This window comes from Candoia aspera, chromosome 14 (assembly GCF_035149785.1).
Source record: "Candoia aspera isolate rCanAsp1 chromosome 14, rCanAsp1.hap2, whole genome shotgun sequence".
Classification (NCBI taxonomy): domain Eukaryota; kingdom Metazoa; phylum Chordata; class Lepidosauria; order Squamata; family Boidae; genus Candoia; species Candoia aspera.
Window position 1 is genome coordinate 2,449,106 of NC_086166.1, and position 139,435 is coordinate 2,588,540.

General features: G+C 49.8%; 5 protein-coding genes across 8 annotated transcripts; 1 reads left to right on the plus strand and 4 right to left on the minus strand.

The window, feature by feature from the left end:
* Positions 1-4,955: 4,955 nt before the first annotated feature.
* On the minus strand, positions 4,956-41,170 carry INTS1 (integrator complex subunit 1). Its single transcript, XM_063315192.1, has 47 exons — positions 41,048-41,170; positions 40,059-40,352; positions 39,610-39,806; positions 39,201-39,338; positions 38,757-38,916; positions 37,845-37,950; positions 37,173-37,359; positions 36,019-36,164; positions 35,666-35,807; positions 35,110-35,286; positions 34,746-34,854; positions 34,459-34,579; positions 34,283-34,360; positions 33,873-34,030; positions 33,000-33,096; positions 32,765-32,856; positions 31,680-31,740; positions 30,250-30,447; positions 29,995-30,124; positions 29,194-29,373; positions 28,378-28,527; positions 26,981-27,160; positions 26,794-26,898; positions 26,229-26,396; positions 25,883-25,994; positions 24,086-24,247; positions 23,130-23,276; positions 21,604-21,702; positions 20,888-21,012; positions 19,991-20,248; positions 19,041-19,200; positions 18,189-18,329; positions 17,109-17,289; positions 16,895-17,003; positions 14,575-14,705; positions 13,729-13,816; positions 12,717-12,943; positions 11,538-11,661; positions 10,471-10,604; positions 9,913-10,105; positions 9,305-9,432; positions 9,087-9,199; positions 8,366-8,479; positions 7,627-7,697; positions 6,749-6,840; positions 6,460-6,569; positions 4,956-5,893 (listed from the first exon to the last, which is right to left on the minus strand). The coding sequence occupies exons 1-47, from the start codon at positions 41,103-41,105 to the stop codon at positions 5,778-5,780; spliced, it is 6,567 nt and encodes a 2,188-aa protein (XP_063171262.1). The 5' UTR covers positions 41,106-41,170; the 3' UTR covers positions 4,956-5,777.
* Positions 41,171-41,714: 544 nt separating this feature from the next.
* Positions 41,715-66,198, minus strand: LOC134505231 (lysosomal alpha-glucosidase-like). Its single transcript, XM_063314840.1, has 20 exons — positions 66,032-66,198; positions 59,024-59,556; positions 58,785-58,930; positions 57,482-57,647; positions 56,653-56,749; positions 55,121-55,240; positions 54,531-54,649; positions 54,038-54,169; positions 52,920-53,030; positions 51,802-51,915; positions 51,019-51,103; positions 49,580-49,697; positions 49,261-49,394; positions 48,727-48,878; positions 47,910-48,058; positions 47,262-47,403; positions 47,025-47,123; positions 46,278-46,442; positions 44,940-45,086; positions 41,715-43,686 (listed from the first exon to the last, which is right to left on the minus strand). The coding sequence occupies exons 2-20, from the start codon at positions 59,543-59,545 to the stop codon at positions 43,624-43,626; spliced, it is 2,781 nt and encodes a 926-aa protein (XP_063170910.1). The 5' UTR covers positions 59,546-59,556; positions 66,032-66,198; the 3' UTR covers positions 41,715-43,623.
* Positions 61,843-76,690, plus strand: MAFK (MAF bZIP transcription factor K). Of its 3 annotated transcripts, none has more exons than XM_063314845.1 (3): positions 61,843-62,037; positions 73,281-73,360; positions 74,832-76,690. In XM_063314845.1, exons 2-3 carry the CDS (start codon positions 73,325-73,327, stop codon positions 75,297-75,299), a joined length of 504 nt encoding a protein of 167 aa, XP_063170915.1. In that variant the 5' UTR covers positions 61,843-62,037; positions 73,281-73,324; the 3' UTR covers positions 75,300-76,690. The 3 variants fall into 3 exon arrangements, with proteins under 3 accessions (XP_063170915.1, XP_063170913.1, XP_063170914.1); XM_063314843.1 differs by lacking the exon at positions 61,843-62,037 and adding an exon at positions 69,434-69,775; XM_063314844.1 differs by lacking the exon at positions 61,843-62,037 and adding an exon at positions 71,088-71,376.
* A 4,951-nt stretch (positions 76,691-81,641) lies between these two features.
* On the minus strand, positions 81,642-102,584 carry TMEM184A (transmembrane protein 184A). Of its 2 annotated transcripts, XM_063314842.1 has the most exons (10): positions 102,569-102,584; positions 100,951-101,056; positions 88,261-88,521; positions 86,541-86,706; positions 86,158-86,248; positions 85,968-86,043; positions 85,419-85,510; positions 85,115-85,284; positions 83,801-83,998; positions 81,642-83,084 (listed from the first exon to the last, which is right to left on the minus strand). In XM_063314842.1, the coding sequence occupies exons 3-10, from the start codon at positions 88,510-88,512 to the stop codon at positions 82,831-82,833; spliced, it is 1,299 nt and encodes a 432-aa protein (XP_063170912.1). In that variant the 5' UTR covers positions 88,513-88,521; positions 100,951-101,056; positions 102,569-102,584; the 3' UTR covers positions 81,642-82,830. The 2 variants fall into 2 exon arrangements, with proteins under 2 accessions (XP_063170912.1, XP_063170911.1); XM_063314841.1 differs by lacking the exon at positions 102,569-102,584 and having other exon boundaries at positions 100,951-101,070.
* Positions 102,585-106,032: 3,448 nt separating this feature from the next.
* On the minus strand, positions 106,033-108,940 carry PSMG3 (proteasome assembly chaperone 3). Its single transcript, XM_063314849.1, has 3 exons — positions 108,900-108,940; positions 107,165-107,400; positions 106,033-106,974 (listed from the first exon to the last, which is right to left on the minus strand). The coding sequence occupies exons 2-3, from the start codon at positions 107,378-107,380 to the stop codon at positions 106,822-106,824; spliced, it is 369 nt and encodes a 122-aa protein (XP_063170919.1). The 5' UTR covers positions 107,381-107,400; positions 108,900-108,940; the 3' UTR covers positions 106,033-106,821.
* Between the last annotated feature and the right edge of the window lie 30,495 nt (positions 108,941-139,435).

Genomic DNA, 139,435 nt, shown 5'->3' on the forward strand with positions numbered 1-139,435 from the left:
ATTTCAGAGAAAAGGCAGAGTTTGCCAGGGCCTCTCATCTGGTAAGGTCAGCCCTAAATGGTGCTGCTTGGACAGGAGTGTGGGCGATGGGATGGGTGCGCTAGACGCAGGATTAGTTCCTCTTCGGGGATACGGAGAGGCATTTCCTTGCTGTGCAGGAGTGCAGAGATGGCCTTTAAAAGGAAGGTGGGAGTCGTTATGGGAACTGTGAAGGGAAAGTAAACCACAACTCAGTCCTGGGAAAGGAGAAACCATCAAAAAAACCCTCAAAATCGCTCCAACTTATGTCATAGAGAGTGGAGGGAAACTCCAACAGGTTTTCAAGATTTGGTTATTCCGCCCTATGGTGTCTGTTTCCTGGCCTGGCCTACTTCAAAGGCCGACACCTACGAAATTGTTCTCCTTCACCCATGGATGGCTGCAGCTCGGTAAAACCAGCCCTACTGAAATGGCCTTTTTCAAATTCCAAAACATCATGTAGGTATCTCCTCTTGATTTCTCCAAATTGGCACCTTACAGGTAGGATACATTCAGCAGAACTTTGCAGTGCTTAGTAGGTGAGGGTTCCAGCTAGCATACATTTTTTAAAAAAGAAAAAAAAAAGATACTCCATTCCAGTTTCTAATTTCTGGGTTTAACTCTTGCCACAAAGCCACGGAGAATGGCCAAGGCTTTTGGCTCCCTCAACTTTGGGGTTTTTCATAAGCATGGGGATTTTTTTCCCTGTACAGGTAGTCCTTGACTTACGACCATTTGTTTAGCAACCATTCAAAGTTATGACAGCACTGAAAAAAGTGATATATGACCGATCCTCGCACTTACAACTGTTGCAGTGTCCCTGTGGTCACGTGATCAAACTTCAGGCACTTGGCAACCGGTATGTATTTATGACGGCTGCAGCGTCCTGGGGTCGCATGATCACCATTTGCAACCTTTCCGGGGGGCTTCTGACAAGCAAAGTCAATGGGGGAAGCTGGACTCGCTTAATGACCATGTGATTCACTTAATGACTTAAAAGTTCAAAAAGGTTGCAAAATTGGGTGTGACTCACTTAACGACCACCTCGCTTAGCAATGGAAGTTCCAGTCCCAATTGTGGTCTTAAGTCGAGGACTACCTGTACTTTTCAATGTCCTCCTTTTGGCTACTGTCCTGTTGCACTGCTTTCACATCCTATGTGCATGTGTTAATTTTATTTAGCAGTGATTCCCGTGGAGCAAAAACTTTTCTTAAACATGCACGCATGCTCCCTGCCCCTTTAAACTAAATTTGCCAGCAAAAATCTCAATTCCCTCTTGCTTTAGGCCATTTTTTTTCTCCCTCTGCCCTTTCTTCTTTCTTTCTCTAGCTCCTCTCCAGGAACCAACGCCTGAAAGAAAAATGCCTAGCAACAATTAAGAATTTCATTATGATACAATAGGACAGTTATTGCACCAGCATAATTATTAAGCTATAATTGCTAATTGTCTTATTAGCATTTAACAATTATGCAAATAAGGGCAAACAGGCTGTAATAGCAATAAAATGACTCCTTTTATTTTTACACTAATAAAAGAGATTGCAGATTGCGGTGATGGCCGTTTTGCTCTTTGGAGTTTATTGGACATTACTCAGGAGCCCAAGGAAGCACCAGGCGATCTTGGGCGGGGTGGGGGGCTTTGGGGGGCAAGGGTAAAAGTGGCCATATTCAACCCCAAATAATGTGCTTATTTAATGTGCTGTGGGCAAATTATCTGGACCCATGCTTCCTGCTTCCAGTTCTGCCCAAATGAGTGCAGCGCAGTGACCGAAACGTGGCCAAATGCAGGGTCAAGACAGAGTCAAGACTACTTCACAGCTATCAGGCACTCCACTTCTGACCCAGCAAGGATCTCGTGCAAATTTCCAGTGTTATAGGGCTGCAACATTTCAGTGGGGAACATCAGCAGAAGCTCACGGGGGTTCAAGCATCCAAAAAGAACTGAGTCGCCAACTCCCATTTTAAAATCATTGACTTTTTTTGCATTGAACTGCCTCCATGGGCCTTCTGCTCAACCTTTCTGCATTTTTATGTTCCCTCTCTTGAGTTACCCCAGCAGGCTCAGCTTGGGGGCAGGGGGGTCTGCAAAGATGGTCAAAAAAGTCAAGATGGCAGCCCCAGGGACACGATCAAAGTTCTGCTCATTTCTTATGAGTGTCGCCGAGCCAACCTTTTGACTGGGTGGGGAGGAATAAATGAGCACCTCCCAATTCCCTGGGTGCCAGGCTTGACTTAAAGAAATAAATTTGTGGAATAAAGTTGCGAATAAAACACTGCAAAGAAGCCATCAAACTGCAGCAAGATGCCTTTTGTGCAGGGCTTCGCAGATGCAAATGTGCATGAAATGCGTCGGTCCAGAGTCCCTGAAAAAAGCATCATGGGTGTGGTTCAAATCCTGAACATGAATTTCTGCGATTGGAATAAATTAAGCCTTGGGAAGCCCTGAAGGGGTTTCCCTTATTGGGAGTCCTACACTTGGATTTTTCTAACTTGGGTGATATTCCCTAGAAATTCTGCAAGGGCGGGGGGATGAGGAAGGAACTGAGTTCCTGCCATTTCTTTTCACTTTTCCCTAAAAGCAAACCAAGCCGGGAGCAGAGGCTGCGCTCACAAATCTGGCCAGCCGCTGGCCGAGTCAGAGCTAAAAGCTACTCGGTGGCTGGTAAGCCAGATTCATCATCCTTAAGCTGCCCGGGGAAACTACTCTGTGATTAGCCTCGGATTTCATTTCAGGCCCGCTGTGGCCACTAAAGCCACATGCCGAAGTGAATGCGGTCGACTATAAACGGTTGGTTTTCCTCAAGAGGGCGAAGCGATTTCCATGATGGGAAGCTGGCTGGCTTTGCTCGGAATCCACAGCCCTGCCCGAAGTGGACATCGAGGGGCTGGCGTTTGGGGAGGGCCGAGCAGATCCCTCTGAGACCCCCACCCTGTCCTCCCTGGATGCTTCAAGTGCAGCCAGCCAGCCAGTATGCTTGTCCTGTGGCTTCCTGTTCCAAGATAGAGTGCCCCTAAGTACAGGTGCTCCATTTGCCATGGCGACAATTTGCTTTGGGCGGGCCTGTCACTTGCATGGCAGATTTCCTTCTGGCATGATGCCCTACAGAAAATCTCCAGGGAAGGATTGGTGGGGGGGGGACCCTTTCTTGAAATCCCATCGCAGCCAATCACAGTCAACGGTATTGAGTTGGGGGATTTCTAAATCATTCCAACGTCATTCGGGTCCATGAGGACTAGCATCCGGGACTATCTGTATTTGTGGAGGACTGCCAATTCGAGAGCAATTCCTGGCAGGGTCAGGAAACCGTAAGCCAGGAACCATGCCTGAATTTACAGTAATAAAACCTCACCAACCATCAAAACCTTAAAAAGTCAGAGTAAAAAATGAAGAGAAGAAAGGCAGGCACCATAGGAAGGCCTGGGTACAATTTCGGCATTTCCAAATATGTGTCATCAGCCATCCAGATTTCAAAGGGTCAAGCCCGATTCAGAGAAGGCATTGTCTGCGGAACCCCCTCCTCCTGATTTATGGCCCCTTATCAAATAAGAGGGTGTCATCTTCTCCAGACCTATCCCTAGGACCAAGCTTGTTTCCCTGCAAAACCAGCATTTTTCTGACGGGCTGCCTGAAATCCCCACCCTGGCAGAAGAGTGGCCACAAGCCAACATGGCATCTTCTTGTTTTGTGCAAGAGTCTTTGCACGACGCCCCAGGCTCTCTTGCCAAGGGGGCTGAGGACGCTGTGGGGCAAAGGGGTAATGCGGCCTGTCGGTTGGGGTTCCGTGGGTTACACAAACACAGCAGCCGAGTCTAGCTAACCCGGTTTAAGAAGCCATCCTTTGGGCCGTTTTGTCCCGGCACGAAAATGTCTCGTGATGAGAAGCCCAAATGCCCAACCTCAGCCTCTTTTTGGACAGTTGAGATCCCTACACTCCTTCAGCAGCCATTAAGGTCTGGAAACTTAATCATCTGGTATTAAAAACAAGAAAAGTTGTAATCTGAGTCTACGCCGGGTTGTCTCCTTTGCTGCCATGCTCACAGCTGTCCCTTTAAAATTATGATGGAACACGGTACGGCAACAAATCCAGGGTTTCAGTTCCATCACTTCTGAGGAACCCAAAACTCACCCAAAGGCATGCTGGGCTTTTCTCTTTAAGAGCCTGGATGCTGCACGGGACTGGTCTGCATTTGACGCATTAGGAGAAGGTTTTCCTATCTCTATTTCCAGTGCGGAGAGAGCAAATGCAGGGTTATTATATGTTGAGATGGCACTTCCTCCATCAAGTTGTACCGTACCTCCAGACATCACTCTCTGGACTCATTTTAAAGCTGTTTAGCAAAGGGGCTCTTTAAAAATGGATGCCGAGCAGATGAGCTCGGCATCCTGAGAATCCCTGGATCCTTGAGATGGCAGCAGAATGTCTCCATTTGCATCTGTTTTGCAAACAAACTGTCCAAAGGTCCCCAGTGTCCATTTCTGAAGTTGGGCAGAAGCAAGCCAACTTCAAATAAAGAGAACGGAAAGGTAGGCTCGGAGTCAACCTTTTGGAAACATTGGAAGACCAGCCTTGGAGACACCTAGCTTCTCATTTTCTCTATAAAACACTTTAGGGTTGCCTTGCAGGCTCAACTTGAGCTTCATCCCAAAATTAGCATTTGAGGACTTCCTGGAATCCATGCAGGTTGTCTTCTCCAGTTGCGTGGGATGCACCCTGATCTGCATTGGAACCATTTTCTATTTATATGCACGTTTAAAATTTCTGATGGCCAATCCTGATTGGGCTGCTTTTATTTGTATGGGACTTTAATTTCTGGGACAGCAGACTGGACTTTAAAAGGGAAAGGAACATAGGGAGAGAAAGGTCCTAAAAGGTGCAAATCAAAATCAATAGAAGGTGGAAGGACACCACGAGAGCTGATGGAGTAACAATGCAGGATTCTGAAAAGAACAAACTCTTTATGAGTGCTACTAACCATCCTTCCCAACTTATTGTTATAATTGTAATTAATGGAGTTGTTTTAAAAGAAGCTGGGACTTTAGGTGTTCTGTCTAATCTGCAATGGGCAATATTAAAGGCAATGGGGTTTAATCCAAGAACCAGAAGGTGGCACCAATCCTTTGTCAGCTACCAGTAGATACTTAGAATAACTTATAATACAGGTGCTTAGACTTTTAGGAGACAAGATAAATCAAAATGAAGAGCTATACATTCAGAAAGTACATAAAAAACAACACACTTTTAATTTTAAAAGAGTAAGAAATATTATTGGATCACTGCTCTGGAGATGGTTCTGATATTCTATGGCAGTTATTTCTCAACCTTGGCAGCTTTAAGATGGGTGGACTTCAACTCCCAGAATTCCCCAATTCTAGGAGTTGAAGTCCACCCATCTTAAAGCTGCCAAGGTTGAGAAACACTGTTCTACGGGGTAGAATTTGATCCCCAGGAAGTTTAGCAAAGCACCCTAAGTTTTTACCCCCCACCCCCAAGATGGGATTGGTCATCCTGGTCCACTTGCGACCATAGACGAAGGAAAATGAGGATGGTGAAACGTTTTACTCCTCACTAGAAGTGGCATCTAGAAGGGAAGAAATCCCAGTGCCCCTCAAGTCTCTTTTTCTATCAGAAATGTCCTGGCAGATAGATCTTGGTCTTTTCCACAAAAGCCCCAAGCTGCTTCTCCTAGAGTCCCTGGCTAGCGACCTCGGACAAGGCCCATCTTCCCCTTCAGATCTGCTGCCTCTTGCACACCGCCATTCACATCATAGCTTCCATGTGCAAAATCTTCAAGGCATCTGAGATCTGGGAGCTGGTATCCAACTGTCCATACATCCCCACCAGGAAGGCCCTTTGCAACAGCACCGCAGCGTGTTCTGTGAGGGGAGGGAGGAAGGAAAATTAGATCGATCACACGAGACAAAACATCTTAAAACTACTTTGGCAAACTAAAAGTGGAGCTGGAAATCCCTGGAGATCTACAGCAATTCACCCAGATTTACTTTCTGCCTGCTCCTGGATTAGACCGAGAGGTGGCCGTTCGATCAATACCCACCCAGGAGCGTCAAGGGCAAGTGAGACTGGGTCTAGCATCTAATTTAAGAATGGAGTAGCTCAACTCCCGTGTCACTTCTTCTTCCTCCCTAGCAAGATTTTACAGCCAACTCTGTCCATACGCGACGCCCCCTCCATTTACAACAGCTGTTGGTTGGCGTGTAGTTTATTCCAAGGCTGCATTTCAGCCTTTTCCCACCACCTGAAGCCTTCCAATGTTCTCCCATCACTGCTCCCCAGCCGCCCTGGTCCTGCTGGTGGGGGATTATGGGAAGCCGTGGCTCAGCTCGCTCTGGAAATTGCCTTTTGGGGGAAAAGCTGTCTTTACAATCAACTGATCAGCCGGCACAGCTGGGACTCAGCGGCAGGTCAGAGTCTCGGGCCTCACCTTGGCAGAGAAGGGTGTATTCGGGCAGATTCCTCAGGGCTGTCTGGACGACTTCAAAGTTGCAGCTGCCGAGGCAGTACATGAAGGTGGGCAGGAAATCAGCTGCAATGCTAAAGGTTTAAAACAAGGAAAGGAGGAGAGAAAATCAGACACAAAAAATGGAGCTGAGGGGGGTTAGGAATCAAAGGTCACCCTTGCCGGCCAGAAGGAGGGTTCTTCTCTGGCCCTTTCCCCCTCGCAGCTGGGCCCTGACCCCCCCCCCTTACCCCATCCCCCCGGGCCCTGGTACCTGGGATTATTCTGAATGGCGCGCAGAGCGAGGCTGAAAGCCAGGTTCCGGCAGATTTCCTCTGCAGAGTTCATCAGTTTTTGCAGGTGAGTCTGAGAAGGGGAGAAGGGGAGGGGAAGCGTCTGGTGAGAGTTGCTGAGCACTGTATGCGTATTTCAGGAACACGCAGGAAAAGGGGCAAAGCGGTGGCAGGCACAGCTCTCCGACACAAATGGCTCTGCGGATACAAATGGACAGGCAGGATGGGCACGCTCCGAATCCCAAGGAAAGTCAGCTGGCAGGGACCAGGAGGCGGGCCTTCTCTGCCATAGCGCCTGCCTTCTGGAGCATCCTCCCTCCCGAGATTAGGATGGCCCCGACTGCTGGCCTGGGGTCCCGAGCGGGTGAAGGTTGGCATCTATGGATTATAATTTTTCTCGGCTGCTGTATATATCGACTTTTCTTTTTTTATTGTGTTTGTAATTGGTTTTAATGGATTTTAGGACTGTTTGCTGCCCAAAGTCACGAGTTTGAGATGGGCTGCCATATAAATTGGATGGATGGGGGGTGCTGCAGCCCCTCTTGGAAGTTCCTTGCTTGGGAAGCACCGCCCTTGTGGAAGGAAAGAGACAGCAGCCTTTCCCACCTTTTTCAAAAGCTTCTGAGTGGCTTGGCTGGGTCCGGCAAAGCCCTAACACAGCCGTCTCAACCTGCCGCCTGCCGGTGATGGCAGGCTATGGCTCCCACCACCCTCAGCTGCAACCACCGGAAAGGAGCAGTTTAGAAGGCAGCAGCCCCCAGCGGTCGGGACCAAGAGCTCGGCTGCTGCTCGCAGCAAATAATGGGGGGAATGACCCACGGGGGAGACCCCAGCAGGAGGAGGGGTAGAGTTGACGTACAGAAAAGAAAGCAAGGATTTCCGGCCTCCGTCGGGACATCTCGTCGATGTCGGTCAGCACCTCCAGGATATCTGGGAAATGGAAGAGAGGGAAGAAGTGACCAATTTGAGACTGAGCAAAAATAAAGGAAATGGCAGGGAGGGGGGAGCGTTTGAAAAATCACCCCGTCAATCCACAGAGACCTCGATGGCTCTGCCCCATGAGTTGGTATCAGCTTTTACTGGCTATACAGGTAGTCCTCGCTTAATGACCATTCATTTAGTGATGGTTTGGACTTACTTACAACTGGTCCTCGCCCTTATGACAGTCGCAGTGGCTTGCAGTCCTGCGATTGCCATTTTTGACTTTCCCAGCCGGCTTCCAGCAAGCAAATTCAATGGGGAACCACATGATTCGCTCAGTGACCACATGGTTTGCTTAATGACTGCAGTGATTCACTTAACGGCACTGCAAAATCAGGTCAGATTCGCTTAATGACTGCTTCACTTAGCAACCAAAATTCTGGTCCCAATTGTGGTCATTAAGCGAGGACTACCTGTAAACAGCTTTCACCAGGGCAGTGATTTTCACCCTTGGCCACTTTCAACTCCCAGAATTCCCCAGCCAGCATGGTTGAAAAACATTGCACTAGGGGATCTGCACCAGTGTCTAGCGCAGGAAACCCCAAAGTTGAAGGCTCCCTGGGTGTAAGATTTCAAAGGCTCCGACAGAAAAGGCGGCGGGGCTCACTTTTACTTACCCTCTACGTTCTGGCCCCTGGAAAGACTCTTCATGTATGGGGCCATTTCAGCAGCAGTGAGAGGAGTGAAGAGGGAGACGCTGACCAGGGGCAGAGATCCTGCTGCAGCCTCATCTGAAAGCAGACCGCCAGTGAAGGTTCCCTTCCGGCACCAGAAGGGAGACCCGGCCTGTTCCCTCCCTGCACTGCGCTGATGCCAGTCTGCCCAAAGAGGGTGCCCTTTCCTGCTCTCTTCTGCAGAGCAAAGCCACCCCCAGAACCGGCCAGAGGAGATACTGCAATGGCCAATTCAGGCGTCCAATGCCACCTGTCAAGGGGTGGTGACTCAGGGTTGCTCCTTCAGGCCAGCCTTCCTCGCCACGGCAGCTTCCTGATGGCGGAGGGACGGCGACTCCCCCAATTCTCGCGCCCCAACACCTGGAGGGAGCCAAGCCTGGGGATCTAACGTAATCCAGGTCACCGGCACAAACAGTCCCGCATTGCCCAGAGCTGTCAGGGCGCTCCAGGCCGGCTGCCCCAAACTGGGCAATCGTAGGAGACTGGTGTTTTCCAGCGCAGCTGGCCTCCGTTCCATTGTTCAGTGGCAGAACTTAATTTGCAGACAAACAAAATGTTCTCCTGTCACTACAAAGCCCACTGGCAAGACCTGGGATTAGCTGCTTTGGAACAAAGGAGGCGATCGACCTCTGCAACCTCCGCAAAATGAGGGCCCGAAACTCACCGTTCTTCTCATCGTCCGGCCCCCTATCTGAAGCGCCGGCCTTGCTGGGCAGGCTGAGGCCAGCCAGGAGAGATTTCAGCATGGCCAGGTCGCTGTTGTCCGAAGACAGGTCACTGCGGAGAAGCAAGGCAAAAGCGCTGGGGGTGCAACGCTCCGGGCCGCCAAGCCCCTCCTGCTCAGTGACCGACGCCCAGCCGGCGCCCGGGCCGAAGACTTACTGGAGGGGGCCGGAGTGCTTCTGCAGGAACAAGACGGCGGCCGGAGCGTTGGAGGTGACGTACTTGTGGATGAGCTGCACGAATTTGGTGAGGAAGGCGGTGAGGTGGCGGGAAGATTTCCTGTAGCTCTGGAGCGAAGAAGGACCGAGGACCGGTCAGGCTTCTGAAGCAGCCTGGGGGAGACCCGCTTCGCAGCAACTTCTGGGACTGCACGGACAGCCGCCCGGGTCTGGCCTGGACTGCTCCTGACCCGCCCGCAGGACGCTCCAAGTCGAGCGCGAAACCCACCTCCGCCCAGAGAACCGCTCCCACCCTGCTCAGGAGTAGCCAGCATTCCCGGCTTCTGTGAACTTTGCGCAAGGAGAACTGTGGCAGGCCGGGCCAAACGTCGCTCTAGCGCAGGATGCTGTTCTCAGAACGGCAACCAGGCCTCTGGCCGGCAGGGCTGCAGGCTGGACCTGCCGTGAGCGGTCACCCAACCCTGCCGGATGCTAGCCTTCTGGGACAGGTGCTCACCTGAAGTGGGCCCCAGGGAACCAACGGGCCCCACACAACCCTGAGGGTGGTGTGTGTGCGTGTGCGTGTGTCTGCAGGGCCCCCTCCCCTACCAGAAGCAACTGAATGAAGGAGAGCAGACAGTCCCACAGCGCCCCCTGGTGCTCGCTCTGGAAGACTTGCGGCTGGAGGAGTTCCAGAATCCCCAGGACGTGCAGGAAGAAGGCGAGGTGTTTCTGCTGGCGGAACTCCTGGAAGTTGAGGTGGATCCGGCCGTGCAGCAGGGCCGCGATCATCGGCAGGTGCCTGGGAAGGGGCACGGGAGGGAGAGAACCCGCCTTAGGACGGGCGCCTGGCAGGGGGCTGCTGCGCGCCCAAGTACTCGAGAAGAAAGCTGCTCCGCCGGCCCTCACCGCTCTTTCACGCACATCCCACCGCTGTACCCCGAGAAGGGCGGGGGGTCTGTGCTCAGCGAACAGCTTGGCATTTGCACCCGGAGCAGAAAGGGCAAAGCCACCACCTGCAGCATCCAGATGCCCACACGGCTGCGCGCGGCTGAGACTCTGGGGTCAGACGTAACGCTTCCCAGTCCTCGTGCGTCCAAAAGCATTTGGGACACACGCACACGCACACACACACACACACCCCAAACGAGCCAAGGGACAACGAACCTGAGCAGGAGGATGGGGTGAGCCACAGCCAGCTTCCGACACGCCACGTTGGCATCCCAGAGCCGGCCCTCGTTCATCTTCAGATCGCTGGTGTCGGCAAGGAGGGTGATGAACCGGTGGATCAGGCTGTCCAGCTGCAGAGACGTGGGCTTATTTAACAGTCAGCAATTCCTCTCTTGCAACTCCCGTTGCCGTACGCGCTTTAAATGGGTACTCCAACTTTTCCCTGCTGGCTTGGTTTTTCTGACTTTCTTGGGTAAATCGAACACCTACCTGTAGTACATTCCCCTTCCCCTTTAAAATCGTTGTCGAATTGTGCCTACATCTGGTCATTGACTGTAATGAAGGATTTGGTTTGACTGGGATTGGATTGGATTTGGAGGAAGCGAGAGCAAGGCAAAGAGGGACTTTAAGCTGTCAGGAGCCCGGCGGTCTGTCTGCAGAGGCTCTCGGAGAAGTGGTTAAGAGAGAGAGGGGGGAACTGGGCCTGGAATTTGCTCCCCCTGGCTGCATTCATTCAGCTTCATCCAGCTCAGTTGGAGGCATAATAGCTCCCTCCATGCAGCAGACTAACCTTGGTTAGGTGGCCAAGGCAGGACTAGAACTCAGGTCTCCCTGCTCCTGGTCCTGGTCCTGCTCCAGCACCGTCCCCACTAGATCAGACTGACTCTCACCTTGTCTCTGAATCATATTTAATTCCTGATCACCTACATGGACCCTGCAGTTTTCTAGGCAGCGTTTTCTGAAGTGGTTTGCCATTGCCTCCTTCCTGCGGCTGAGAGGAAGTGACTGGCCCAAGGTCCCCCAGCTGGCTTCTAGTCCCCTAAGGCGGGACTAGAACTCACAGGCTCCTGGTTTCTAGCCTGGAGCCTTCACCACACCACCAAACTGGTTCTCTTGAATAAAATAAGCCAGTAATAAACAAAGGACCTGGTGAATGAACACACTTCCAGCAATGGAGGAGATGGTGACTCTCAAACTTGGGAGAGTCACACCGAAACCCCAAACACTTCTGCAGGAGGTAACGATCCTATTTGTTTATTCGGGCCAAACCAGAGCAAACTTACTCTGCAGGGACTGCTGTCGGTGGCCCCTTCGCTGGACAGCAGGATCTCGGGCACCGGCACCAAAAGCTCGGGCAGCTGAAGGTACATTTGCAGGAGGAGGTCTTGACAACGTTTTCCCATTGAGCTGAAAGAGCGCAAGAGGAAGAGGCAACTGAGCACTCCCGGCAAGTCAAAGTGGGCCTTGCAGATTTAGCAGTGCCGTCGTTCCCGTCCAGTGTCAAATTTTGCTGCTGTGATTTGCAAAGACGTGTCATTAGTTCTCCTGGAGGGCAGAGAAGTGCTTCCAAGCACATCTGGATGAGGGGCAAACAGGACCAAAAGCAGTTCTGGACCACTTTGACTGGGGGAATCCACTGCAGCCCAGAAGAGGCCACCTCTGAAAGGCATTTCACGGAGCCAAGAGATGTGCAGAGGGTCATGGAGATAGGCAGGATCTGTTACCTAGGCAAAAGGAGCTGAAGCATTTTTTACGCCCAGAAAGTCCAGACAACCTTCAAAAGTGGCTCAGACAGATGCCTCCCTAATTCACTGAACAATAAGGAGGAAGAGGAGGCCCAGCAGACCTGCAAAAGGTTCTGTTCTTACAGGCAGTCCTCGACTTACAACCATTCGTTTAGCAACCGTCTGAAGTTACAATGGCACTGGAAAAAGTGACTTGCAGCCGGTCCTCGCACTTAATGACCATTGCAGATCCCTGAGGTCCCGTGATCAAAATTCAGGCACTTGGCAACTGGCATGTATTTACGACGGTTGCAGCTTCCTGGGGTCACATGATCACCATTTGTGACCTTCCCAGCCAGCTTCCAATAAGCAAAATCAATGGGGAACCACATGATTCACTTAACGACTGCTGCAAAAAATGTCGTAAAATTGGGTGCGGCCACGATGCCTTACTTAATGACGAATTTTCGAGCCCCTATTGTGGCCGTAAGTTGAGGACTACCGGCACAGGCAATCTTTTAGTCTTCCTGCGGAGTTGATTTCCTGCTCTGGTCTACCTAGTGGGACCAACAACATGCTAGTCAAGCAGCAAAGACACTTCTCTAATTAACTCTGATACCGGTTTTACACTTGGCCTTTTTTTAAATTTCAAGCTAACCGCTTTTGGAGATCAGAGGAGGTATCTGGCTCCCCAGGGCATGGCGCGGCTTCTTCCTTTTTCAAGAAAGGTAGGCTCACCTTTTTCCCCACTTCTGGATGGAAGCGGTCAGGTACCCAGTGACTTTTTGGATCCTCTGGACATTTCCATGGCAGCAACTCAGGAGAAGCGGCAGCCGGGACTGGATGACCAGGCAGGTGGTCTCTTTGGGGTTCGGGGTCCTGCTTTCTGATTCTGCCAGGATGAGCTCCACCAAGCTCAGCAGTTCAGAGGCCTTGAGCCGCAGCACAAACTCTTCTCGCCGTTTCTGTGAGCGGCAAAAGCAGCAGCCGGAAGAAACGGATCAGGCGCGTGCAAACGGGATAGGATTTGAACGGCCGGATCAGTCCGGAAGATCAAGACTACCCAGTTCAGTCCCACACCTTCACCATTCCACCGCAGTGGAGCCACGGAAGCTCGCTGGATACGAATCTAACAAATTGGTCTGAGCCCAAGTCGCTGAACGTGGTCCAGATCTTTAAAGCGTAGGGCATGCAAAAAGCATCTGAATCGACTAGAACAGATCAACTGCACAGGCCCAGTCAGTTCAACCAGTCAAACGGAGGGGCTGATTCGATTGGCCGAATCAGTTCAGATGTTTGACTATTTGAGCACTGCTAAGAAAGACAGGAAGATTATAAAACAGCCAAGTTATTCTCCCAACCCAAGCAAGAGACAATCACCCGGCACCCATTTATTTTACGGAGCCTTCTGCGTCTGGTAGTGTCACGCCGGCCACAAAGCTCCCGCCAGCTATGATCTCTTTATTGGTCTTTAACTTGGTTAGATTCGTATCTAGCGAGCTTCCATGGCTCCACTGCGGTGGAATGGTGAAGGTGTGGGACTGACATTAGCTCTCCCAACCCAAGCAAGTCTGGAAAGAGACTTCACCTGGCATCCATTTATTCCAATTTGTGTCTTCTTCTTGACTAGTGCAGCCCAACACCTTCACCACTCCACCACAGTGGCCCTTGACAGGGAAGCCTCAAGTACCCGACTAGGGGGATGCTTTGATTAACACACCCCATGAGCTGGACCTTGACGGGCACCTACCTGCGGTACCCGTTGGTCCCTCCCTTGCCAGATCCGAGGCATATGAATGCAGGCCCACAAGAAGTCCAAGGAAGCTGTTGGGTCAAAACTGTTCAGAGAGATCAAAGTGAGGATGCGGCATCCGACGGGGTGTCTCTCTCTCCTCAAAGCCGAACGATCCAGTCTGCTGTCATTAGGTAACCATCCGTTCTGCCCAAGTCCCACCACCCAACCTCAACACTGCACTGCCTCTCACTCGGGGGAGCCTATCCTAAGAAAGGAAACACTGGAAGGGCAGCTGGGGGCGGGGGGGGGGGCTTCTGAAACCCCATCCCTCCCACTAAATCCACGCCCTCCTGCTCAGTTCTCTGTCGCCCTGTTGCTAGCCTGCCTTCCAGAGAAGCCGCAGCGGCCACGATTCTCTGTTGCAGCAACAGCCACCAAGGATCTTCGGGTATCTCAAACACCACAGCAATGATCGTGGCCTACAGGTATGCTTATCCCGGGCAGCTTCCTCTGGACTGCGACTCACCAAAGCTTAGGCGGCAGCGCACGCTGTTAGCCCTGAAGCTGCATCAAGGCTTTGGGCTGCTCAGAAATCAGAGGTCAAGTTGGAGAATGAAACTGTGCAACTGCAGGACAAGGACCGGCGTTCAGAAGGTGCCAGCTTTCAAACCAGCAACGAGGCCCTTCTTCACGGCAGCCCCGTCCGCCAGGGAGCGAAGGTCAGCTAGAACGGAGTCTCCTGAACCTTGCCTGTGTGAAGTGGGAATTTCTACCAGCTCAGTGGGCCGCAGCGCAGGCCCTTGGCCGGGTCTTCTACGAGGAGGTGATCCTGGCAGACTCTCTGTGCTCCGGGCAGCTTACCTGTGCTCTGGGTTTTTGCAGAGCAGGGTCCTGATGCAACAGTGCAGCGTGGTCCAGCTGGACTGGTGGGTAAGGAGGGCCAGAAGGTATGGACGGAAGGAGGGGGGCTCTGACTCAGAAGAGTCTTTATCCTGGAAAGGGAAGAAAGGAAGGTTGGAAAAGGAGCGAGAACGGGCTAACAAAAGTGTCCACGAGGCAAGGGCAAAGATTAAATCTCGAGCCGTGCTCAACTCTAGCTCAGGGCTCAACACCGTTCCCGCACCTTGGCTTGTGTCTGTGTGCAGGTTAAGCACTGACGTTTCTCGAAAGAACCTGCATCTGGCTCTCTGATCCCTCCTAAGCTTGTTTTAGATCCAGAATAGGATTTAAAGGAAGCCACACAGGATTACCTGTTTCTGAGCTCTATCACTTCTTTCGGCAGAACAGGGATGAACACACGTGCCCTTCCTTTTGGGTGGAACACTGGCCAAACAGGGATGGATGCCTGGCCAAGAATTTTCCCGCTAACGAATTCATTTAAGGCTGGGTAACTCTCAGCCCCTCACACCCCCACCCCAGCACAGCCCTCCCCAAGCACCACCTTTGATTTGCATCACATTACAAGTGCAAGCAAAGCTTTCCGGATAATGACAGGAGAGTTCCCAGCCAGGAGGAGTTCATGCTTGAACGTTTGATTCAGGGGAAACTAAAAAGGAAAGGGAAGCAGGAGATAGTTTCCACTGTTACTTTATTCAATACAATTACTTGTATGCTAGCTAGTCAGTCAACTCTAGGCAGTTTACAACCTGCATTTTTTTTTCTTTAATCAGTTCAATCGTATCCGATTCTCAGAGACTGCCTGGACGAGTCCCTGCAGTTTTCTCAGCAAGATTTTTGGAGGTGGCTTGCCACTGCCTCCTTCCCAGGGCTGAGAGGGAGGGACTGGCCCAAGGTCACCCGGCTGGCTTCGTGCCTCAGGTGGGAAAAGAACTCACGGCCTGCCGGTTTCTAGACCAATGCCTTAACCACCACACGAATCTTGCACTCACTACCTTCATACCTGCCCATAAAAAACAAACGTTAAACCCGCCGCCGTCTTCCGTAAAAAACTCACTCCCCAAATATTATGCTTCCTACAGAGTAAAAAGGGAAGGGGAAGGCCAGTTTGGCCTCCGAGGTTCCAAAATGAGGGACTGCCAAGGAGAAGATTATTGGTAACTGCTTTCAGATATTGTATTTTTATGTATTATAAATTTATTGCATATTTATTGTTTTACTGATTATTATTGTAAACCGCCCAGAGTCCCTCTGGTGGGAGATGGGTGGTGACAAATTTGATAAATTAAATAAATAAATAGTGTCATGAGCACTGATGGTGAGGAGGGGGCCCCTATCCAGGGGGGAAAACGCATGCGTAGTACTGAGGAGTTGAGCAGCCATTCAAAGAGACACAGGTCAGGCCCGCCTTGACTTTGGGGGTTTATCTGTCTGGGTTCTTCCCACGCTTCTTCAGTTTGTTAGGATTCTGTCTTATGTAGCAGTAATAAAACACTAGAGACCTATTCCTTGTCTCAGCGTGGTTCCTGACTGTTAGGACAATAGATTCTCTCTGGCTCTTCCCCCACTGATCTCTCTAAGGCAGTGTTTCTCAACCTTGGCCACTTGAAGATGTTTGGACTTCAACTCCCAGAATTCCCTAGCCAGCATAGCTGGCTAGGGAATTCTGGGAGTTGAAGTCCACATATCTTAACATTGAGAAACACTGCTGTAAGGACACCAGCAGCATCTGCTCCCAGAGGAGGCTGTACAGGGCAGGCAGATTCTACCTGCAGGCCCCAAAAGCTGCACGGGCCCAGGCCGTGTAGGGCTTTGTGGCTCTCGAGGAATGGAGATTTCTCAGCTTTGACTGATGTCCTGAATACAGGTAGTCCTCGCTTAACGACAATTGGGACCAGAATTTCAGTTGCTAAGCAAAGTGGTCATTAAGCGAATCTGACCCGATTTTACGACCTTTTTTGTGGCAGTCATTAAGCGAATCACCACAGGTGTTAGGCAAACCGCCTGTTCCTTAAGCGAATCACACGATTCCCCCATTGATTTTGCTTGCCAGAAGCCAGCTGGGAAGGTCGAAAATGGCGATTCCGTGACCACGGGACACTCCGACAGTCATAAATGCAAAACCGGTTGCCAAGTGCCCAAATTGTGATCACGTGACTGCGGGGACACTGCAGCGGCCATAAGCGTGAGAACCGGTCGTAAGTCCTTTTTCCCAATACTGTTGTTAAGTCTGAACTGCCACTAAACAAATGGTTGTTAAGTGAGGACTACCTGTAATCCTCACCTTATTCCAGGAAAACAGCAGTTTCTGCTGGAGATCAGGGCAGCTGCTGACGACTTCAGGATCCAGCAACTCCAACCAATCAATGAAGAGACCAGAGGCGGTTTCGACGCTGGAGGGGGGAAAACGGCAAGGGGTGGAACAACAGAACAAGGTCCCTGGAGGAGCCAGGAAGAGTCACACCTGCCCAGAAGCCAACAGGCAGAGTCAGCCCCACCTGCAGCTCTCTGCTTCTTTCTTCGTGAGAGTCTCCTGTTTGCACTGGAGCAGCAAGGAGCTCACCACCGAGATGGGCCCAGAGGCAGGAAAATGGGACGCCATTTCCGTCGCCACAGAGAAGAGGGTCACCAACAACTCCTCCAGATACGGCGAGCGCGTCTTGGTCAGGCCTTCGAGGACTGGACAGGAGCGACAAAGGCACTCTAAGAGACTCAGAGGAGGAGGACAGGCAGAGCAAAAGAAATTCTCGGGGCCAGGACGAAGCTTCGGGAGGCTTAAGCAAACCTTCTCCCCCTTTCAGGGTCTCCACAGCTGGGGTTCATCTCCGTCCCCTTGATCAGATGCAAACGGGGTGCTCCGGCCACAGAAGGTTACCCTAAGCTGAGGACTTTTCACAGCTGAGAACGCGAGGTCCTTCCTTCCATAAACTGGGGGAGCACCTCTGAACCATCTCAGCCAGCTCCTTGGGAGTGTAAAGCTTGACGTGCATTTAGGGGAATATGAGCTGAAGCCCGTTTCAGACCTCCCTGCTTGAGGGTGCTACGAGGAGGAGGGTGGGGCTGGCAGCCTGCCCAGGCAGACCAGACAGGAAACATGACCAGGTGAGCTAATTCTACTTTACTGTAAAGCTACATTAACAGACTCTTGCAAGTCTGGAAGGACAATTCTGCTGCTGACTCCTTTATAGCCCAAGGAACACAGGAGGGTCCCTTCTGAACCTCCTTCTCCATCCATTATGCAGCTGTGGGCTAAGCTCTCTCTTATCTGACCATTCCCTGGGCAGCATCTCTTCCCCCTGACTCCCAAGGCGTTCCCACATGCCATTACAGGGGCTGAGTGTGGGGCCACACCCAGAGTCCCTACCTCTGAGCTGCTCCAGGACCCAGACTCTCACCATCAGCTGAGGGAGAGCCAGTTATCTTCTTATGCATCTCAATACACCCTTGTCAGCCTATGGGCTCCCAGCTGCGCCTTCCCCAGCTGGGTGCTCAGTTAACAGGAGAGGCAGCAAGGACGCTCCTGCCTCTTGTTCTGCCCAACCCCCACAAAATGCTCTGGCAGGGAGGGGCCATCCTACCTCTGCTGACAAGCTCCGGCTCCACGTTCCACTTTTTGCTGGACTTCAAGGTGGCCACGATGGCACGGACGGTGGAGCCAATCACTTCAGAGTTGTGGCAGAAGGCCAGAGCATCCGCCAGATGCAAGAGCCCAGCTTGGGCTGCAGGTATGGAAAGGAAGGGGCCGTGAGGCAGCAGGGATTGAAGACAGGTTCTGCCAGGGGAGGTCCCCGGTTCCATGCCTGCTGAACAGGTCAGAGATGAATACCCTACAGCAGCGTTTCTCAACCTTGGGCACTTTAAGATGTGTGGACTTCAACTCCCAGAATGCCAGAAGGCTGGCTGGGGAATTCTGGGAGTTGAAGTCCACGCATCTTAAAGTGCCCAAGGTTGAGAAACACTGTTCTAGGGGCCACAAATGAAATGCACAGAGTCTGAACCGCTGTGAGCCCTGCCAACCAACAGCCCGACTCAAGGCTTGCACCCTCCTGCGGACATGCCTCAAAGGGGTCCCTCCCACAGGGATGCTTGATCCCTTCGGCCAGCTGGATGCTTTTCAGGCTCCGGACTTCCACCTTACGCCCATTCTGGGATGGCACATGAACCGCACCCCTGAAGGAGCCATATACAATGGCTGCATTCACAAAACACCCAAAGCTTCGTTTGGATTTTGGTGGGTTCCCTTTTGTGCGAAGCCAGCCTATTGGGTTAGGTCGATGCACTGTCCGAGCCCGGAAAAGCAGTTAATTCAGTCCCCGGGCTGGCACGTAGAGTGAACGTGGTGAAGGCACAAGAGCTGCCACCAAAGGCTTACAGATGCTCTCCCGCCCCTCCTCCTGCTGCCACCCCCCAGCTGCCCAAATTCTCCCTACCATCGCTGATCCTGTGTTGGGACGAATACTGGACAGCAAAGGACTTGAGCTGGGTCCGCAGGAGCCCTTCTTCCACCGCCGAGTTCTCCAGCCACTGCAAAATCTGCATGAGGACTTTGAAGAACATTGAGGAGAAGGCGTCGTCATGGGGAGCCTGGCGCTGAGAGGAGGAGGAGGAGGAGTTGGGGTTACAGGCAGAACCACAGAGCCCCAAAACAGGCACAGAAATAAAGTTCTATTCCTTGCCAAGCCTCCCCAGAGTGGAGATCCCAACCCCTGAGGTCCTACACTACCAGGAGGATGTGAACACTATGGCCCAAGGGGCCCTGAAACAGAACATTTTGTCACAGGACCTGCATTAATTGACCCTTGAGCCTCTCCCCACGGTGAGCATTTACTCATTCCTGCAATGAGGACTGTTCCTGTCCCTTTAGCCCAGGGTTTTTGGTGCCTCTGAATCACTCTAGACCAGGGTTCCTCCACCAGGGTTCTGCAAGAGGTCCCCAGGGGTTCCCTGGGAGATCACAATTTATTTTAAAAAGTTATTTCAAAATTGGGCAACTTCACATTAAAGACGTAAGGTTCATTCTTGATTTTCAGTTTAAGAACACTGTGAATGCATAAACACAGGCCTACCCATGAAACGAATATGATAATTTGGTAACTTCGGCCTGTATTTGAGCCTGAATGGGCAGGGGGTCCCCCAGGCCTGAAAAATACTTCAAGTTTCCTCCAGGGTCAAAAGGTTGAGAAAGGCTGCTTTAGCCTCAATAGTCTGGACTGGATAGGCATCACACCAGTTGGACTGAAAGCTACCAAGCCCTGCTCCCCTCCAAAATAGCAGGCAAGGCTGCTGGGTCCTAGAAGCACGACAGGCCGGAAAACTGTATCTCTGCGTCTCCCGCCGCGACCTGAGTTTGCCCCCGGCGAGAGGCAGCTCACAGCCTCACCTGGCGCTGCCACAGCAAGCGCATGAGCGGGCAAGCCATGACGTGGTTCCGGTGCATGGCCATGGCCAGGGCTCCCCCGTGGGGAGAGCTGAAGAGGGCCGCCAGAGCCTTTAAAAGTCGCGCTGCAGCCTCAGGTGATGGCAGGCTGCCTCCTTGGCGCAGCTGGGCGAGCTCCTGGCTCAGCGTCTGCTGCAAAGCCAGGGCAAGGGGCCGCGGGTTCGAGTTCTGCCAGCGGGGATCCGGAGTCAGTGGAAACAACTGGGCGGGCCAAGAGAGAGAAAGCGTCAGAAAGGGAGACCTCGTTCTGTTCCCCACTAAACGAGGGGTGCTTGTTCCTAAAGATCCATCCACATTTCTACGTTTCGGGCGTGACACGGAGCACTCCGGAGGATGTTCACGCAATTCATTTACTCCCAACTGGAAAATCTGGGGTTCTGCAAGATCTAGACGTGGTGACAAGGGCGGGCGCAGGACTGACTAAGAAATAGCCTTGCTGGCAGAGAGGAAGCCCGCTGGGATGGCTGGAGACGGGAGGGAAACCGGAGGAGCTTAAACGTTTGGCCCCGTGAGAATTATGGGATGCATGTGCACGTGAAAGCTTATCCAACAAACTGGAAAGAAGACAGCAAGTTCTTTCCAGCTTCGTTTCCAATGAAAAACAGTCCCATCTGGAGCAACAGCCATTCCTTCTCCACCCCTCAATTTCCAGAATGTCCATTTCCCAAAATCACAGAGCGAGTCAGCTCAGCCTCCCAAGGTTTGTCTCTGGTCTCCTCAGAAGTAGGAGCCACTTCTCCAGCAGAGGGGATCCCAGAAGCTGGACCTGCCTGCATGAAGGTCAGGGGGAAACCGGGGAGGCCCATCATCCCCGAGAGAAGGAAAGGGGGAGCACATTACCTGGAGGAGGATACCTGCCAAGTCGTCCTCGGGATCGACGACACGGATCTGGGCTAAAGCTCGGCTCCTCCCTTGTCCCTGGGGAACCTCAAGGCTGGATTTGATCCGTGGGGCATCATCGCTGTCTGAACAGAGAGGCAGGCAAAATCTTGTCGGGGGGACTGTTTCAAACCACCGGGGGCCCAAATCCCCCACCCTTTTCTTACAAACACAGAGTGCTCCACAGAGCCATCTTCCCCAACGCCACACTTGCAGAAGTACTACAACTCCCATCACCCCAACGCAAAGCAATCAACTGGTCTTGAAGGATGGGAAGGAGGAGAACTGCAGCGTAACCCAGCTGGAAAGTGCCAGCTCAGGGAAGGATGCTGGGTAGCAGCGATGGGTGTTGCGGCCCACCATATATGGAGGCTGTCAAACTGGGGGAATGGGGACAGGCAGTTTGGTCTTATACGAGATACACTTAGCTTGTAAGTCCAGCCTCCCCAAAGGAGGAGGATGGTGGGAGCGAAATGCTAAAATAAATGGATCAAAAAGTAGAACTCCCTGCCCTTGAAGAGCGAGGGTGTCATGGGAAGAACTTCTCCCTCGACTAGTTGTTTTTACAAGCAGGCTTTTTGTTTGCTGGATGGGACAGCAAAGGCTAGCAAACCCAATCAATCAAAGGCGGGATAAATTTGTCCCCAGAACAAGAGCGGAAAGCTGAAATGTGGAACCTTGGTGGGACGGCAGGGAGGCTGTGAGGAGAGCGTGGAAGGTCTGCCCGCCCGTGGCTCCACGTTCATGCTGCACCTCCACAAGATGGGCCATGTAATCTAGAAGAGAGCGAGAAGGAGAAGAGGTGTACGTTAGAGGTGTAATGTGGCTTCGCTGAATTGTTAAACCAAATTGATTCATCTCCACAATCAGCGCTGTCGATTCAACTGGATTCGCTTGGAATCCATTCAACCAGGTAACTTCTAAGCGTGGAAGAACACGTCATTCCAAAACTATTCAACAGCTTGAACTCGTGTTTCCCGATCAAAACGCACTGGCGGTTTCTGAGTTGGATCTGGGTGACCCACGGAAGCTGCCAGCGGATGACAGAGTGGTAACCCCGTGGACTTCAGCTGACCATGCGGGGTTTGACACAAAGGTCCAGCTTGGCTCTTCCCTTCTCGCTGGGAATCCCTGCAAAAGATTTTCAATGAAAGGGGCCAGCCTTTCATGCCAAGAGGGTACTGGCGGTGGGTAGGTAAGACAGGCGCCGTCCCTGTCGGGGGCTTTGTTTGGGCTGGATCCAGTGCGCTCACGTGCCTGTTTCACCCAGGCACAATAGGAGAGGCAAATCAGTTTACTGTGGCTGTCAGAGCAGAACAGAGAAGCCCCCAAGCAGCTTTCCCTCGGCAGGGGATCACGGGCAGCCCAGACACGGGTGAAGTGGGCTTCAAAGTCACTTTGCAAATTCAACCTGTTCCCATTTTGAGAATGGACGCACGGCTTTTCTGTTTCCTGTTTCGCTCATCCGGCATAAAGGTTCCTCTTTCAAGAACTATGGAGGGTGCAGGAGAAGAACTACGGTAGTCCTCGCCTAACCACCATTCATTTAGTAATGGTTCACTTAACGACGGTGCTGAAAAAACCAATTTACAACTGGTCCTCACATTTATGACCGTCACAGTGCCCCCATGGTCACATGATCGCGATTTGGATGCTTGGCAACCAGTTCTCATTTATGACCATCGCAGTGCCATGTGGTCACCATTTTCAACCTTCCCAGCTTCTTCTGGGAAGCAAAATCAATGGGGAATCATGTGATTCACTTAACAACCATGTGGTTTGCTTAACGCCCATGGTGATTTGCTTAATGGCTGCCACAGAAAAGGTTGTAAAATAGGGTCAGATTTGCTTAATGACTGCTTCGCTTAGCAACTGAAATTGCAGTCCCAATTGTGGTTGTTAAGTGAGGATTACCCATACCTGGGAACTTGGTCTCTGACCCCAAGTCTGATCCATGCAACTTTTTTTAGCTCCTCTTCCAAGCATCCCCTTAGCAGCCACAGAAACCAGAACTCAAGCGGGGGAAAAGGCTGAGATCCTCAGGAATGTCCCCTTCGTTCCATGGCCAAGCCCACATCCCCTGCTTTTTCATACATTTCTGCAGCATCCCAACATGCAGAGAAAAGTCCCTCTGGGCAAGGGAGGGAAAATCTGAACAGCACGCAAGCAGAGGAATAACCCTGCCCGCAATGGGCTCCCTTACTTTTGTCCATTATGTTCTGCTCCAGCGTCTGGGGGTCGTGAGAGACGGCTTGATCCAGGTACTGCAGAAGCTTACTCATGCTGGACACCGGGATGCCAAAGGACTGAACAAACAGCAGCAGCTGCTGGGGTTCGAGGTCTTGCAGCGCTGGAACGAAACACCCCCAAACTCAACACGCTCCAAAGCGAAAAAGAAGGTGCTGTCTAACCCCTGGTGTCCCAACACATTTAGAACATTAAATTCCCATTGGGGAAGCTGGATTTGCTTAATGACCTGTGATTCACTTAATGACCACTGTAAAAAATGGTCATAAAATCAGGTCTGGTCCTGGGGTGAGTTGACTTATGACCGCCACAACTTGGGATGGAAATTCCAATCCCAACTGTGGTCGCAAGTTGAAGACTACCTGAGAGCCCGATCACGACGCTAGGGCGGGCTGTACAGGGTGGAAAGGCCAAAGTGAAAACCAAGAGATAATTAGTTCTAATTAGAAACCTCTTGGCCTAATTAAGGAATATAGCTATTCCTGCTGGGCCCCAACTGGGAAAATTCAGTCACGGAGGCTTCCATGTGACTTTCAGCCAACCTGCTTTCCTCAGGCGAAGTCTGTATCACTGAGTTGCCCAATTTATTTAAGAAAAAAACAGCTTCATCTCTGCAAAACCATCAGGAGATAAGCAGAACACATTTTTTAATTAACCAAAGAAAGTTTAGTTTTTATTTTAAAAGCACCTCCTTAATGGATTTTCTGATTTTTTTCCCCTAAAGGCAGCCACAGCTGCCAATCATGCCAGCTCTAGGTTGATGACATAGAAAATGGTCCATGTCTAGCTGAAAATACAAGAACATAGCAATGGCTAAGCACTGTGAGCAAGAAGGGACCACTGGCCCTCCTCTCCCACTGGCAGACCTGCCATTCGGCATAGCCGCTGCACGCTTTTTTCCAACCTGCTCACCTGCGTCCACCAGCCGGGGCACCTCTGAGCGGATCATGCGCAGTTTCAACCAATCGGGAAGGAGCAGGGCCTCTTCAGATGTGTCCACCAGGAAAGCTGTTGGGAGCAGCTTCTTCTCGGGGACCCAGATGTCCAGCAGGATGTAAAAGTCACTGTCCTCCGCTTTAAAGCATCATTTAGAGTGTTATTCTGTTTGTTCAGCCCAGCTGAAGGCTAGCCCCACACCCCCAGAGTCCCAGGCTGGGTGTGTATGTCTCTCCTAGACATTTCTGCACCCCAAAGTAGAATGGCTTAAGCTATTCTCCCCCTGCAAACTCAAGAACCACCTCCCCATTCTGGGAGGTATCTGTGAAAACTCGGTGTCAAGCTAGCCCACATCTCCATGCCCTGAAAATACTAAATCTTTTGAACTTGAAGCTAAGAACATAAGCCATACCCTGCTGGATCGGTCCCCTGGCCCAGCTAGTCAGGCAGTCTGTTCTCACAGCAGACAACCAACCGCACAAGAAAGCCCGTGGGTCTCCCAGCAGAGGGCCTTCAGACCACCAGAGCTTGACTGCCCAAGGTAGCTGTTCTTTTATGGAATTCACAGGGGCCTCCTGGGGAAGCTTCAGGGGGGTACGCCGTGAGAGCCCAATGGCCGGGCATCCCTTAAGTGTCCAGAAACGATGATGGATGCAAAATGTGACACAGGACGCCTTGACTGAAAAATCTGCACTGGTCGCCCATTTGACTACCTTCCTGTTCACAGGACAGCTGCCCGGAATAGATTGAAAGAGTCTTTGCTCCATTGAACTAAAAGATAAATTGGGTTCTAAAGTGAAGAAGTAACAGTTGCTGAGATCTATAACTTCAGCCCTAACCCTTTCAAACAAATCTTGTTAAGAAAAAGTCTTCTTTTAGGTTGAGTTGCCTGTCAAGAGCCTGGCCTAATCCCTTCAACCCCATCCTGAACCTTGGCCGGGTTCCAATTCCCCCCCACACTGTAGAGCAGTGTTCCTCAACCTCAGCCACTTTAAGCTGTGTGGACATCAACTCCCAGAATTCCTCAGCTAGCCATGCTGGCTGGGGAATTCTGGGAGCTGAAGTCCACACAGCTTAAAGTGGCCGAGGTTGAGAAACACTGCTGTTGAGATGAAGGATGATGACCTTGAAGGAGATATGCAGGTGCTGTTACCTAGGCAACAGCACCTGTATATCTCCATCAAGGTCATCTTCCTTACTCTCTGTACATGCTCCTGTTGCTCCAAAGTGCACCAGAAGCTCCAGTGGATTTAGAATACACGTACGGCTGCTAGACATCTTTATGGTCAAAAGTCCGCGTAAGAAGAATGGTTAATCTGGGAGAAAGAAATGGCAGAGAACCAGGAAGAGGTGGGGGTACTGGCAACATGCGGCTAAACCTTCCACCCTTTCCGAGTCTCCCCGATAGCAGAACCATGAGAAGTTTTAAGCCTTGATCTGAAAGGAATCTGAATTAATCTGTGAATCGGAACAGGTTCCTGACTCCAACCACCAATTTGGATTAAATTGCCAAACTAAAGCAGATGTTTCTGAACCGGCTGGAAAATCTGGAAGCCTTTTCTACGCCTGCAAAAAGCCCTCTTTAAAAACTGGCTCAAAAAAATGAAGCCACCAGAATGGGAGGAGGGTTAATTCACAGACCCCTGGCAAGCAGGTTCAGATCCTACAGTTGGGGAAGAACCTGGTCTATGGGCTGGACGGAGCATACCCAGCACCTGCGACCCACAGAAACCCCATCCCCCCTGGCCACGTTCACAGTGAATTCTCCTTCACCTTGAGGGGGCCCGAGGGTCAGCAGAATCACCATGGCGTGGACCACCAGGATGTGCATGGTGGCGGTTTCTCCACTGCTCCAGCGAAGGAAGACCTGGTCTTGGGACTCCGACTAGAAGACGAACCGGGCAAATAATCAGCAAGGAAGTGAGTTTGTTCCGGAACAGGGTTTCTCAGCCTTGGCAGCTTGAAGATGTGTGGACTTCAGCTCCCAGAATTCCCCAGCCAGCAAGGGAATTCTGGGAGTTGAAGTCCACCTGTCTGAAAGTTGCTGAGGTTGAGAAACGCTGCCCTAGAAGGCAAATCGGAAGATACGACAAAAAGGAAGGAGGGGAGGGACACGCACCCAGTTATAAACCTCCTCGCCTTCCTTACTCTGGCGCATGCGCTTGATGTAGCGCGCGAAGACAGAGAGCAGAGCCACCAACACGGTGTCCGACTCCGAGCAGTAGGAGAGCTTGGAGAAGAGGTGAGACATAATGGTGGAGCGCTCTACAATCAGCCTGGCCACGTCCTGCAAAAGAGGGGGGGTGGAAACATATTATGAGCAGTGCAAAGAGGGCGTCAAGCTGACTGCAGTGATTAGCTTAACAACCACCACAAAAAAGGTCGTAAAATCAGGTTGGATTCGCTTAATGACCACTTCACTTAGCAACCAAAATTCTGGTCCCAACCGTAGTTGTTAAGCGAGGATTACCTGTAAGCAAAAACATAAAGAGAAGGGAAGGCTATTCACAGCCTGTAGATAAGAGCAGGTGGTCTCTGAGCATCAAGAGCTGGTGGTCAATGAGAGGGAAGTGCTCTGCTCCCTGCAGGGAGGCCCCATTTGCTCTGGCTGCTGCCAGGCACGAGGAGGCCTCCCACAGGCCCTCCTCTTCTCCACCCAGCCCTCGCCCTCAGGCTCCTCTCACCAAAGCCAGGTCGTTGTGCTGCCCTTGCTCCTCAACCGGCGCATGCTGGGACAGGTACACCAGGTAAGCGCTGATGGTCTGGGGGTCTGTCTCCATATGGATGGCCTGGAGCAGGAAGCAGAGGGGAAGCCGGGTTGCAACATCCGGCCCCTTGGTCAGGAGAGCCTCCCAGGGCCGCGCCGCTCACCTGCTGCAAAGCCACTGCCGTGGTGGTCCGGACGCTGTCGAACAGGGGCAGCCTGGGGAGGTCTCGCAGGAGCCACTGGTAGCTCTGAAGCAGCTCGACGTCCCGGGAGTCTTCCTCCATCGGGTGCTCCTTCTCCTCCTTCTCGTGCAGCCCGCCCTCCGAAAGCACCAAGGACAGGCCCTGCGGGGAGAAGAACACGGGGGCTGCGTCCAGACTGACCTGCTCTGCGTTTAAAAAAAGCCCACTCCTGAACAATCCGTGGCTGGCTGCAGCGGTGCCTTTTGAGTACAGGTGCTTTTTGCTTAACGACCACAACTGGGACTGGAATTTCGGTCGCTAAGCAATGTGGTCATTAAGCAAATATGACCTGATTTTACAACCATTTTGCAGCAGTCGTTAAGTGAATTATCACGGTCGTTAAGTGAGCCATGCGATTCCCCTTTGATTTTGCTTGGCAGAAGCTGGCTAGGAAGGTAGAAAATGGCAATCACATGACTGCGGGACGTTGCAACGGACGTAAGTGCAAGGACAGGCTGCAAATTGGGTTTTAGCGCCGTCGTTAAGTCGGAACGATTGCTAAACGAATGGTTGTTAAGCGAGAACTACATGTTCAGAAAGCAGCTAAGCTCCTGATCACCACATCTATGGCTGAAGCAATACAGTCTGGGGGCAGATACTTCTGGCAAAGATGGAGTTTGCAGAAGTGCAGGAAGAGGCGTTCGAAAGCTAACTCTGTGCCCCCACTCCAACCCAGCAATAGGGCGACTGCGTTGGCTTAGGAGACTCCGTATCAGCCGCAAGGAAAGCTGCTCTTTTCAAGCTTCAGGACACCAAGAGCCGCAAGCAGGGGGCAGAAACTGCATGCCCAAAGCCGCCACCCCCACCCCACTCCACAGTTTGTGGCACCCTGGGGAAACGAGTGACCTAGGGTGGGCCAAAGGTGAGGAGGCGCTGCAATATTTTGTCCCGTCCTGTTTGGCAAGAATTTGAAGGGCATCCTTCTCTTGGAAGCCCCTGTTCTAAACAGGACACCACTTTGTGCTTCCCGCTTTTCTTTGTTAGGCTTATTTATCCCACCCTTATTATTTTTATAAATAACTCAAGGTGGCGAACGCACCTAATACTCCTTCCTCCTCCTCTTTTCCCCACCACAACAACCCTGTGAGGTGGGTTGGGCTGAGAGAGAGGGACTGGCCCAAGGTCACTTGGCTGGCCTTCATGCCTCAGGCGGGACTAGAACTCTCCTACCACGCCTGATTGGCTCTTGGGCTGAGAGAGAGGGACAGGCCCAGGGTCACCCAGCCAGCTTTTGTGCCTAAGGTGGGACTCGAACTCACCCTCTCCTGGTTTCTAGCCCGGGGCCTTCTCCACTAGGCCAAACTGGCTCTTTTGCTCACCTTCATGGCCAGCACCCGCGAGGCCACCTGGGATGAACTGAGGCGCCTCAGGAAGTAGTCCAGCACCTCGCACGTGGTCTGCTCGTCTGCTGTGGGTCCGAGAAGCAGGTCCTGCAGACGGCCAAGCAGCTGCCTCTGTTTCTGCTGCCTCTGTGGAGGAAAGGCATCTCTGGGGCTGGACTGCTGGGAACTAGCACGAGATTAAGACTTGGCCTGGCGAGCACTTCCCTACTCAGTGTAAAAATGCACCCAGCAAGTTGGGGGACTGAATATCCGGGCGCCCCTCACAGGAAGAATGGAACTGTTGCTCTCCAGCATAAGGTTTAGGCCAGGATGAAATTCCCGGCACGACAAATAATCAACCCGCTTCCTAAGCTGGCTGCTTGCTCTTCAAATACAGGTAGTCCTCAACTTACAACCACAATTGGTACTGGAATTTCCATTGTAAATCGTTGCAGTTGTAAGTTGAGCCATCACGTGACCAGACCTGATTTTACAACCATTTTTACAGTGGTCATTAAACGAATCACAGGTTGCTAAGCAAATCCAGCTTCCCCACTAGTGATTTTTGCTGGAAAATGGCAAAAGACGTTGCAAAACGCAATCACGTGACACCGCAACCGGTTGTAAACGCGAGCCGGATGCCAAGCGACTGAAATGCAATCATGTGACCGTAGGAGGGGTACGACATTTTGCGATGCTCAGAAGTGCTTTACAGGCCATAAAGCACCCATTCTGAGGCCGTTGTAACTTCGGACCGTTGTTAAAACGGTCGTAAGTCAAGTACCTGTAATGGCACCACGCAAAGCCACCTACCTGCCGTTTCTTGGCACGCTGCTCTTTACTTTCTCCCTCGTCTTCTTCCTCCCCAGATGCCGACTCGTCAGCGGCGTCGTGCAGAAGGAATTCGCAAAGGCACTGGACCGGAAGGACGTCCAGTGACCCTTCGCTGGACTGAACGAGGTCTGCCAGCCACGGCATGGACTGGGAAGAAGCCTGACGAGGATGAAGAAGTCAGGAGTCCGTCGAGGAGGGGAGAAGCAGAGAGAAAGGATCTAGGCAGAACAACTTTTCCTTTGTTTGTTTTGCTTGTTTTTGCTGGAAAACTATGGAGGGCACAAAGGTTGATGGGGGGGATTGGGGGCTCTGTTACATCTGGGAAAAAAAGGTTGCAATTTTGGGAGCTCCGCAAACCCTGTAGGCCAGTGGGAAGACTGGACAATGTCACAGTTCCAGGAACGTTAAAAAGGCCAAGCCAGTGCGGTGCTTCCCGCAAGCCGGACTCAAAAGTAACCCTGTTGCTCCTCCTCCTCTTTAATCCCTCTCAGGGACTGGTATTTGGTGTAGACTGCCTCTGGTTCAGGAGATTCCATTAGCCAGCAGCTGAAAACCATGGACATCCTTTTCAAGAATCTGCTGAATCCTCTTTCAAGGCTGAGGAGACCGCAGCCCCCCCTCAACCTTCTGCAAATATCACACCATTTGGGCACCCTTCCAACCCTGAACGGGATCCTCGCAATTCCTGTCTTCTGAAAATGCTTCGGACGCATCACTCTCCGTGGCCTTCTGGGCTGAGGCGGGTCAATGCAGCACCTCCCGGCCCTTCAGGCTGCTCACCTGCCTCTGGATGATGTTCAGCAGGAAGTCAGGGTGCCGGCTGCGACACAAGAGGTGCCCCAGGCGCAGGGACTGGTTGAGGCTCTTCACCTGGTCCAGGACGGGCTGAGGCGGCCTGCGGGGAGGCCCTCTGTGGAAGGGGAAAAAGCAGGGGGGGAAGCAGGCCGGGCCAGCATCCTGCCCCCGTCTCGCGAGAGCTCTGCCCCAGCCCCTCCAGCCGTGAGCCCCCCCCCAAGAACCGCGGAGGCCTCTTACTGGGGGTCCAGGCTCGTCAGCTGGGACAGCAGGAGGCTGCTGCTCTCCGTGATGGTCTGCTTGGTGGAGGCGGCTGCCAGGTGACCCTCAAAGGCAAGGATCTCCTGCTTCTCCCGCTGAGAGATCTGCAGCTCCCGGCTGACCATCTCCGTGCGCGTCTCTTCATCGGTCAGAGTGCAGGGCGGGTAGGAGTAATTGCTGGAGGGAGGAAGGAGGGGAGACAAAGGCCAATTTAATGCCACGGGAGTTTGGAACTTGACGTTGTGCCGTAGCGATGCTAAGGCGAAAGGGGGGGGCACTCCAGAGACTGTCTTTCAGGAGGATGCTCTAGGACAGCCTCCCCACAAAGGAATTCAGAGCTGACCTTGGGCCCGCCTTTAACAGGGGAAGAGAGGAGAGAGCTGTTAAGGGGGGATTTGGAGAACAGACTGCATAGATAAGAAGCTTGAGAAAAAAGCTTAAAATAATCTCCCCCTCCCATTTTGATTAACGTAAGATGGGAAAGAGAGAAACTTGGACTGACTTTCAAGATTCCAATAATATGCCCTACAGGTATTCCTCAACTTATGACCGTTCATTTAGCAACCATTTGAAGTTATGACGGTGCTGGGAAGTTACTTGCGGCTGATCCTCACACTTACGACCATCTCGGGGCCCCGGCAGCCACACGATCAAATTTCAGGCGCTTGGCAACCAGCATATATTTACAACGGCGGCAGCGTCCCGAGGTCATGTGATTGTCATTTGCACCTTCCTGGCCGGCTTCCAACAAGCAAAGTCAATGGGGGAAGCCAAAGTCGCTTAACATGATTCACTTAACAACCTTGGTGATTCACTTAATGACCACAGCAAAAAAGGTCATGAAATTGGGCATGACTATTACTTAAAAACAGCCTCACTTAGTGGCAGAAATTCTGGTCCCAATTGTGATCGTAAGTCGAGGACTACCTGCATACTGATAAAACGAGCATTCCTGAAATCCCCCTGGGGTCTGTTTCTTGACCTGGCCTGCCTCGAAGGCTCTTCCTCCTCTAACTTGGGCACTCTCCAGATGTATAGACTTCCACTCTCAGAATTCCTTAGCGTAGCTCCGGCTAAAAGTTCAGGTTCAATGAAGACTATCGGGCCTGGGAAGGCCACCCACCGACAGAGCGGAAGGCTGGCGGTCTAAGCAGCAGGGGAGAGACGAGACCCAGGGCTCTGTGCCGAGGAGCTTAAGCCCTCCGATTTCAGGCCTCGGCAGCGCACGTGGCTTGCCCAGTGCTGCGCGAGGGCCCCATCGGACACAAGACCCGGGCAGCAATGCCAGCTTCCTACGGCGCCCTCTTCCTTCTTCAAATGGATGGGAACACTCCAAAGGGAACACCTCTGCAGGCAGAGGAACCGGACGCTGGCCACACCGGTAGGCAAGGCAGCTAAGCAGAACTTACTTGGTCATCACCATCTCCATGAGCATCTTTAAGGTGGGATAGTCCTCCCACGCCGTGAGACCTGGCAGTCGGAACCAGAGGAGGTGGGGGGAAGAAAAAGAAAATTCAGAAGCATTGCATGCCACAGTCAGTGTGTTGACAAAACCTTGAACAAAATCTCTGCAAAATCATGCTCCTCCCTGACAGATTAGGGCAGGGTTTCTCAACCTTGGCAACCAAGATGTCTGGACTTCAACTCCCAGAATTCCCCAGCCAGCCAGTTGAAGTCCAGACATCTTAAAAGTTTCTGGGATTGAGAAACACTGGATTAGGGATTCATTAGGCTAATTCTGAACTTTAAGCAATTTGAAATACCATGTACAGCAAGGATGTTACGTAGAAAATAAGAACAATAATATTACCCAAAATTCATAAATACAGGTAGTCCTCGACTTATGACCACAATTGGGACCAGAACGTCTGTGGCTAAGCAAGGCAGTTGTTAAGTGAGTCATGCCTGACTTTACAACTGTTTTGCCACGGTTGTTAAACAAATCACACGGTTGTTAAGTGAATCCAGCCAGGCCTGCAACTAGGGTCTGTGTCACCCAGGGCAAACACAGATTCTGTGCCCATTTTGGTGCCCCCTGAGCGGCGCCCAGGGCACGTGCCCCACTTGCCCCCCCTAGTTGTGGCCCTGAATCCAGCTTCCCCCATTGACTTTGCTTGCCAGAAGCCGGCTGGGAAGATCGCAAATGGTGATCACGTGACCCTGGGACGCTGCAACTGTAATAAATACATGCCAGTTGCCAAGTGTCTAAATTTTGATCACATGATGGCAGGGATGCAGTGATAGTCGTAAGTGTGAGGACTGGTCGCAAGTCACTTTTCCCACCGCTGTCGTAACTTCAAACGGTCACTAAACAAATGGTCATAAATCGAGGACTACCTGTACAAAGTTGAAGGGCGTTTTTCTCCCCCCGTGCTGCTGCTTTGTATGCACACACCGTATTTAGAGAGATACAGAAAGAGCCAGCAGCTACGCCAAGGGGTCAACCATCAGTCAGCGCACCCCTGCAGGAATGGATTCCTACTGTAACACTCACCAATGTTTTCCGGATTGAACGCGGCAACCACAAGCAACAAGGGCCAAGCTTTCCAGTACAGAGTTGAAATAGCCAGATTTGGAGGCTGGTACCTGCAGCAGGACCGAGGACAGGATACGGTTGTTTTAACAAAATGAAGCAACGTACAAAAAAAGATCAGGATAGAATGGGTTTTATTTTCCACTGTTTGCCATTCAGAAGAAAGAGGATTAATCTCTCCAGCCTGGAGGGTTACCCTGGAGGCAGCTGGATGTTCTCAGGATGGTGATAGGTGCACAGATTCAAGACGGCATCGATCAGCTGAATCCTCTCCACCCTCAAGACTTCGAGATCTGAATTAAAAATGGGAGCAAGGTATAAACCAAGACAGATCGGACAAACCTGCATGAGATTGTGCTGGATTTCTCAGATGGTAGCTAAGAACTAGCAGAGATTCCCCATTCAGACAGCGCAGAGGACCAATGAGGGCCAAAGGGAAGATGGCCAAGGACTACTTTCCACAGCCACAGAAATGAGGACCAGAAACAACAGATTCAGACTACAGCTACCTAGATTTTATTTAAATATAATAAAAAAAACTTCCTGGTGGTAAGATCTGCCCAATAGCGGAACAGTCTTCCTGTGGAGTATGCAGGTTCTCCATCTCTGGATTATAGGTTGGAGGTTGAAGATAATACCTTAATTGGTTTTCCTGTACACTGCAGAGGTTTGGACCACGTGAGCCTTGTGGGCCCTTCCATCTGTACAATTCTATGGTTCTAGTCCTGGTCAGCGCCAGGGGAACACCTCTTCTGCCTTTATAAGGCGTGGTGATCACGGCTGGACTTCTTAGATATGGGGGGATTGAGATTTCTTTCCCCACAGACCCTTTAGAGTCATCAAAGCCAGCATGATGCTGTAGCCCATCCCTTTTCTCTATTTTCCCCCCAAAGTTTAGATGATGTTAGCAATCCCTCGTGCCAAGGACTGGGCGTTCTACCAGGGCTGGCTATTTGAGTGGGTGGGAGCGTCAAGGAGAAACTACTGAAGACAGAGGTTGGGATAAACAGCTGCTGCTTAAGCAGAGCCAAAGCAGCAGAGACCATAAGAAGCTCGAAAAACTGGTTACCGTCCGCCTGCACAGCAGCAGCCCGTTTCACAAGGTGGTCAGCGAGCTCCATGGCGTCGGCAGGGCCGAGCGGGAGGTCCCGCGACAGGCCGATCACAAGGATGCGCATGAGGGTGTCCTCAAGGATCGGCACTTCGGAGCAGAGGCGAAGGAAGAAGCTGGCCAGGGAGAGGAGAGGGGGCGATGCTGAGCGACTCACTTCCCATAAACCACCCTGTCTGGGTACGAGGCCAAGCCGCTGATCCGGCTTCCCAAGTCACAAAGCCTGGGTTTCCCCAAGCACTAAAAGCAAACTCAAGCCCGGGATGCTCTGGTTGAACATGCCTGACCCAAAAGCATGAAACTTCCAGCTGAGGACCTCGACCCCCTCCCAGGTAGAGCTCTGGGTTCAAGCCAAGGCCCAGATTTACTTGCGGTCACTCTCAGGAGGCCAGTTATCCCATTTGTAGTATGTCTCAGGTTGCTCTGTGAACAGGACTTTGTGGAGGCTGTTTAAAAAAAGAGACGGAATAAACATGGAGCTAAGTCCCTGTGGAACCCCCTCGCGAGGAGCGTTTCCCCTGCCTCCATTGCTTCCTTTTCTTACCAGTGTATGTATTCCTTAGGAGCCAGCTTCGTGATCGAGGGCACCACGGTGTGCAACCACCAGACAGCGTCACGCTGGATTGCTGCGATCTGGTTCTGGAAAGCCCGCAGCCCTTCTAAATCTGGGGGGGGGGGGGGAAATACTGGGTCCAGCTCTTCTTAGGACTGAACCTGGGTTGTGTTACTCCAAACCGGAGTTCACCTTCCGCACGTCCCAGAGATCCGTCAACCGGTGAGGATTTTGTGCACCCCTTGGTTTCAAGGCCCAACCAAGTTATAAAGCCTTACTTTTTTTCTCGCCTTTGTCCCACGCGATCCCGGCTTCTTTGACCTGGGCAGTGATGCTGAGCATCATGGAGACTGCCAGCAGATCTGTAATGTGGATGACAAACCGGTCCTGAGAGAGTAAGGTGGGGAGGGGATTGTTAAAACTCCAGCGAGTCTCTGAAAGGACAACTAGGAAATGATATCAAGGGAAATTAATATGGATCTGTCCACAAATCCACATTTGGAAGGAAGTCCAAGATGGGACAACACAAAAGAAAGGTGCTGGAAGGGTCCAGAAAGCTTCTACCAGCAGAAGAGAAAGCGAAACATCAGGCCGGCCCTTCCCAGGGATTCCACCCAAAGGCCCATCAGTGCAGATCCTCACCTTGAACTCCATTTCAGCATACTGAGGCTCCTTCCTTTCCTGCATGAGGCCCAGGCAGAAGGCCTGGAAGTTGATCTCGTGTTTGGTCTGCTTGATGATCTCTCGCAAGAGCGCCCGGGATGCTCTCAGATAGTCATCTTTATTGGTCAGTAAATCCTGGAAGACCATGGCCAGGAACTGGGGGAAGGAGGGAGGGAGAGGAAGGGAAGAAAAGGATGATGCTTTGTGGCCATCAGTGGCAGGGCACCAAGCCAGGCCAACCAGTACGATTGAAACTACAGGGAGGGCAACTCAACAAAAATCACCCAAAAGTGCTTTCTAAAAAGTTCCCTTTAAAATTTTTTAGATCTATTGATGGCAAAGCTCGACAAGTCATGCAGAGGGATTGGCTGCTGGAACCCCATGGGGTAAATCCGGCCCTTCCTTGCAAGAACAGTGGCCTCACATCTTTTTTCCCTTTCTTTTCTGTTTTCCCTTAACTTTTTTCTTTTCTTCCTTGGCATTTCTCATCCCTCGGCTGGGGCTTGCTGAAGCTGGGGCTGGACGTCCAACGTACCTTTGGGGCTAGCTCCGGGCTGTGCTGGAGGACCGTGTACAGGATCTGCATGTTGTTGGGGTTTCTAGCATTGGACAGTTCGTTGAAAATCACCGATTTGACCACAGTGCCCAAGTTGTCCCGGTGAGCGGTCAGCAGCTCCCTGGAAGATGCCAGGCTCAGAAGAAACACCGTACTTACGTGAGATTCCCCCCCTCTCCCAGTCGGCTGCCAGACAGAAGCCACACCTCCCACCTGTATATGCATGGAGGCCCCTGATGCTGTCCTCCACCACCACGTAGGGCTTCACCTGCTTTTGCCTTGCTTGGATCATTCCACAAAACAGACCCCTTACCCCACTTGGCTGTGCCTACCTCACGCAGAGCATGTAGTGGTTGAGGAGAACTTTGGGCTTCAGGCGGATCTTGATGAGGTTGGAGACCACCTCCACATCCTCGGAGCTGTGGGTGTTGCAGTTCATACAGACAGACATGAGTAAGTCCTGGGCTGGTCGAGTAAGCTGTAAAGAGAAGGAATTTGAATGGGAATCACAGGCTCTGTGATTCCCATTTGGGAGAGATGGGCGGTGATAGAAATTTGAAAAACAAACAAACAAACAAACAAACATGACGTCGGTATGATGGAGCAAGCCACTTTAGATCCTTCATCATAAACCCTTCAGCCAGTTTGGTCTAGTGGTTAAGGTGCTGGGCTAGAAACCAGGAGTCTGTGAGTTCTAGTCCCGCCTTAGGCCTGAAATCCAGGTGAGTGACCTTGAGCCGGTCACTCTCTCTCGGCCCAACCCACCTCACAGGGTTGCTGTTGTGGGGAAAATCGGAGGAGGAAGGAGTATTGTTCGCTGCCTTGAGTTATTTATAAAAATAATAAAGGCGGGACAAAAATTAATTAATTAGACAGACAGACAGGCTCATCCAGCTCAGCACCATTTCCTGAGTGGCAACAATTTTCTAGGATCTCAGGAAGGGGACAGAGCGAGAGATCACATCAAGAGGTTTTTCCATCACCTGAGACCCGATCTCCTTTTGAATTGCGAAATTTATCAAACTTGTACGTTTCACAGTGGAAATCATACGCTGTGCACCACAGTGGCACGGACCTCTTCTCAAAAGACGACATTCTGACGTTTGCCGTACAACGACAATGATCGGCAACACCTAAATTAAGCGTATTTTTTTCCAAAATTGTGCCCATCTACAAGATGAGCTCCCTTGAGTGGCAAACCTCTCACCAAGCTCCAGAGCGGATTTCAGAATCTGCAGTGGATCCTCTAACTAGCAAATGGCACGTACAGAGCAGTCCAAATACAGCCGGGATCCACCCACAGGCCAGGCTATGCCTTAACTCTTGGGGAATTTCCAGGACCAGGTCCAGAATTGGCCAGAACACAACAGGTTCTGCAACGTAGGTAAGATTCCATCTGCTACATCTACGTGCCAGTCTGGTCAGAATTCACTCCCATCCCACCCTGGAGTCCCTGGATGAGATCCTTCAGAAGAGAAGGCCCTACCTTGGGGTTTTGCAGCCACATTTCCAGTCTCTGCACAGCCATTTGCCGGATCTCTTTGTAGCCGCAAGTGGCGGTCAGAAGGCGCAACAGGTTCCGGGAGACGTTATCCATCGGCTGGCGCCTGTTGAGTTGGTCCCGCAGCATGTCCAGGACGTATTCCTCCACGCTCTCCGCGAGGTCGTCGTACCTGGGATAAATCAGCGGTGCTTTTACAAAGTACCTGGTGCTTCTAGGAGGCTGCCCACCTTAGCCCAGGATTCAGAGTGGGCACGTCAATGCATTAGAATGACAGAGAAGAAGTAATTCCTGAAGGAGAACTCAAAGACGTATGCAGCTACCTTTACTTAAAAAAAAAAAAAAGGGACTTGGCTCTCAAAAGAGGATACGCCCAGCATTATCCTTAAAACGCTGTGACTATTGACTGATTTTTTTTTAACTCCTCCCAGAACCCATAGCAACGCCGCCTCCAATTTTCCTCTGCAACAACAACCCTGCGAGGTAGACTGGGCTGAGAGTAAGTGACTGGCCCAAAGCCAAGACTGAAATGTCCCAATCCCAAGATGCCTCACGGGAAGCGCTCAGTGGAATGTCTCAGCTTAGAAACATTTTGGATGTTTCTATGTGACGTCCCTGGGGATACACAACTACGAACAGCAGAGAGACCGCTGGTACCTGGGCATCAGCTGGGCTTCCTGCTCAGGACTCATCTTGTCCTCAGCAATCAGTAATTCACTCTGACTGTCTTCTTCCTCTGGAACAGAAGGATGTGGGCTGTTTCCTAGAAGGACACGAACAAGGACACACAGTCATCAAAGAGAGCCACGGTGTGCCTTCAAAGGTAACAACTACCTGTGGTTTACAGGGAAGACAAAGAATTACAGTTAAAGCTGGCCTTGAACTCCTGCCCACCAACTCTCTGCTAGTAGAACTGCAGGTTCCTGAAGGGTTTTGTCCCTGCTTTTTATTGTCCGCAGTTTGTTGCGTCTGTACTATGAATTGAAAGCCGTTAAATTAAATTGAACGTATATTAGAAATTGAAATCCAGTTTGTTCTAGTGGTTAAGGCCTCAGGCTGGAAACCAGGAGACAGTGAGTTCTAGTCCCGCCTTAGGCACAAAAGCTGGCTGGGTGCCTTTGGGCCAGTCCCTCCCTCTCAGCCCAAGAGCCAATCAGGCGTGGTAGGAGAGTTCTAGTCCCGCCTTAGGCGTGAAAGCTGGGTGGGTGACCTTGGGCCAGTCCCTCTCCCTCAGCCCAACCCACCTCACAGGGTTGTTGTGGTGGGGAAAAGAGGAGGAGGAAGAAGTATTAAGTATGTTCGCTACCTTGAGTTGCTTATAATCTCCCCCCTTTGGGGGAGATGGACTGTGGCAAAATTTGATAAATAAATAAATAAATAAAAATAATAAAGGCAGAATAGAAAATAATAAACAAATAAAATAACAAACTGTAGCGAAGGGGTAAGCACCATGGCGTTACCCTAATCTGGTCAAATCCTAAAACAGATGAATCCCCCAACCCAACGGATTTCTCCTCCTTCTCATCAACGCCTACTCCATCTTTGTCTACTCTCAAGTATCCCTCTTACCGGCACTGAGGTCCCCTGCACCGCGTCCGACCTCTCCGTGTGACAAAATACTTTTAGGGGGCATCGTGGTGCCGAAAGCTGTCTGAATGTTTTCCACAAAGGTCTTGCAGTGAGGGCTGTCCACCCAGATACGTTCCCCCAGTGAATCCTCCATGTAAACCTACGAAGGAGTGAGACACAATCACCTCGTCACTAAACTGTACAGCGTTCCCTCAACCCACTCACCCCATGCTGGTTGACTCCAGCAGGTATTGAAAGCGCTCCTTATCCATAGGACAATGTTTCTCAACCTCAGCAGCTTTAAGACGTGTGGATTTCAACTCCCAGAATTCCCCAGCCAGCAAGAATTCTGGGAGTTGAAGTCCACACGTCTTAAAGCTGCCGAGGTTGAGAAACACTGCCATGGGAGGATCCTATAAGAGCACCGCCCCCAAGCCAGCCCACCTTGACAAATATCTCAGGCCAGTTTTCATCTTCCTCGTAAGCCGCCATGAGAAGGTTACAGGCCAAGACAGACACCAGACTGTTCCCTTTGGCTTTGAAGTTGATGGAGGCATCTCGGCGGAGAAGGCTGCACAGCGCCTGGGGAAACAAAATGTTCCTGAGCACGAGAAAAAGTAGGTCTGGATGCCAGGACTCGGAGTCCTGCTGGCAGAACCTTTAGAGCAGGCCTTGACAGTTAAGAAAGAGTTGGGCCACGCTTGGATCAATACTGGTAGATTGTATTTCCACATTTTAAGAATCTGCACGGGGCTCAGGGATAACAAATGGACAAGATACATCCCTCTTCTCTCCCCCACCTGGCAAGCTTTGCCTTCTCAGCCTGTTGTGCAAGGTTGAGCCTGCCTCTCACCTCAATCACTCCTTCTGTGGCAAAGATGTTTGGCTTGATTTTCGCCAGGTACATCAAGGTCAAGTAGAGGGTGATGTCAGGCTTGGCCCGATTCATTTTCAGCTGCTTCACAGCTCCGCACAACACCCCTTCAATGCGGTCGTCGTTGCCTTCAGCTTCCGCAGCCTCGATCTCATCCAGCAGAACAGTTGGGGCCACTGCGAGCAAAGGGAAACCAAGGTGGCTCTGGAGCAGCCCAAACTCCCGCTGAACGCACAGCTGTGCTTTAAAGAACTACCATCACGAGATTTATTAGATCCTCCAATATGCCCTTTTTACCCCATTTGGCTAAAAGGCACCTTAAACGTCAAAAATCATTAAACACCTGCATGGTAAAAGGCATTTGCAATGATAAATACCCCACCACCACCATTTTGGAAGGGGGAAACGCTATCTCCCGCAGACTTCACCTTCAATAGGAATTACCGACGGCTCTTTGATGGAAGGTGAAATGGCCCGCTTTTCAGCCACGGCGGCCTCTGCCAAGCGTCCCAGAGCGCTGAGAGGGGGCGTGGAGGAAAGCTTGGGGCGCTTGGCGAGCCCCGTCAGCCCGGAGGTGCTGGACAAGGCGGACGCCGCCGCCTCACGCTTCCGCTCGGAGGGCAGCCCGGCCGAAGCCGGCTTGAGCAACGTGGCGGCTGCCTTCGACTCCCCGACCTGGCCTTTGGAGCCCAAGGCGATGAAGTCTCCCGGAGGAGGGTGACCTAAGATGGAAAAAGGGGAGAAAGAGAACGTCAGGAGAAGCTGCCTGTGGCATGGGGAGCGACACGGCGCTGCACAGGACCCTAGGGGCAGAAGGGGCCCGGGAGGTCTGCGAGTCCAGCCCCTGCTTGCCTGAGAAAGGCCCAGAGAAAGCTCAGGTTCTCTGAGCCAGAGCAGCCCGAGGCTGCTGCTCTGCGGCGGGGTGGCTCGCTGTGGGGCGGCGCAGCGACTGCAAGGCCGCGACCGGGGGAGAAAAGGGGGGGGACGTCAGCCCCACGAGGCAGGCCAGGCCAAGAACCCGAAGCCACGTGAATCAGGGCTCCCCTTAATGAGCTGGCTGGGGAATTCTGGGAGTTGACGTCCACCCTCTTCAAGCGGCCAAGGTTGAGAGACGCTGCTAGAAAGGAATCGTTAAAAACGTGTACGGGTTGTCTGAGATGTTTTCTCAGGTTAGGGATCTGGCCCAGTTTCTTTCACCTGACGGTGGCTCTCCCGGCTGCGGCTCGTCCTCGCCCCCCTCCAGGCGCTTCCCTTCCCCACCGCCCTCCGCAGTTCCACACGTGCCCCCGACACGCGTCCTCTGGGGGCACGGGACCCCCAGCTCCCCCCCCGCAGGGCCTTACTCGCGAGCAGGCGCCCCCACCGCCCACCGCGGGGCCTGCCCGAGGGGCTTCCGCGCCCCCCCGCGCTCGCTCACCGGAGGGCTTGGCGACGGCGCTGGGGCGGCGCGCGGCCGCGGGCTTCGGCCGGTTCATCCCGGCGGGCTCGGGGGTCGCTGGTGGGGAGGGGGCGCGGACTGCGCCCCTGGCCGCCCCGACGCCCGGTCGAGCCGCCGGTCTCTCCGCCTCAGACGGGGCGAGATAGACAGGGAACCGAAAATCCAGCCCTCTGACCCGGAAGCGCTGCGCCTGGGGGCGGCGTCTTCCGGCTGCCACCGGGCGGGCAGGAGGTGGAATTGCAGCGTCTGCTTCGTCGCGGAGCCAGGCGGGCGGCGCGGCGGCCCCTGCCGGCCGAGGGCGGAACGGCAGCCTCGCGCCCGGAGGGAGGGAACGAGCCGCGAGGCGCCCCCGCGCGGCCGAGAGCGGTAGTCGCACCGCTGAAGGTCCGCCTTTACGACCCGGACACTCCGTTGCGAACCTCGGAACGGTGGTTCAGTCGGGGGAGGGACTTTGCGAGTCGCAGGATTGGAGGAAAGGCAGCTGGGGGGAACCCGTGAGCGCATCTTCACCTGCCACGTCCTGCGGGGCTTCTACCAGCAAGACAAGAGGCCAGGGACACATCGGCACATTGTGTTTTATTTCTTTTCAGGTACAGGAACTCGGTGAAAAGTCAAGCAGACTTAAAAAATATGTATTTAAAAAACAAAAAGCAACCACCCCAAAGGGACACAACTCACCTTTCCCTTCCCCTAGTCTTCCCCTTGGCCCCATGCACCAGACAATTTTGTACAGCAGCTTTTGATGTACTCAAACCTGGCCACTTTAAGACAGGCGGACTTCAACTCCCAGAATTCCCCAGCTGGCACAGGGAATTCTGGGAGTTGAAGTCCACCTGTTTTAAAGTGGCCAAGTTTGAGAAACCCTCCCGTACAGTATATTCGTTGGGTTTCTCTTGCTACCCTTGCCATTCACGCCCTGGTAAAAAACATCACAGGACAGTTCAGCAAGAAGGCATCCAGGCCAACTTAAACTGGGCGTCTTTTCGGCTTTGGTCCTTGCTGGTGCAAACAGTTTACGCTCACTCCAAGGCCAACTTCGAGGAAAGCGGGTTCTCCAAAACAGGCTTACCTAACCCTATCATGATTTAACTAGAAGTAGCGCTGCAAAGCCGCAGCTGCACAGGGGCATTGCCAGGAATTTTCTCCAGGCCGAGTGAGGTCCATAAGCAAGGAGGAAGTCTCCCCGCTTTGTTCTAGAGGGGAAATCTAAAATAGTTGAAAATATAGGTCACAAAACTCCAGTGGCAGGGGAAAACGGTTGGTGGGAAAATAGTGCAAAGTGGATTTTCTGAAATCTGTGCATTTTAGCACGCTATAGACATTCATCCTGAGGGTGAGTTCAGGGCTGGGCGAAATGCCCCGCCTGTCAAGTCAGTGTAATGCCGAGAACCGTGCTTCAGGCCCCCTCCCTAGCGTGGTGGAAGAGTTAAAACCTCACCATCTCTGCAGCATTGGCCAGGACACTGTGGCAAACCCCGTAACACCTGAAGATTTAGAAGCAACGGGTGTCTCAGTGCAGCAGAATACTCTGCAATCACCCTTGGTGGTGCTGCAAACTTGGAGGGGTAACCCAGACACCCGTGACTTGACCATCCAATTGCACAGACCGTCACAGGTGTCTAGTGACGGGAGCTGGGCGCTCAGGCTTGGTGCTCTGGAAGTGTTAACTTACCTAACCGGAACGAAGCAGGTTTGTTACAGGGTGAAATACTACCCGTAACCACTGTGGGTTTTACCAACAACGCTAGCAAAATACAGGGTTAGCCTTTGATGTTGAGGTTACATTAAGAACATACAGAATCTCTGACTCAGAGCCAGAATGTTCCTGGCTTTGAGGTGGAGACTTAGGCCGGTACGAGAGGATGGAACGTGTGCCTACAACCTTCTGAATCCTCCTAAGTACAGAAGTGAAGTTAAACCTTGGTTTCACTCATTGGCAGAGAGCAGTGCCTCGGGATGCAAGATTTTAGCCTTCTGCTCGGAGGCCCTGTGCTTTCTGCAAAAGACGGCCTGATCTTGAATTTAGTCATCTCCCCTTACAACCGGGACGGATCAATGAATGGCCCTTCCCGTTCAGAACCGTCTGCCAGATACCTGCCCAGATTTGGGTGTGGAAATTTCCCGAGCCTTAATGGCCAAGTACATTAAATTGAAAAATCCAGAGGCTGCGTCTGAGTTGGTTTGCATGCCTACAGTCCGAGTTCATGCCACGGTGGAGGACAGGGACTCAGATCCAGTGACTTTGACTCGAGGTCCTCCTTATCCAGCAAAACTGCAAAGCGCCACTCACGGAGGGTGGGATGTTTGGCAACGTGCGACGGGTTCTCGGGGAGCGAAACACAGAAGGAGATGAGAGATCTGTGCAGAAAAGCTCGGAGCAGAAGCTGGGAGGCCCTTCCCGAGAAGATGCGACGAGGCAATGGCAGGGCTTGGGTGGAGAGGCACAGCCACAGAGGTGCGTGGGGATCCCAGGGCGAGGTTCCACGCAAGCCACAGCTCAGTCCGCTTGTGGCGGTATTTGCCATGCAACTGGGGGAGAGGAAACGCCCCCGGTCTCACATCCACCGGATGTGGAATCCCTGGCTGAGAGGAAGCTGCAGGTTGCTCACGCTGAGGACCTTTGGGAATGATTGCAAAAGACGGTCAAGCGAGCAGCTGGGACCACCGTTTTATGTAGCTGTTCACATTCTTGGCATTTTCACCCTCCCCTTTTCTATGATGATAAACATACACTATTTCAAGCCATTGACAAAAGGTATAAATCTATACACTACTAAAACTCCCATGTCTGTTTGATGCTCTGCAACCCTTAACTGGCCGAAACGGTGCATCGTAGGGCAATTTTTGAACCAAGGTACCACAAATGGGCTACCTTACAGAATGCGTCCAAAATCCAGAACCCCTGACTCCCATGGAATAGAAATTTGGCAAATTTTACAAAACATTTTATGACATAATACAAAATGTCATAAAGCATTTCCTGCGGTCAGCTCCTGATGTTTGACTGTGCTATACGGTTCAACATTGGCTACTTTCAAGGCAGATACATCTCTCCCTGAATTTTTAAATTCTCCAGTATATTAGAAGCTCTGCCATCGTTGAAGGCACTGAGGAATCTGGTAAGAAAATCTCTCTGAAACAGTGACCCATACTAGTCATGGGTTGTCAGGTAAGAAACTGGAAAAAGCAAGAAGCAAAGGAATAAAAATAAAAAAACCTAACAAAAATCCAGGATATTTGAAGAATCGTATCATCCCCCACATGCACAACATTGTTAAAAGGTATATAACATTGCTCCTGAAAAGTTAAAAACAGTCCAGCTGTGAGCTTTAAGGAAATACGCACAAATCACTCATTAAGCTTAACCATCCACTAGTTAAGAAATTTGGGTCACTTCACATGTAGCAAGAACCAAACAGACTTGACCATATGTGGTCTTCCTCAGTGCTACAATAAAATCTGAATGAGTGCCAGAATGTATAGCCTCTGCAGATAAATAAAGGATCATTAAGATAGAAGACCACGGTCAAACCCCATTTAAAATTGGTTAAAAAATGAAGCAGCCCATCTAATAGTTATGCCTTTCAGGCAAAACTTGCTAAACCTAGTGAAACAGTAATAGACACTGGTACCATTTTGGAACAAAAGGTGTTCAAAAGTTGTTGCAAATTATGAGTATCTTTTAAAAATGAATCTCACTGTTTTCTAAACAATTTCATAAAAAACAGGAAGATTCTGTTCTTTTTTCTTTCCAAAGGCCGGATTTTTGGCTTGCTGGAAAACTTGCTGAAGAGAAGCCAGATGGGCAGGAGTGCCACACGCCAGGTCACACGCTGCACAGTACAATCTCAATGGCCAGCTGGCTAATTACCTGATTGGTCGAATAGGTGAACGGCCAGTCTTTGCCACCAACGGTGACAGTTTTTGGCTCTTCCCGGACTCCGTAGACGCTGAGATTATCCACTGTAATGTAGTTGGGTTCCATACTGGAATGCAGGACGGTGGACGTGAAGGTGTTCTGGAAGAAGATGGTGACGGGGGGGGCTCACGTTTCCTAACCAGATGGAGGTGATGGGACTTGGCAAAGACTGATGCTACAGCATCTTCCCCTTACTGCTGACATGCACTTATAAAGTCATGGGGATCAGTCTCCCAGAAAACACTGAGTTTTGTCAAAGAGAAAAGAGCTTTAGCCATTAGCAGGATGGCTCCCCTTGCAGGCACACAGATCTCCAGCTGGAGGGCTGGGACCCGCCTCTGGTTGATGGTGCCACCTAAAGATGCCCACCATTCATGCCGGTTGGGCTGGGCCGAAACTGGCATCTGGAGGGCCACAAGTTCTACACACACACACCCACTTAAACTGAGTAAAATGCCGTACCCCCACAAGGAGGTACTTAGACAGAGACCCTTCCTGCACTTTTAAAATGACAGGGAAGAAGGAACGTCAGCCATCCTTCCTGTGACCACTTCGATCCATCCACTTTCCCCCCTCTCTGTTTTTCCGTTAAATATGTGCCTGGGGTGGGGAGGGGGGTAGTCATTCCTGGGGATGACTGGCACCTTAGAGTGCTCCCCTCATATTTATGATCTTTTGTACCCATCTGGATTTTTATTTTTATATTGTATTATATTTTATGCTTTGTTATGATTACTGTTTTTAATGCTTAATTGATTAACTTATTGTAAACTGCTCAGAGTCCCTCTTTGGGGGGAAGCTGGGCGGCGGCACAAATTTGAGAAATAAATAAATAAAATAAAATAAATAAAATATACAGTCAACCTTAGGATGGAAACAGGAAGATAAGCAGATCTGCTTTTTAAAAAATAAATCAGCATATTTACATTCTTTATCCATTTATCTTTACCTTTTCTTCTATTTGTGTATCAAAATGCTTTGCAAAAGAAAGTGATCACTTAAAAAGCTTTATGCGGCTCTTTTAAAAAGCAGGCTTTATGCGGCTGCTGCAGTTCAAAGGAAGAGAGAAAGTTCACAGAGCTGGCAACCTAGCAGCAGAAGAAAAACACACCCTTGGCCTAGGTGAGATGGGATTTCCCAGGCTTCAGGTCGGAAAATCCCATCTCCCCCTGTGATAAGAGCGATCCTAAGGCATTCCTTCATGCCTCAGTAGCCAGGAAGTCCTACTTGAAGGAGGACTCGGCAGGGGACCCTCCCTCTTCCACATGGCTGGCAGACGGACCGTCTTACCTGCGTGACGTTGAACACCAAGTACGAATAGTCGCCCTTTTCGAAGGCGTCCAGGCTTTCACCATCGTCCCAATAAAGGTCTCCCCAGGCGTTGGCATTCTGGGATAAGGCTGCAATCAGCCTCAAAGGGTTCCGGCGACTCAGCCGGGTGCTGCCTCCGGGTTTCTGAGAGACACAAGGATCAGCGGAGGGAGGGGCAGGAGAGACTGTCGCTCTGTACGGCCCGCGTAAAAGATTTTCAACCGTGCCCCGCTCTCCTTCCCTTCCAATTCTGCTTATAGCCCAGCACTCCCATTTTGCAAGCAGGGACCGGGACACGAGGACTCCCAAAGGTTTGAAAGCTCAGGGCTGACAAGGAAGAAGCCATCCCTCCCCTTCCGTCTCAGGGTGTCTTCCCATTTCATTTTGCAGTTCTGTATTTAAACCTTCTAAGCCATGCTGGCTAGGGAATTCTGGGAGTTGAAGTCCACACGGCTTAAAGTGGCTGACGCTGAGGAACACTGTTCTCAGCTGTTCTGGGGAATGTCTGGGCTGAAAAGTCACCGTTACCAACATAACAAATGGCATTAAAACCTAAGTTAGGGCAGGAAGCAGATCTTCGATTCGCTCTTGGGTCTGAGCTTTGGGACTCTAGGGGGAGAGATAAGGCCTACAACCTCACACTCCCCAGGGGACCCTGGCCTCTCAGGAGCTCATCCAAAAGGAGTTGGACCAGCGAGGATGAGAAGGAGCACCTGCGGGTCTCACCTGAGTGGGCAGGATGGTCCCCTCTCGCAGATGGACGTTGATGTGATCTAGAGGTGCTGCCATTTTCAAGCTTTCCCCGCTGCTGTTCACCGAAGAGCCCTGAAGGGGACCAGGAAAGGCCACTAGTTGGTGCCAAGCTTTGGCAGGAAGGCGGCCTCCTCGGAGTCCCAGAAAGGGGGGTCTCCCGGACTCCGGAGAGATGGGACCATTACGGGAGCCCAGGGGCCACGCCCTTACCGTGTAGTAATCGTACCAAACACCTTTGGGGAAGTAACCGATCACTGAGTCGGCGCCGGGTTCCAGAACTGGTGTCACCAGCAGGCCCCGGCCCCAGAGGAACTGCTTGTTCAACGTGTAGGTGGCCCCGTCCTTTGGGAACCTAGCACAAGGAACGAATCATTGAAACGCCATCCGTCTTGCCTGAAGAAGACCCACAACCATCCAGGGCTCCTTGACGACAGCCTCGGTCTGGGAGCCCTGCTCCATGCATCGGCCCAGGGGAGCAACCAAGGAACAGCTCACCCAGAGCCAGAACTTAACGTCGTCTGGGCAATTGTGCCTTTCGTAGGTCCAGGGACCTGTTTACCTAGAGATAGTGAGACTGAACTAAGGACTCTGCATTGGCAAAGAACCCTTTCCTGCACGTCTGCTGCAGGGCTCAGCCCTGTGCAGAAAAGGAAGAAAAGGACGGTCCATTTCCCCAACGGAGGACCCACGGGAAGAAGGACGAGAGGGTCCAGCACGTTTTGAATGGCGCTCTTCCTCCGGGTGGTTCCCAAACTCCTTCTGAAGTCCGGTTTCCGAAACGTCTTGCCAGATTGGGAGTGGGTGGGTCCTCTTGGAGCTCCTCCGAGAACCCTCCCCCCAACTTATCGAGGGACTTACTCAAAAAACAGAGGGCGGGCCACGGTGTCCCCTTGCAGATGAGCCCGATGGAAGAGGGAATAGAGCAGCGGCAACAGGGTGTAGCGGAGCTCCAGGGCCTCCTTCATGGCGGTCCGGGCTGCTGGGCTGAAGGCGGTGGGATCCTGAGCCTGCGGAGAGGATGACGGAGGGCGTGGGTGATGGTTTGGGGAGAGGGCCGTGGGGTGGGCTGGAAGAACCGACATCCCAGAAGGCAGCAGCAAATCGCTTTGCGTCGCTCTCAGAGATACTGAAACAGGCCCGCCTGCGAGGCCCCAAGGAGCCCGACGTCACCCAAAGGAGACATTACCCCCTTAGGCCGAGACTTAATCTGGCCGTGGCTCACGCTGCTTGGAGATGAGAGCCGTACTCCAACAACTTCTAGGTAAGTTAAGTGAAATGCAGCTCTTCAGAAGAAGAGTGGGAGAGTTTTCTTAATGAAAATAATTTTTTTTAAAAAAGGACCCAGCTGCGCACATTCCCAGACTTCTCTGTGGTGTCTCTGCATGAAGTCACAACTACTTAGTTAGGGAGAGCGCTCAAGCCAGAGACTCACACAGAGATGCGACAGCAGGCTCTTCTGAAGACAAGCCGTCCTCTGCTTTTCCCATATGGAAAGTCAGCTCTTCCTTGCATTTAGTACACCTCGGCGTTCCAGGCTTGTTTATTCGCAAAAACAAGAGGTGGAAAAGCGAAGTCTCCTGGTTTAGCACCAGTAAGGAGATGGAAGTTGATATTTGGGAAAAGCTTTACAGAGAAGCAGGGAAGTGGGACACACACACCCCCCCCGCTGGATTACCTTCTCATCCCGGGTGTTGTGATTTCGTGAAAAGGGATAGAAAGCCCCCAGTTGCATCCAGCGAATACAGAGTTCTTCTGAGGTGGATTTGGAGAAGCCACAGATGTCGGCCCCGACCAACGGGACTCCGAAGAGACTGAAGCTCAGCATTCCTGGGGATTCAGAGGCAAAGTGAGGCCAACATCTGGCTACAGATGTGCAGCTTTCGGCGACTGACTCCTGGACAACTGCAGTGTGCTCAGTAAGGATACAGACCAGAATGAGATCCCCTGACCACGGAGATATCCTGGGCATTTTGGTGAGCCCGGTATTTATTGGTAAAAATACAAGATGAAGGATAAGGACAGGATCTCGAACTGGGTTTGGAAATACGCCGAGTGCCGGTGGCATTTACATGATACTCTTGAACAGGCAAATTACCCATAAGTTTCCCCCGTGCATTTACACCCCCAAAGCTTTGAGATGCTTAATGGTCTACATATTACACAGGAGCAGCAGATATTAAAAATAAATCCAGAAGCAGGCGATAGGCACCTGGAATGGACCAAAACATATCCTTCCATTCGCTCTGATTGTCGCCCAGCCAGTGTCCTGAATATCTGCCCTGGCTTGGAAAAGTGGAACGTGAAATAATGAAGGGTCTCTTCCCACGGATTTCAACCAGAGCACTGCAAGAAAAGAAAAAAAATTCACCTAGTAGAGAATAATGTATGCCCTTGAGAGGCTAATGAATCCGCAACATGGAAAAGGGTGATGATGACGACGACGACGACGATGACACTGGGCCTGGAAACGTTCTATTGCTCCCTCCTCCAAGACAGCCATTCCCAAAGGCAACGGGAGCCTGGCCTACCTCGCAGTGGCCTTGGCTTCCATCAGCCCATAGAGGTTGTGGAGATTGTAATGCGCAGAGATGCTTTGCTTGGCCGAGGCGCAAATCGTCTTTGCGGAAAGGAAACCGCCCAGGATCCCTAACGGAGGCAGGGAAAGGGAGGTGAGGAGAAGAAGGAACCAGCACGGCGGTCTGCTCAGCAAATCCCACCCGCCCAGGCGCTGCACCTCAAACCCAGCCTGAGGGATGCTAAGGAACGAGGCTATCCTCGCACAGATATACAAACCCACCACGGGCTTCCCTTTGGGGGGCAAACAATGTTATGCAGAGCATGGAAAAGGAGTGAGAATCACAAAGGAGGCTCTAGAACCGGGATCAGGAGCCCCGAGCTTCTCGGATGCTGCTGAACTACAGCTCCCAGCGTCCTTCATCGACTGGTGGAGGTGGCTGGAATGTGAACTTCCACAAGATCCGAAAAGCCACCACAGTAACGTTCTGACACAGTTGACTCAGTAAGTTTCTGACTCATGCATCCAGATGAAATGCAGATTTCAGGTTTATTCATGGTAAAAAGCCACGACTAAAACAATTCTCACACAGGCTACCAAATAAAAAGCACGCAGACACGTCAGAACCCCCTTCACATGCCATCCCCCCTTCCCTCAACAGTTCAGCATTCCAGCTCTGCCCATCTCCGCCTGGTACGACCTTGGACCCCACCATTAGACGAAGCGTACCTCTTTCTCCCGCTCAGCATCTCTCCCCCTCCCGTCCAGAGCTTGACACGCGCTGCCTCGATGGCAGAGAACACAATCGAACGATTTAACTATTCTTTGATTGTGGGTTCTGACAACCACAGGTTCCCACCCCTGCTTTACAAGAAGGCCAAGATTTTGGAGCCTCAAAGGAACACTTGGGCTGGTGAACCCGTCCTCTGGGAGCGGTTTCTGAACCTTCCTGAACCGCTCCCTCAATTTCCACAGCCCCAGTAGTTCTGTGGCTCGTAATGTCATCTCCATGGGATTCTTGCTAGCCTCAGTAAACCTGGACATTCCTCCTCTGCACTCTTTACACGGGATGACCTGAAACTAGATAGCCTCCTTGTCGTGCACCCCGGGCAACGTGACTTGTCTTGGCTAAATAGTCCGCGAATCTGGCTGCTGGACCTCACAAGGATTTCCCAGAAAGAAAAAAAAAGCAGCTTGAACACCGAACTGCTATGCCATACAATACAAAAAACAAAACAAAACCTGAAACTAGGCAACATGCAGCTATTATCTTTCCCAGGTACTATTGCACCGTCCTTGTAAAAACTGCTGGCTACGTTCAGACATGAAGATGCTCCCACAACAGCGGTGCTGAAGGTTAAGAAACAAGCCCGTCAACCAGCCAACCTGCTGAAGCAGCTTATGGTGTATGGAAGCTCACAAAAGCAGACTTCAGGTTATCTCGTTTCTTACCGGGCACGTATGGTGGGTTATCTAGGTCTCCCTGGGAACATCCTTCGGTCGAGCCATCAATGAAGTTGGATGGTTCATTCATGTCCTAAAGCAAAGAGATCTGGGTGGCGTTAAGCAGGCCGGTTCAAATTCTGGCCACTGAATGCAATCTATGCTGGCCTGCTACAACCGGGAGGAGTAATCTGCCCAGAGTCCCCCTTTTGGGAGAGATGGGCAGTAATAGAAATTTGGACAATCAATCAATCAATCAATCTGTAAGGTAGATTCTAAGCGTAACAGTTAAGAGTGTCCAGCCTGCAGAGGACTGACTTCAAGGTCAAATTTTAACTGAATTAAAAATTCAATTTCTCGCTCCCAAATTGTAGATGGAGAGCCGTATTATTAGTCCACATTAGCAAAAAATCAGGAGTCTGCAAGCACTTTTTCTGACTAACACATTTTCTTACAACGCATCAGCTTTTGTGAGCCACGTGGATCCATGGATCCACGGCTGCATCTGATGAAGGAAGCTGTAGCTCACAAAAGCTGATGCCTTTTAATAAAATGTGGATGCACCTCATGACGGGAGGTGCAGCTGAAGAAAACTTCCATCTTTCAATAAAAAGTGTTGTTCAGAAAAGATGTTACCAGACCCCTCTCTGACTTCTAACTTCCTAGTGGAGTTCTTGGCTCGACACTTGGAAGCCTTCAGCATTATATCTGTGTTGTTTTTAATGATGTCTAGTTCACAGCCACTCACGTCTTGCCGTTCAGAAACCAAGAAATGTTAAGGAGGAAACGTACGATCCAAAGGCCATCGAAAGGGATGACGGTGTGAAGACGGTTCAGATTTTCTAGCCACCAGCGATGAGTGTTTGGGTTAGAAAAGTCAGGATAAGCAGTGAAGCCGGGCCAGACCTGGCGAGAAAATAGAATTAAAAAAAATAATACTAAATCCGATAATAAGATGCATGAAGAACTTCAGCCTGTTAGCTCCCGACAAGGAAGCAGTCAGTTCAGTCCAGCAGAAATGGGCAAAATGAGAAGACTCCAACACCTTTGATGGCCCCCCATTCCTCTAAACGAAGTTGTGAGAAGCACTTGCAGATAGAGAACCCCAAGAGCATGTACAGAATACTTTCCCTGGGTATTTTTATGAGACCGACAACGCATCCAAAACAGCTTGATTGAAAGTGATTTTTGAGCATGGACAAGAAGTATAAGAGATCCCTCTGAGCTTTACTTAAGATTTAATTTTCTTACGGCCTACAAGGAAATCCAAGTATGTAGGAATATAGATGCTAATCAGAGAGCAAGGCAGAAATCCTAATCCATATGACCATGCATACTGCCTGCCGCAGGATGTACAATTTAGCACTGCACCTCATCCCTGATCCCTCATGGAGAGTCTCCAAGTTCTATTTATTAACTCACAAAGATCTGAATAATGTGGATTAACTGAAGGCACTCTGAAAACCAAGACTGGGACTGACTAAATGCACTGCAATAACTCAAGAAGTTATTAGTAGAAGGAGCTAAGCCACATTCATCCCATTTATCTGAAAGTATCTAGGCAAGTGATAATGGCCCATTTACAGTTTATGATAGAAAAGCTTGCTCGAGAAAACACATCCAAGGTTTAGTTATTACGTCATTTTAAAGACTAGGGAGAAGATTAAAATAGCACCTGTTCATTCGTATCTCAGGAAAACGTGACTGGCTGAGGGAATTCTAGCAAATTAGCCCCATTCTCTGCTTGGAGGGCTTCAAAAGCTGAACGATTGGGACTTCTGCAGTAAAGATGCTCCTTATTCAGCTACAGTCCTGCCTCTTCCTGATTGTGAAGGTGGGTGATGGACTTCAAAGAGATTCCCTTCGAGTTGTGCATTGATTCAGATATAAGAAGGATAGCAGGTGCTTACCTCTCCTATCAGAGTTTTCCCTTGTGTGTTGTTGATGAATACTCCGCGCTTCAGACCTTCATCGTAAGGCCAGTAAGAGCCGGGAGGCTGAGTGCTACTGATTCCGGGGTCCTGAGAGAAAATAACACGAGAACCATCTGTTTTATACAGCAGCTTCCCCAGACTGGGCATCTTCCAGATGTGTGGCCAGAATTCTCAGAAATGGCCAAGGTAGTTGGCAAAACCTGCAAGCCACACATCTGGAGACAGACATTTTGAAGGCCAGTACTCTAGGACAGGCTCCAAAGTCTCTGATGGATTTTGTTCACCCGTTCAAGCAGCCTTGTAAATAAGCCTATAAAAGTTACTATTTGATCTTGGTTTGTTACTGGTCTCTTGGAACTGTCAGAAGAGGGACAGAGAACAGCCTTCTTCCAGAAAGCTACAACATTTCCATCCTGGCTAGACAGGATTGCCAAAGTTTTGTTCTGGGAAGGCTCGCAAATTTCTGAAGCAGAGGGACGTTTAGCCGGTGCACGTTTTGCTAGCAAAGCTCTTACACTTCTCGGCTAGCAGAGCACCTCTTTCAACTGCAGTTCACTAGAATTGCAGCTGCTTGCTCTAGCAACCTAAAAAAGTGTGTGTTTGTCTGTGTGCATTTATATTTACGCACAACGCAGAGACACGTTGGCTGGAAAGAGAAATCAATAAGTCACATGCACACGCACACACTACCGAAGAATTAAGAGAAGGAAGATTCCTAGTGCTATTAGTGGAAACCCTTTGTGCGGCTCTGCTGTGTTTCTTGTTAACCAATTTTGTCTAGTAAAAAAAGAGAGCAGGGAAGGCGCCATGAGGCAACAAGAATGGGCAGGTGCCACAACTGTGAAGGCACACGTCTAGGGTCCCAAAAGATGCCTGTTGAATCGAAAGGACCCAGAGCGCACTCTGTTTTCTACCCCGTGAATCCATGGTTCCTATTCTGCTTCTGGGTTGCCGAAAAGCAAGACGTCGAAAGTGTGAAGAGGCCCTAGCGTGCAGGCAGCTTTTGCTTAAAACCGGAGTGAAAGGAGGACATTATTCCTTTCTTCTTTATTTTCAGCAACAAGAAAGAGGGGGGGGGGGGGAAATCAAACTACCAGGATCAGCACGTAGTATTGTCCATGCTCATGAAGATCTTCTACCAGCTGGGGGAGAGTGGCAAATTTCTCAGAGTCCAAGGTGAAGTCCCGAGAGCCATTCATATAATCAATGTCATTCCACTGGGCATCCTGCAGGAGGAACGAGAGAGAACGAAGGAGGAAGCATCCCCAGGCTGCCTGGGGAATCCAGATTAGTACAGAATGACTAATCCAGATTAGTCCAGGAGCTTGGGGATGGCTCCTCTGAAGAACATAAAACCGTTCCATGTGCCTAATTTGTTAAGTTGTAGGCATCATGCAGGGACAGATTACACCGCAATCCAATTTTATGGGACCACAACTGCCATCACCCCAAGCAGCGGCTGGGCAGGCGAAGGATAGCAGGAGAGCTACTGCAGCAGAACTGGCTGGATTAGAGTGTCGGACCAGGATTGGAGCGACTCCATCAGCCATCTCCTCCTCCTCCTCTGAAGGCTCCCGTTGTCTTTACCTGAGGGATCTGGAAATTCCGCATTGCCTTCACTGTCTCCCACATCCTGTTGCTCGTCCCATACCCCCAACGGCAGAGATGGAATCCCAGTCCCCAAAAGGGGGGCATGGCCGGAAACCCTGAAACGCAAGTGGAGGAAATGCGACACGTCAGCCTCTTTAGTCAGACCTGCTTCTGCCGGGCATGTAACTACATCCTTTGTCATGAAGAAATGTCATTTATGAAGGTGCTCCTGGCAGAGAAACCAAACCAACAAAAATAGTGCCGTTTCTCTGGGATTAAGGTCTCTGAATTGCACTTGGGTAGGGAGGTTTCCTAGATGAGAACCCAAAACACGAATAAAATCAAAGCTGGAAGGCAGGGCAGGCTTCTAAGCATGAGTGAATAAATTTCTCACGATGGGCATCAGGTGTTCCTGGGTAAGTCTCCCGATAGCGAGGGCACACCTGAGCACCCTCCATACGGTAGGCTTTCAACAAACCCCGCCCCACCATCAGCCAAGCTTTCTTGGCTCTTGTCGGAAATTCCCAGCCAGTTCTAAAGGGAAGAAAAAGTCTTCCTGCTGTGCTGCTGTTTCCTGAGATACTCACCAATCACCTGCTGGTATTGCTGGACCACCAAGTTGGGGTCTGGTCCTAAAAAGATGTAAAAATCTAAAATGCCCCCAATGGTCCTCCATGTGAGGGCAGGAGCAGGCTGAAGGGCCACCTCTGGATTTTGAGAGAGAGAGAGAGAGAGAGAGAGAGAGAGAGGGAGAGAGGGGATGTCAAATCAAGTCTTTTGGAAGACATTCAGGGGTGTGGCACCATGAAGATGTAATGCTTGCTCGCTTCAAAAGCATCAACATATTCTTCTCTACAACTCTGTGGGTCCTCAAAGGACTTACTATTCCAGCACTTCTCCTTGGGGGTCACCACATGCAGAAGGCTGCCCACATTTTTATTAAGCGTACCCCTGTGCCTTTCACAGCTGGCCGAGGAAGGTGAAATTGAACACGAAACCTTTTCCGCTTTCATACGTGCCAAGGAAAAAAAAAGGACAGACAAGCAGCCTTCAGCTGCTTTATATCTGCTGGTTTCTCTTACAGATGCAAGGACAGTGTTGATAACTCACTGGTACCTAAGTTTAAACCAGCCACTATGGCTCCCAGCTCCATTCCCATATCAATGACTATTGGCTTCCTTAACTCAGCACCCCTCCGTATACAAAGTCAGTTTCAAGCTGTGATTTGGAAGGAGTTCTTAAGAAACGGTGGGCCTGAGCAGTCTTGAGCACCGCCAGTGGTTTATAGCTCTCCACGTGAGTTGTGTCTTTGTCCAGGAGTAACTGAATTCTGCTGGACAAAGCAGGACCCTGATAAACTCTCAGCCTCCAGCAGCCTTGTCTTCACAGAAGCGTTTGCCTCCAAAAGCATCCCAGGGCATGTCCAGACAAGGTCCCTCCTGCTCTCACTGCCCCCTGCCCTTGGCCTGAGGAACAGCCCATGAGAAATCTTGCCCGCTTCTGCCTAAATAGGGAGGATGCTCGCCTGCCTGGGATCTCAGCTGCTTCAGGCACTCAGGCGCCCGTCACTCTATCAGCCGACTTGCTCTTTCTCTCTCCGCAGACAAAGGGCCAAGGTCAGGACAGACGTTCAGAAAAGGCAGATGGCCAAGAGCTTTAAAGCAGAGGCGAGGGGCCAGCAGCTGAAGATGCGGTTAAGCGCGCAGCAGTTGCTAAAGAGACCATCTTGAGCCAGGAAACAGATGTCTTGGCTCCAGAAAGAACGCTTGCAACCACCTTTTCCCCTTGTGACATCCTAAGTTCCTGAAGTACTGACTCACGGCGTCTTCCTGCAGCTTTGTACTTCCATTCGAGTAATTAAAAGGGAAGAGGAACGGGAATAAGTTTTCTCTTCGAAGGAGATGAAGTTAATTCTGCCTTGGCTTCCTAGACCAGACATTAGAAAGCAGCGGTCCTCGGGCTGCTTGTGCACAGAGTACATACAGTAAGTACGTACACGTGAAAATAAAGGAACAGCCAGAAATAGGCTCATGCCGTAGCTACATTTGTTCATCCAACGTATTTGGGCTCTTACGTTCCATATTAAACAACTACAAAAGGGAACGAAGGAAACACACACCCATCAAGTTGCTGTTCAGGAGGAAAACCCCATGGGCAGCTCCACCTTTCTCCATGAGAAGATAGAATGGGTGAACACCATAGAGATTGTAGGACTCCTGAACATAACAGAGAAAAAAAAGACACTAAAAATCAGCACTAGGATTAACACCAGAGGAACCAACAAACAGCACAATACACCCTAATCAACTCAGCCAACCAACCAAGCAACAAACAACAGCCCAATCAAGGAACTCCCGAGGAGAGAGCAACACCCCCACCCACCCAAGCAGGGCAAGCCACGGTGTATAAACAGGGAGCAAGGCCCACTCCCTCCTTGCACTGAAGATGCAAAGATGTTGCCCAGTCTGGCAATGAAACGTTTGCAAGGAAACAACCAGGCTCAGAGAGCACCCAGGACTCCACAAAAAAAGACTGCATCTTCATTGAGTTTTCTCCTACAGCCAACCACCACGGTGATTTCAAACTGATACAGAGACACATAAGAACTCAGGAGGAACTCTGTTGAATCACACCAAAGCTGCATTCAGTCCAGCCCCTTGTATTCCACAGCAGTTGACCAGAGGCCTCCAGGAAAGCTACTGAGCAGAAGTGGAGGATCATCAATTCCTTGCTGCAGTTTCCAAATGCTTTGTATTCAGAGACAGGCTAGTTGGAACTGAACATGTTCAGAACCATTATAGCTAGACATCGTAACCAGTTACCACCCTGAATGTCCATTCAGGCACATGGATGTCCAGAAAAGGACGGAGACTAGATCAGGGGGGCCAAAAAAAAAAATCACAACATACCGAAAAGTGTTAAACTCATCAATATAGCATAAAACCTACTGTGGGAGGGACGTCTCGGGCCCACAGAGGCAGCGTGTTCCACTCCAGATTATGTAGAAAGTTACTCCGGTGTTCCCCCAACCCATAAAGAAATGTAGAAGGTAGAAGAGTAGAAATCTGGAGGAACTGATCTGCGAAAAACAGGGGAGCCACTGTTGTGTTCAGCCTAGAGGAGAAAAGATCCCAATTAACAGAAAGATGACGTATTTTCTTTTCGAAAGTTTTTTTTTTAGTTTTTGTGGCTCTAGAGGGGCTTTTCAGGGTGACAGCAAAGAAATAAAGGATTGGAAAGCAACAGGAGCACAGTTCATTCAGCCGGCAACTGGATCTTCAATCATTCATGACTGAATTGGCCGATAGGTCCAGGAAAATAAATCATTAGATCTAGAGGCCTGTGAAAGGGAAATAGCTTCCTCAATTTGAGTTGGTAAGAAGCCCTGAGATTCTGTCAAGCATGTGCCAATCTTGGTCCAGGCTGAGATACAGTGAACAGGTCCCGCATATCCTATGACGACGTACCCTAAAGACCGCAGGTATGATGAAGCCGTGAGGCGTCCAGGTGGAAGCTTCCTGCCCTTACTAAAAACCTTCAGAAGTTGAGCAGGAGGCATTGTGACCATCTCTGGTCCCTGACGGGCTGTTACTGCCACTCTACCTAACCTAAGGGGGAATAATCTGGGAAGGCTCCAGGGCAGGGCTGCTCTGAACCTCTTAAGTCTTCCCACGTTCCAGCTCTGGGCTGCGTTGTCTTATCTCGCTCCCCTCCTTGGAACGTGCTCCCTCCTTCCTGAGGACCAGCAGCGTTACGGAAGCCCATCGCATCGGGCAAATCATGGCAGCAAAGGTGATTGATCAGGAAAATATCCCGGCAAGGTCTAATAGGGCGCTGCCAACACCACCTCTTGATAGCTACCAAGAACGGAAGAAATTCTTCACTCCTTATATATATATATATATATATATATATATATTTGCAGTGCCAGCTATTAGCCGCCACCAGTGAAATTCTTCACTCCTGATATATATATATATATATGTATGTATTTGCAGTGCCAGCTATTAGCCGCCACCAGTGAACCGTGTCAAAAAGCACTGGAGGGTAACGCAGGAAACAAGGGAACACAGCAATGTGACAACAAGGAAGCCTGGATTCCTCATTTTCAAACATGCAGAAGAATACTGGTTTCAGGGCATGGAGGTGTGGTGCTATTACTAATCTCACAGTGAGGGCGTATCAGGCAGCGTCATCTCTCTGGAAACGCAGCATGAGGAAACCACTAACCTAGAGGGAAAAAATGCTTACAAAACTGTCCCTGAACCGCTTCGCGTCACTATCAAACCAAAAGGCTCCTTGCAGAACTCGACAGAGTAGAGAGGATTCTCCGCTCTCTTTGTGGCTCGAGGAACATCAAGGGGGACCTCGTAGCGGGGACTGGCGGCATCGGTGATCTACAAAAAAGCAAGGGAAACGCAGGCACGAATAACATGGAAACGAAGACAAAATCATGGGGTGGCAGTAGGGAAGTTTAATGAATGACTCACCTTGACGTGCAACCGGGAATCTGTTTCGAACTCCACGCTGAGCTGCAGCTTCTCAGCATCTTTTGGATAGTAAGCCTTTGTTTTTCTGGTCAGAAAGCCCACCAGCCCCAGGTCAGTCTCCTTCGTGCTCCCCAGGGTGTAGCTGGGGAAATCAGGGGGATAAAAGCACCACGGGACCCCCTTTATTCTATCTTGGGGCCTCTCGCTGTCCACAAAACAGCACCCCCGGCCCTCGCAAAGTTCTCGTGTCACAATTGCGCTTCTCTCCGGGTAACAGTCAAAGCGACGGTCTTCTGGGACAGAGGTGCATTTTGACCAGGAGGGAATTCCATGCTGATCCCACCAAATCTGCCCAAGGACCCAAACGGTCACCCCGCTAAGGAGGGCGGCTACCATCAGGAGGCCCCCACCGAGCCACCAAGCAGACAACTTCTGATGGCATAATGGTTTTCTGTCGGCACCTTCCTCCCCAGCCTCGGTGATCTGAGAGACCTCCGCTGTCAGTTTCTGGTAGGATTTCATCGTCTCTGGGGCTGCAGAAGGGAAATAGAGAAATCGCACTGTCTCGGCAGTTCTCAGATTCCCAACGATGGGAACTGAAAACAAGCCAAGTCATTTACACCCCAGGGACCTCCAGACTATACTCCTGCAATGTATGGGATAGGGGCACCCTCCGAGGATGATCTGAAAGCTTCCGCTGATACCACGTGAGTAAACTGAACGGATCGAAGCAACCGAGTAGATCCCCCCATTGCTTAAATGTTGCTGCTAGTTTGATTCCAAGCACAAGACATGGTTGGCAAAGAGCCGGTCCGCGAAAACATTTTAATTCAGGAACCGGACACTTTGAAGCCCCATTTGGCTACGGCGTCACCAGCCCCCGGCAAAGCTGCCTTATCTTTGAGACCATTGTCATCTGCCTTCCCATCTCTGCCCACCCCGCTTTCTTCTACTTTGTTCTCGCCATACAGCCGTCGTAGCCACGTTGGGCATGACGGGGAAAAGAAATCCAAAAGTCTCCGATCAAATCGCAGTCAAACTTGATTAGGCTAACGGCGGGCTTGCACAGCCATGCACGATCTTTGGAGCGTCTAAGAAGTCCCCGTCCGTCAAGATGGTTAAAAATCAAGAAGAGCAGGCAGGGAAGAGAACCCTGGGGACGGCAGGTGCAGAAAGCAAACTTTATTCAAGAAACAGGCAACCCATTTTAAACGTTTCGGACACGGGACAATTCACCCCTTCAGGGCCTGCTTTGTTGTTTTTGCCAGGTCAAGAGGAAGGCCAGCCAAGATCTGAAAAAAGCTAACCACACCATACCTCTGCGGGTCTCCTCTTGAAATAGCAAGAGCCGGAAGGGAGACAGAGTCCGCCCAGCGTGTGGCACTCGCAAAACAGTACGGTAAACCTTCTACAATAAGCGCCCGCTTAAAATGCAACCAAACCAGATGCTTCCTTCTCTCCAAACAGGGCACTGCAATCATCCTCAAGCTTTTTTTTTGTTTTGTTTTTTAAAAACAGCATTCCACCCCAGCCCCTTTTCCTTCCCTTCTGCACCAGGCCTTACCAAGCATGACCTGGTCCATTGTTCCAATCTTAACACTTTTTCTTGGGCTATTGACAGAGGGGCCCATTTATTTCACATGCAAGAAAGAGGCACAAAGACCCAGTGTGAAAAAGTACTTAGGGTCATTTGCAACTGGCCTCTTGGCTTTCAGGGTCTGCATTTTAGAAGGTCAGAAATGTAAGGGACGCTTGCAAAATCTTTGGCCACCCACCATTTTTCTTCTCTCTAGGTGCATTGTGTATTTATCAGCTTCACTGTATTTTAATCCCACTGTTTTATGCAAGAGATTCTAAGCAGTTTTGGGCATAAGCTAGAGCAACGTTTCTCAACCTCGGCAATTTTAAGACATGCGGGCTTCAACTCCCAGAATCCTGGGAGTTGGAGTCCGCATGTCCTAAAGTTGCAGAGGTTGAGAACACCGGTCTATATGGCTAGGTTTACTAATATGTTCCCACTGAGCTAGTGTCTGTATCAGTGTTACTCAACCTCAGCAACTTTAAGAAGTGTGGACTCCAACTCTCAGAATTCCCAAGGTGGCTGGGGGATTCTGGGAGTTGGAGTCCACACCTCTTAAAGTTGCTGAGTTGAGAAACGCTGGCCTATATTAACGCTTTCTACAAATGTAACTTACTTATGCATTATTCTATATATTCTTTTCTGATTTTATTAGCACCGCTATATTTTTGGTTGCATTTTATCATGCCCTCGGGTTGTTATACTTACCAATAAAACGTATCTACGCATTTAAAAGAATAACTGCAATAGGCACGTGCAACCGATCAAAATCTGCAGGAACGTTCAGACGGGTTGGGTAAAACCCCCTTGCTGGTCCGGCCTACGGATGGGGAGAGTGGGATCTAGGGCTCCAGGCACCCAGCGAGCCCCGGCGGGAGGAAGAACCCCCTTTTTTTTTAAACTGGGGAGCACCGCCTGGATCCATTCATCCCTCGCGAACCCGCCTTCCCGCGCTTCCCCTCTCGCCAAGAATGAAACGCCGTGGGCGTGGCCAAAGAGGGTCGAGTCCAGAGGCGGGGGCGTGACGTCCTCGCCCCTTCCCTGACGTGAGGACGCTCAGCGACAGCCCATCCCGGAAGCAGCAGGAGAGCTCGGATTGGCCGGGAGCGTTCAAAATAGAAGGAAAAGGGGAGGAGCCCGCGCGCGCGCGCGATTGCGCCCCCCGTTTTTTTCTGTTGTTGTGGTTCCTCCTCCCCGCGGAGGAGGGCTGGGGAGGCGCTCACTGGCGGCACGCGCGCCGGGGAGGAGGCGGGAGCTAGGCTGCTGCCCGAAGGGAGGGGGGAAAGGAGGCGGCGGCGCGCGCAGCCCCCCCTCCCCGCGCGCTCGGCCGTTGGGGGCTTTCGCGCCTCCGTCGCCTCAGAAGCGCCGCCGGGCAGCGGCTTGGGGGACGCCCCGCCGGCCGAGGGCGTGAGGGCGCGCGCGCCCAGCGGCGCAGGTGAGGCAGCGGCGAAAGCGACCGTGAGGGGGAAAAAAGCGGGAGGAGGAGGAGGAGGAGGAGGGAGGGAGAAGCGAGGCGGCCCGGCCCCGCCCCGCCCCGCCCCTCGCTCGGCGCCTGCGCGGACGCGCGGGGCGGGGCCTGAGGCGCGGGCGGGGGAGTGGGCCGAGTCGCCGCGCACGTGGCGGAAGCGGCGCGGCGGCGCGGCGGCCTCCCGGGCGAACGGGGGGGGGCGCCCCGCGTTGCAAGCGAGCGCGATGCGGGCGGCTCCCCGCTCTCGCGGGCCGTGCGCTCGGCAGGGGCGGCCTGCGCGCCCTGAGCCCCTCTTCGGCTCTCGCGCCGCCCGCTGAGCGGCTGGGCGCGTCGTGGGAAGGGGCGAGCGGACCCCCGGGCCGCCCCGGGCTTGGAGCGCCGTGCGCAGGCCTCTCCGCCGCCTGCTGGAGGGGCGTGGGGTGAGTACCTCTCTTGCGTGTCAGGACCTCGTGGGGAGCGGCTTTTCCGTGGCCTGGGGGAGGAGGGGTGTTGTGCGAGTGTGGCTCTTGCGTGTCAGGACCTCGTGGGGAGCAGGGAGGGGTGAGGAAAGCGCTCTTCCCGTATAGAGGGGTTGCCCGTGCGCCGAGGAGAGCGCCCTTCCCCTCCAGAGTGCATCGGACGCAGTTTCCCCATCCTCTGGCCCAGCGTTTCTCAGCCTGGGTCGCTTTCAGATGTGTGGACTTCAATTCTGGGAGTTGAAGTCCTCATATCTGAAAGCGGCCAAGGCTGAGAAGCGCTGCTGCGGCATCTACCTTGCATCCATGACCTCCCCACCAAGCACATCAGGAGGGCGTTTTTGCATTTTATCTGCCATTACATGCAATACTGCTTTGCTCGGGGCAGCATATGTGCAGGAGATGCATCCCTAAACAAGCACCAAACTGCTTCTGCTGTTGCGACATGGTTCTTTAGACAACAGGCGTTATTAGGGAAGGTTAAATTCACTTCCTGCTCTAAGCCAGGATTCCCTTAAACATTTGTTGAACAGGCCAGCAAGGGATGAGATAAAAATGCTTCATAGACCACAGTGGCCCAGCTTATGCAACTCACCGAGCCAAAATCAAGGCCCAGGGGGACTAGCCAATTTGTGAGGTTGGTGGCACTGAGAGGAGGACTCGCCTGCAGGAATGCCGTGGCTGAATGGGAAGCGGGATCTTGGTTTTCCTGGCTGAACCGTTGTACCAGTCTGTGTTTATCTACAATTATGTACAATGTTGCTTTGTTTCAGGGCAGTGTATATGCACTAAATGCATCCATAAACAAACACTTAACTGTGGCTACTTTTGTAACAGGGTTACAAGACAGCAAGTATTAAGTTCCAAAGCAAGCCTTGGCCTGCACTTAAAGCTGCAGAGCCATAATCTTATTTTACGAGCAGGCATGCTTTTTTCTATCTGGTGCTACTGGAATTTCCCCCAACTCAGGACAAATTTAAAACCTGGGAAGCCCCTGGCTTCAAAGTTCACCTCAGTCTTGCAAAAACTCAGCCCCCCCGTGAACCGCCTTAGGGAAGCTGCTGTTATATGAATCTTATTTCCACTTTCAACAATCTGGGGAATAACCTTACTGTACTGTCTTCCCACAGAAAAGGGGTCAGCGTGGCTGGGGTTGTATTTCATGGGGTTTATCTCATTCAGCCTTCCACCATGTGGGAGACTTCCATGTGTGTGGGTGAGCTTCCAGAATTCCCTGGTCACCACGCATTCCTGAAAATTCTGGGAATTGGTCCCCAGATCTGGAGGGGGGTATAGATCAGATAAGGCTGTGATATTGCAACATAGCAACGGCGGTGGCCAGTTGCCTGCTGAGCTAACACATGTCTATTCTAGAAGTTTTTAAAATAGTTGGTGGATGTGTTTTCTAATGTGTAATTGGATGACATGATTACAGTGACTTGGAATTGAGGATGCTGCTAATGGTTAGGAAAGTTTGAGGGGTTGTATTTGCAAGGGAATTTTACACATGTTGAATGAATCAGCAGAGCATATTCTAGGTAGGAGATGCTTCTGAGTCATTGTGTTTTTGCCCCTTCAGCTGGAACATGCACACACGCTTCTGTGTATCCCGTCTCCTTCAAAAGACCGTTCAGTGCAGTCTAACTCCATGCTTCCTACTGGCATGCATAAGCAGGCATCAGTTATTTAGAGAAGTCATGCGGCAGGTATCTGGGGGGGACAGTTGCTTGAACGGGATACTGCAGTTGAGTGGTCTGTTGCAAAATAAAAGGGAGTTTCTTGTTCACCAAATCATTTCATCTCTGCAGCCTACTCTTAATATTAGTAACTGGTGATGCTTTAACAGGACAGCTCAGTGTTGAATTCTAAATGAGGAACGGTTGCTTAATCCTCTCCTTCCATGTGGCCACCCATGAGACTAGCATTAGTTCTCATAAGGCCTTGCATTTCACTATCATATGGTTAATCATGTGTAAGGGTGCATCTCAAATCCTCTGGCGTCATTGGCTCACTGGTTATACTAAATGAGAAGTGGACATCTTAGTGGCCCAGGAACCCCATATGAGACTTGTCAGTGTCTAGTTTTCTCAAGAGAACGCTACCTGCTGCTTGGTGTTTTTGCTCAAGCTAAGGGACCTCTGATAACTTCTTTACACTCCTGATAAGCAGGGGGGGGGAACTGTCTACTGATTTTTTTTTTTTTTTGGTTGAAAGGACAGAGTTGAAGAACTCATGTAGGAAAAAATGGCTCTGCACTGGGAGCTGGCTAGTGGCTGAACAGGGGTCCACAACACTAGCCAGTTGAATGTAAATAAAGTGAAAGCTAGATAATTGATTTATGTTTACCTTTTGAGAAACACAGAAGCCCATTGGTCTCTCTTTCTCTTTTTGGGAATACTAGACCTCCAGGCCACAGTAAAGGCTTTTAGAAGTCTCCTTGAGCTTCAAAGTGGTGAGCCATTTGGCATCTAGTGTTGGGAATCACAGAACTCAAATCAGGAAAGTGGAATGTTTCCATCACAAAATAGGTTGAATCAGGGTGTGGGGAGGATTGTTGAAGATCCCTCTTTCTGAAGTGATGCCATAGGGTTTTTACTTATTTTTACTTATTTTGAAGCCTTGCACATACAACAGAACAGAACAACATTGCATTTAAGCACCTCTGGAGAATGCTAAGTTGAGGGAGGCAGTAGTAGGTTTTCAGCATTAGCCCTGCTATCTGGAGTATCTCAGTAAGTACACTAAGCATTATAAGGCAGAACTGAATGGAAGTGGGCCATTTAGTTAAGCCTTTCAGCTTTCAGTCGGGAGCTCCTTAAAACAGAAGCAGGGCTTAAAAGTGTCTTCACTCTTTTGTTGGTCCACAGAACCTGGTTGTGGGGCACATTCTTTTTCCCACTGGAAGGCTCCAGCAGTCTAATCGAATCGCTGAGGAGGTTACTCTCCATAAGGGATTGAGCTCACGCATCTGCAGCATGAGTTTTGGAAAGAATTGCTAAACCGCATGATACAAAAAATCATACCTTAAATGCTGAATGATCAGGTGATGAGGTAGAGGAATTCCCCAGCTTCCAAACATGAAATCATTTCAGCTCTGATTTCGAGCGCTCTGTCCCTTCCTGTTCCTCCTCCCTCCCCCTCCTCCTCTTCTTTCAGAGCTAAGAAGTAAGTGGAAGGAGACGAGTAGAAACAAGGCCTTTGTAAATATGAGATTAGCCAACCAAGCAGAGATCTCCATGGCAGGGACAGGCAGTAGATATCAGAGAGGCCTACTGTATTTTTTGCTGCCTTATTGTTATAAATGGGGGCTTGGAGGAAGGTAGGAAAACAGAACTATGGAGTATTGCACAACCTCTCAGGGTGGGAAGTTATTAATACCTTCCTTTTCTTTCTTTCTCCCCCCCCCCCGCTTTTTTTTTTTTTTAAAGAATTTTAAGGTCCTCTGCAGTCCTGTTCAAACGACTTCCCCAGCCAGCCTGCTGGGATGTAATATTTAATCCATTTACCTTTCTGCCTCAGCACCGATGAAAACCGCAGCGCGCTGTGTTCTCTTCCTTCCCGTCTCTGAGCTCCGGCGCAGAGAAATCTTCCTCCTCGCAGTCACTTCCTAAACATGACGGCCCGGATGTTATCCAGTGGCAGCTGGCAGTATTGGCAGGGCTCTGCGCAGTGGATAATTAACCCTGTTTTGTGCTTTTAGAGAGGCTGAACAGAAAAGTGGAACGCTGCTTGGGGGGAAAAAAAAATAAAACACTCATCTTTACCATAGATGGAAGCTTTTGGAAGAGATGCATTGGGGAGGTTACTTGGGGGCGGGGGCAGACTGGGATTTGTAAACTAGCCCTTGCTCGGCCTTTCTCAGCTCAGTGCGTTCTGGAATTTGGGACTACAGTTTCCATTGGCCCCTGCTGGGGGTGAGAGTTGGTTCAAGCATGTGTGTGAAAGATCGAGGAAAGCGAATTTAAAATAACTTCGAAAGGGTCTCAAAAACAGCAGCCGTTCCAGGGTGTGTTTTCATGCTTTGTGTTTTCACAATAGTGACCCCCGGTCCTATCAAGGATTTCAGAGAGGAGAAATTGTCCCTTCCCCGACACAGGTTATAATAGATGAAGTTGGTGGGAATCTGCATTATTAATGACGTACAAGGTGGCACAATTTCATTTGGATGGTTTTTGTAGAATCTGCAACTTGCTTCACATTTGACAGGTGAATGTTGGGGGAACTGGCTTCGGAATTCTGGGAGTTGAAGTCCACACGTCTTAAGGTGGCCAAGTTTGAAAAATACTGGCTTATGCCCTTTGAATTTGCTTGCGGCTAATCTATAGGCAAGGTGCCAAGTATTGAAACTAAGAAGGTAGAAACTTTTTCAGGAACTATCAGCTCCCTAGGAAGGCAGCTACAACTTCCATAGAGGTGTGAAGTCTTTTGGGAAAAAGACTAAACATATAAATTGTTTTCCTGATTTAAAAAACAAGTGGACTGAGAAGCATTTCCTTATATGTTCATTTTGACTGATTGATTGACTGAGTGCTGTCAGGTCAATGTTGACTCTTAGTGACCACGTAGATAGACCTTCTCCAAGTTGATCTGGCCTTCTGAGTTTCTCAATAGTGCTTTCTTTGCTGTTGAAGTTGGATTGTCCATCCACCTTACTTCTGGTCATCCCCTTCTCATTCTTTCCATTTTTCCCAGCATTATGGACTTGTCAGAAAAGCTGAGTCTTCACCTAATGTGTCCAAAACGTGATCATTGATTTGTTCTATAAGCCATTTGTTTGTTTTCCTGGCTACTTTTCATGTTCTCCACAGCCTTTTCCAATAGCTGCGGTGAAAAGCATTAATATTTATTCTATCCTGTTTCTTCGAAGTCCAACTTTTGCACCTATAGAACTACCACAGGAAGACCATTGCCATAATTCCCCTAACTTGAGTCTTGTTCTCCTTCCCCATGAGAAGAGTCTTCTAGGAGGAGCAGGAGAGAAAGTGATTCCCTCCTTGGTCCACCTTGGAGTATTTCCTTCTCTGCTGACCTGCTGCTGCTCCCTTCAGGCTTGGGGAAAGTCCCCCACCCACTTTAAGAAGCCTCTGAGTTAGATCATGCCATGACTTGGGGGAAGAGTGGACTTTTTTGTCTCCAGTCTTTGGATGAAAGGTTCAGACCGGTCTCTCCAATCTCTACTGTGCAAGGACCAATTCTGAAGGAGCCAGGGTAGATGTTGAAAAATCTCACTCAGCACTTGTTGACCCAGTCGTGCACAGTTTGATTAGCTGGGAGAGCTTCGGGGCACCGCTGCTGCTGCCGCTGGTGGGGACAAGCCATCTTGTGCTGTTGGTGTGTCATGTGCAAACCGTGGTAGCCAAGTTAATTGCATAACCAACGGTAGCGGTATCTCATGAACACAACCGGGATAATTGTTGTATCACCGTTGCCTGAAGCACAGACGTGCCTCCCTCCCCTCCTTTGCTGCTCCACTTTCTTTGTTATCCAAAGCTGGCTGCAGCATCTGTGCAGCTTCCTACCAGACCACGGAAGGAAGACTCTCTGATCATCGTCCAGCATTCCCAAGAGAACTTTGCCTTGGCAAAAGTCCCTTTCAGTCTGGTGGCCCCTGACGCTCCACCTGTTTGGGTTCTTTTTCCCTGCTGGCTCTGATCACAGGCAGGATGGCTGCCTGGGTGAGTTCTCCATGCTGCTGCTTTCTAGAACATGAGCCACTGTGACTCGCCTGGTGTTCAAATTGCCCCCTCCCTTTTATGCGTACGCAGGCACATCCAGTGATTTCCACACGCTTATGGTCGCATAATTCTTACCGCTCATATTTTTTGCCTTGCGGCCAGCGATGTGGGGCGAGGGTCTGGCTAGAGCTAAATGTGCATGGCCAGGTGTGTAAGCAGCAGGCGGCGTAGAGTTGGTGAGGGATGGAAGTATATATTAAGCTTACGTACGGGCCCTTGCAAGAGGTAGGAAATTGGGTTTGTAGAGACTACATGGCAGGTATTCCATGTTGCACAGTTGCTTTTGTTGTACATTGGCAGGTGTGTGCCTTTAAAAAAAAATGAAATGTTTAGCAACACCCAAAATAAGAAATGGATAAAATAAATTTTTGAAAACCAGGAAATAAATGATTTTACCATGCCTTCAATGAGGTGGGCTGTTGTCCATGAAAACGTATGCTATGATACATTTTTAAGGTGGTTCCAATATTTTTTTGGGGGGGGTCACTGAAATGAGATTGTGGCAAGAGACGGAGGTGGCTGTTTCTCTGGATGTCCTTTTTGTGTAGCTCTGGGTGAAGAGAAGCTAGCGGTTGGTTCTTTTGCAATAAGGAGAAGCAGATCTCGTTTCAGGCTTTAGCGTCAAAAGTGGCAAGTGGCTAGCGCTGTTGTTCTACGTTTGCATTTCAAGGCAGAATTCAGGCAAACTCTCACAGCAGATCGACAGCGCAGAAGTGGCTGTAGTGCGATAATTCACAGAGCGGCAGTGACAGCAAAAAGACAGCTATAAACCTTGGTGTTTTAGAAGCCCGGAGCATAACGTTGCAACAGGTGGGACACAAGAAGTCCTCAGAAATTTGAGCAACCAGTGGGAGGAAAGAGGAACTCTGTGCGTCGGACGCACCTTTCTCCCGGACACAGAGGGTGCTTGCGCAGCCTTTCCATTGGTTAGTTGGTAGGTGGGGACAGCCAGTCAAGGACCAAGGGGCTTTCTGTGCCTGGTGCTGCCGTGGGGCTGGAACTTTGCCTCTCCCCCTCCCCCTTTATTTAAATTTCTTCAAGCGTTTTTGAAGTTCCTTTTTCTGGTATAACTGCCAAGCCCAGGGAGCCTCCAGCGCTGTCTCTCTTTCTCCTTTTAGGGGTTGGGTGGGGAGAAAGAAGGCGGGAAGGCAGACAAGGGGGAGGAGAAGGAAGTGTTCCTGGTTCTGTGGGAATGTGAGCTTTCCCCCACTCTGTAAACAGCTGGTGACTCATTGCATAACTATGGCACTGAAGGGATGCATATGCTAAGACATGCTGTGCGTGTGTGCATACCCAAGGATAGGGAGGAACGGTTTCCACTCGGCTTCCCCTCGGAAAGGGTTCCTGGAGAGAGACCCGGCGGCCTGCGCCTGCAGGTGCCACCTTCCTCCGAGGAGCGGCCCCGGCCCTGAAGGGGCTTCCGGGGCATCTGGCCACCAGGTCCAAACATGAGGGCAGGAGAGGGCAGCTGTAAAGGAACGAACAAGGGCCTGGGGAAAGCTCTTCAAGTCCAAGGTAATCCTTCTCTTGGCTCCTCCTCCACAGCCACGCCTTTCTTTATCTTATTTCCCGTTATGTGGCTGCCTGGCAACTTTGACTCCTCTGGTTCTGCAGAGCCTTTGGCTTCTGCACTGCTGGCCCTGGGGCCTTCGGTGCCTTGCAAGGAAGCCAACATGGCATGGCCACCTTTCCCCTGGTGGCTTCTAGCTGGGCCCCTTGTCATTCGATCCTTTCCTCCATGCGCAAAGTTCAGGGTGCTCGTGTTCTGGGGAGTGCTGAGTTGCTCGGGGGAGCTGCAGGAACAATTACAGTTTTCTGTGAATAAAACATGCCTTTGTAGTCCTGCTCTGCATTTCACTTTCCTTCCCCCCCCCCATCTGCCACATTCCCAGCTAGCTCTCCCTGCCTCCTCCAGTTCTTCTGAAGAATCTAAAGATGCTTGAGCCAGTACAGAGTGGCTTCTGTGCAGCAATCCCAAAGCTTTGAAAGTTAAACGGAAAGGAGCCATGACCATAGAATGCTGCCCTGTTTTCTTTTGCGCTGGGAATGCGTGGGGACAGGTTGCATTTGCTTAGTAAGCAGAAGGAGGCACTCTGCAAGTTCTCAGATGCGCTTTCCGATCCTGGATGGCGTTACTGCTTCTCTGTTTCTTTAAAAAAAGGGCACGGACATCGGAGAGGCGTGTTCCTCAGTGCCAGCGGCTCTGGCGGGCTGAGGAGGAAAGGCTGGGCTAGGGGATGTCCGGCGCCTATGAGAAGGCTCTGTTTCCCCCCTTCCGCCTCCAAGGCAGCAGCCACAGCCCCTCTGGCTTTCAGTTGTGTGCTCTCATCATATGACGGTGAACGGTGTCCGTCGCCACAAGTCAAGCAGGGGGCTGCTCAGGCTGAGCCAGCAAACACCCCCCCCCCACGCGCACCTCCCCGCCATTCTCTTCCCCGCCCTTTTCCCTCTGTCTGTCCCCCATGTGTTCCGAAATGCATGGGTTTGTTGACTCTCTCCTCTCCGTCCTCCCCGATGCCTTTGCACAGAGATGACCCCAAGTCATGATTTGCTTTTGGGCTTCTCTTGTTTCCATGGCTACCATCTCAGGGTTGGCTACTTTCCCAAGGTCACCATGGCAACTATCGGAAGGAAATCATGCTTGGGATGCTTTGGCTAGATGTCGTTGCCGTTGTCTTCTGTTTTTTTTTTTTTTTAATGATTAGAATGTGTGACACTGTGTAGATGTGGACGGAGACCAGTGTTTTCACCTCCACCACCCTGGCCCTGTTTTCTTCTTGGACGGACGGGCGGTGGCACGGGAGGGAAGGTGCTCCGGCCCGACGGTCTAAACGTTTCACATGTCCGGCGCCGCAGCCTCCCCGAGCCGGTGCTTCCTAGGCACGTCGGCTCTTAATGTTCAAGCCTCGCTCTTGTGGCCCGAGCCGGCGGGGAAGACGAAGCCACTGTGATGTCACAGCTGCATTGCCCTCTCCTTCAGTGGTAGGTACACGGCTCTTTGAAGCGGCTCCAACAGTGTCATCCGTGCCGTGCGATGCAGGTGGAGGCTCTGCGCCGAAGTCTAGACAGTCCGTCTCCGGTGCTCCTTGAGAGGGGCGCACTTTAGTGCACCTGAGGTGAGAGCCAAGGGCAGCCTCAGCAGGGGGAGAGCGGAGAAGCATTGCCGCTGGGCGCATCTCCCGTTGCTGGAAGGGGCCCCCTCCTTCAGAGGCGGATGGGAGAATTCCAGCCAAGCGAGGAAGCGTTGCGTTGTTTTCTCCTCTCGTGAAACCGCTCCGTCCTCGCGTCTCCATCAGCCGGTTTGTCTGCCTGCCACCCGTGTGCCATCTTTCAAAGAATTGGTTGCTTGGACTCGGGAGCTGCCTACAGGTGGGGCTGGGAGGCGTAGGGGACTTTTCTGCCTTTGAAGAGGCGGGGAGCCAAGAATAGGGAAGACGATTGCTTTGTGTTTCATTTCGTTTTTTTTTTGTTTGTTTGTTTGTTTTTTTGTGGATTGCAGCCCGGGATGGTGATGGGAAACTCGGATTTTAAGGATAACGTTTGCCTGCTTTTCAGAAAGCCCTGAAAGCAAACTTGGAGCTGGCTTTATATCTGTGGAGATTTGGAAAAGGGAGTTTGGCTTTGTGGAACGTTCTGGGCAGATCGAATCCAGATGGGCAGAATTCTTCTGGGTCCAGAAATTCCACCTCTTAACTCGGGTCTGGCAGGGAATCAAGGTTCATATGGCCATCTGTTTTCAAACCCCGCCTGAGGAAACAGCCTTACTAGGATGACTTGTGAAATGTGAAGTCATCTGAGGACTTTGGGTTCAACGGTGTTGCAGTGTGGAAGTCACAAGGGCCTCTCCAAATAATGTAGAACGATATAGGACAGCTTGGCAGAAATCACCTTAAATTCCTACTGTTGCCATCATTCCCCTTTCTCTTACCTCACTGCTGTCATTTTTTTAAAAAAAACTGAGCATAGATTGAAGCAATCTTGTTGGGGGTGTCTCGTGGGTTCTGGCTGAAGAAGACCATTTATTTAGGGAAGGCCCAGAGACTAATGGCAGAACAGTTGCTTTGCAGGTGTAAGAATGCAGTTTCTTCTTTTGGCATCTCTACTTAAAAAAAAAACATTTGCAGCAGATCTGAGACCAGAGTCTTTAAGAAAACTGTTGCCTTCCAAGAGGAGGTGCTGGGTTAACTAGCCCAGAGGTCCAAGTTGGTATAGTCCACAGTCTCTTTATGTGTTCAGTGTCATGTGTGAGCAGCTTCCTCTCCCCCTCAGCACATCTAGCAACTTGCTCAGGTTTTTCTCAGATTCTGGTTTATCTGGATTAGAGACCTGGTAGCTGGGAATATGGAGCGGGCAGAATTACCAACAAGAATGTTCCTCGGGCAGAAGAGGGTGCAGTTGTTCAGGCTGGCAATGGAACCTGAGAGCCCCCCGTGGCTTTTGAGTTGGCAGCGTATGGGGCATGCCTCGAACAAGTCAGCCTGGGCCATCTCTCATGTTCTAGGCCCGATAAAAGCTGCAGTGATGGCAGTAAGAAGTTTTTCTGCCGAAGAAGCAACTAGGAACTGGGTTTCTTATTCTGCTGGGCACCATCATCTTGCCTAGGCCTGCCTGAATACAGCAGAATCTGGACCCACCTCGCTCTTGCAGCCCGAATTGGCGATAAGGGAGATGGGGAAGAAAGGTTTTTCTCATCACAGCTGCTTTTTAAAAAAACGTAGTCTTAGGATGAGGGGGTTGATATTGTCCCTTGCTTGTGTGCCTTGTAATGGTACTAATGGGTTACGGCATCCTGAGATACCGGGCTTCTCTGCACTTGTAGATTGAGTGGCTGGTGAGATAAAAGTTGAGGAGGAGGAGGGAGATTTAAAAAACAGCATCTAAGAAGCATAGTGTTAAATAGCCTTGCAGTGAGAGGTGCTGATACTTGATTGGAAATACATCATTCTTTTCTCTAAGCTGCACGACATTTAACCTGTTGTCTCTCTTTCCCTCCCTCCCTGCTTCCCCCTTTTTTCTCCAGTTGCAATTTCTGAGCAGTTCTGTCCAGGAGATTGTGCCCAGGTTATGACGACTAATCCAAAACCAAACAAAGCATTTAAGGTAAGGCCCACTTGGATTTTAGAAAACGAAAGTGACATCTGCAGTGAAAGATGCCAGCTGTTGCACCCCCACTGCTTTACTTACCCCTTTTCCAAAAGCCAGTCTGTGCCCGAAAAGTAAGTTATGGGACCGTGTGTGATGCTATCCAGTCTTGCTTGAAGACAATAGCTTCACTTGGGCATCAGAACAGAGCAGCCTGGAATCTTTCTTTACTTTAAAAAAAAAAAAAAAAAAGAATTAGGATAGCTCTAACTTCAGTTTGGAGATAAGAACAATATACTCAGCTAAAGCTTTGTAAAATTCATGGTTCAACATAGGTTGAGCACAGCTGTGGAATAAATTACATCTCCCCAGTTTAAATTCCAGTTAAGAAAAAAGGATTTTGGGTGGTGGTCCATGGGAAACGCTACACCTCTGCAGAAGACTGTTTCAAAAGCCCTACTCCCCTAACAGATTTCCTGTGCAACCTGATCAGGCCATGATTCTCCTTGCAGAATGATCAGAGCCATTTCCTTTCCATACTTCTCCTGAACAACTTCCCGGGTTGAGATGCCTGTTGGGAAGGCTGGCAGGCAGGCTGGCTCGCTCCAGGGTTTCCTATCTTTCACTGAGGGTATGGCCAGATGCTGTTGGGTGATGCCAAACTGTTCATGAAGCTGCGCCATTTCTTACAGTCTGGTCAAGTCACTGTAAAATTGCCCTCTGGCTATGCTCACGTAGTTCACTAGTCTGAAAGAAAAGGACTTGGTCCCGTTTCGGTCACATATTGTCACGTCCTGATGTTTTTAGAGTGTTAAAGTTATTAAAAATACTTTTAAAATACATCCCTCATTGGAGAGTTGTCTGCTTGTACTAATTACAAAAGCAAGTCGGTGGTGGAGTAATAACGCTAACTTCTTCAAAATCCTGATGAATCACCATCATGTCGAGCCATATGTTTTATACGTGGGGATGGTACTTCGAGCGGTGGCTAAGAGGGAGTACAAAGGCACAAAGTAGCTTCAGTCAAAGCCTGTTACTTATTACATCTCAGGAACATGGACATAAAGAGGTACGCTCAGGTTTTGTTTCGTTTGGATTCTCACCCAAAATTCCAGAACTGGATGGTAGCTGATCCTCACATAGTTCACTAGTCTTTAAAAAAAAAAAAAAAGGTAGGTAGCTGAGCTCATTCTTACAGGCTGGTCTTAACCACAGTCGGGTATTTTGAAGATTCCTCCGGGGCAGTCCGCACGCAACACTTCCCCATGTACGATCTGGCGGTTACAAAGGTATGGCCGTGACCTAGTGCAGCCTTTCTCGACCCTGGCCACTTTCAGACGCGGGGACTTCAACTCCCAGGATTCCCCAGCCAGCCATGCTGGCTGGGGAATCCTGGGAGTTGAAGTCCCCGCGTCTGAAAGTGGCCAGGGTCGAGCAACACTGACCCACTGTAATGTAGTCATGAGTTTTGTGACGTTGGTGTCTATAGGTCAAGGAGGAGTCGGGAGAAAACGCCCCGGTGCTGAGCGATGACGAACTCGTGTCGATGTCCGTGCGGGAGCTGAACCAGCACCTGCGAGGTCTCACGAAAGAGGAGGTGATTCGCTTGAAGCAACGGCGGCGCACACTCAAGAACCGGGGCTACGCGGCCAGCTGCCGGATCAAGCGGGTGACCCAGAAGGAGGAGCTGGAGCGGCAGCGGGCAGACCTCCAGCAAGAGGTGGAGAAGCTCGCCCGGGAAAACAGCAGCATGAAACTGGAGCTGGACGCCTTGCGCTCCAAGTACGAAGCCCTGCAGACCTTTGCGCGCACCGTGGCCCGGGGCCCCATCACCCCCACCAAAGTCGCCACCACCAGCGTCATCACCATCGTGAAGTCGGCCGAAATCTCCTCCGGCTCCGTGCCGTTTTCTGCGGCCTCCGAATGTCCCAGGAGAGAGAGCTCGCTGCCTTGTTAGAACGGAGGATTTTTGTAGAGCCCGCCTTTCTTTTGGACCAGAAGTCTGTCCGTCTTTTCCCAAAAACCATGCCGCGGGGGACTCTATGAAGGGGAAACGAACTGGCTGCTTTACCTCTTTCTCAGTAAGCCCTTTGGGGCCGAAATTGGAATTCCATACCTAGACGCAGACGCCCAATGAGGGGTCTTGCGCGGCCCCTCCTTGTGGTCACTCTCGAGTCCCACTAGCTCCCCAACTGATGGAAGATATCAAGGGAATGTGGTTTTTTTTTAATGAAAATAAACAGAATGGATAACATGGTAGAATCATTAGGCCTGATGAAAAAATGGAGGGAAATCGTCTCTTCCTGTAGGCAGGAAGAAAAGCAGCCCCATCATAGCTATCTTGATAGGTTGTGGGTGATAAAGACTCTGGAAGAGGTGGTGCATCCAGGTTTAATAGCATACGGTCTTTTCTCTCCAGATATGGACAGCCTACATCAGTGAATTTCCACCTTGGTTGCTGGTCCCTGACGCTGCTCTGTCCCTGCGGGGGCTCTCTCTGGTCCCCTGTCCCAGCAAAACGGAACAGCATCTACAATGCAAAAATCTCACTTAAGCTGCTTCCCCATCATGTGCCTGTGAACTGGGTTTCCTTTCTAATGTGGTCGTGTTGCTTCCAAACAATACATTTTGGTCCGTGTAATCCAGGTTCTGCGGTATTGCAGGGAAAAGGGAATGGGAAACTTAACGAAGAACATGCAGCGTGGGGCTAGACCTGGTGGCTAGGTTGTGGGGAAAAAAAAAGATAGTTTACTAGAAGAGGAACTGTTATGGTGAAGGATCGTGCTGAAAAAGATGCCTTTGAATCAGCACGACTTACTCAACCTGAAAGGCTTATCGATCAAAGACATGTCGGGAGTTTTTTTTTTTTATTTTGCAAGGAAGCTGCAAAAAGAAATACAAATTCAACCCACAGCCTTATCTATAATATTTCTGCTGCCACAACCCCCTTGTTTTGGTGCTCTTTAACGTCAAGAGGTGTCAAAAGTGTATGCACAGTAAAAAAAGCAGAGTTACATTAGGTCTAAATATCTGCAGGGAAATGGGCTCCTCGAGATAACTCTCACCAAACCGGAAGACACGAATTATGCAGAGGAACACAGAGAAGTTTAAAAGTTGGCATTTTCTGAGAAAAGCTAAATTGGGATGTGGGTCATGGGGTTCCAAGAAACAGGAAAAGTCAGAGCTCGTCAACTTGGCGATAAGAAGGGACGTAGGCCGCTGCTGGTATGTCTGCAAAAGATGAGGTGTGCATGTGGAAGGGCAACGTGTCTGAGTTTGCCCAGATTTCAGAAGATTGTTCTTACAGAGAGCAGAGAAGAGGTAAAGCCGTTTTTTTTGTTTTGTTTTGTTTTTTGGTGGGTTTATGGAGAAGAGTGAGGAATGGATGATGGTGAAAGCTGGGTTGTAAATGAAGGCAAGGGTGAAGAGAATAGAAAACAAGGCCTGGAACTTGCCCATGTTGTGAGGCAGATGCATTGCCCTTTAAAACTTTTTTCTCTCGTGAGGTTTCTAGATCAAAGAGGCCCAAAACTTCCAGTGTGAGAACAAAAGCCTCCAGAGAGCTGCTGGCAGGTTCAGTGTGTTTCTTTATATAAGATTGCTGCCCCCTTCTGCCTTCCTGGAGCAAATGCATTAGAGGAAAAGCCGACTTCCTATTCCTCTGAAGGTGGGGCAGGCACGGTGTCTGCTCCCGCCGCAGGACATTTACGTGGTGGGAATGTTCAGGTGCTGTGCCTCCCCCGCATCGCGCAAAGATACGGTGCTGCTTCACGTTGCGGAAGCTGCTCAAATGTTTGCATGACCCGTAGTAGCCAACACCTCCCCCGTGTGTGGTTGAGGACCTCGCGTCTTGTTTCCCAAAATGCTAGTCCTGCGGCGTTTCCTTGGGGTGTTTTAAAAACTCCGTATGTGTTCCTGTGTATCTAACGCCAGTAGCTTGTGACCTCTGCTCTGTGGGTGCATTTGTAAGCTTCTCCAAAAGCAAATCAGGAGCAAGAGCTTGCCTATAACATCAGTGTAGGTGTTGGCGGTGAGTGCATCCTGAGTGGCATTACTAACACTGTGAATATAGCACCGCTGGTAGTTGGGTGCATGGATAGTCCAGATCTTTTATCACGCCATTGGCATATGCACACTTCCTGGCATGGAATGCTCTTCTGTGCCATTCAGTAGTTTAGCAGGTGCTAATATTTACTGTCAGTGCCAGATCACGTATGACTCCCAGAGAGAATGAGTAAAGTGGATGGCTGTATATCTGCACGAGGCTTACATTCATCTGAGGCCGCTTTGGTGGCTTACATTGACTCACAGGTGGAGATCGCTCGCCAGGCCTCACCTAATCCTCTTGAAGGCAGGTTAATGTCTGGTCTTTATCCTTGCTGCTTTTGACTCCCTCACAGAAGTCGAGGAAGAAAAAGAATTAGTTGCTATATAATATTTTCTCTTAAACGTCGTTTGGAATACCCTGGGGTCTCTGCAAGCTTCCTGAATTCTTAAAGCAGAGGTAGGGGTTCAATTGCACTGTCTGAGTTTCAGAACATAAATGCAAGTGGCCGGAGTGGGCATAAGGATGTGATATGCCTCCTCTCCCTCCAGGGCTGTTTGGAAGCTGAACCCTGGAAAGCAAGGGGTGAGTAAACTGTGGCTCCACAGAGATGGGATAAATGTTTAGAGGTGCCTTCCCCGACTTGGTGTCCCACAAATGTGTCTCACTACAGCTCTCGTCAGCCCTTGGTCAGCATGGCCATTATGTTCCCAGCTCCTGGTTGAAAGCTGCCACATCTGAGGAAGAAATGGGTATTGATGAAGGGAACTGATCCGTCCACCCTGAATTATAATGGTGCTCTTTCTGTGTTGGCTCAGCATTTGTTGCCCTGCAGGTGGTAGCTCTTGACTCCAGCATTGGCCTCCCCTTGCTGTGCAAGTTGAGATTTTTCCTTATCTCTGGGGTTTGATGCGCAACCCTTGGTCAAAACCAGAAGAGATCCTCCATGTTTGAGTGATGCTTCCTTGTGACTGAGAAGTCTTTCCCTACCCTGTAGTTTGAGGAGGTGGACAAGCAATAACTTATCCAGAAAGAAATTGATGGGAGATTCTCTGGCACAGCGTTTCTCAACCTTGGCAACTTGAAGATGTGTGGACTTCAACTCCCAGAATTCCCCAGCCAGCGTGGCTTGAAGTCCACGCATCTTCAAGCTGCCAAGGTTGAGAAATGCTGCGCTGGCAACTATAGACCCTGTTTGTGTCCACGGGATCTCCAACCATAGAGAGCTATGAATGCGTTTATCCCTAGAGAGTTGCGCCATCTTTCTGCTGTGGTTGGAGCCCCTCTCCTCCTCCCCCTCGGCCTGTGGCCGTGGTGGGCCGCTTGTGCTTTCCATTGACCACTCTCTTTGCCCTTCCTTCCTAGCAGCTGTCAACTCCGCAGCCTTCGTGTTGCAATCCCTGTCCATCAGGGATGGGACATGGAAGGGAAACACAATGGCTGCTCGGCTGGTGGTGGCTGGACTAACCCTTTGCTAGGGGAAAACACCTCCAAAGGAGGGAGTCATCTTTGGCTTTCAATTGCAGCCATCTCTGCTGCTTATTTGAGAACGGAGAGCAGCTTCTGTCAGGTACGCAGCATCTCCCCACCCCCACGGGCCGGTGTCCATTTCCCATGCAATCAGGCGTGAAAGGCTTAAATCAGAATTAAAAGCTGTTGATGCCATAGTCATGGCAGGTAATCCATATTGGATATCAATTTAAGGGCCACATGGAAATATTTGAGAGACATGCATATAGATACAGATATATATATATAAAAAATACATAATTATATACATTTTATCATACAGATTTTTTTTTGTAAGATATATGGTTTTTAGTGTAATATTGTTGGTTATCTTATTTAAAAATATATATATATATATCTATATACCAGTTTCAAAAAAACAGAGCAGGGCAGGCAGAACAGAAGAATCAATGCAGGCTCTCTGTGCTGAAGGAGGCATTAGTGGATGCTCAGAGTCCAAAAGTGTTTCCACACCCCACTTCCCTTTCTGGGGGCATCTGGCTGGGAAGCCTCACAACATTCCCCTTCCTGGAAGGATAGAAGGTATAAAAGGGGAGCAGAGCGCACCATCCATCACCCCAAGAAGCCAGATGGCAGATACCACCTTTTCCCCACCCTCCTCTTTTTCCTGTCTTTAGGGGCACTTCTGGGGCACATCCCGCGCGTGCAAACCACTGCCGTCTGTAACAATTGCACGTGTGTTTTTTTTAGTGCTATATTCATTCAGCCGCCACCTCTCCCCTTCCTGCTTTTTGCTGGCATCTTAATTCCCTGGGATGGTGGGGGGAATCACTACCTACTGGGAGATCCAGTGTATTGTGGCTTTTAATCAGTGTTTTTCAAGCTCGGCCGCTTGAAGACGTGTGGACTTCCACTCCCAGAATTCCCCAGCGAGCATGGCTGGCTGGGGAGTTCTGGGAGTGGAAGCCCACACATCTTCAAGGGGCCAAGTTCGAAAAGCGCTGTTTAAATGAGGCTAATGTGGTTGGGGGGTGTTGGAGGATGGCTTCCTGGTGTATCATAAGCTAGCATATCAGATGCAGACAGTGCTTGGCACTTCTCTTGTATGCTAGCTTTGTTTTGTTTTGTTTTTCCAGGCAAGAGGTTTTTTTTTTTCTTTTTTTCTTTCTTTTTATCTGTCTCCCACGGGTGATACAACTGAAAATCATTGGGTAATCAGCCTCTGGTCTCACAACACACGGGATCATCCTTGGGTATTTGAAAGCTGATTAGCTGGCTTACACAGGCCTAGAAGGATGTCTTTGTCCTGGGGGGGTGGGGGGGACCAAAAATGCACAGTGGCCTCAGCAGCCAGCAGTGACTCTTGCCTAACGGGGAGGATCGTTTCATGTTTTTATTCAGACTGTATATTTGTTTCGTTTTTTACGTTGCGAGCCGCCCAGAGTCGATTTGGAATTGGGCGGCGTCTCTGTCAGATAAACAAGGGACTGCATCTTTTTGGTGTATATAAAAAAAACAGCACTCACCTATAAAGATCAATTAAATTTGTTTTGATTTTTAAGAAAAGAGCTTTTCTTGTAATATGGATTCCTTCCCTCCCCCCCCCCCTTTTTTTTTTTAACTACATGCTTTAGAAATTCGGCATGTTTTTGTTGTTGGCAGATCCTAGTATTTCTCTCCTCGCATCATAAAATTGTACTTAAAAAAAAAATCACATGTATGGTTCCAGATCTGGGCTGCAAAGATCTCAGGGGGCAGCTGCGACTTTTATGTACCCCTTTCCTGCTATCTAGTTAGTTGCTTCTCTGGATTTTGCAGCCCAGGCCCAGAAGCTCTAATCACATGCCTATTTTACTCTGTGGTTTTTGCAACTTAAATTTCATTTCAGTATTTATTTTTGTGTTGCTTTTTTTTATTATGAAATAAATTATTGACATATCAAGTAATGTGGGTGCCTGTCTTGTGAGGCGTGTGATGTGCGTCTGTGTGCGTCCAATCTATTTTCGTTTGACACCTCCTCCCCCTTGTTAATTTATTGCTGTAAATTTTAAGCTGCAACTGTTGTGGCTTTTTGGTAACCTTTCCAATAAAGCATTTTCTGGTTTCAGATTGGATCTTGTCTGTGATCAGAGTCGTTGAGAGTTGGGCGGCAAACAAGATGATGATGATGATGATGATTTCAATGCTTTATCTAGTACAGTGTTTTTTTCCCCAACTTGGCAACTTTAAGAGGTGTGGACTTCAACCCCCAGAATTCCCCAGCCAGCATGTTTTAAGATGGGTGGGCTTCATGCCGGCTGGAGAATTCTGGGGGTTGAAGTCCACACCTCTTAAAGTTGCCCAGTTGGAAGAACACTGATCTAGTAGCATTCTACAGCTTATGACCCCCTCTGGAAGGTAATATAGAGGGAACATTTTGATAAAATTTTGCAGGTAGCAGACAGTGTCACCTTACTGTTGCCATAAAGGCCAATTAAAATAATGGTATGCTTTTAACCATATCAAATTCCCCTTGCTGGTCAGCATCAAGCCAAATGCGTGCCAGCTGCAGCATAGGGCAACTTCATTCCTGTTTCACGTTGACAGCTGTAACGATCCTCTACCACATTTCAACAGTGTGATACTTTTCTTTGTTTTCAGTTAAGTGAACTGTAGCCCCAACTATTCAGCCACGGGCCATCCCACATTCAGCCAGAGTGACTTCTGAATTTGGCTGACTTCTTCAGCCAAAACTCTAAGCAGGGTTGAATACTCTGAAAGTGATCTGCCGTTGCTAGCGCTGGGAAGAGTATTACAAATGTTTATATAATTTAAATTTTTGAAATGTACAGATTTACACTTGAGATTCATAGCAATCGCTCTGGAAGCCAGGACCCTCAAAACCGGAAGAAGTATATCAACTCAGCCGCCCCATGGTGTTCCCACCAGCAGCGGGAAACCTCTTAACATGCTTCAGCCTTTACCCCAACATTGGACTGGCTGGAAATGATGGGAAATGAAGTCCAACCCATCTGAAAGTAGCCAGTTTGGAGAGGGCTGCTTCATCCCTACGTGGACCTGCCGTATAAGTGATTGGAAGCAAACTTCACATGGAAGAATTTTAAAAGTACCACTGATTTTGCCTTGATACTCCCCTCAATTATCTGTATTTCTGCTATGGGACAGATGTGGCTTTTCAGACATTTCAAGCGCAAATGTCCTGATGGCCATGGGTTCCACTGAAGTTTTTTTTTACCAAAATAACTTTCAGCGTAACGCTACCCCTCTTTTTACAAGACAAAGTCACAGTTCCTCCGACATCCAAGATACACACTAAGAATAGAAGCTTTACAGCCTCAGTGCAACTTGGTAAAGGAATCTGGCTCTATAATTCCTCATCCTGTTTCAGCACCTTGTGGTGGAAAGGTAGGTTGGAAAGAAAAGTGCTTTTATTTCCCTGGGACGCCTTCCCAGCCCAGTGGATCAGATCCACAAAAAGAAGGATAGCAACGGGAATCCGGCTTCAGTGGGATTGAGCTGGAACAGCTGCTGAATGAGGAACGCTGTTTCCATCCAGTTTAGTCCGTTCCTACGTTCCCTTGTTCCTTCTCCGTGCCTGTAATCAGCATTTTCTCCATGCCTCGGGAACGAGAGGAGCTGCCTCCGCTGAGGAATTCTGCTGTGCTCCTCAGTCTTCCTGGCTGCCGAACATTGAGACCACCGATAAGTCTGGCAGGAACTCCTGGCTGTTCTTGCCACGACAACAAATGACAAGTGATTGTAGCCTGAAGAGTAGGCCTGGCTGTATTTGGGAAGTCACCCCTAGGTCGCGTTTTCTCCCAGTGGCCAGTTGAGAGAAGAAGAAAGAGACGGCTCTGTTGCTTCATTCACCGATGTGGTCTGATTCGGTTGGCGGCTGTTGGACGGGAGAGAGGCAAGAAGGTCTGTCCAAGATACAGAGTCCCCTTCCTCGAAGATGGAAGCTTCATCTTCGTTACAGATCATCATCCGATATGATCAGCACACTTTTCTCAATACTCCTCCTCCTCCTCCTCTTCCTCTGTGAGCTCTCCACTGGAGGGCCCGTGGGGCCATTCTGTCCGGGCCCCCCGCCTTCCGCCTCCTGCATGGATTGCTGCGTGTACTGTTGGTAGGCTGGGGAGAAATTGTGGATGGCATCTTGGACTATATCCTGGGGACTCATCGTTTCCTTCAGCCCGCTGGAAATGCTTTGCAGCGGGGCAAGACCTAGAAGCAGAAGGAAGAGACGAGAAGAATTGGCGGGCAAGGACACTTCTTCAGGGAAGCGGTTAAGAGGTCAGTTCCCTTGCACAGACCAGCCTTCAAGGAAGTTGAAGCCCAGGATAGGCTGAGGGCACCAGGGAAAAGAAGGAGAAACGTTAGGCCAGAATTTGCCTTGCCAGTTTTCAGTCTGCAAGTTTCTCTTGCTGAAGAGTCTTGTTTTTTCCTACCTTGTCCTCCGGTTTCTTGGAAATTTCAGATTTCTCTTGGGTTTGGTTTGGGCTGAACTGATTACTGGAGGTGGCACGGGTCCACCCTGAAACCTCCCTTGCTGTCCACGCTTCCCAGAATGGAAGAGCCCCACAGGAGAAACCTCCCTCTTTAACAGATGTGTAGGAAGCCGGGGGCGGGGGGCATAGGCTACTGGGGAGAGGATTTTACAGTGAAAGCAGGCTCTTCCCACCATCACCCCTTGGCCATCTTCTCACTAAAACAAGTAAGAACTTTGGACATTCTACCTTCTCTTTTGAAAGAAACTTGAAAGCCACTATTTTTAATCCAGTTGAGTGAGGATTGGAAGGGAAATAAACATGCACAATTCTTGCTCATTGGCACTAGGAAAAGGACCAAGATGCCAGCTGACGTTTCTGCTGGCTCATCTCTTCCTGTCACTGCCTACATCTTGTGTAACTGAAGGAGCACGTTCACCCAAATTAAGTTACCTGTTGCGCTTTCCTTTTTCTCTCGGTACACCTGGCAGGTGAAAGCATAACGGAGAGCAATGGAGGCAAACAGCATCTCAATACAGATGATGAAGTTCTGGTATCCTGCGGCAACAGTCCCGGCTCCCACCGTCTTCCCGTCAATGATCTGAACCTCTGGGATCACCCCACATTTCTCTAAGATTGCCAGCAGCATCCCTGCATAATAGGAATGGTCGCAAAGCATCACCAGCGGGAGGATTTGGTTCTTAAGGCTCACAAGTGGATTTCCTACAGGTCCTAGAAACATCTGAAGAAACCTGTATTCAGGTGGTCCTCTACTTACGACCATTCGTTTAATGACAGTCCAAAGTTACGACGGCCTGTATAGCACTTCTGAGAGTCCCTAAAGTCACACGCACACCCATGGTCACATGATCGCATTTCAGACACTTGGCAACCGGCTCACTTTTACGGCCAGTTGCAGCATCCCACAGTCACGTGATCGTGTTATGCGACTTTTTTGCTATTTTCTGGCAAAAAACGCCCATTGGGGAAGCTGGATTCACTTATTGACTGCTGTAAAAATGGTTGTAAAATCAGGTCCGGTCACGTGGTGACTCTACTTATGACCACAATGACTTACAATGGAAATTCCAGTCCCAACTGTGGTCGTAAGTCAAGGACTACCTGTAATTGTTCCACACCAGAATTCCTCTGAATCACAAGATCCTGCTAAGTTTTTTTCTTTTTTTTTTAATGCAAGATGTTTATTGACAAAACACACCTGCAAAAAAAAGAAAAAATCCCGCTGGGTGGAGCACTTATGCTGTCTTCTGAAATACTTTATTCTGTGCCCCCCTGCCCCCACCCAGTTTTTCTTTTCTCGAATCTGGGGGTGGGAAGGATCAGCATTCACAAAAATATGAGAGTCCTACTAGAACAAGCCAGTATTCCTGGCAAGCTCGTATTTCATTTAATATTTATTTTCCAAGGGACAAGGACTTCCCAAGTCTTTTGTTCTTGTGCCCCCGGGTGTCTTTCAAAATCTGGAGTTCTCCTGAGCCAGCCGATACCTTCTGCGTGGCTGTAAGAGAATTTGCCCTCACAACTGAAGAGCCAACTCTAGAGGGAGTTACGATGGCTTACTCTGTTTTGGTTTTGCCCTTCCTCCGAGGAACTCAGAAAAGGGGCATCGTCTTTCTCTCCCCGTGAAATAACCATACCCCAAGTACACGAAGCTGATGGAGGATGGTCGGCCCAGGGTCGTGACGCGAACATTTCGGGCCTTCAGCCCGGCATCCCCGCCCCGAGATCGGAAGCGGAGCAACTCACCCTGCCAAAAGGAGAGGAAGATGACTGCCTTGATGGTGAGAAACTTAAGGACCGGCTCAAACGGTCTCAGGAGCTCCGTGGTGGCGAAGTAGAAGAGGAAAAGGGCATAGAGGGCCAGGCTGACCGAGAAGTTGTAGATTATGGTGATATAGAGGTATCCGCTGTGGATGCTGGAGAGTAGAGCGTTCAGAGAGGCGGGAGCCCTGGTTAGGAAGCATCCCCTCTCCCAGCCTGTCCACGTTCACCCAGAGCAGGCCGGGAGCCAGGCTTTCCCCCGCTCCTCCCCGTTTCCCTCCATTCTCACTTGAAATCGCCATCGTGGTATTTCCCAAACGCTTGGAGAACGATGGTGAGGACTGCCATGACAGGCTTGACGATGCAGAACTGCAGTGTGGCCTGGAAGGAAGCAAACAAAAACCGAGGAACGGCGGAGTTGAAACCACCCGGCTTCTATGACTCTGTGGGCGCCAGGTCCGTTAACCTACCCCTCGGTTTTATGTCAAGCCTGGGACGGGCAATCTGAGATACCCCAAACGTTCCCATCTGCCTGGGCTGCTGCTAGGCGTGACGGGGGCTGGCTTCCAGCAACCACAAAGGCAACAGATTTCCCCACGCTAAGATCGCATTTTCACAGGCTGAGTGGTGGGTCAACGACTGTCTCCAATCTCCCTTTATGCCTATAAAGGCAGGAGAGATGTAAATATCTCCCACCACTGACAGAGAACGCTAACCGGCAAGATCGTGCCGGGGGGAAAAGTGCTGAAATAAGTTTGGAAGAAAAAAATAAAGACGGCGGCTTCCCTGGAAGCGAAAACGGATCATCTGTAGCTCTATTTTGTGAGATGTTCCTCACCTGCTTGCAAAACCGGAGGAACCCAATTGAGTACGACATCCCTCGGAGGCAGCAAGTCCCATAGAGGCAGCTAGACCTGAGAAAAAGCAGAGCCACAAATCACAGGCGTGGGACCTTAAGGACCCGTTGGGCGTGGAATACTCCCAACTCCAAGCAAGAGGTGGATATAAGTGAGTAATCGTCAACCTACACAATGGGTTTCCCTCGGATTTCAGCCATGATGGTGCTCTCTCCTCCAAGGTATTCAAAGCAGAGGCTCAGAAAACTGTAAATCACAAATGCTGCCCGAGAGAGAGAGAGAGAGAGTACTAAATAGGGTGGTGGAAATTGCAAGCCATTCACAAGATTTTAAATATGACTATCTTTCATCCATGCATGTCCAAGTCCTGGAGGAAAAAGGTCCTCTGCTCCTACATAGATTTCAGAGAAACACTTCTCACTTCACTGTACAGATTATGTAAAAATTTTGCCAGTTGGACTTGGGCCCGTCGGCTCAGTTTATTACAGAATGCCTCTGTACACGCCCACCTCTGGGGCACTGCGTATGGCCGTGAATGCCACCCGCCTCCTCACCTTCGTAGCAGTCCCGCACCGAGTCAAAGTAAACGTAGTACTGGTGGCTGCCAATGAGCAGGAGACTAAGCCAGGAATCGAAGGCATAAATGGGAACGATAAAGAGAATTCGGATGATGTAGCGCTGCTCGTTGGGAATGGTGTAATTCTTCAGATGCAAGAAGATCTAAGGGAAGAGGAAAAGGAGGGAAGACACGCAGCGGGATCAGATGCGGCACTTCCAGGGAGGAAAATCAACAGCGCAAATAGAGGTCTATGTAATCTAGCTAGTTTTGTTTGGATGTCTTTTTTTTTTTTTTTTTAATCCGTTCAATTGTGTCTGATTCTCGGAGACTGCCTGGACAAGTCCCTGCAGTTTTCTTGGCGGGGTTTTTCAGAAGTGGCTTGCCATTGCCTCCTTCCTAGGGCCGAGAGGGAGTGGCTGGCCCAACACTACCTGGCTGGCTTTATGCTTAAGGCAGGACTAGAACTCAGAGTCTCCCGGTTTCTAGCCCGATGCCTTAACCAGGACACCAAACTGGCTGTCTTGGATGCGACTGCCTATATTCATATCAGCCCATTTGTCCCCCCCCCACGGCCATCTTAAGAACAGCAGGAGCCAGGGGCTTGAACACACCCGCACCTGCCGGCGGGGTCTTCAGCCTGGCGTTAGAGACAGCTGTCAGGGCTCACAAGGCTGCTGGGTTCTGGCCAGCAGTGGGAAATCTGGTTTCCCTCCAAACGTGCTTGCGCCACACCACGAGTCTCAGAAGCTTCAGCCAGCATGGCTGATGGTGAAATACTAGGAGGGGCATTTCCGTAACTTCCTACGTCTAAGGGGGACACGCTTTGGCTGGAAACAGCCGGCGAACAAGCTGCCAGGAAGGATGAGAGGGTAACGCCTTGCCCGAGGTTAGAAATAACTGCTATCGTTTTTCTATAAAATACTGGAACTGAAAAGCCATAGAACGCCCCGTACTAACATGGCAAGCCTATACAGACTTACCTAGAGAGGAAACCTGTCCTGGTTTAAGCAAAGACCACGCCAAGACGAGGAGAAAGTCTCTAGTGTTTTATTTAACTGCTATAGTAGACAGAAAATCCTACCAAACTGAAGAAGCGTGGGAAAAACCCAGACAGATAAACCCCCAAAGTCAAGGCGGGTCTGATCTGTGTCTCTTTGAATGGCTGCTCAACTCCTCACTACTACGCATGCGTTTTCCCCCCTGGATCGGGGCCCCCTCCTGCTCGCCATCAGTGCTCATGACAAAACCTTGTTGAACCCCAAAGGCCAAGCTGCCTTACTTGGATTAGATACAAACCCTGTAAGATATGATGTTACCCCCTCCAGAAAAAGAAAAACCATTGCAAATAAGACTGCAACAAAACCACGAAAGCATGGGATCCCTGTTTCCAAGCCGAAAACACTTTCCCCTTGTTTTTCTAAGCAAAACTGGATAAGCATCTGCGCACATGTGTGTACACACACGCGCGCGTGCACGCACACACCCAGGAGCAGGAGTCAAATCCTGGGTGACCACTAGAAGCTACAGAGAAGTTCTACATAGGTAGCATTGTCTCTCAGTCTAGGAAGCAAGTCTCCCCATCACCTTGGCAGACGGCCACGGCCTTTGGAGATCTTTCCTGAAACCGGTGCCTTGCAGATGTGGACTACAACGTGCTCCATCTTAGCCATCGGGAAAGATGGAGTCCAACAGGCCAGGGCAACACCACCACCTACCTGGTGGAAGGTGAGGAACAGCGCCGTCCAGACAAAGAGACCCGAGATGACTTTTGCCGCGGACGTGGTCAAAAAGAGGGGCTGGGTTTCCTGGGTGTGATTCCGATCGGCCCTGAGCTGGGAGCCGTCCTCCACGATGAAGTGGCTGGAGTCCACCAGGGGAGAGAAGAAATCTAACCGCCGCAAGGTAGGCACCATGCTGGAAGTCAGGAGCTTCTCTGGGGCGGGCGAAGACTGGTTGGTGAGTCTCATGGCATTCGTCTGCCGGAGAGGAGAGAGCAAAGGTGAATTTATGAGGGAGGAGCAACACCCAAGGAGAATTGCCGCGTTGGGGGGAAAGCTCAAGGTGAGCTGCTGGATGGAAGCGGTTTCTTTATCACATCCTTGTGTGTTCTTCTTTTTCATCTCCTCCTGACCCCAGCTGAAACCGCCCTCTCCCTTCTTCAAGGAGTTTGTCGGGGCACTGCTGAATTTGCAGCCCGTGGGACAGGCCGGGGCCAAAAGAGATCGGTGCCCAGTTCCCCAGCAAGAGAGCATTTGAATCCCCATCCAACACACCAATCCTATTCAAAATAGGGGTGCTGGTGAACTTGGTCACTCTCCTGGGAGTTGCAGTTTGTTGGCTTTGGGGCGCAGAGATGGAGAGCCCTCTCGATTGCAGAAGTGACATAGTTGGAAGCTTAAAATTATCCCATCGCCCAGTAAACACGTCTGGGACAGATCTGAAGAGGCCAGGCGTCTTTGCTGTGTTAGGGCACTTTGTCTATCTCAAAAGCAGATGCAGAATTACATTCACATTTGATTGGAACGCTCCTGTTCGGACAGACTGCTGCACCGTTTTTCGTACTACGGAGGGGGTTTAAAAATACCCATCTTTAATACTCTGAACAAAACTCAGCAAATACCTATTTTACACACCGCCCGCTGTAGCTGCCAACAGTGCAGCTGCTTTTAAAGAACCACAGACAAGGGCTACTTTCTGGAATCTTAATCCGAAGCCTTGTGTAGCCTTGATAGTTACCCTAATGGTACACCCTTCATACCTAAATAAAGTCACATGTTGCTCAGAAGTTTAGTCATTGCTGTTATATTTCCCAGCTGCTGAGGTTAAAAGAAGAAAGAGGAAAAACTCCTGTTCCTTTGAGTTTCGATAGAATAGCAACGACCGTTTCTTTCTTTGGCTTGAGAGATGCCACAAAGACCACCCAATGGATATGGGAGCTACTTGAACAAATGCCTTTCAGCTTTGCCCCTCTTGTTTGTTTGTTTATTTTATTATTATTATTTTTTTATCCTGACTTTATTATTTTTATAAAGAACTCAAGGCAGGGAACATACCTATTACTCCTTCCTCCTCCTATTTTCCCCACAACAACCACCCTGTGAGGTGAGTTGGGCTAAGAGAGAGGGACTGGCCCAGGGTCACCCAGCTGGCTTTCGTGCCTGAGGCGGGACTAGAACTCACAGTCTCCTGGTTTCTAGCCCGGCGCCTTAACCACTAGACCAAACTGGGCTTCTTTTGCAAACTCCACGCTAAGCAAGATTAAGCAAAGTGTCCAGGATTCCAGGACCAAAGAGGGTTGCGGAGTTCCTGTGCTGTACATTTTTAATAGTCTGGACGTCTCTTTCCTAGCATCAAACTAATAATATACTTGTATTTTTAGGGAGCGTGTCCAGAGAGTCCCTTGGATGATCAACTTTCCATCTTTAGCTGTTCATCCCTTACATTTATCCCCATCTTCTATTCTGGGAATTAAAACACACACGCACACATGATTTTTCCAAGGAGGGCATTCATTACAAGAATAACTTAATGATGGATGAGCAACGAATGATAAAGAACAGCTGCTCTGTTTTGGTTTTGCTTAGTTCAGGTGCCGTAAATTCTGCTCCCAAATTTGCTTGCCGAGGACAACCCATCAGTCCCTATATAGGCATTCTGTATATCTTGATAAATCTTTTCACAAGCGGCTTAGGGTTACCACACCATCTGCCTTTTTCAGCCCAAACGGCCCCTGGATGTCATTCCTTTCTCACAACAACCCTAATTTTTCTGAACCCTTCCTCTGTCCCTGTCCCTACAGCTCGTGTCAGGAAAGCATTGGAATAGAATTACGTTTTATAGCGATTCTGTAAGAAAAGCGACTGGATCGCTTGAGTTTCAAGGCTACAATCTTGCCGCTGTTTGGGAAAAGTGCCATCATTCCCCAAAGGCTTGGTTTGATGGTTCCACAATCAAGACTTTCCCCACCACTAGGATCTGATGGTTGCACTATAAATCTGGAAAGATTCACAGGACTAAAACGATAGCTTTGAAGAGGATGACACACCTGTCTTTAGAGAGACAGGCACTAAGAGGTATTCACTTTGAAGACCTGTCCCTGTTTCCCTCTCATTGCAGGGATGGCAGTGGCTTTATGAAAAGACCAGCCAGTACAGCTGCTTAAAAGAGCTGCCCCATTTTAAGTACTTCTATTAAAAATAATTAAATTTTCAACAAAGAGGCAAACGGGCAACTTTTTAATTAAAAAGTTGCCCATTTCCCTACAGCCTAAGAATAATGAACAGATCAAGCTGTGATTAGCCCATTACAGTGTATCTGTAATTAAGAAATGCTTTAGTTAAGATTAATTTATTCATGATAGAGTCCGAGAGATGGAAGGGGCCCCACTCTCTCCTCAGGGCAGGAAACAATTAAGGCATCCTGCCCAGCGCCTGTCTGAACACATCCAATGAAGGGGAACCCGCCCATGTCTGAATAAGGGGCTATTTAACCTGGTTATATCACCGCTACCCAAATCTCTCCATAGTAGTAGTTTTTAATTTAATTTCCAACTCATCTAAGTTGGCTTCAGTGCTAGTGGCGTACCATCCTAGAAAAACACCGTTTCAACAGACGAAAGCAACCGCTTATTTTAAAGGAGAGGACCATCATCTCTGGGCCAGCTAAAATATCCACCACCTCCCTATCTTTCTACCTTATCTGCTGCTGTTTGCTGTTGCCAATTCACCCATATTCCGTTGCCCATCCAGCGGATCCGGGCTTCCAGAGCGAAGGGCAAGTTGAAAAACTGCCACTCTCTTGAGCTTTCCAGACACATGGTCTTTGTTATGAATGCATGACATTCATCCATGCCCTTTTCAGCTCCTGGGGTTGGCCTCACCCCAGGGCAAGACACATGCTTACTCACCCCCATGCGGTATGTGGCGCAGGCGTTTCAGTTGTAGTACGCTTACAAATACATGGGAGCCTAAAAATACATCTCTCCCTGCCCCTGGGAGGAGAGCAGAGGGTGGAGGAATTCGTTGATCCAATGAGCAACTCCAACTGATGGCTGAGTGGTGAGTTGGTTGGTTGAGCACCCCAGCCATAAGCTCTGAGCTTAACCCCGGAAACCATGGCATTGCAGGACGGGCGGTGCAGCTCAGAAGAAGTTCAGATTCTCCAGGCATCAGCTGACCACCACGGCCCTCCCCAGGACCATGTGTCCTGTTCAGTCAGCGCTTGTTCTCCTGTGGCCACTGGGGAGCTGGCCAAGGAAGCAGCCTTGGGGCCAGGTACTCCCTGGCACTATGCACAACATAAACATTAACCAGCCTGCAGGAGAACATCATGCTAGTAGCCAGGGAAAGGAAGTAGCAAGGGAGGGCACGTCCCTCTTCCTTGTTTGCTGTTCAGCTGAGCCTCATCACGACACCAAGTAGTCCTACCGGCTGGGAGAGAGCCGAAAGCCACTTTAAAGAAATAATAACCCAAAGAGACTATATAGGTGAAGAAGTGGACAGCAAATGACGAAAGCTTCCACGTTACTAGTCTTTCGGGCACCAGAAGATTCTCTGCCTTTTCTGCTCTTAAAAAGGCTTCTTGGCTTCCCCCTGAAGACCCAGGTTGAGGAAGCAGCGTTCTTTTACTGGGGTAGCAGCAGGTTCTAAGATAGCCCAAATAAATCAAGTTGGATAAAAAGAATTACCCTTTGGCTGGGGAAAATTTGAGTTGTTCTTTTAACATGTAAACTGTCTCTAAGGCAGCGTTTCTCAACCATGGCCATTTGAAGACGTGTGGACTTCAACTCCCAGAATTCCCCAGCCAGCCATGCTGGCTGGGGAATTCTGGGAGTTGAAGTCCACGTGTCTTCAAGCGGCTGAGTTTGAGAAACCCTGCTCTGGGGATATATTTGGAAGAAAGAAGGGTTAAGCAAGGTTCAGAGCCTATGCCAAAATAAGCTCTTGTCATGACCTCGTTGCAAGGCACAAAGAGCCTCACAACGTGGATCATGATCATTAAGGAAAAGGGGGAAGAAGATAATCCAATCAGGGATTAAAACAAGCACCCAAAGACACCCACACCCATGATCCCATCAACACCTGAAAAGAGGGACGTCAGAGGGGTGAAGATAAGGAGCACATGGTGCCCCGGAGAACTCAACCGTTGCAGGAAGACAAAGAGGACACCGGGGAAAACGCCCACGCAGCCATCAAGGATCCCATCAAGAGGGATCGGGGCATTGAGGGGTGGGGAAGCCCGGGGCAATACAGGAGGGTATAAAAGGGGCACCCCCACACTACCTACCCCGTTCCCGTTTTTCGATCTGTCAGCTATCATTCCAATAAACCAGAAATCCTTAATACCCATTAAGTGAGTCTGTGTCTTATTGCGAAGAGAGGCTGGCCCTGACATAAAAACGGGAACCGCAAAAAATTTTTTTCCACCTGGTACCTATCCAACACGTTTGTGAGGGACCCAGCCAGGCATGGAGAACCAGGAACCGAGGACGCGCAACCCTTCGGCGCCCGGCGACGAAGCCCCGCTCTCGCAGGGCGGGATGCAGCTGAGGTCCGGGCGATGCAACGCCCCGGTAAGTATGGGACCCAGCTGGGGGGAAGCAGCGGGGGAGGGACCCACCCCGGCGCCCCGGAGCCCGCGAGGCACCGGGGGCGAGACGAGGGGACCCTCTCCAAGCCCACAGGCAACCCCGGAGGAAGCGCGAGACGAACCGCCACCCTGGGCGCTCGAAGGCGAGGGCGCGCCTGGCACCGCGGCGGGATCGAGGGACGATCCGTCCTCTACCACGGCCAACGGCGAGGGCGAGCGGAGCGGCGAAAACCTCGGCGGGAAGCCGGGGACGGCGGAGAGGCTCGACGCGTTGGAGGAAGGGATGCAGGCGGTGCGGCAGATGCTCCAACAGCTGACGGCGGCACAGGGACTCTGCGACGGAGGCGGCGCAGAGGCACCCCCGGTCGAAAGGAGGCAGGGCGAGCGGGGCGGCGGTGACGGCGGAACCCGACCCAAGGAGCCCAACCGACGACCTGAGGCGCACCGGGAGGCGAGACGGGGCGGAGACCCAGCGGACGGCGGCGACCACGGCGGGACCCGACCCCAGGAGGCCACCCAACGAGCGGAGGCGCGCCCGGACGTGAGACGGCGGGACAACCTCGGCGGCGGCGGCGTCCGGCCCCAGGAGCCCACCCCACGACGGGAGATGCGCCAGGCTGAGAGGCGGAGGGACGACCCGGCGGGCGGCGACGGCGACGGCGGAGCCTGGATCCAGGAGCCCGACCGAGGGAGAACACCCCGCCCTCCCCCCCGAGCGATGGGACGACGACCTTGCGAGGAGCCCCAGAGAGAGGCACCAATGCCGCAAGAGAACCGGAGACACCCCGACCCGCAGCAGCTCCTGCAGAGCCCGAGGCACGACGCAGAGGGGGCCAGGAGCCAGACCAGGACACCCGCCAAAGACTTTGGCATAAAGTTCGATGGGGACCCCTCGAAACTCTCCTTCTTTTTGACTAACGCGAGGTACTACCTCGAAGAATGGGGTCCCTGCTTCAGAACTGAGCGGGGCAAAATCAATGCCCTGGCCATAAAATTAAAAGGACGGGCCGCCGATTGGTACGTCCAATTGTGCCAATCAGGCGCCCGGGCGCTGCAGGACAGCACTGAATTCCTGCAGGCACTAGAAAGGCACTTCAGGGACCCCCTGGAGCAAGAAAAGGCAAAAAGGGCGCTAGAGACACTTAAACAAAGCCCGCGCTCCGTGGCTGAGTATGCCATGGAGTTCCAAGCCCTAGCCGGAAAAGTGGACACTTGGTCTCAATCGACACTGATTGAGAAGTTCAAACATGGACTCAACTTAAATGTCCTCCGGTGGGCACTTGGCCGCGACAACCCCAGCTCCCTCACGGGGTGGATCCAGCTGGCAGCGGAAGCGGAGAACGCCCACGACACGTTCCTCCACGCAAGGAGGGAAACGCAACAGATGGAGACAGTGAGACCCCCACGCACCAACGCAAGGCAGGTGAGGGCGAGACCCCAACCTTGGAAGGAGGAACGGGACAGACGCTTCGCAAAAGGGCAATGCTTCACGTGCGGCAGGGAAGATCACAAAGCAGCCGCATGCCCCAAAACGACGCCCAGAGAGAGCCCAAGGAGGGCACAAACAGCACCAACCCCAGCGCCAAGAAAGCGACCAGCAGCAAAGGGGGAGTACCGACGCAGACACGGCCCCTACAGTTCAGAGGAGGAGGAAAGCAACCCCGATGAGGCGGCGGGAAACGACAACCACCTGGCCTAAGGGGCGCCGAAGGACAGGTGGAGGACACTGACAGGCGCTTCGACAAAGGGGTGAGTGAGGAATGCCCCACCCTCTACGTCCGTGTCACCCTCACCCATAGAAATAAAACCGAAAAGGTCTGGGCACTCATTGATTCGGGTTGCTCCAAAAGCCTCATGCACCCTGACCTGGCAGCCGCACTCGACCTCCGCTGCTATCCACTTCAGCACCACCTGGTGTTCTCGCAGCTCGATGGATCTGCAGCGGGAGGGGGCCCGGTCACCCAATACACCGGAGAAACCGCGCTACGGCTCGGCAGCCACGAGGAAAAATTGGCTTTCATCGTGGCACCGGTGGGGCAACCCCGACTCATACTGGGGATCCCATGGCTCGTGCAGCAAAACCCAGTCATCAACTGGAGAACCAGAGAGATTAAGTTTGCTGACGGGCGTTACCAAGCACCTTCAGGGAACAGGGTTCCCCGAGCAGCCATGGGGGGGGCGACGACGACTGTGGAACACAGAGAGACAGCACTGCCAGAGGGACTGCCGACCAAATACGGGGATTTCGCCGACGTTTTCGGTGAGAAAGAGGCGGACAAACTCCCCCCCCACAGAAAGACGGACTGCACCATTGAACTGGTCCCGGGGGTACCCCTACCAAAACCAAAAATATATGCTATGACCCAGCGAGAGCTAGCTGCATTAAGGGACTTCATAGACAAAAACCTGGCGAGAGGTTTTATCGAGCCAGCAAACTCTCCAGTGGGAGCGCCAGTCCTCTTTCGCGAGAAAAAGGACGGGGCATTGCGGCTCTGTACAGACTACCGCGGATTAAACGCAGCAAGCATTTCAAATAAATACCCCTTACCCTTAATAAAGGACATTTTGTCCCACTTGGTAAAGGGTAAGGTATTCTCCAAACTGGACATAAGGGAAGCCTATTACCGCATACGGATACGGGAGGGGGATGAGTGGAAGACTGCTTTCAATTGCCCATTGGGGGCGTTTCAATATAAAGTACTCCCATTCGGATTGGCAGGAGCACCGGGGGTATTCATGCAGTTAATTAATGAGGTCCTGCGTGACCACCTTTTTAAGGGGGTTTTGGTTTACCTGGATGATGTATTGATCTACACAGAAACAGAACGTGAGCACGAACGCTTGGTAAAAGACGTGCTCAAGAAACTTCGCAAGGCAGAGCTGTTTGTAAAGCTCTCCAAGTGCGAGTTTCACAAAAAACAAATTGACTACCTAGGGTATAGGATTTCTGCTAAAGGGATAGAAATGGACCCCAGCAAGGTCCAAGCCATCCTGGCGTGGGAACGCCCACGCACGAGGAGACAGCTGCAAAGCCTCCTGGGATTCACTAATTTCTACAGAGGGTTCACGCCCAGGCTGGCAGAGACTATATTGCCCCTAACTAACCTGCTAAAGACTAAGGGCTTGGGGGACACGCGCAAATCGAGGAACCCGGGGGCGCTACTGAATTGGACAGCTGACTGTCAAACGGCTTTCGAGAGACTGAAAACCCTCTTCACAGCTGAGCCAGTGTTACAACACCCCGACCCCACCAAGCCTTTTGTGGTGCAGGCAGATGCCTCCGACTTTTCCATCGGAGCCATCCTGCTCCAAAAGGACTCCGACAACCACCTAAAGCCCTGCGCCTACCTTTCCCGCAAATTCTCCGAAACGGAGCGGAGATGGCACGTATGGGAAAAGGAGGCGTTTGCAGTGAAGACAGCCTTGGAAACGTGGCGACACCTGCTGGAGGGGGCCTCCTGCCCCTTCGAGGTCTGGACGGACCACAAGAACCTGGAGGCACTCAGCACACCAAAACGACTCAGCCCGAAGCAGGTGCGATGGGCTCAGTTTTTCAGCCGGTTCAATTTCACGCTGAAATTCATACCGGGCAAGAAAAACTTCTTGGCAGACGCCCTTTCCCGACGGCCACAGGACGACACGCAAGCCTCCGACATCGTAGGAACAGTATGGACCGAGAAACAGCTCGGCTGCCCAGCTGTCACGCGGAGCCAGACAAGGAATCAGCGCACGCCAGCACGAACGGCGGGGAGCGAGCGGAGCCGACGCTCAATTTCACCGAACTGGCAACAAAGACTCACACAAGCACTACAGCAAGATACATGGTTGCAGAATAACCAACAACATGTATCTTTCAAAGACAACATCGCCTGGAAAGAGAAAGCCTTGTACGTGCCCGAATCACTGCGGGGGGAAATCTTACACAGAGCGCACGATGACAAATCTGCAGGGCATTTTGGGTTTGTAAAAACCCTCCACCTAACGAGGAGGCAATTTTGGTGGCCAAACCTCAGAAAGGACGTAAAAGACTACGTAGGCAACTGCCCCATATGTGCCACCACCAAACGTAAAGGAGGGAAACCCCACGGGCTGCTACAGGCGGTAGCCAGCCCCTCCCGGCCATGGGAAGAAATTTCCATGGATTTCATTGTGGACCTCCCACCCAGCCAAAGAAAAACTGTGATATGGGTGGTAAAAGACTATTTCTCGAAACAAGCACACTTCATCCCGTGCGCAACCATCCCCTCCGCACAGCAGCTGGCACGTTTATTCCTAACACACATATACAGGATCCACGGCGCCCCCTACAGGTTGGTGACCGACAGAGGAACACAATTCACGTCAAAGTTTTGGCGGGAATTTTTAAAACTAATCGGAACCAAGCAAGCACTGTCCACTGCGTGGCATCCAAACACAGACGGATCAACAGAGATCCTAAACTCAACACTTGAACAGTTCCTGAGGGCATTCATAAATTATCAACAGGACAACTGGGTAGACCTACTACCTTTTGCAGAGGTGGCCTATAATAACGCGGTACACCAGAGCACTGGCCACACCCCTTTTAAGGTGGTCTATGGAAGGGACTTTGTACCGATACCAGAATTGCCGCAACCTGAAACCCTGCCCTGCTCACCAGACGATTGGGCGGCACAGCTGGCAACAACCTGGCCTATCATTCAAACGGCCCTAGCAGACGCACAAACAACGTACAAAAAATATGCGGACAACCACAGGGCGGAGGCACCGAACTACAAAGTGGGAGATAGGGTCTACCTCTCCACTAAGTTCATAAAGACCTCGCAACCCTCGAAGAAATTGGCACCGAAATTCATCGGACCTTTTAAAATCATACAGGTAATCAACCCAGTTACGTTCAAATTGGAACTGCCTTACAATTTGAGACGGGTCCACCCAGTGTTTCACTGTGCACTACTGAAACCAACGAGCACATCCAAATGGCATACGGAAGAACCTCCACCCCCACCCATAATGATAGACAACCAACAACATTTTGAAGTAAAAGAAATACTGGACTCAAGAAAGCAAAGAGGAACACTCCAATACCTCGTGAGATGGAAACATTTCTCACACCCAGAGTGGGTCCAGGCACGACACGTCATGGCTAGACAACTAACAAGACAGTTCCATGAGGCATACCCAGAGAAACCAGCACCATAGAACATCTTTGGGGGGGCAGCATGTCATGACCTCGTTGCAAGGCACAAAGAGCCTCACAACGTGGATCATGATCATTAAGGAAAAGGGGGAAGAAGATAATCCAATCAGGGATTAAAACAAGCACCCAAAGACACCCACACCCATGATCCCATCAACACCTGAAAAGAGGGACGTCAGAGGGGTGAAGATAAGGAGCACATGGTGCCCCGGAGAACTCAACCGTTGCAGGAAGACAAAGAGGACACCGGGGAAAACGCCCACGCAGCCATCAAGGATCCCATCAAGAGGGATCGGGGCATTGAGGGGTGGGGAAGCCCGGGGCAATACAGGAGGGTATAAAAGGGGCACCCCCACACTACCTACCCCGTTCCCGTTTTTCGATCTGTCAGCTATCATTCCAATAAACCAGAAATCCTTAATACCCATTAAGTGAGTCTGTGTCTTATTGCGAAGAGAGGCTGGCCCTGACAGCTCTACACACTACTTCAGTGTTTCTTTCTAGGCACAATCTAAAACGTACCTAGACGTGCCTCTCTTTCAAGATGGTTTTGCAAAGGGGAACCCAGAAATTAAACGTTGGGCCTTCTGAAAGGTAACACAACTGATGGATGAGTTGGGATTTGGGCCAATGCATGAATTACTTCTGAACTGGATCTAAACTATGACGATTATTATTATTGTTATTAAAACTTGTACGCCACCCAACTCTGGGCAGTTTGGGAAGCCAATAGTTCTCCAATGGCATAGTTCAGAGAAAGAATCACTGAATCCAGATTAAAGACTTAGTTATTAGCATTTTTCCAGTTCTGCACTATTAAGAGGAATGTGTAACAAACGGGAGGTCCTGCCCTCGTTCAATACTGTAGGTACCTGAGTTTTTGTTAAAGGGGCCTATTGTTGGTGGATACGCATCAATGTGACATACTGAGGATTAATTTAGGCAAACTGCAGGTAAGGTACATAAAACAGATTTTAGAGAGGGCTGTACCAGTTCAGATTCCAAAGGTCAGAGACCACATGACTGCTTTCAATTTATTCAGTACATACTACTGATTAAAAAAAAAAAGACATGAGATAAGACTCCTGGCTTTGCCTTCTTTTCATAGACTAGTTGTAACCTATGAATTGGGAAAATGAAGTTGTGTTTGTGCATCCCACAACTTCATAATATGGCTTGCTGGATTGGTTTTGGCCTGGTGCATTGTCTGAATCCAGCCATTGTGCTGCTCACTCAGTACTAATAACTCAGCTGGTTGTAGAACCCAGCGAAGGATTGCATTCCTCTAGCAGCTGCTGCTACCTTTTTATTTATTTATTAGGTTTTACAGAAATCTTACTTGCACGCAGACACATACCCTACTTTCTCTACAGAATTACATAATTGTGCTTTTTTTCAAAACAGCAGAGGGAGGGAACCTTGTGGGTGTCAATAAGAGCCAACTCCGCTTTCCTCCATTGTTCAAGCTGTGGCCCAGGCATTTCTCCACGGGTCTGTATCTTCAGATCTACCTTTTGCAACTTTCCTCATCACATTTCATTCCTGGCTAGTTCAGGGCCCGCCTCTCCGAAAAACAGATACCTTGGGTCCTCCAGAAATGCAAAAAGCAACTTAACAGGACAATGCAAGATGCACTCCAAAGATCAGAATCTGGCCGGGCACAAAGACGGTAAAAACTACAGCAGAACCCAAAGACACTTTTCTGGAAATAAACATAAGGTGATGGGTGCCCTTCCCCAGTAAACACGTGCGTGCAAGGGTGTGTTGTTCAGTTGCCCGATTTCCATCTGTCACCATCCATGGCATCTAGGATTCTGCCTGCAGAAAGTGTTTCTCAACCCTGGGAGCTTTAAGATGGGTGGACTTCAACTCCCAGAATTCTCCAGCCAGCATGGCTGGCTGGAGAATTCTGGGAGTTGAAGTCCACCCATCTTAAAGCTCCCAAGGTTGAGAAACCCTGCTGTAGACTGTATGCTATTCTAGCAGCAAAAGTAGACATCCCACCTGTGCCAAGCAAGCTGGAGCCAGGAGAGGGATTTGGGAGGGGCGTGTGTCACTCACCCTGGCTCTCGTGGGCACACCAAACCTGTTGCGTTGCTTTTAAGCAGCAAAGAACCAGCCATCCCCGTCATTCCTTGGAAGCAAGCAGCCACTCCTCACCTACCGTCACCTGGATTCTTCCTACATGAGCAAAGCAGGTGGGGCTGAACTCCACCCCAGGCGCCTGTTTATTCTGAGCCAAAATGGGACGAGCTTAATCAGCCTCTGGCCAGACAGGCTAGCTCGGCTAAGCGACTTGCTCCTTTACAGCCCAGCAGGGACTCAGTTTTCCGGGCTCCTTGCTTAATCAGCAGAGATAATCCTGTCCTGTCGGGGCTGACCTTGGACCATCCAAAAGCAAACTCCTGGAGGGGGTGGGGTGGGGAAGGACTGACCTCTCTGAGCCCCTAACCTGGATTCCTGTAGGCTGACATAAAAAGCCTCTTTCGAGTTGGGCTCAAAGCTGTCCTGTGGTTTTTTTGGAACCAAGAGGGGTGCAATATGGTTTGCACTGGCTGTTTCTAGGAATTTTTATCTCCCATTCTAGATTTCCCAGAGCTCTCCAGTTCAAGTACTAACTCAACCCAATCTTTCATACCTTCTAAGATCAGACAGCTGCCTGCGAAGCCCCGGATTTCAGCAGCCTTCCTCTGAAATTGCACATCTACTTTTAGGATTCTTTTGCTGGGTTTCAAACGACCTTCCTGAAGCAGATGTGTGTGAAAAAAGCTGTATTGAAATCGTTAGGTTCACAGTTTGAATCAACCTCATTAGGACTGCAACGCCCAAACCTTTTGGGCTAAAATTAAAAATATTTCTGTTCTTATCTTAACACAGAGAATCTCACCGGCCAGGAGACTTTGCAGCATGATCCCCAACATGTTTACACAGAAGCAACTGCTATCAGTTCCCACTGGGCTTACTTTCAGGTAAAAACATTCAGTACAGCCTAAGGCACATGCAATTTTCTCCCAGATTTAAGTCCCCAAACCACGGAACTTCAAAACAGTTTATGCCTCTTTTTTTTTTTTCCATTTGGACAGTATCAGAATTAAATGAAATCTACAGGAATGCAAAGACAGACGGACATCATTTAGTCTAAATATTTGCTCTGTGTCCAGAGTACACCTAATCAGATTTCTGAATCCAGAATACTGGGATTCAGCGTAACGCCATAACCCTCAGGATTGGTTTGGGACACATCTTATTGAACTCAGTGGAATTTACTTCGTGAAGTGTATTGTGTGAATGTGGCCTGTGGGATTATTTTATCTTTCAGGGTGGCATGCTACTGGGTTAATTCAGTAGGCCATGCTTTAGTGGCAAGTTGTGAAAACGTGCCCAGCGAGGGTCCTTAATGGCACATTTTTACGCACATCTACATGATACGGACGCGGTGGCGCTGCGGGTTAAACCGCTGAGCTGTCGATCGGAAGGTCGGCGGTTCGAAACCGCGCGGCGGGGTGAGCTCCCGTTGCTCGTCCCAGCTTCTGCGCACCAAGCAGTTCGAAAACATGCAAATGTGAGTAGATTAATTGGTACCGCTTCGGCGGGAAGGTAACGGCGTTCCGTGAGTCATACTGGCCACATGACCCGGAAGTGTCTATGACAACGCCGGCTCCAAGGCTTTGAAACGGAGATGAGCACCGCCCCCTAGAGTCGGACACGACTGGACTTTACGTCAAGGGAAACCTTTACCTTTTTACATGATACAGTTTATTGACTTAAAATGGGATGCGAAGCCAGTCCACAGTATTTTGCAGCCCACGATTTAACTTCGCAACCCTTTGTGACTTGGTCAGCCAACTGTGCTAAAAACAACCATAGGTCTATATAAATAACCATATATAAATAACCATAATGTGTGAACCCAGCCTATCAACTGGATTGAGCTCAGGTGGGCATACTCTTAAGTCTGTAGTCAGTAACTTGCTTTGAATTCGGTGCAGAAGATCCAAATTCAACTCCTAGCCTTTGCAGATTATTCTGTGAGGGATAATACTCTTTCCCCCCCCAAAAGGATTGTGCTTTAGTCTAGAGGTTTCCTCTGTTCCCTAATTTAAATGCGGATGGTCTCCTTCCGTTCTCTGAGTTAAGAAGCTTCCTTTCTTTTAGTTTTCAACATCCACCCTCTTGAAATAAACCGGAGAAGCTAAAAATAAAAAGATAAAACGTTCAAACCCTGCGTTAGAAAATCGAAAGTTCAGCGTGCTTACCTCGGCACCGGAGCTGTTTACACAGTGACTCTGCAAGGCAGGCAGAGCGGCACGATTCTTCTCGATGCGGGTGAATTGACCATACGGTCAGTATGCGGTTTCTCCAAAACCAGTAAAAGTGCAGATATGGATAGGATCAGGCTGTTGACAGGAGTAGGGTCAAAAAAGTCAAGATGGCACGATCGATGCTCCACCTGTTTTCTGCCACGCGCCCTACACATCAAAATACAGGTAGTGCTTCGGCCTCAGGGTCACAGCTGTCATCTTGACTCTTTTGACCCTACTCGGTGGACACCCCTGAATGTGATCCCTTTATAAATCTCCTTCACGTCGAATTCAAGTCCTGGAAACTTCACAGAAAAGTTTACGGAGCTTTCTTAGCATTATTACTCTTTTTTAGACGTAGAGGCTGCCTGACTCCAGAACTCCTGTGGGCGGCTTAGTTGAAAAACAGAAAAAAAAGAGAGAAAGAGAGAAAATCTGAAGTATCTGGGCAACCCCATGCCATATAGTCCTCGTTTAACAACCACAATTGGGACCAGAATTTTGGTTGCTAAGCAAAGCAGTCATTAAGCAAATCAGACCCGATTTTACAGCCTTTCTTTGTGGCAGTTGTTAAGTGAATCATTGAGGGTGTTAAGTGAATTACATGGTCATTAAGTGAACCACGCAGTTCCCCATTGATTTTGCTTGCCAGAAGCTAGCTGGGAAGGTAAAAAATGTGATCATGTGACCCAAGGACATTGCAGTGGTCATAAATGCAAACCAGGTGCCAAGCGCCCAAACTGTGATCACGTGACTGTGGAGATGTGGCAATGGTCGTAAGTGTGAGGACAGGTCATAAGTCAGTTCGTGCTGAAAAAATTGACTTATGACCTGTCCGAACCATCACTAAACAAATGGTGGTTAAGCGAGGACTACGTGTATACCCCACCTCCCCCCAAAACCCCACCACTGATACCACCATACCCCAAGGCTTGGAAGAACAGCCGCGTTTTTTAAAGATTTCCAGATTATCATCAGGATGGGAGCTACACAGATTTGGGGGGGGGGGTGGATTCATTCTGGAAGCAGGTACCCCTTCCTAGGTCCCAATCGATAGCCTAATACTAATTCTGATTCTAATTTAGGCAGTGTATATTCTGCCTAACTCCCGGCGCGATGCAGAAACGGTCTTCTCTCTGGACTTTTTTTTTTTTTTTTAATTTCCCAATCTAGCCTACAGCCCTTGGATTTCGAGGTGGTCTCCCATCCCGAGGGCTCACCGGGAACAAAACCGCTAAATTTCGGGGGGCGAAGCAGCCTTCGCTCGCGGGTCTTTTAGATCCAAAGAGTTACTTGCCCCGGACCGCTTGGAAGGGCAGCCTCGGACACTTCCGGGGGAGGCGGGCCCCTTCGGCCCCTCTCGCTCGCCCCGTCGCCCCATCCCCCGGCCTCGCTCTCTCCCCCGAGCCCCAGACGCCCCGGCCGGGCGCGCCCATCGCGGCCGCCCCCGTCCCAAGCCGAGGTCCGAACTCCCCTCCTCGCGGCCGCCGCCGCCGCCGCCGCCGCCGCCGCCTCCTCCTCCTCCAGGTGGACCCCGAGACCGGCGCCGGGAGAGCCGCGAAGTTCGCGCGAGCTGCTTTTCCCGGGTCGGAGCGCCGCGCCGCGCCAGGTTCGCCCGCCTCCTCGGCCCGCTCGCCCCCCTGCCCGCGCCCCGGCCCAGGAACGGCCACCCACCTGCCGTGCTGCCCGGCCTCTTCCTCCTTCCTTCCTTCCTTCCCTTCTCCCTCTCCCGGCCGGCCGGAGGAGCCCTCCCTCCGTCGGGACGGGAGCAGCACCTGCCCGGAGACTCCTCCTCCTCCCTCCCCCCCCTCCTCTCCCGGCCCCGCTCCGCCGGGGAGGCAGCCCGGCCTCCCTTCCCGCCCCCTCCAGCTCCGGGACCGGTGCCGGGCGGGCGACAGCAGACCGGGCGGCGAGGCTCACCTGCCCAAGCCGCGCTCCGGGACTTCCCATCCCGCGGGCGCTTCGCGGCAGGCAGGAACGCGCGGCTTGGGGGCTGCCACGGCGTGCGAATCCAGCCTACCTCCCTGGCGAGCCACGGTTTGTGGCTTACCCATCCATCCCTGAGCAAGCCGTGGGTTCCAGAGGGTGAGGGGTTGGCATGAAGGATCTCGAAGAGCCCCCCCATCTCTCACCATCCTGGAATTCACAGCCTGGAGCAGGTCTCTCAACCGGGGCAGCTTTAAGACCAGTGGACTTCAGCTCCCAGAATTCTGGGAGTTGAATTCCTCAGTCTTAAAGTTGCCCCGGTTGAGAAACGCTGCTCTAATTGAAGCCCCCCCCCCGTTCCTTCTCCATCCTTCTCCATCACGGCCCTTTGGATATCTGAAGGCATCAGTCTCCACGGTCCTCTCCAGCGCCTCCAACTATTCATTCCTCCTCCTTTTCCCTTCAAAGGCAGCAATATTTGGCTTTTAAAGTTCTGCTGGCTCTTGATATGGAAGGTCCCTTCATGTCTTGGCACTAATTGCCCCGGAGAAATCTGGCTTCCGGGGTTGGTTATCTTGACCTCCTGTCTGAGTTCGACAAGCAGCTGGGCCATCAATCCTTTGATCTCCCCTGCTCTTTCTAGACCAGGGTTCCTCCACCCAGATCACAATTTATTTAAAAAATTATTCCAAATTCGGGCAACTTCTCTAAGAGGGAAAACTGTCCTCCCATTCCCTATTGTTAAACATTGACCATCCTTAATCCCTTTAGACGTAATCTGTGGCTTGTTTCCAAAATATAGTAAAGGAATTCTTTCCATTGCTGCTAATTTTTCTCACTCCTTCATGGTATATTCCTGCCCCCTCCCCATGTTATCGTCAGAAACCAAACTCATCATTTCAGTTTGTTACGTTTTCATCTTTCAGTGTCCAACCGGATTCTTTCGGGAGAAGGACCTCTGAGCGACAATCAGGCTTATATGTGACCCTGACTGTGCTTTGCAAACACCAGATTTCTGATTTGGGGTGGAGACATCTGTGGTTCGTTCAGCAGTCTGTGGCTGAGCACACTGTGAAGCCCACTAACATACATGAAATTTCACTCCATTTCTAGTAAATCCATCCAATAAAAGACATTTCTGTGACCAATGTATATACAGGCCTTCTGTGCTGGGGCATTTCCAGAAAAGCAAGCTACAGTCTTGGTTTTAGAGCGCAGCTGTTTGCATCATCTTCTTGTTTATTTTCTGAAACCAAAAATCAAACCTGAAGAACCCTTGCTAAGATCTTCAGGATCAATGGATCTGTTTGGTCTGGCATGCATGAGTCTCTCTGTATTATGCTAAAAACTATAGTTGTGTTGTATTATAATATTAAATATATATATAATATATATATTTTATAATATATACAATATTAAATACTATAGAGCTACAAGCCCCATCATTCTTTCCCATCCAGTAATTTACAGTTGTGCTATAAAACAGCAGCAGCTTTATTGACGGTATCAGCTACCAGCAACAGGAGGCAACATTTCTGGTCCATCCGCCACTTTCCCATATTCACAACCGGACAGACATGATAATCTACAGGTTAGGGTGGAAACGGTATTTTTTAATTTCCTTTAAGGAGTCAACTACAAAGAGCAACATTACTCTAAACATATTGCAATTCCCTTATTTTTAACTCAAGCAAGAATAAAATACTGTAGTTTCAGAAGATGGCAGCAAAGTTATTCTGAATTTATTCAGGTTGCTTTCAGAATGAGAAAGGGTGGGGAGAAAACCCTTAGTAGAAGGATGTTGGAATACCATCCACAATCTGAACTACTTCCAAGGTGCTATAAAACTGAAATGTAAAAATAAAAATAAAAATGGGTGGGGATTAAACATTACATGTGAGAAAAATCCTGCTCATGTTTAGCCCTTGAAAGTTCTGTTGATCTCAGTGGAAGAATCCAATTAATTAGGAAGACCTGCCATGAAATTTGCTGGGGGTAATTCCCATGTAGGTTCTACATCAGACTTATTTTAATGGTCACAGCCAGGTTTCAAAGCAGGTATTTGTGAATGTTTGGGCCACAGAATATACAGCCCGCTTATGTAACGTGAATCGAAACCTGATCTGTGTGACAGTTTACCCACAAATGTTCATTATCCATGTTCAAAACGAGAGTAATTAAAAGGAAAAACAAACAGTGTGCACCCAACCAAGTCTGCACCCAAACCAAACTTAACCTCAGCCGGAACTATCTGACATCCAAACAATTCCACTGGCCCATCTTCACCATACTTGGCATTGGCGAATGAGTCCCTGCAGTGTTTGGATGGCCTCAATGCTTCTGTCCTTCAGAGCCATCGCCAGGAGAACGGCCTTGTTCCCAGCTTCCTGAGACACCGAGGTCACCAGATGCTTGGCGAAGATGTGGACAAGAGGCTGAAAGCAAGCCAAGATGGTTTTAGAGAACATTTCTCCCAAACTTCACCTTTTCTGCCATGATCTGGCAATCTTGCTAAGTCACCAAGGAAGCTGGTGGATTCCCAAGAGGACCAAGGAGGCAAAGGGAGAAAGGAAGACAAGGGAGATATTTGTAGGTAAACCGAGGCAGGGCAGGGAGGAAGAATACCTCATCTTTGCCGAGGAGAACTTTTGTGGTCCACGAAGGTCTGCTGATCCCTTCAGGTGCTGCATCCGGCTCCACGGAGACAAGAGTCCCCATCTTCCCATACTGGGTCACCACCACCAGGATCGTGGCCCCAAAGGCCGTGCATACTACCTCCGTTGGGATGCCCCGCACCACCTCCCTGGTCTGCTTCGAGACTGGGATGGGTTGGGCTGCCATGGCAGAAATCCGCCCCCGCCCTAAAGGAAACCGTCAGCCATCAGCAAGGATGTCACAACATCTCAAGATGCCTTCAAACCAGCTCCTCCATGAATGTTGGCAAATGGGAAGAGGGCTCAGCTCCTCCTGCTTGGGCAGATGGTCCTCGATTCTGACCCCGATTCTTCACCTCTAACCTGTCAAGGAGCAGGCAGCGAGAAAGGCCCTTATCCCCTGCTTGATGCTGGATAAGAGAATCAACCATATTGACCTGGAACAGCCTTCCTCAATTTAGCACCTTCCAGTGGGTTGGGGTTGCAGCTCCCAGGGGTCCCTCCCCATGGCAAAGTTTGCTGGGAGTTGTAGTTCTGCTGTCTCAGGTGCTTCCCCACCTCCTGCATTCCTGCTTTTGGCTGGACAGGTCTTCACTTCACCTCCCAGCCCTCTTTGCATACAGAAATCGACACTTCCCTTACACCAGGGTTTCTCAACCAGGGTTCTGCGAGAGGTCACTAGGGGTTCCCTGGGAGATCACGATCCATTTAAAATATTATTCCAAATTCGGGCAACTTCACATCAAAGAGCTAAATTTCATTCTTTACTTTCAGTGTAAGAAAGCTGTTAATGCATATCTACAGGCCTGTCCGCCAAAGGAATATAAGAGTTTTGTAACTTCTGGCCTATCTCTGAGCCTGAACCGGCAGGGGTTCCTTCTCCAAGGCCTGGAAAATATTTCAAGGGTTCCTCCAGGGTCAGAAGGGTGAGAAAGGCTGCCTTAAACAGTTGCCCATCCTAGTCTTGAGGATGTCTTACCCCCACCCCTGTGGGACTGGATCTCCAACCTGGATCCCCTAGGCTAGGCACTGGCATGGCAGCCCTGCGCTTGAACGAGCGCCCCCCAGATGCCCATCCCGCGGTTTTAAAGCTTGCTTGGCCCAGAGGTCTTACCCCTAAAAGCCCCCAAAAGCTTCATGCATCCCCCTCCCAGCGGCCCGACGCGCTTGCCCACCCCCGGGTCGCAAGGGGCTGCGTCGGCATCGCCCGCCACGCTTTTCCGGCGGGTTCGCTCTCCCCGGGGCTCAGCCGGCCGCCCAGACCCAAGAGCCGGCTGCGGGGCTGGCCCGGCGCCTCGTGCCAACCCGGAACCCGCGCGAGCCTCGCAGGGGGGAGGAGCGGGCGCCTTCGCCGCTGCAGCACTGCCCTCTCCGGGCGAAGCGGCGGGCGCGCGAGGGGGCCGGCAAGGCCGAACCCTCCGCGGCGAGGAGCGGGGGGCGCCGCGGGCCCCTTCCCCGGGGGAGGGAAGAGGCGCCGCGCCCGCCCGGCCCCCGCCTCGCCAGCCGCGCAGGCGGCCAGCCAGCCGGGCGTGCGCGCGCGCAGGACGCGGGCCCGGCGCAGCTGCGGCTCTCCAAGCTGGTCCCCGGGCGCACTGCGCGCCCGCTCCGTCCAGCCTCCCCCGACCGAGCCGGGCCGGTCCGGGCCGTGGGAGGCGGCGCCCCGCGCTGGGTTGCTCGCCCGCCCGCCCGCATACTCGCTTACTCACCCTCCCCGCGATCGCTTCCTCCGCCGCCGCCGCCGGCCCGGCCTCCTCCTGCTCGCGTCCCTCCTCCCAGGCGGAGCGCCCGGCTGGGCGGAGCCGTTGCTCAAGCCGGGAGCCCCTGGGCGCGTGCAGAGCGCCTGCCCCGCGCGGCCCATTCTTTCCCCGTTCTTGGTTTTGGGTGGCAGCGCGTGGAGTCGGCAGCTTTGGCCGTTCCCCCCCCCCCAACCCCGCCGCCGCCGCCGCCGCCGCCGCCGCCGGTGGAAGCGGTCGTTCGTCGGCGCCCCTGGCAGGACCAAACGGCCGGGTCTCTGCCCCGAGGAGGTGGCAGATGAAAAACGCGATGCCAAAGGAAGAACAGGGGCGGCGGTCTGGAGCGGGTACATGGGCAACTGCAATATGCCAGGATTGGTTTACCTGCGGTTTATTGACTCAGCCAGAATCCGCTGGTTTCGCTCAACATGCTAAACCCGTGTTTCTCAACCTTGGCCACTTTAAGAGGTGTGGACGTCAACTCCCAGAATTCTGGGCTGGCTGGGGAATTCTGGGAGTTGAAGTCCACGCATCTTAAAGATGCTAAGATTGAGAAACACTGCATCCCAGGCTAAGAGGGAAACAACCAAACCCCATTGTGGCTTATGCATTGTGTGCACGCAGCTTGTGGGTTTAATTCTTCCTCCCCTCTGCCGCTTTCAGCCACGCGTAATCAATCTGGAGGCACTAAATGGAGGAGAGGGAATGTTGGCTTCACAAAAACAATCGTTCAGTCTAATGTCACTTCTAAAAAAATTAGCATGCATTAAAAGGGGAGCTTTAATATCTGTGCACACCATGATTAATTGGGAACATCTTTTTATAGTTGATCAAAATGTTCCTAATTAATACCACCAATGCAGCAAATATAGCAAATGTTAATTTAAACTTCATTGATTTAAGGAACACTGATTCATACTTAAAGGCATGTCTGCAAGATTAACGGCCCTTATTTTCTTTCCTGAAAACTGCAGGCTTTTAATTTCTATATGATTTATCTGCAATGCTGATGGACTGTTGTTGGGGGTGGGGAAGGGGGGCAACCCTCCTTCCACGGGTTGAAAGACACAAATTAATGAAAAACCTAGATTAAGTGCAGTTGAATTGAAATAAGTCAAGCAAAAAGAGAGATCAGAAAAAACAAGCAGGGTATTCTTCAGAGGAAAACAATCCTCCACTCTGAAATTATTATAGAAAAAGGCCTAGCAGATGAGAATCGTCTCCTGCAGCAGGAATATGCTTGCAAACTATTTAACAGCCATGTTTATTTCTTAAATCTTAGCCGACTTGTGCAGACTAAAATGGAAAAGCCTGTTCAGACTACATTCCTCATCTGCTGCCTTCTAGGGACATTGGGACTGCATCTCCCAGAGTTCCATGCTAGGCTAGCTAGGAATTCTGGGAGTTGCAGTCTGCAGATCTGGCTGGTGTGCCATTGGGGAAGCAGGAGGGGAGAACGTTGGCACAGCAATTCCTCTAGAGGGCAGCAGAGTTCCACAGAAAAGCTTGCCACTGCTTAACCCTGAATGCCTTGGATATCAGCGTCTTGCACCATCTTCCCGCAGAGCGAGGATGATGGCTCCGAATCTCAGTTAGTAAGCTTGGTTTACCTTCACACCTTCAGCAAGGGGGCTAAGGGTCCCGCACCGCTTCCTTCTCCACCTTTAAAGCATTCCCTAAACTGTGAAGCAGAAGGACAGAGCAGAGTTAGGACTGATGGATTGGTTGCATGCATGCCCTGCTGCAACGTTGGCAGCTGTCTGGGGAATTCTGGGAGTTGAAGTCCACCCATCTGAAAGTTCCCAAGGTTGAGAAACACTGGCTTGGAGGCTCCAATCAGCCATTAAGGGCCGCTGTTGGGGGAAGAACAGGGCTATCAAAGTGTCTGGTCAGTTTATTAGCTTACAGGTTATTACATCCCTGCTTGATCGTTTGGACGGTTTATTTTCTTGGCTGTCAAAATCTAGTTATTTATATATTTTCCAGGTTTGATTTATATGGGCCTTTGCCCCCAAAGGCCCAGGTCTTGGACCAATAATGTTTGACGTGAAGGATTTCCAATGCTGAAAAGGTTGGAGGTCAGAGTCAATTAAGAAAGTTGGTTCAGAGTATAAAGAAGGGAGAAGTTAGAAATCAAATGTTTATCTGCCTTTGCAGTAAGCTCATTTCCTTCCTTCCCTCCCTTTAACATTTATAAATAATAATAAATAACAATGCAGTGGAGACTTTAGTATTAAGCATTAAGCTCGAAGACAAAAACATTTTTATATCATAAAATAATCTGGTGCATTTTGCAATTGTCTATCCATGCCACACTTAGCTTCAGTTGTACAATTCATGCAACCTTACGTTTCTACAGTTCTCGGAAATTATATTTAATATCAATATAAACTTTTTCTCCTGATTTTTAAAGGTTTAACTGATCTGAATGAGCATAGCGATAACAATGTTTAGTTTGTATTGCAGAAATACCGCTGTGCCCAGCTAGGATCTGTATTGTATTATGCGTTATTCTCATCTTATAATGCAATAAAACAATTACTTGGAGTGGCGGGGGGAATGAAGTAGGAGAAAGCTTTTGGTTGGGTTTCCCAAGTGGGAAAGAAAGGCTCCAGTTGGTTCTCAAAAGGCAAAACATCTCTTCATTGTCAGAAATGTAGGGCGTACGGGTCTTCTGGCGGTACTGAGTAAGTCCTATGCTTTCTAGATATTGCTGGACTACAGTTCCCATCATCCTGGCCCTGGGCTAGCTTGGCTGGAGTTGAAAGGCTCTCCCACCCTGGCTCATCTTACCCTTCCTTTCTCCTTTCAGTCCCACCGCTTCCGATCTGCAGCTTATTTCCCTTTTTAAAGCTTTTTTATCCTGCTCTGCAGGCAACAAGGCTCATGGACAGCCTGTGTTCCCAGAGCAGGGGGAACCATTAGTTGCTTAACCATGGTTTAACTGAACAAACCACCATGTGCTGGGCGCATGCAGCATGCTGAATTGCCTGCCTTGGCTTATAAGCCACTGTCTCCCGGTCCCAAATCAGCAAACCACGTTTCGTGTGGTATTATGAAGCCAGCCCCAATCCTTAGATGAGTTGGGCTGTGGCTCCTGACCCCCACCATCCCAACAGAACCTCGTAGGCATCTGGTTGGGGAAGGCTGATGCCCAGGACTTTTCCACATAAGCCTTACCCTGGCATGGGTGGTCATGTCAACCCAGATGCTGTGGCTCGTACTCCACACTTTGCGATTCAGCCCATGGTTGCTTCCTTGATAAATCATGGCTGAGCCCTATGGGTGAGCATGGTGAGTGGTAGGGATCCAGCTGTTGGGATGAAGGTCCTGGTTACATCAGGAATTAGTTTTTTTCTTTTGAAGGGGGGAAGGCACACCCCTCTGGTTCTGAGCTCCAGATAAAAAAGAGGGTTCCCATTGCATTCAGAACAGCCAGACCTTTGGGGGTGGGGGGACCTTACTCACTTAGCCAATGATTCATGCTTCTTTTTATGCAAAACACTATCCTTCCCCCCCCCCCCCAGACCTGGTTTGGCTGGAAGGTTCCTGGGGGAGGGACAATACGTGCTAATGGGAAATTGATCCTGGAGGCATCTAGGACTGAGTCATTCTGGGGGAGGTGGAATGAGGGGGATACAGACTGCTTTTGCTTTGCAGAAATTGTATGCAAGAAAGCTGGGAGGCCAGGGTTTGCGCCCAGCAAGGACGGCTGGATGGGCATTTGGGTATGAGCCCTACTCTGGCTTAATTTTTTTTTCCCCGTTCAATCATGTCCGATTCTCGGAGACTGCCCGGACAAGTCCCTGCAGTTTTCTTGGCGAGGTTTTTCAGAAGTGGTTGGCCATTGCCTCCTTCCTAGGGCTGAGAGGGAGGGACTGGCCCAAGGCCACCCAGCTGGCTTTGGGCCCAAGCTGGCTTAATAACCCATCCTAATTTTTGTGTTCCTAAGAAGTGCTCCGTTGATGCATTTCTAGCAGGACTAACTTCCAGCCTCCCTCTTCTCCATAGCCAATGTGGGGAGATGGCCTCTCCCCGCCTGAAGCCTTCCTAACGTTTTAGGATCATGATGTTTGCAGATGATGGGAACTGTAGTCCACTGCATCCAGAGGGCACTGGGTTGCAGAAAGCGGCTGCTTTAAATGTTTTGTTAGGAGAACAAACCAACCCTAACGGCAAAACATTTGGGGTGGGAGGGAAGGGGAGGGGTCTGAATTCTAACTATTTTGGCTGAACCTGCAAGAGAACCAGATTCACGCCACATGCAAAACCCATTTAAATTGGGCTTAGTGTGTTGTGTGAACTTGGCTGCCGCACTTTGCACACCCATGCTATGTGGCTCCACGTGTGGTTGCAGCAAACTAGGGTAAAACCAGTTATGGCTTAGTGCAATATGTGCATCTCCTCTATGTCTCTCTCCTCCTTCCCAGGTGTTCTGGGAGAAGGCTGCCTCAAAATTTAAAAGATGAAAAACGGACTTCAGGAACGTAATTAACGTGAAACTGGCAGAATGAACTCCCCAGCCCTCTTACCTCTTCCAGCCCTTTCCTAATCTTAAGTGTCACGGGAAATAATTGGCAATGTTTTGTTGCTCAAACAGAGGTTAATGCAATTGAATTTGGATTATGCACGCCCATCTTGAACTTCTGAAGTGTCACCACTGATAAGTAAAAACCCCGGTTCGAGTTACATGAGATGGATTCATTAGCCTCACCTGCATTTCATCCAGACTGTGCCCCTCCTGATGCATCAATGTTTTCGTAATATATTCCCGTCCAACTCGTCTCTCCTCTTCACTTTGTGGCCTTTACAGCCTGGTGGCCTTTACGACTGGTGCCTGCCCAGCATCTTCGTTATCCTGCCTTATCCACCGTTGACTCCTTCTCCTTCTCCTTCCCCTTCCCCTTCCTTCTCCTTATTTTTAAAAATATTTATAAATAACAATATAGTGGATATTTTGGCACTAAGCTCAAAGATAGATAGATAGATAGATAGATAGAGAGAGAGAGAGAGATAGAGAGAGAGAGAGAGAGAGAGATAGAGATAGAGATAGAGATTCATAAAAACAGCTCAACGTAGTTTGTTTGGTATGGTTTATCTTTTATTAATGTTATATTGAGCATTAATTGTATAATGGTAATCAATCAATCAGTCAAATCTTTATGACAGCCATAGATCAGCATAAGGAGGGTGGGGTACGGTCAATTAAAAAGCACAGAGGATACATAAAAGAATTATGAGAAGCTAGAAGATAGGAGGGATATCCAAACACAAGGGTCTAAAAGAATCTAAAAGACGGGGCAGGAAAATTAGGCAGGCGTAAGGAACCCTAGGAGGTTAGTATGTGGGATGCCCGGTTATGGTGAGCATTAATTGCATAGCCAGTAGTTTTCCTTGTCCACTTACTGATATTATCTCTTTTGAAACTATATCTTGGGAAGGGGAAGGGGAAGGGGAGAAATATGGAGAAGGAAGGAAGGGAGGGAGGGAGGGAAGATGGAAAGGGAAGGAAGGAAAGATGGAAAAGGAAGGAGGAAGGAAGGAGAGGGAAAGGGAAAGGAGGGAGGGGAGATGGAAAAGAAAGGAAGGAAGGAAGGGGAGGAAGGAAGCTTTAGAGCCTAGTGAATTTCAAGTTGGGGAGGGAAGAGCAAAAGGCAGCAGCCCAAGTTGGTCTGAGAAAGCGAAGCCCAAGGGCCATTTCAGAATTTCCTTCCCTCCCATCATGATAAGGCCCATCCGAACTGGAATCTTGGCTGGACCCAGGTCATAATACCTTGCGAAGCCCCTGTGTGGTTGGTAAGCCCTGGCACTTAGGTTTCAGAGTGTTTTGCAAACCCAGCCTACGAGCAGCCTCGCATGGCGGTAGGATCCCAGCCTCAGCCCCCGAGTGCTCCATCTGAACCCCCTTCCGGCTCCCTCAGTGTTATTTGCTTCTTCCCATCTCCTTCGGTTAAGAAGATAAAATGAGAAATCCTTCATAACTGCACACAGGGAGACTGAAATGCCGGCGGAGACGCGCAGCTGTTTGATGGGCCCCCCTCTTCCCCTGCTTCCCCTCCTGTAAATCACTGGCATCTACTGGGGTTGTGGCTTAGCCTCGCTGGTGCTTCTGCTCAGCATTATCGCAGACCCGGGGTGGTGTTGCTGCGCACTCAGTGATTAACGACGGCATTAATCATCGTATCCGTTCCTGCCTGCCATATTTCAATTAAATTGCAAACGTGTGCTGGAGATCAGTCATTAACTTTCAAGGCGTGAGAAATGGTTCTTCACGCCAGCCCCGTTCGGAACATCCCGTCATAGCTGCGTACTGCAAATAGGTCTTTTTCACTCCTGGAACAAAATATTGGAAAGGGGGTTAGGAACTAAAGCAGTAATGGTTTGTTCTAGACCAGTGTTGTTCAAACTTGGCCACTTTAAGAGGGGCGGACTTCAACTCCCAGAATTGCTGGCTGGGGAATTCTGGGAGTTGAAGTCCGCCCCTCTTAAAGTGGCCAAGTTTGAACAACACTGTTTTGGACTAAGCCACAGTCGGTTTGTTCAACATGGCATTAAGTCAAACCTTGGCTAAACAGTCTTCTTTGACTTCTGATTCAGGCACAGTGAGGTTTGAAGAAGACGCCGGCCACACGCATTGCCCCGAATAAGGCCGTTTCCATCCTGGCATCAAATTGCCTGGGTTCACCCAACAAGCGTTGTCACCCCCCACTGTTGACAAACCGCCGTGCTGAAGTTTCTCTTGACATTCTGTCTTCATAGCTGGCATCCACCAAGGGCCCGAGCGAAAAGTTCTAGAGGGCCAGAGACAGAAGTCAAAAAAGTCTTCCAAGGGTCCAATGGACTACAACACCCATCCCCCCTGCTCAGTGGCCGTGCCAGCAATCACCAGGTCACTCCTGATGGGCAGCTCTGGACCCCATCAGAACCCGCCTGGCCTCCGTCGAACCCCTAACCTGAGATGGGGTCAAATTTTCTGCTGTTTAGACTCACATTAGTACAGTAATCTCAACCAATTCCTGGGAGTTTATTCAGCTGGATGAGTCTGAAAATCCATTTTCCCTCCTTTCCCTTCTCCTCTTCCACTAGGGTCCAGGGTTATAAGCAATAATATGGTGTTCCCCCCCACCCCTTTTCAGGATTTATACTGAACTAGAAAGACATTTTTTCCAATGCATGCATGCATGCACATAGATATATAGCAATATAATTTGAATGGAAGAAAAATCAGGCCCTCCCTATGCACAGGGACAGATTCAACCAGAGTTTCAACTGGGGAACCAGCATCCTACACCAAGCCAAATGCAAAAACGCCAGGGAATTCCCGGAAGCCTGGCACTCAGACCAAGCAGCCATCAACAGACACATAGCGGTAAACAACATTTACAGACCATTCAGAAGAAACAACAGAAAAGCCAAAAGACCAGAACACTCCCCTGCCAGCAATCAACACCCAGATGTGCAAAAATCAACACTAGGATTAACACCAGAGGAGCCATCAAACAGCACAATACACCCTAATCAAGGAACGATTAACCCAGCCAACCAACCAAGCAGCGAACAACAGCCCAATCAAGGAACTCCCGAGGAGAGAGCAACACCCCCACCAACCCAAGCAGGGCAAGCCATGGTGTATAAACAGGGAGCAAGGCCCACTCCCTCCTCGCACTGAAGATGCAAAGATGTTGCCTAGTCTGGCAATGAAACGTCTGCAAGGAAACAACCGGGCTCAGAGAGCACCCAGGACTCCACAGTTCAACCCTGAGCTACAAATACTCGCTTCGATTGGCCTCCCTGTGCAGCTCAGTCCATGAATAACATTGTCGTCGTCTTCTGGAAATAAAGACGGGTTGGAGGCTTCGGAGCACCTGGCTTTGTAGCAGGGGCAGCGTCCCATTTCTTAAAGCGTGAAAAGGCTACAAACCACGTTGAAGCATCAGCTTGCTGACCCCTGTATTAATGCCCACCCCACACTACTTCATGACTCTGAGTCTCCAGATAGAGTCCAACGCTGCATTCGAACATTGTGAGCTACAAGACCTCCAAGGTCCCTTCCAACCCTATGATTCTATGTTTCTATGTTGGTTAAACTTCAACCACGGTTTATTTAATTCAACCAACTGCTTGGGTTTGCCAACCCATAATCCAACACCAGGAGTAGGTTGGTACATTGCCCTGCATTAAACAGGGGTTGGCTACTTTATGACTCCAAAAAGGTGCAGGTGAAGCAGTAGACGGTGTTCAATGGTGCTAACAGCATCAACCTGGGCACCGGTTTAGTTTGGAGTGGGATATAAAGTCCTGGTTCTCCTACGTGGCTTGGATCCTGGTTAGTTGAGAAAAATGCCTTCTTAATCATCACCGTCCTTCCAATGAAAGGGAGGGTCCCCCTACTGATGCCATGGCTTCTCCATGAACTATTTGGGGCCAATTCTTTGTATGGCCACAGGGCTTGGCTTTGAACATGCCTTAAAACTGGGTTCCTCAACCTTGGCAACTCTAAGCTGTGCGGACTTCAACTCCCAGAATTCCCCAGCCAGCAAGCTTGAGGAACCCTGCTAAAACTCCTCTTCAAATGGCTTTAAATTGGGGGTGGTTTTGATTTTAGCCATTGCTTGTGTTGGGGGGTTGCTGATATTTGGGGGGCCACAACAGAGAGCCCATCAGGAACAGAGGTTGCTCAGCAGACTTTTGGAAGCCAAAAGCCTTCTGCGGACGGCTGGAGATTCCTTCTCCTCCGTGTAAATCTGCCCTCCATCCAAGCTGTTCTTGGTTCTGACTGAGTACCCAGGACTGGATTTATTCCTTCCTCTACAACAGATGCCATTTCCACAAACCCCTCATCCGTTCTCCTCCCCAGTTTGCCTCTATATTAAAAATAGGTTTGTGTCATTTTTATTTAATCAAAGCGTCCATTAAAAGAGAATCAAAGCATGGAAGAAGAAAAAAAGAAATCTCTAGAGGAACCAAGTACGAAATCACTGTTAGACATATCAGTCAACAGCCTGCAGGAGAGAAGGCCTGATGGTTTCCCAATTAAGTGGGGTGGGGGGAAATAAAGGCATGTGAGTAAGGAACATCTCTTTTCTGTTTCTTCTGCAGTCCCTCTAGAACTGCACAACATAACATACATTGGGGCAATGAACTTGCTTAATGCGCTGTTTCCCCCTTCTCCCATCCCCAACAGTTGTCTAAATTGCAATAATTTCATTTCCAACATTGCACAGAGACTCCTGGCATCCCCTCACTCCACCCACCCAAAAGGAAGATAAAGAATGTTAATATTCTTCAGGATTGTTATTGAGCTCTCCAAATCCCAAATTGTTTTCCCCAAGTGTCCGGCAGTTTGCAAGTTTGCACAGTCCTGCGGCTCCATAGCAAACTTCTCTAACGATTCCCTCTCAAGAGCAGAGAGGGCGGGCTTGATGGAGAGCCAGGATTCTAGTCCTCGGTGAACTGGGCAAGTGGCTGGGGGAAAACAAATGGAATTATAATTTGGGAGGAAAGCTGCCCTTGCCTTTCAATATGATCTTTGTGAGACTATCTTCGTTCAGCAATGGAGTATTTTTCTTGGGGAGATTTAAAAGGAAGTTCCAAAATTGAGACCCCACAGAGGTTTCCACAAGGATCTGTGCAGGATGGCTGTGAGGATAGGAAAGGGGTAGAGCAGGCAGAATAAGCTGTGATGTGTCGTTCTTAGGGAAAGGGTGGAGATGGATGGAAGGATGTGTGTTTGTATGGATGGAGGGATGGCTGGTGCTCCCTGAACAAAACCTTCACAACTTTAAGATGTGTGGCTGGGGAATTCTGGGAGCTGAAGTCCACACATCTTAAAGTTATGAAGGTTGAGAAACCTTGAGCCACAGATGCTGGCAATCTTTTAACAGGCAGTGCAGACCAGCCAGCTGCTTGCCTGGAGCAGAGCTTTGCTCAGGAATCTCTGCTTGTTACACCAAGCACCAGCTCACCACTTGCATTCCCAACATGATTAAGCCTGAATTGTTGTGGTCCTGTATGAACACACCTGGATCAGGCAGTGGTTCCATTCCTCTTTAAGATCTGAAGATCGTGGGTGGGGAAGGCTGATGTAACAAATGTATGGATTTGTTGCTGTTTGCGTCTGTAAGACTTTTGGATACTGATGCTGGGAACTGTTAGCTTTAGTTGGGGAAGGTTGCCCCATCCAGCTAGCCTATAGGGCTCTCTTTGAAGACCAAGGGACCAACTTCTAGAGATGTTCACAGGCTGGTTGCAGGCTTCATGTTGTCCTCCAACTCTTCCAAAAAAAACTATTTGGAAAATTGGAGTTTATCCTTAAGATCTTGGAAGGGCCCTTTGTGGTCAGAACAAAAGTCCAGCATGGAAAAATCTGCCTATTTGATCATCTTTGCATGATATACGATATATCTGGTCACAGTCTTGATAGAGATAGTGGGACACCTTATTTCCCTCCTTTGAGAAGAGTATCTGTTTGTTTGTTTCTCTCTCTCTTTCTCCCTTTTGTTAGCCAGTTAATGATCTGAGGGGGAAAAATCCCTAAGGAATGGACAGAAGATACGTCTTTCCAAATATCAGCAGAATGAGAAGAAAGTGCTCCTTCATAACTGCTGGAAAAAACTCTACCCAAGTTGGATCTTGAACACAGAGTGGAATCAGATGTATTCCCCCCGCCCCCGTTTTGTTTCCTGCTCATCCATGAGGTCTGGAAACATGATCCTTTGAAACCAACTTGGGTCCTCCAGCTTTCTGTTCCTGTGGCCCACCCTGATGCAGAACAGTTTTTGGAATGAAGGATAAGTGCATGCATCTTTTCCTCCCTGCTCAGATGAACTTGCGTGCATCTGCATTCACCAAACGGCCAGTGATTATCCATCAGCGTGATGGGCAGTTCGTGAGAGGGACAAAGTTGTGTTCTGCTTGCTAAGAAAGCTGTCTGCCTTCTCAGCTGCTGTTCTTTCTAAATTGCTGGCATTCTGAACAACACAACTTGCTTATCACTTCCAAAGCCAGATGCTCTCTGATGTATCTTATCCAGTTTTTCCTTGCTGGCTTAACCAGGCCCACCTTGACTGAGCAGAAAGGAATCTTTCATTTGCAAACCTAATTAGTAGTAATAAGCCATGCCTGGTGTGTGATGAGAATAATATCCACAAAAGCAAGAACAGGGCACCAAATAGGGAGGTGGTGATATGTTTGCACCTGGAATCTGTTTTCTGCTTTCTCCCCTGTACAGGTAGTCCTTACTTAACAACCATTCGTTTAGTGATGGTTCAGACTTATGACCATACTGAAAAAACTGACTTACAACTGGTTCTCACACTTACGACGGTTGCTGTGTCCCCGCAGTCACGTGATCACAGTTTGGGTGCTTGGCAACCAGTTCGCATTTATGACCATTGCAGCTTCCCATGGTCACAATTGCCAATTTTGACCTTCTCTGATGGCTTCTGGCAAGCAAAATCAGTGGGGAACTGTGTGATTCGCTTAATGACTATATCATCAACTTAATGCCCATGGTGATTCACTTAACAACCACTCCAAAAAAGGTCATAAAATCAGGTTGGATTTGCTTAATGACCACTTTGCTTAGCAACCAAAATTCCAGTCTCAATTGTGGTCGTTAAGTGAGGACTACCTGTATGCAGTTTCTGAGCCTTTTACAGCCCGGTTTTATGGCTGCGAGGACAGGGAGCCGTTTATCAAAAAATGCCCAAAGGGATCAAAAGGCACCCATCTGTTTTACTAATGAACGCGGGTCTTTCGGTAGCCTGAACTGGTACCTTCTGTGCCTGAGAGGGAGAATTATCAACAGGCTTGGAGAAATGTTGAGCTGCAAAAGAAACCTTATGTCAAAAAAGTAAAAATAAAAAGCAGTAGAAAACAGCTCCATGTAGTGCAATCAAGCTTGACAGCCAGAGAACCAGGGTTGTCTGTAGGGAGGGTCAAAAAAGTCAAAATGGCAGCCATAACCATACAATCAAAGGCCCACTCCTTTTCTGCATATGCTGCATGTAAAAAAGGGGGCGGGGCTTTGGTTTAATGCAGAGTTTCTCAACCTTAGCCACTTTAAGATGTGTGGACTTCAGCTCCCAGAATTCCCCAGCCAGCCATGGCTGGCTGGGGAATTCTGGGAGCTGAAGTCCAGACATCTTAAAGTGGCTAAGGTTGAGAAACACTGGTCTAATCATCGTATTTTATGGCAGAATCAGTTTGCTCACATTCAGCTCATGGGTTGTTGGTGGTGCTTGATTGCACTCAGCGCATGGGGAACCGGAGAAGGTGTGGGTCTCCGGTGGCCCATTGTGCGTTCTCTCTCCGCAGACAGGAAATGGTTGGGCTGCTTCTTTCCTTCTTGTTATACAGCACCAAGCACCTATTAGACACCCTGCGTGATAAATAATGATAAATAATGATAAATAAAGATAAGGCCAGCAGAGCAGAGCAATTAGCCGAGAGGGTTGTGTGAAGCAACGTGAGTCAGCATGGGAGTAATCCTCGGGATGTACAACTGCGTTGACTCACGTCGAAGGTCCGGAAAGGAGATTTTGTTTTTCCGCTTCTGTGTGGCCCCCGATTGCTCGCATTGGTCATGGGGTTGGAACTGGGAGGAGAGAGCGGGGAAGGAGCCCAAGAGAGTTGCTGTAGGAAAGATGACTAGGGTGAAAATACTTACTAAGGTGGGGGAGGAGGAGGAGGAGGAGGAGGAGGAGAGAAGAAGCAGAAGCAGAAGCAGTAGCAGATTGGAAGGAGAAGGAAAAGGAGAAGGAGAAAAATTATATTCTGGTCTACAATTATGAAGAAGAGGAAGAAGAAGAAGGTCTATGACCATCATATAGATTGGAAGGAGGAGGAGAAGGAGGTTGTTTGAAGCTAGAATGACTCCAATCCCAGGATGAAACCTCTTGAAAAGACATGCAAATGAGGAGCAGGAGAAATTGTTCTCTTTAATTGGCAGCTGATTGGAGTTAGACTAGGAAAAGGGGGAAACCATTTCAATAAGAGAAAAGCAGATGTGAATAGGAGATCAGGACAAAGCCCTTCCCAGCTTCCCAGGAACCCCCCTCCCACAAAAGTAAGGCCATCCCTGGGCAAATACAGGGAGAGGGGAGGGCAGGGCTAACTTCTGAACTGCCTTTGCATCCACCGTGGCTTTTCTCATTTTCTGCAACCTGGCCTGACGGCTGTTTACACGGGTTGTCCCACCGGTGGGCATCATCCCACTTTAGGACCCACCTGGATCAAGGATCGGGGTCGGGTCACCTGGCAGGGTGCAGTTAGCTGCAGGCCCTGATGGAACGGAGCTCTTCTGCCCCTGGGGCTGAAGGCACCAAGCAAGAAGGAAAATCTGTGTGGTGAGATAGGAGGACTTGGAGTCCACACCTCTTAAAATCACTGAGCTTGAGAAACACTAGCTTAGACCCTCACAAGCTGGAATAGAGATCTTTAAAAGAGAGAATTTATTTATTTATTTTCAAACCATCTCTCCTGAGCTCTTATTGACTCGGCCGTTGTGTTCCACAGTGAGCCAACAGGCACTGCCTTCCTGTCTCCGGAGAGGGAGCAGCGAAGTGTTTGCTTAAAAAGATGGAGAACATCAGAGGCTTGCTAAATCAACTGGCCACAGCGACCTCGGGAGACCCCATTTAACAATCGCTGCGCCGGGGGACGCAAATGTGCCGCTTGCAGTCAGCCAGGGATCTGCTGGTACTTTCGGGGCTGACCCACTTACTGTGGCACAACTTTTACCCAGGGTTGGCCTCTTCAGAGGCACGAAAGGTTGTCCTGGGCATGTGCAAATACCCCTGCCGGGCATGGACAGGTGTATGGGTGTGGTGGCAGGGAAGATGGAAGAGTAAGCGGTAAAATCAGAAGCAATAAAATGCAGGCTGGATCCTCTGCTCTGTAAAAGCTTAACAGGATGCACAGTAAAACAATTACCCAAACCAGGCTGGAGGCTCCTGGTAAATATCTGGAGAATTTGCAGTTGACCCGCAAAGATTTCTGCCTCCCAGCTGTTCACTACTAACAAAAATAAGGCCCTCACCCCAAAACAAGAGCTAAACATGAAGAAAACCTGTAATGCATCCTCTTTTTTTTCCCCCCCCAATTCTTGGAGTAGAACTTCTTGGCTCCATTTTTTGTTGGTCAGACCTGAGCTGGCCCTATCAAGATTTGCAATGCCACCAATTTCCTTGAACTTTGCCCTCGTTGGCATCCTTGTCGGTCCTTTGTCTTGACGGTTGTCTGCTGCCTCTTCCAGCTTCATGGTGGTCCTCTTCAGCCTTAGCTTTTTGACCTGTCCTTCAAAAGCTTTTGGCTTCCTTCACATACTGCTTTAGGTGGCCCCTCTCCTCCTCCTTCAGTGGCCCCAGGCTGATCCAGAGCTCTGGCTCTTAGAGGCTGGTTCTCTGCAGACGACTGAGCCAGCGGCAAAGTCATTCCTCCATCTTTCAAGGGCCTCCCGCAAGTCAAACATGAATGAGCCACGGAGACTTGGCCTCCAGGGAGCTTGGCCTAAAGACTGGACGATGATAAGATCTAGCCTTGGAGCCCTGCTTACAAAATCACTGGTGTATCTTTCCATGTTGTTGGCTTCTGCCGCGTGTTTTTCTTCTCTTCAGCAGAAAAGCTCACGAGGCAGGTGAGCTCTGTTGGCAGAAGACCGCCTGCGCCAAGATGAGGACGTCCTGCAAACTTTTCATCCCACCACGAAGTCTCTGCCAGTGCCTAGCGATCATCAGCCTGGATCAGGAGTTCAGCTGGTCCGGGGTACCGATTGTGTGCAAGGCCTCCTTTCACCTTTGAAAGGATGCAGAGAAAGGCTCATTAGTTTTAAGACAAGCTCTTGTCTATGGCCATCATTTTTAATTAGGGAAGCCATCCAGCTGGCAAATCCTGATCTTTCACTGGAGGCGAAAGACAGGAACGGATGCCATTTCTTTCCTGGGATCACTTGCTGCATCCTGCAAAGGCTTGGCTTCTGATTCGCGGAGCGGAGGAACCATTCTCTGGGGACAGGAATGGACATCTGCAAAAGATTGCAAGGTCAGAGCAGATGCCCATTCCTCCTTCCTTATCAGGCAGATGGGTAGCAGATCTCCCCTGCATCAAGCCGACAGTTAGAAAGAGAATCAAGGCCGCCTCCCCACCCCCCTTAAGGTTGATTGATGGATTATGTGCCATTAAGTCAGTGTCAACTCTTGGCAACCACATAGATAAATCTCCACCTTAACATGCTGCTGATAAATGCGGGGCTAAATTGCACCTTTCCAAGATTCCCTTTTTCCTTGCAGTAACACTGACTAAGGTGAACCTGGCATTCTTGGTTGGGAGCAGCAGCTGTCGAGGCTTGCCAAGTGGAGTGCTGAGGGGAAAGCTTTCTGAGTTTTTTTCCAGAAGAAAGATGGAAACGACTGCCCAAATCGTAGCAAGGGGGGGACCATCCTGGAGCCCCCCTGCTTCACGGTCAGGGCTGGGTCTTCTGTTCAGAAAGGGAGCAGCTGGGCTGAGCTGGCATATGGTAGTTTTCTGTATTCCTATGACCATGGGATACAAGCCTGTGATTCAGAACCGTCTCTGCACAACAATCTCTGTCTTTATGCTGACTGGAAACCCCTTACAGACTTTTTGCACAAAGCAGAAAAAAATGCCCTTATGATCTGTGGTTTGGCGGATTAGGAAGAAAATGCGTAATAGGAAAAAGAGAGAGTAAGAGGCAATTTTGTAGCTGTACTTATATTTGCTGCTAAGAAAATCGGAAGCTTCTTCTTCCTATTTGTTTTTATTCTTTCTTTCTGCACTTTTTCTTCTTTCTCCTTCCTTTCCCCCTTTCTTCCTTTCTGTTTCTTCTACTCTTGATTCATTTGTGTTAATTTTTTTTATTTTTTTTATTTTTTTTTTTCTTGTTAAAACTTTTAATAACATGTATAAAAAAATTTAAATTAAAAACAAAAGAAAGTGGCCTGTGCACATGTGCCTAAAAACTATCAAATGCTGAGAATCAGAGGAAAACCAGGCTTTGATCTGTAATTTAAAGCAGAAAACTTAAAACTTGACTTCTTGACTGTTTCCTGGTCACTGTTCCCAAGGCATACGGTATTATTGGCAATGACAGCAATTTTTTTAAAAGGGGAAGGGGGAGGGGAGAGAAGGGAAAGGAGGGAGGGAGGAGGGAGGGAAGGAAGGAAGGAAGGAAGGAAGGAAGGGGGAAGGGAAGGGAAGGGAGGAAGGAGAGAGAAAGGAAAGGAGGGAGGGAGGAGAGAGGGAGGGAGGGAAGGAGGGAGGGAAAGGGAAGGGAAGGGAGGAAGGAGAGAGAAAGGAAAGGAGGGAGGGAGGAGGGAGGGAAGGAAGGAAGGAAGGGGGAAGGGGAGGGAAGGAAGGAAGGAAGGGGGAAGGGAAGGGAAGGGAGGAAGGAGAGAGAAAGGAAAGGAGGGAGGGAGGAGAGAGGGAGGGAGGGAAGGAGGGAAGGGAAGGGAAGGGAGGAAGGAGAGAGAAAGGAAAGGAGGGAAGGAGGGAGGAGAGAGGGAGGGAGGGAAGGAGGGAGGGGAAGGGAAGGGAGGAAGGAGAGAGAAAGGAAAGGGAGGGAGGGAGGAGAGAGGGAGGGAGGGAAGGAGGGAGTGGAGGGAAGGGAAGGGAAGGAGGCATGGATATAAGACGGAAATGTGTAAAATCCAGGTACCTACACACTCATTCTGTTAAAAATGGTTTAAAGACCCTTTCAAGTCAAGCTCGAGTTTGGGTGACTTCAAGGCATGTAATTTTCTTGGCACCCCTAGCAGAATTGCTTTCCACTGACCACTGCTTTCTTCCAGGATGCTTTCCACTTCCCATTCTAGCCTAGAGCTCTGACCTTGCTGGCTCCCATCCATAAGCTAATCCAGTCCCACCACACTTAGTTTCTTCTCTGGGATCGGCCAAGGCTGATTAAGTATCCTCCTTCATGGCAATCTCCTTCTGATAAAAGATGCCTCCCCCCTTTCAGGAACCAGCTGCTGGCCACTTTCTCTCCCCGCTCCTGAAGGATCCAGCCGGACAGCCGTTAGGGGGATCATCTGGAGAAGGAAGGAGCTCGAGAGAGCTTTTCCACAGGCCCAGCCAACACGAATGAATACTCATGAGCTCACGGAATGCGCCTCAGAAGATTTAGTAGGAAAGACCGATGTGAACTGCTTTGTCAGCAGAGTTATGGAGCTGCCTGCCAAGTTCTGGTGTATATTAAGAAGTCCTGGGATCAATATTAAATTGATGCAGTTTATTCTTCCAATAGCACCTTGATCCATAAAAAAACTGGCCTCGCTCCCAAACAGGAGTGTGCCTAGAACCCATTACAAAGGGGAAACGAATCCACCCACCACTGGATGTCATTGTTGCTCTAAACAAATTGTACTGTCTCTTTCCAGCATCAAGCTGTAGCAGCTTCTAAATCCTTCTCAACCACAGTGTTTATAACGTCAATCAATTCTCCTCTTCCTCCTTTCGAAGTTCCCACGGGGGCCAAGGTGAACCCAGGAAACTTAAAAAAAATGCAGCATGTCAGGAACCCATCTCAGCTTCCTTGCTATGTTTAGTTAAAAAATAAAAAAGTTGCATTATAATGGGGGCTCAAAGTACCCTCAAGGGCTCAGAGATCTTTGGTAAGCAGGGAGTTGGAGTGAGCCAGATCAAGTGCTTACAGGATTATTTAAACCACTCAAGCAAGCAAGCCAAGAAGCAGGCTGCAGAACAAGGTGCCAGAGGAAAGGGAGATGTGGTTAAAAGGAAGTAGGCAAGTGGAATCAGTGGCCCTTCCAAGCCACGCCTCCAGCTGTTGATTTTAGTGGCAGACTGAGTGGAGCAGTCACTCCTGGGTGGCTGTGGTCAGAAAAATGGCAGCGACGGAAGTAGGAAAGAGCCGGGCTCCCTGTCCTTCTCTCTTCTATCTTACCTTCCTTTTAAATTTTAAATGTAAACGTAAATGTATGACTCAAATTGTTGCAGAGATTTTTCCTTCTACTTCCTCCCTCCTCCCTCCCTCCTTTTCTTCCTCCCTTCCCCTCCCTTCCTTCTCCTTCCCCTTCCCCTTCCCCTTCTCTTTCTCCATCTTCTCCATCTTTTCCATCTTCTCATTCTCCATCTTCTCCTTCCCCTTCTCCATCCCTCCCTTCCTTCCCCTCCCCCTCCCCCTTCCCTCCCCCTCCCCCTCCCCCTTCTCTTTCTCCATCTTCTCCATCTTTTCCATCTTCTCATTCTCCATCTTCTCCTTCCCCTTCTCCATCCCTCCCTCCCTTCCTTCCCCTTCCCCTTCCCCTTCTCCATCTTCTCCATCTTCTCATTCTCCATCTTCTCCTTCTCCATCCCTCCCTCCCTTCCTTCCCCTTCCCCTTCCCCTTTCAGGGGCAACACTTTCTGCTTCAGAATTAAAGCAGCGTCACTCTCATCTTAGGTACCTTCAAGAACCTCCAAGGTTTTTCTCTCTTGGTGCTGCTGGAAATGCTCCTGGAGGGCTGGGGACAGCCTACATCTCCCCCTCCACCTGGAGGTCCCATATCCCTTTCCCCAGAAACAGTCGCATCCATCCATTGTTGGGAATCTGGAAAGAAACCCACCGTTGGAGGAAATCCAGGAGATTCTCCTGTCCCTTTTTCCTCCTCGTATTTCTTTGGATTTCTGACCGTTTCACACCATCACCCACCCACCCACCAAAAATGGCTAACCTTCTCAAAATTTTGCCTTGGCTTAAACCCTGACCCCAACCCTTTTGCAAACAGATTCTTTCCCTCCCCGCCCCCCAGATGCTCTGTCCATCTTCTCCATGTTTCATCAACTTCAAAGAGGCCCTGAAATGCCTGTGGCTGGTTGAAGGGGTCAAAAGTAATTTAATATCAGAGGACAGGGGAAAGGAGGGGGGCAGGAGATGACAAAAGCAAAATCCAGCAGGAACCTTTTGCAGAGAAAATCTTCAACCCTCTCTTTCATCTTTATGTGCTCACTTCTAAATTACTTTCTCTTTGTTATGTCTCATTGGCTGTTTTTCATTGTTCCAACAGAGCAGTAAAAATCCAGGAGAGGTTGCCTGTTGCTGCAATCTGATGTAAAACAAAGCGGAAAAGAGGGAGAGAGAAGGAAAATAAATAATCTTGGAATGGCAGGACTGGGCTTTGTGAGCTCCATCTCATATGTGGGGTTGCCTGGGGTCCCACAAATATGGCAGGCCAGTGCTTTGAGGTTCCCTCTGCACCTGTTGCATCCCATTTTCATTTTGTAACATGGAAAAGAAATTGCTTAGCCCATATCTTCCTCGCTTACAGTCTCGTTGCCTGAATCTCACCGTAGGGATTTGAGACAGAGAGCTGTGGGGAAGGGGAAGAGAGCAGAACTTCAGCTCTGGCTGCACAGCCAAGCTCCATTGCTTCATCTCAGCACCTTTTCCACTTGGGTCCTCTCTGTTTATGCAGAAGCACAGCCTGGGGACATCAGAAAACGTTCTCATTCTCCATGGTTGGTTCGTCTTGCCTCCTGCCAACTCTGTCCTTTGTCCTGAGTTGGGTGATGGCTTAAATTCCTGCTTGATAACTTGAAGATTACTGAATGAAATCCACAGTAGGTTGTCATGGTTCGTTTTGCCTTGGGCGATAGGGAAGACTGGGGGAAGAAATGACCATCTGGGAGAAATATTTTTGCGGAGTCCTTGGTGGGTGGTCGGCTGGCAGATGTTTCGTTGCCCGACTAGGCAACATCTTCAGGGTTCGAAGGGAGAGGGGTTGGCCTTCTAGCCCTGAAGATGTTGCCAGGTCGGGCAACAAAACATTTCCAAGCAAACCACCCAGCTCAGAGAGCACCAAGGACTCCACAGTTCAACCCTGAGCTACGGAGATTCTCTTCTATTAGAAATATTTTTATTTACTTATCAAACCTGTAGGCTGCCCAACTCCCAACAACAAATATCTGCCTGGCGATAAAATCCTATGGACGGGAGCTCCATGGATATCACTGCAGGCTTAACTGAGAAGGCAACCAGCCATCTTGGGTGTCTGAGGATTCTTCAAGTTTCTGCATCCCTCCACAGCCAGGAACAGAAGGATGTCCCTCAGCTCTGCTGCACTGAATCCCCAAGAAATAACGGCAATGATGTTCTCAGAGTAGGCGGTGGAGTAGGTGGCATTGGGGGCAACCCCTGGCCCTGGATTATAAAAACCCATAATTGGTATCAGAGTTGCTTTCATCTGCTGGGTTGAAGTGCTTTCAAGTATTTCAACCGGTTCTTTTCTAGGAGGTCGTGTGCAGATTCTGTTCAGAGCTTCAGTTCGACTGAATCTCTCACTTGGCTCTCTGAGCCAGACCAGAAAGCCAAAACGAACCACCAGATCGGATCAGATCCCTGCCTTTTTCCTTTTTCCAAACAGGTTTGGAAAATCAAGCCGAGGCATCCCAGCCTGATTCCTCTAAGGCAGTGTTTCTCAACCTCGGCCCCTTGAAGTTGTGTGGACTTCAACTTCGAACGGTCGCTAAACCAACGGTCGTAAATCGAGGGCTACCTGTAGTTGTGTTCTCCACTCCCACCTTAGACAGGATAATAATGAACACAAGAAAGCTCAAATTACGGCATCATTGTAAAACTTTAGATCAGGGAGGAGGCAGATATTTTTATTCTCCTGTTGCAGATGGGGGGCCACCCAGGGAGTTTCTGGCTGGGTTTGAACCAGCCCTTAGCTCCCGGGCTGTGGTGAAAGATTGCAAAGTCTAATGCTGGACTCATCTGAGATGTTCCCTTGACCCCGGAAAGCAGCAGGCTGTCAAGTAAGACCGAGCAGGATGGATCCTGGAGGCAAACCAATAAAAGCGAAGAGGAAGACGATTCCCGAAGCCTCCGGGTTTCGGCGATTCAGATAAATGGCCATAGAAGCATTTCGATATTAACAGTTTCAGCACTATCTGGCGTGCGCACTGCAACCTGTGGCTGTGGAGCAGCACTCGTAGGGATCAGGTAATTTATCCACTTACTTCAATCAAAACGAGGTGGGAATTAAAGCGATGAAACGCCGGCCAAAGCTGGGGAACAATTTGCCTCTTGCGATTCCTGATGGATTTGGGTAATTCTCTCTGTTTTTAATTTTTTGTCCCTGCTGTTTTTATCAGCTTTGACTTAGAGACAGAGAGGTATGAAATCCAGTGTTTTCCTGGAATGTTTTTTTTTGGGGGGGTGGGGGGCTGTGTAGTTTCGAGCTCAGCTCACAAATCCTAAAGGTGTAGTGAATCTCAGTTAGATAGACTGCACCCTTCTTTCAAATATTCCTGGCTTTTAAATTAGAAAAAAAATCTCTATCCATACACAGGTGGTTCTCGCTTAATGACCATTCATTTAGTGATGGTTCAGACTTATGACAGAGCTGAAAGAACCGACTTGCAACCAGTCCTTGCACTTAACAACCATTGTGGCATCCTGTGATCACATGATCACCATTTTCTACCTTCCCGGCCAGCTTCCAGCAAGCAAAATCAATGGGGAACGGCATAATTCACTTAACGACCACATGGTTTGCTTAGTGACTGCCACAAAAAAGTCATAAAATTGGGTCGGATTCACTTAATGACCGCTTAGCAACTGAAATTCTGGTCCCAGTTGTGGTTGTTAAGCGAGGACTACATGTACAATGTTTAGCAGCCTGGTGTTCCTAAAATCAGAGTAGTGCAAGGCACACCAAGGCAAAGAAGGGGTCTACTGGCATCATAGAACCATGGATGTTATTTTTACACCCACCCACATATTCCCTAATGATGAAATTATCTTCTGCTCTCAGCGCAACACTTTACACACGGGCTGCTAGCCAAGAAATCCCATGCCAGAAAAGCATTGGGTTCATCTTCAAGTGTCACAACATGTCTTGCTGTTTTTACGGTAACCAACTTGGCTCACTTCTACGGCAGAAAACAAACCAGAAACAATTTGGGAGACCAAGGAAAGCCATTCCGTCCTTCGCTCCAGACACTGGGATCACCGACGTTATGACAATTGCAGCATTTGTAGAAAGATTCGTTTCATTTCTCAAGATAGCCGGGGGTTTCCTGCCCTGTTTTGAAAGGGTGGCAGGGGATTCAGCACTGCACAGTTTTGCTTGTTTCAGAGCAAGATTACCTGCAAGGTCGGCTGGCTGTCAGGTAACAGCGGCCCCCAATAATCTGGATAATCAAGCAGTTCTGCAAATAGGCCGAGGGATTTCCTAAAGCGTTGGATCCGGGCTGCAGTATGTTCAGGGAAGGAATGGAAACACTACAAAATGAACAGACTCAGGACCAGCTTTGGAACATCCTCTGGTACTGCATTTCGAAGCTCAGCCACCAAGGAAAACTGCAGGCCAAATGGGTGGGTGAAGGGGGAAAATGGGAATCTGTTTGGTTTCATCCATGATGATCTCTCCCTAACCTGGTCCTTTGGGTCTCCCAGTGCGTCCATCGCCACCACAATTAAGTCCCTCCACCTTGCTGCCTGTCATCCTCTTCTTCTCTTTCCTTCCACCTTTCCCAGCATTCTGGACTTCTCCAGAGAGCTGGGTCTTTGGATAATGGGTCCACCATACGATCATTTGGGCCTTGAGTGAGAACTCTGGATTGAATTGTTCAATGGTCCATTTAAAAACTAGGCTAGAACGGTGAGTTCTAGTCCCGCCTTAGGCACCAAGCCAGCTGGGTGACCTTGGGCCAGTCCCTCTCGCTCAGCCCTGGGAAGGAGAAGGCACGGGCCAGCCACTTCCGAAAAACCTTGCCCAGAAAACTGCAGGGACTATTCCAGGCAGTCAGTAGGAGTCACAACTGACTCCGATAAGAGAGCCAACGCGGGGTAGCAGAGATGGTGCTGGATTAAGAAGCTGGGAGACCAGGAGTTCTAGTCCTGCCTTCCTCAGGCACAAACACAAAACCAGCTGGGGGACTTATCCCGTTTCCACACCCTCTGGTGATGCCATCCTGCTCCTTCCGGTCCATATCACCACACAATTGCACCATTGTGGCTGCCATGTTGACTTTTTTGACCATATGCTGTGGATACCCTGCACTAAAAGAAATGCACAAATATACCCACTGACTGTACAAACCATATACTGAAAAACCTATCGCCCTTCTTTTATTTATTATAGCTTATTTTCTATCCTGGAAGGAGATCACGAAATCTTTCATGTTTTCCCTTTCCTTATTATTACCATCTGTCTGCTCAGGCTGCTGGCACATCGCTGGAATTTGTATAGAAAGCAAAATGGGCATTTATTTGCATACTGTGATCTATAAACCAAGACTGTGCAAATTATTTCAGAGTATCATTGCTGTCACTCACCAGAACAAAGGTCTCCAAAGTGGGGTGCGTGCATCCTGGGTGCGTATGTGCGTACAAGGTTATGCACTAGGATGTAGGAAGAAAATATTGCAATGTCTAAATTTTAAAATCTAAAAATATAACAAATTGCTATACCAATACACTTAATATACAGACTATACTCCCTCTTTTTCTCTTTGGGGATATATTTTATAAGGGATATATTAACACAACAGTATACGTATACAATTTATAAACAAACATACACAGATGGGGGTACTGCATGCACTTAAAAACTTTTAAGCAATCAGGGCTGTGATCAAAAAAGTTTAGAAACTCAAAGACTAACTTCCCCACTGAAAGGATTCACATGTTGCATTAAGCCACCATGTATTTTCTTTGATTTGGTTGAGGTTAAGTGAATTTTGCCATTATGTTTTATAAACCATAGTTCATGCTTTAGCATGTTGTTAAAGCTTAACAAGATTAACATTACTGTATCGTTAATCTTAGTTTAGCATGTTGTGCGGGGCCAATCATGGGTCTCCACAAGACAGTTGAGGCCCTGAAGAACCTGACATCATCGTGGCTTATATAGGATCCTTTGCCAAGAGAACCATCCATCCACAGAGGGCAAAGTGTGGCAAGAGATGCCACCCACATCTTGATGTCATCATGGAAATAATGCATCATAACAATGTCATGGTGCATGTGACATCATCCCTGGGTGTAGCCAACTGTGACTTAACAACACCTGACTCGGCTTCCTAGTCTGATCCAAGTACTTTCAAGGCAATCTGCAATGGGATGATCAGGTTGGATCAGAAGTTCAATGGGCCACGTTGTTTAATGCAACAGGCAGATCCTGGCCAGTTCAAGTCATGGTGGCTGTATCTGTACAACATGCCTAACTTGTTTAGTTTTAACTATGGTTAATGGGGTGTGTCTGAGAGAGATAGTTGTGCAGACCAGGCCATCTGGATAGTTGGTGGTTCAGTACAAACGCAGAAAGTGGATTAACTTGCTCGCCAAACTGCACAGAATCTGCCAACCCAGCCAGAAGGTGCCTGTAAGACTCCAACTGGAGAGGGCCCTCTTGCTGAAAGGGTCCGATTTGTGGCTGGCAAACCATATTCTTCATCTTTCCAATAATGCATTGCAGTAATGCTAAGACCAGGGAATTGTGGGAAGCTTCTCTGGCAGGCCACAGTTCTAATTAAGAGGGTGAACTGGAGTGCTGGAATTAAACATAAAAAGCAAGCCCAGCATATTATCGGATTGCACCTTCCTCAACTCATCTTGTTTTCTCCTCTTTCATTTGCATACAGCTTCCGGTTAAACGCCTAAAACAGATTCACAATAAAGTCTAAACCTCCTTGCAGTGTTTTCAGGAGGATAAGACAGAATATAAACTGGTCTTCCTCCTCTGGAGGAAAGGCAAGACGTAAACGCCATAAATTGTGTGGATGAGCGACATATTTAAATCCATCGCAGAGGATTTTAAAAAGATGCTGTATTTTGGCAGGCGTGCAACTGTTCTGGATGTGTGCACACATTAGCAACATTCACACCAGGCTTCCTTGAAAGCCCTTTTGCCCTTCCACCACCAGCTTTCAGCGCACCATAACATCCCCACCATTCTCCTTAACCGAACGATTCCCCACCTCCAGGTTTTCCTTTTGACTTTCTGTCATCTTTTTCCTGACTGTATGACCCCTTGAATACTTTCAACCTCAGGTAAACAACTCCCAAGGGTCAATTAAGATGTCTCTTGATGATGGGAGCTTGTCACTGCCAAAACCCAGAGATAATTAGCAAATTAAAATTAAAAAAAAAAACCCTTTTGATTAGTACTCAGCATAATAATTCCCTCCAATTATTCAAAGTTCACAACTGCAGGGGGTGAGAGATCTCCGGGAATATTTTATTTATATCCTTATATTTGTCTTTCCTCCAATCAAGTTTGTGAATCTAGTTAATCACGAAGGCTGGAATTTGTTATCTTGGAGTACAGCCGAACTGTCAGTGTGCTTGATTATTGCGAGGGACAACTCAGTGCAAGGTTTTCTGGGCTTGGAAGAGACAGCTAAGGAAGAGAAAGGCCCTTCCAGGGGAAATGGACCAAAAGCCGTTCCACGGTGGAAATCGTCAGGTGTGATGGAATGTATCTACAAAGGGGGAGGTAATGTGATGGACTACAGTTAACGCAGCTGGTTCTCCAGAAGGAGGGAGCACATTCCATCCCATCCGGTGTCAAAAAGACAAATCCGAAGAAGGGTTGGAACTCAGCACTGGAAGAAGGCAGAGTAGGAGGACCAGAAACAAGGAAATCTCTTTTCAACCCAGAGTGTACAGCACTGCCCAAGAAAGGTTGGGTTCAAACCGAGCAGACCCTAAGTTCTGGTTGGTTTAACCGTGATTTGTTGAATGAACTCTAGTAGCCAGGTTCACAGCTCTCAAGCTAAATCATCAACCAGGGTTTGTAAGCTACAGCACCTGGGGGTTCACACAACCAAAAATCAACACCAGCCACATGTTGGGTTCAGTCAAAGATTTTTCCCAGCCCACCAGAAGACTAAACCTGCTGTTGTCTTCATTCGTTGAGGAAGCCCTGCTGTGTCACTGACGTGAGATGGGCAGCCATGTAAATGATTTTAATAAATAAATGCTTGACCGCAAACTTTTGTCTCTTCCTCAGACCAGGTCAAGAGGTACTCCTTGGGCCCTAAAAGTGTTCCCAAGACAGTTGAGCAAGGTCAAAGGACTAGAGCTTAGAAAAGGATGTTTAAGGTTGAAAAAGGCAGGTCCTGTGGATGGTCCCAAATAAGGTGACTCCAGGTGTTGGCTGGTAGACAGATCCACCAGATCCAGCTGAAGATTCACCGGACACATCTGCAGGTTGTGGAAATCCGACATAAAACCTGAGGATTGTGCAATCTTATGTTACTTTTGATTCAAGTCTTCTTTGGGTAGGGACAGAGAGCTCCTCAGAAATGGTCTTCCATTTATGACCGTTAATGTAATACAAAGAGGCAAAAAATAAATTGATGGAAAGCAGCCACCGCGCTAAGTGGTTTATTGACATTCAATTGCATTGCCTCATGTTAATTTTGGGCTGCCCTGACTCTTTCTGCTTTATGAACTTGCAAGCTTGCAAGTCCCAGCCTCTGACCCTGCCTCAAATTTACACTGAGGGGTCCAACTAGAATTGTTTAGGGAGCTAAAGCAACTTTTCATCAGCCCATGTAGCTTTCGGTGCACTCTTTCGAAATCCGACCGAAAGCCATTTTAAGCTCCTACAGATGCTGCAAATTCCCTCTCCTTCAGTAGAGTGAGTATGTTTGTCCCTACCAGATGTACTAAAATAAGACAATGATCTATGGTAGAAGGGCATTTTCTAAATTCCGCCTGTTTTCACCCGAAACGTTTTCTGTCTCAAGCCAAGCCACGTACTGAGCAGAAAGAAAGCTGGTGTGTAATTTTCCCTCAACAGACAACACGCTTATTGGTTCGTAATTACAACAGCCAGATTTCCCCCTTTTCTAAGATCAAAGAATATTTTTCCTTTTCCTAGGCCAAATTTCAGGCACTCAGCCAGTTTTGTTCATTTTAAAAAGCAGACAAAAGGGGCTTCGGTATGTCTTCCTGTCCACGGACGGCAGAGAATTCATTGTTTGACAATCCCATCATCGCTTCCCACAATTTCAGTTAAAGAGAGGCAGGTACTTCTCATTTATGGATTTTGTGGGTTTTCTAGTTGAATGCCGACGGGGATGACTTAATTGTGGTACTGTACTCCTGTAAGCTGCCAAGAGTCTTATGGGATTGTGGATTGTAATGGTATAAATATAATAAATAAACCAACTAGCTAACCAGTCAATAGTTCTTCAATGGAACTGTTACAGGAATCATTGGCCACCAACCTCTAAAGATGGTTGAATGCGTAGACTCACCAAAGTATATGTAGTGTATGAAATGCCACTCATATTTATGGTAAACTAAACTCCCCTATCAGTTTGCATCTGGGCATTTTTTCCCCCTGAAAACCCAGTCTGCTGGAACTGGCAGAAAAGTGGTTGTCGCAGGACATGTAAGTTCATAGCAGAGCGGGAAATCTGACCCAGACCTCTGGGGGCGGGGGGGAAACCACGGATCCTCCATGTTTGGAAGCATGCTATCCCAGCCTACAGGCACTAAGGGCTGGGTCGGGGGGAGCTTCTCAGAAGCTGTTGCATGCCTCTCCTGAAGACAGAATTCTGGAGAAGATGCAATCCAGCAATATTATGTTCCTGCACTACAAATGAATCGCTTGATTTTTAAGCCGATCAAGGAAAAGCAATAGTTTGCCTTTGGGGTCCCACGTAGCTTCCATGGTCAATCCTGAGCAAAGAAGTGTTAAAATCTTTCCTTCCCCTTCCCCTTCTCCTTCCCATTCCCCCATTTCCTTCCTTCTTCCCCATCTCCTTCCTTCCTTCCCCACCCCCACCCCCTTCCCCATTTCCTTTCTTCCTCCCCTCCCCTCCCCTCCCCTCCCCTCCCCTCCCCTCCCCTTTCCCTTTCCTTCCTTCCTTCCCCTTCCCTTCCGAGCTGCCAAAAGTTCAATGACTCCATCCACTTTGTATTCCTTTTCTCATTTCATTATCTCTCTCTCTGTCTCTCTTTCTTTCCCTGGACTTCTTCCCAGTCCATTCACTCAATCTTCCTTCTATTTAATTCAGGGCTATTTATAGAACTGGCTGATCTTCATCTGCGTGCAGGCCATTTTTCAAGCCAAATTGTGCAATTTTCTTAGAAATAATGTTGGGTGGGTGGAATATCATGTTTGGTGCAAAATTTGAATTCAAAATCCATGAAGCGAAAGAACTGTCTTTCTTTGCTGTCGGGGAAGGCTATCGTAGGATGCAAAATTGCTGGAGTCATCTGGCCCTGGAACTGAGGTATTCCCCCCAATCCCCCTTTTTTTAATGGGTTGTTTTTATTTTTAATATTGTCTTATCATTGTTGCTGTGGGTGTATACAATCAATGTGCAATTAGTGTTGCTGTTGCTACTTTTTATGTCATTGAAAAAACCCAGCCAACTCTTTTCTAGGCATTAAAAAAGAAAAAGGAAAATACAGCACCCACACTTGTGCACACTTTCAGTTCTGTCATCTTTTGGCAATCTAATTTACAATCCTATGTGTGTCTGCTTGGAAGCAAGTCCCATTGAATTCAGCGGGGCTGAGTCTTACCTCAATGTAGGTTTGAGGCAGGGAGGGAGGCAGGGAGGGAGGAAGGAGGGAGGCAGGCCAAGATCCTGAAGGTCTTTCTTTGTCATACTGTGTTTGTCCTTCACTCCCTCAGGGTGACAGCATATATACAATTTGGCTTGCCCAGAATATCCAGCATCTGTGAATTACTGTATCAAAACAGCCACTGAAAGCCAGCAGTTTAAAGTGGATCTAGATAACACCAGCTCTGCCTTTAAAATATGTTGCAAATACGTTCTTCAAAGGAGAGGAACGGGTCTCCTTTGAAGAACAGCGATTTAATGATGTACGTCTGCATTGACAGTCGGAAGAGGCGCAGCCCAGGTATCGGGGAAGTGCAATGTTCTCGCCCCGCAGCGGGCCTTACAGTCAGGAGCTGACTATGCGCTCAAAAGCCTCATAATCTTTGGCCTTGGCAAGTCTTCCAAATCACGTGGGGTGCTCAGGAGCAGTCCCCTCCACAGCCTGCAGAGGGAGCTCTTAGACAAAATAGGAGCCCATGGGCCACCCCAATCCTCTTACTCAAGAATGTGCAAATCTCCCTCTGGAGAAAAATCACTTCCATAAACCAGTCTGCATCGGCTTACAGACCCGCTAAGCTATACTCATGTACAAAGCAATTACAGCCACAATAATTTCTAGTACTTGCCTAACTTTGCCAGGCAAAAGCTAAACATCCAGGAGGCTGTTCTTCTACAGCTTTATGCAAAGGTATTGTCATGAGCACTGATGGTGAGCAGGAGGGGGCCCCTATCCAGGGGGGAAAACGCATGCGTAGTACTGAGGAGTTGAGCAGTCATTCAAAGAGACACAGATCAGACCCGCCTTGACTTTTGGGGTTTATCTGTCTGGGTTCTTCCCACGCTTCTTCAGTTTGGTAGGATGTTCTGTCTAATGTAGCAGTAATAAACACTAGAGACCTATTCCTTGTCTCAGCGTGGTTCCTGGCTGTTAGGACATCACATCCATGAGATCACCCAGCACGTCTCAGTAGCTCTTAGCACAACAGGCTGATCAACAGTTAGAGTCATTAGAGTTTTCACACCACAATGACCCCTAAGCTAAGGCCACCCTAAGCGAAGCGGTCATTAAGCAAATCCAATCCAGTTTTATGACCTTTTTTGCAGTGGTCATTAAGTGAATCACTGTCATGAGCACTGATGGCGAGCAGGAGGGGGGCCCTATCCAGGGGGGAAAACGCATGCGTAGTAGTGAGGAGTTGAGCAGCCATTCAAAGAGACACAGATCAGACCCGCCTTGACTTTTGGGGTTTATCTGTCTGGGTTCTTCCCACGCTTCTTCAGTTTGTTAGGATTTTCTGTCTAATGTAGCAGTAATAAAACACTAGAGACCTATTCCTCAGCTCAGTCATTCCTGACTGTTAGGACAGGTATGATTCCCTGGTGCAAAAAAGGGTCTTAAAACCTGTCCCTTTACCTGGGAGTTGGGCTCCAATGTCCTTTAAGGAGAGTTAATCTCTACTAGGGATGATCTGCAATTTAGTTTAACTTCCATAACCCCCTTCCGGCAATTCAGCAAAAAAGGGGAAGGTCAAGATGGGTGATGTGGTCCCACCAACGTCTTCCTCAATAAAGACTTGGCCGACACCCTCCCCCCCAAATGTTCTCCTGCCCCAGACCATCAAAGTGTCACTCCCCCCTCTTCAAGGGACTTGCAAGAGGAATACCTTCCTTCTTAAACACAAAGGCTGATTTATGACAGTCAAGGAACCATAGACAGAAAGGTCAGGAGGTCATCTCTGTGGTGGGCGAGAGTGCGTCTATTGGCTGGCCAGGCTCCCTCTGGCATTGCTGGGAGGTGGGGGGGCAGGGGGCACTCCTGGCAGCCAGCTGCCCTAAACTTCAAGGAAGCTGCAACTCATTTTGCTTCCTTGCATTTTCTCCGCCAAGTAATGCCTTTCGAGACAGATGCTAGTTGTCGAATTTTTGTGTGATAATCCCGTCTTCCTATTTACTCATGC

Bases quoted from the DNA above. Each gene is read 5' to 3' on its own strand.
- INTS1 (XM_063315192.1), bottom strand. From the start codon at position 41,105: ATGAACCGGCCGAAGCCCGCGGCCGCGCGCCGCCCCAGCGCCGTCGCC. The intron at 38,917-39,200 runs GTGGGCTGGCTT...ACTCCTTCGTAG, and splicing joins GGCCTGAGATATTTGTCAAG to GTTTACATGGAGGATTCACT. The intron at 17,290-18,188 runs GTAGGATGGCCC...GCTCCTGTCCAG, and splicing joins GCCGGAGCTTGTCAGCAGAG to TCCTCGAAGGCCTGACCAAG.
- LOC134505231 (XM_063314840.1), bottom strand. From the start codon at position 59,545: ATGAAATCCTACCAGAAACTGACAGCGGAGGTCTCTCAGATCACCGAG. The intron at 51,916-52,919 runs GTAAGCACCTGC...TTTTCTCGCCAG, and splicing joins GGAAAACTCTGATAGGAGAG to GTCTGGCCCGGCTTCACTGC. The intron at 43,687-44,939 runs GTAATTAGCCAG...TCATTCCCAAAG, and splicing joins TCACCTATTCGACCAATCAG to GTCCTCAGCGTGAGCAACCT.
- MAFK (XM_063314843.1), top strand. From the start codon at position 69,709: ATGAGGGCAGGAGAGGGCAGCTGTAAAGGAACGAACAAGGGCCTGGGG. The intron at 69,776-73,280 runs GTAATCCTTCTC...TTTTTTCTCCAG, and splicing joins GAAAGCTCTTCAAGTCCAAG to TTGCAATTTCTGAGCAGTTC. The intron at 73,361-74,831 runs GTAAGGCCCACT...TGGTGTCTATAG, and splicing joins AACCAAACAAAGCATTTAAG to GTCAAGGAGGAGTCGGGAGA.
- TMEM184A (XM_063314842.1), bottom strand. From the start codon at position 88,512: ATGAGACTCACCAACCAGTCTTCGCCCGCCCCAGAGAAGCTCCTGACT. The intron at 86,249-86,540 runs GTGAGGAGGCGG...TCTCTCGGGCAG, and splicing joins GGTGCGGGACTGCTACGAAG to CATTTGTGATTTACAGTTTT. The intron at 85,285-85,418 runs GTGAGAATGGAG...TCTACTCTCCAG, and splicing joins TACCACGATGGCGATTTCAA to CATCCACAGCGGATACCTCT.
- PSMG3 (XM_063314849.1), bottom strand. From the start codon at position 107,380: ATGGCAGCCCAACCCATCCCAGTCTCGAAGCAGACCAGGGAGGTGGTG. The intron at 106,975-107,164 runs GTATTCTTCCTC...GCTTGCTTTCAG, and splicing joins TTCTCCTCGGCAAAGATGAG to CCTCTTGTCCACATCTTCGC.